This window comes from Leuciscus leuciscus, assembly GCF_965113295.1.
Source record: "Leuciscus leuciscus genome assembly, chromosome: 3".
NCBI classification, from domain to species: Eukaryota; Metazoa; Chordata; class Actinopteri; order Cypriniformes; family Leuciscidae; genus Leuciscus; species Leuciscus leuciscus.
In genome coordinates, this window is record NC_138727.1 from 46,811,322 (window position 1) to 46,929,245 (window position 117,924).

General features: G+C 37.5%; 1 protein-coding gene across 12 annotated transcripts; it reads left to right on the plus strand.

Moving 5' to 3' along the window:
- The first annotated feature begins 14,524 nt into the window (after positions 1–14,524).
- Positions 14,525–111,804, plus strand: nfixa (nuclear factor I/Xa). 12 transcript variants are annotated; one of them, XM_082164222.1, is made up of 14 exons: positions 14,582–15,364; positions 22,021–22,104; positions 56,934–57,465; positions 91,776–91,838; positions 92,037–92,111; positions 93,644–93,764; positions 94,096–94,131; positions 94,307–94,434; positions 95,865–95,945; positions 98,411–98,542; positions 101,863–102,032; positions 103,269–103,425; positions 107,221–107,312; positions 110,403–111,804. In XM_082164222.1, the coding sequence occupies exons 1-14, from the start codon at positions 15,362–15,364 to the stop codon at positions 110,415–110,417; spliced, it is 1,689 nt and encodes a 562-aa protein (XP_082020348.1). In that variant the 5' UTR covers positions 14,582–15,361; the 3' UTR covers positions 110,418–111,804. The 12 variants fall into 12 exon arrangements, with proteins under 12 accessions (XP_082020352.1, XP_082020347.1, XP_082020349.1 ...); XM_082164218.1 differs by having other exon boundaries at positions 14,585–15,364; positions 107,218–107,312; XM_082164226.1 differs by lacking the exon at positions 98,411–98,542 and having other exon boundaries at positions 14,525–15,364; positions 107,218–107,312.
- The last annotated feature ends 6,120 nt before the right edge of the window (positions 111,805–117,924 follow it).

Consider the following 117,924-nt stretch of genomic DNA (forward strand, 5'->3'; position numbering starts at 1 on the left):
TTAAAACTTTTACAATGTTCCTGTTGTTAAGACACTGCAGGCAGATATTATTAAGGATTTCAACTTTTGTTGTATAATGACAAAATTGACAAATTCTGTTTGCAGTCATTTTGACCTCTTAAAAAAAAAAAAAAAAAAAAAAAAAATTGTAGAAAAGTAAAAATGTAATCAAATATGGACAAACCCAAACATTGGGTTTACAATTTTTATTATAAAAATGTAAACCAACGGTTGGGTTTGTCCAATATTTGACCCAAACATGGGTTGAAAAACAACCTAGTTAATATCGATAAAAAAAATGAATAAAAAAAGATGTTTGTGTTGTTAAGCATGTTGACAGAACATGAGCAGTGTGTTTTAGGTGAAAATATTCATGAAAGTAGAAGAAATCTTAATATGACCCTGTAAAAGTTAAACAAGCGTAAATGTGGGGCCTTTTGACGTTTTAAAGTGCAGTTGTGTGTGTGTGTGTGTGTGTGTGTGTGGTAGTTGCTATAATGATGCAGCCTAGTATTTTTCAACATTCTGGGCATCTAGAGTGCCTGAGACTTAAAGGAACCTGGCATCGGTTTTTACAACACACACACACACACACACACACACACACACACACACACACACACACACACACACACACACACACACACACACACACACACACACACACACACACACACACACACACACACACACACACACACACACACACACACACACACACACACACACACACACACAATAGTTTGCTTTATAAGGTGCCCACCGATACCATGGCAACCCCCATGTTCTCAGCAAGAAAGGATACCGTATGCCAAATAAATGCCATGGTAACTTAAAAAAGAACAACATGTTGCCCGGCAACCTTTGAAAGTTATTAAGGGAAATAAGTGGGTACAGAGAAATTGATAGGGTGTTAAAAAGAGACGGGGGAGGGGGAAGAGAAACAAACAGAGAAGGAAATCTGACATTTTAGTGTATCCATTTTTTTTTGGGAGGGAGGGAATTAAAATCAGCCCATGATTAAATGTGTGTGTGGACACAATCACTCATTTGTGGTGATCAGCAAAGTTATTGTATATGGATATACATTTTGTCTGAGTTTACTAGAGGCTCTCGGAGGTCTTGTAACTGCAGATTTTGCTCAAATGTACACCCCTGTGTGTATGCATGTGAAATCAGGAGTTTTGTAATGTGCAGTTGTAACACCTTGCTTAGAATCAGCTAGGCCTATATATTTTCATTCTTAGAGATTCATATACTCTGCATTAAAAAATATACAAAATTCAGTTAGGCTATTTGCTTTTATAAGATTCATAAGAAATCAAAGATGTTTTAAAATAAAGATACATACCATTTCAATATTTATTTGTTTATAATTTAAAATGATTTCCACTAAGGAATCATTTCCCCCCCTAATTGAGTCTTTTAAATTATTATTTTTAATTTGTTGGTGTTCCTGGTTATGAGGAAAAAAGTGTCTTTGAATTGAAAGATATGATGTGAGAAGAAAATACAGACAAATAAGGTAAATATCACTGGTGAACCAAATATTTTATTGTGTATAAATTTGAAAATATGAACTTTGAATTAATTAACAGCATTTCTGCATAGTTACATTGGACATAAATATAATATAGATATAATAATTCCAAAGCAGTTTGCAGGAAAGATAAGAATTAAACACAGAAACATACATTACTTTTCACAAGTTTGGGGTCAGCGAGATTTTTATTTTGAAAGAAATTAATACTTTTATTTAGCAACGATGCATTAAATCGATTTAATAATATTTATAATGTTACAAAAGATTTCTATTTTACTAATACATTTTTATTAATCAAGGAATCCTTAAAATCTGTCACTGCTTGCTTACACAAAAATATGAAGCAGCACAACTGTTTTCAACATTGATGATAATCATAAATGTTTCTTGAGCATCAAATCATCATATTAGAATGATTTCTGAAGGATCATGTGACACTGAAGACTGGAGTAATGATGCTGAAAATTCAGCTTTGATCACAGGAATAAATTACATTTTACAATATTTTCAAATAGAAAACAGTTATTTTAAATGGTAATAATATTTTACAATATTGCAATATATAATTGCAATAATTTACAATATATGTACTGTTTTTGATGCAGCCTTGGTGCAGAAGAAACTTCTTTCAAAACATTAAAAAAAATGAAAAAGTAAATCAATAAAAATATAATTATGATTTTTTTTTAAATAGTTAAAACACATTTTTGTATTTTCTCCATTCCTTGTAGTGCGCTGCTGACGACAGTTTGAGAACCCTGTATGAAATCAACCTCATTACTCTGTTAAACTTGGTGTGTGTTTACATTTCTGTGCTTGGCACACACTTTCTTACCAAAGCCACGGTGAAGAAAGTGCATTTGTTGTGGTGTGATGATGATTGCTCGAGCTGATCGCTGGGGGACCAATTTGAGCAGTAAGACAAAACCACAGCATGCTAATAAGAGTGTAATTCCAACAAGACTTTAGTGCGGCACAATAAAGGAACTAATGTTTTCTTGGTAGGATTAGACAGTGTGCATTTCGAAAAATATATGTTTGTCTCTCTCTCTCTCTCTCTCTCTCTCTCTCTCTCTCTCTCTCTCTCTCTCTCTCTCTCTCTCTCTCTCTCTCTCTGCCTGTGGTTGTAGCTTTCCATATAGCCTGGAGTGATATGGGCCTGGTGCCCGATCTCCTCTCTCTCTCTCGCTCTCGCTCTCTCTCTCTCTCTCTCTCTCTCTCTCTCTCTCTCTCTCTCTCTCTCTCTCTCTCTCTCTCTCCCTGTGTGTGTGTGTGTCCGTTGAGGCACAGGCAGATTAGACCAGGAATTGCTGCCACAAAAGCGCCCTGTCTAGTGCTCTTTAATTCCTCTAAATTAGCACCTCGTGCCAGGCACTTTACACACTCGCACACACACTCACTGAGGCAGTGCCGTGCTTTTAACTGCCTTGATAATCACAGCGTCGACTAATAGTCTTTCTCTCACACTTTCCTCGCTCGTAGACACAGACAGACAGACCCTCTCACACGTTTTCTCTAACTCTTGGCGTCGTCTGAGTTTTTTTTCCTCCTGTGAGACGCAGCTCTCAGTTAGCCGCTAATGTGAAGCTCATAGCGCCGGACGCTCTAATGCCCTTTAATTCACTTACCAGCGCTGAACTAACACAATACCTCTGTAGATACAATGAACCAACGTCTCAAATCCCTTTAACCCGCACATTGTGTTCTGTGTTGATAAAATACAGTCTGTCCCGCAGCTGAAAGGCCGCCGTCCTACTGCAGGTGTGTGTGTGTGTGTGAATCAGTGCAGACAGAGGCCGGTCTGGTGAATGTGGTTGTTTGTACTTATACTTCCAGAGCGGGTACTAGTTCTATCTATCTATCTATCTATCTATCTATCTATCTATCTATCTATCTATCTATCTATCTATCTATCTATCTATCTATCTATCTATCTATCTATCTATCTATCTATCTATCTATCTATCTATATCTGTCTGGTTCTATCTATCTATCTATCTATCTATCTATCTATCTATCTATATCTGTCTGGTTCTATCTATCTATATCTGTCTGGTTCTATCTATCTATCTATCTATCTATCTATCTATCTATCTATCTATCTATCTATCTATCTATCTCTGTCTGTCTGGTTCTATCTATCTATCTATCTATCTATCTATCTATCTATCTATCTATCTATCTATCTATCTATCTATCTATCTATCTATCTATCTATCTATCTATATCTGTCTGGTTCTATCTATCTATCTATCTCTGTCTGGTTCTATCTATCTATCTATCTATCTATCTATCTATCTATCTATCTATCTATCTATCTATCTATCTATCTATCTATCTATCTATCTATCTATCTATCTATCTCTGTCTGGTTCTATCTATCTATCTATCTATCTATCTATCTGGTTCTATCTATCTATCTATCTATCTATCTATCTATCTATCTATCTATCTATCTATCTATCTATCTATCTATCTATCTATCTATCTATCTATCTATCTATCTATCTATCTATCTATCTATCTATCTATCTATCTATGTATGTCTGGTTCTATCTATCTGTCTGTCTATCAGTCTGTGCACATTGTCTCTTGTATATCTATCTGTTTAATCTATTGTTCATCAGTAAGTTTTTGATCTGTCTCTTTGCCTTTATACTGACACCTGTTGGTGTGGATGCATTGGTTTTAAGCACTGCCTCTCGGGTCTCAACTTTCATGTGTTGTTAGAGGTTCATGCAGGTGCGTAACCTGTCCTTCATCGCCTCAGACTTTCTGCTGTGTGTGGTCACGGTGTCATATTTTGTTGTATATATTTATAGTTCCTATTGCTCTGCTGGTGGAGCATTGCTCTTCCAAAGTCACGGGTTGGATTTCCGGAAAACACAACCTGACAACATGCATACCTTGAATGCATTGCAACTCACTTTGGATGGTAGCACCTGCCAAGTGAATACATTTTTATTTCTGTTTGCTTACGTTGCTGCTCAATTATTTTTTTTTATAATCTTGCGCATTGACAAAAAGCTCTATACTGTATAAAGTAAAAAAATTTTTTTTACTATTATCAGTAGTTATCATTGTTGGTCATGTGTCCTCAACTTGGTGACCCCATGTACGTTTTTATGCATCTGGCAGACGCTTCTATGCAAAGCAACATATATTGCATTTAAATCATATTTGTAAAAATAACTATTATTATTATTATTTAATGATGAATAAGACAATAAGGGGGCATTTAACTTACTAAGTAATATTCTTGCGTATGCGTGTGTGCGTGCGTGTGTGTGTGTGTGTGAAGCAGGCTGCATGTAGAGATCTATTCACTAATCCCCACTGTCCTCTGCATCTGCACACACACACACACACACACACACACACACACACACACACACACACACACACACACACACACACACACACACACACACACACACACACACACACACACACACACACACACACACAGTGAGCTATCTGGGGCAGCAGAAGGTCTGGGCATGAGTTTTGCACTGTTGGCATCACAGCCTGGGCACTGGCACTCATGAGACTGAGAGAAAGCTGGGTGTGGTGTGAGTGTGTGTGTGTGTCTTAGTATACTAATGAAATTAAGGGAAGTGGCAAGGAAAGAAACAAGATGTATTATATAAATACTATACATAGCATATACATACTAAAGCACTGTTCATAACTGTTCATGACTGGGACAAGAGAGAGACATTGAGTGAGACAGAAAAAGGTGGAGTAATTGATTGGTTGGTTCAGGGACAGTAATAAAACACCACCAATCATTTCTGTCACAGTTCGACCGATATTTGTAATCTCTTCCTATCTGAGAGGGCAGATGCCCAGGTCATCCGGGAACAGCTGGCTCTCCATGTGCTGTGACCAAGTGTTGAAGGGTGTGTGTGTGTGTGTGGTTTCAGCAAGTCATCATAAATATTCATTGTCTCATTGAAATTTTATTGCCAAATGATTCTCACTAATGCCAAAGAATTAACTGTCCGTTGTTTTTGTCCTCATGCTCTCCTCTGTAGCTCTTTTTTTTTGTATTTCTATTATAACAAAGCTATATATATATATATATCCTGACTATTAAAATGAATTGCATATATCAGTATTTGTTGACAAAAGCCTGCAGAATTACTATAATTTAAGACCTTAAATTAATAGAGGAAAAATAATTTTAGATGCCGTTTTAATTGATTTTTTTTTAATGCATATTAAACCGTTAAATATATACAATTTGACTTTATGATCATATATTTTTATATATTATCAATGTCCTAGATCATAAACTACAGCCTTTTTATAGCCTTAAATAGTAAGTTTATTCAGTACTGCTGCAGTTTTATTAAACTTTATTGAAATCGTTCTGGATGTTTCAGACATCTTGGAAGATTTATTTTCCTTTGACTCTTGCTGTCAGGAATTCATGAGGTAGAACTCAACTGAAATAACACACAGGGATGTTGATGTAACAACAGCATATCAATACAGGTATGACTCCTTCATAAATTCGGATTGATACGAATCACTTATGTAATCAGGGCCAGATGGAGAACTGGAAAGAAAACAGCTGAAGCTCACAAAACAGAGATGAGAAATGGAGTAAGAACCCAAGAGAAGACGACAGAAGCTAAACCTTTAAAAGACAGATGGGGGAGAGAGAACAGAAAGGCAAAACAAAAAGAAAGATGTAAAGGCCAGGCATTGTAAGGGAAGAGAGACAGGTAGAATAAGTGTGAAAAGGAAAAACAGGCAGTGAAAAACATAAGCAGAATTCATCAGGCTTGAATTAAACAGGACGTCATCCAAAACTTGAAGAAAGAAAAGTGTTTAAAACAAAAGCCTCCCAGTCAGGAGTAGCAAACTCAACAAAACGTTAGCTATAAAATGGCTTTATTAAACTAATTCTTACCTTGTTGCACACCAAGCACTGTGCTTCAAAGCTACCGTCAGCCAAGAGTAAAACAGCCGTGTTAACATTGGATGCCCTTGAGTCAAATCTGAATAATGCTTCATGAATAACGCTTGAGAATAAAACAGAAGGACGCATTGTGAAAAACATCTTCTATGACAACGTCTTTTTGTTTGTTTGTAATTGGAATTTTTGAATTCACCTGAGACTTTTGAAGAGATTTTTTTTATCGAAGAACGGTTTTAATCTTTTCACATCATGTGCCATTTTTACCTGGTGTTTGCCATTAAAAGTAGCTGTGGTTGTAACCAAACTTGTTTGTAATTGGACATTTTTATTTGTATTATAACAATGCATGTGTGTGTATGAGTCCTTGCAATCTACATAAATCTGACCCCAGAATACACACATGCACGCAGTACTGTGGCCCTCCTGCATCCAGCGATCCCGTTTCACACGCCAGTGACCCCCTATAGCATCTGCCCGAATGCCCTCGGCTCTGAAAGACCCCGAAGAGCCAAAGTCAACGCCCTCGACTCTTCAACAGCGACTGGATTGGTGGCGTCCACCCAGGAGTCTGACCTCTTGCACCGCAGGGGCTTCCAGAAATGAGGTAACATGGGCCAACGGAGACAATGAGGACGCATGTTGTCATCAAACACTTGGTTTCTTTGTCAACCTCATGCATTAGACTAGTAAGAGGCAGGATGGGACAACTTAGAAAAATCTCAAACTAAATGAATGAAATCGTCCTCAGTGGCATAGAATGGTTTGTTGTGTTTGTCTGGTGGGCTTTAGCTGTGAGTAAAGGACACGAGTTAGCCTGTCGCCTGAAGAGCAGCCAGGCATATGCAGTGACCCTAGGCGGATCTCCGGCCAAACGCCACGGGCAGTGTGCTCAGCTGATAAGGTCACTTTGCGGTGATCCAGTACAACAGAACATGATTTGGCTTTTAAGGAACATCGTTTGTGTGGAGTTGCTGGTGGTCCAGGCTTAGCTAATCACAGACAGGCCTCGGGTTAAGATTGAACTTTACCACGATTACAGTTGTGTGAGATGCACCTGGTCTTCAGCTGGTTGAAGAGTCCATCGTTGCAGTGGGATATTTTTAGGCCAACACAGATGTTTGCATCACCCTGGTTCCCTCGACAAAAACCAAGTAGGATTTTTTCCATTGGCTTTTGGATTACTGCAGAAAATAAGCTCAGTGACCAACAAAAGTTTGATTCTTAAACGTTTTGTTGATCATGATAATCTTTACGATTTTTATGAAGCCTAAATACAATTGGCAGAAGGTAAAAGCTGAACGTTGGCTTCAACGTCACCATCACTAAGCTTTTCTGTCTTTATTTAAAAACGTTTTCCCTGAAAATGTGAGTTAAAATAGTTTGCAAGAGTGCGATTATAAACAATGAGGCTGTGAAAGCGGCAAGATGAGTTTACCTGTTCCAACATTTTAACATACTCGACAAACTCGCATTTAGACATTTGTTAACAACTGCCTTAAGACAAGTAAAAGACCACAAGGGAGTATTATTGACATATTTTATGCCATAGAACAAAACATGAAAATATCTTGAGCTTGTGTTCACCACAGATCTTATTTCAGGCATTTAACCAAAAACCCATTGACTTCAGGATGATGGAACCAGAAGAGCTAAAATGCTAGTTTACAGGTTTTGGCCTGCAAAAATACGCCTGGGTCTGAAATGACATACTCTCTTGAGTAGGAACTTATTTTGAATAAGTAATTACTTCATGACCGCTAAAAAAGTATGCTCTATATTCAGTATGTGTGTGTAGTATGAATGTAATTCAAGCGTACATTCGCCATGTTGTCATTATCATGTGACCCACCAGCGTAAATTGTGTCGCTTCACTGCCATTCATAAATCCTCTCCTGTGGCCTCATGGGATTGTAAAGAGTCCATCTAATGCACACTTAAGAAACTCGCCAGAAGAAGTCAGTAATCCAGGTACTTTTTACCTACTCTTTTATGAGTACTGTGAATTCAGACATACTTACTTTGTCACATACTGTTTTTCGCCTGCTATATAGGAGGAAAGTAGCCTATGTGATTAAGTATGCTCAGTATGGAAGTATGCTAGGTTAAATGAATGCAAAAACTGAGTTCACTACAGTGGCCATTTTAACATGAAAACTATGCAACAATAACAATGTCCTCGTTGTTCGTGGGAAGATTATTACACTATTTGCTTACGTAATTGCACTGGAACATGGGACACTGCAATGGAAAGTATGACCTGAAATTTCAAAATGACACAAATTGAAACATTAATTTCAGAGGGTTCTTCTGAGGCCCTTGTAGAGGCGTTTTCCCCCCCGGAAAATTTGCCATGTGGTTAATGCAGGCTGTGTGGGAAACAGACGTGTTAAAGCAAAGAGATTATTAAATGAAGTGATGTTTGTGTGTGAGTGAGTGTTAAATGTTAAGTTAAATGTCTTTGTGGCTTTGCTAAGAAAGAAATAGCAAGAGATTTGGATACAAATTGGACCATTGGACCAACAAGAGCATTCATACATTTTGGGATTCTTTGTAAATAGTAGTTTAGAGGATGAAATTAAGCCAGTTAGGTTTAAGTCACAGCAGTGAACCTTTTATTCTTTATCATAATCCTTCTTTGACATGTAACACTTGAAGAAACTTCCTTTTTTTGTGTGGTCTACGCAGACGTTTGACGAAACAACACTGGCCTTGTCATGCACGCATGTTGAGGCTCGGGTCACGTACGCCAAAACCACTCTCTTTCAGATTGTTGTAGACCAGGATTCTGCATAAAGATATGGTTATCCGCACCGAAGCGCCCTCGCTGTGGTCTGTGGGTTGCCAGGCAAATCTACAGTTATCAGACCACGAGGCCTGTGGTGGTGAACGGGAGATAAATGAACCGCTCGACACACCCCTCACTAAAATACCACACACACTGCTGCCGGTCACCTGAGCTGTGTGGAAAGTTAAGGTGCAATTCTTTTCTAAAGGTTTGTTGTGCCTTCAGGACATTGACTTCTGTCCGAGTCCTTTCGTTCTCAGAATCGAACTATATTTAGTTTATGATTTAAAATGATGTCAATTCCATTTCCTGTAATACTATTACAGGATATGACCACATGTCCTGCAGTGAATTATAATACAATTTGTGTCAGATCTGTCTTAAATCCATTTGCACTTTCTGAAAACGTCCTCTTTTAGATGAGAAAATGTTAAGAGCAGCAGTTGAAGCCAAGACTCGCATTCTTGCCACTTTGTTGCTTGGGAGTAACTGTTTTTCTTGGGTTTTTTTTTCCATTTCTCCTTAAAATGAACAGCAGAAGACCGTTACAGAATACCAAGAAAAGAAGCGGCGGGGGGAAAAAAAAGAGAGAATGTTTTGTAATTCAAAACTGCACTTAGAGAGCCAGATTAAAACAAGAGAGGAGGCTCATATGGCAGTTTTCATCTATCTCTCATAATAAAAGTCAGCTGAAGTCATGTAGTAATTTTACAGCCATTACTTGTCCTGTCTTACTTGTGACCAACCTGTCTTGTTAAAGAGGTTAATTTGTTTATATTGCAACTAGTAATGTTTTAAAATAATTCTAAATCTAGTGTATTATTAAATAATTAAGAGTAGTCATTTTTAAATAAATGTAAAAACAATTTCCTCAGTTTAAGAAAACTGTTGCACACAGTTGTAATTAAGTTATTTTAATGCTTATGATCTGTTCTCTGAATTATAATTACAACTCAAAGGCCTAAAGAGTCTTGCACCAATTTTATAAATAAAAAGTGATTGTCTTCTAGCTTGAGGAAAAAGGCATTCATAAAAATCTCTGCATGAATTTCTTTTTTTTTGTTACGTACATTGGACTGTTTGTATTGCATGTATTTGTTACATTGATGGTGTCTTTATTTAGGTGGCATTGTGCTTTTGTATTATTGATGACAACATCAGGCTGTAAAAAATGAAATGATCCAGAAGTTATGACAACATGTTTTTACATTGCATCAAAACAAGCTTCAACTTATACAAGATTCAACTCATTTTTTTAAATCCGTTTAATGTAATTTAAGTTGAAATTACTTAATTTAGTTAAAGCATACAAGTAGATTGTACTTAAATTTAAGGCAGCAACTTTTTTCTTCTTTTATTTTTTATTTTTACAGTGATGCAGTCTTCATATGGTCACTGTACCAAACAGAATTTAACGGATCAAGTAGCCTGTTCATTATTTTATAGTTTAATGACACAGTTGTTTTCATGCTGTGTAATTGAAATTGTTCATACCTTAGCACACCAAATGTGCAGTGACCCCTAATACAAATGAATACTGCTCATGGTCCACTCGGGTCAGATGCACACAGGTTTCTACAGCGCTTCTGTGCTGCACTGAGAGCCTTTTTAACTGTAGTTTATTACAGCTGCTGTCTTGTCTTCTGCCAGGTATTAAAACAGCGTGGTACCGCCTACGCTGCATTGCGGTCACATTAAGAGGTCCTGTGGCGAGCAGGGCAGCGCTAGACTCTCGTTAACTTTAACCGGGATTTCAGTGATGCTGAACCCGCGCCGGTCTCACTCTTTCCCGCGCTGTGCGAGCGCAATTAACGGCGAGTCCGATTCGCTCCAAACTCGACCTGGAACGCATTATTCGATCGTTAAAGACGAAGTTTACTGTTGCTTCTAATTGTTCCGTGTGAAAAAGAGCCACTGGGGAAGATTTCTCACAGTAAGAAGTTCTGCTTTCAGTTCCGTCAGTCGTTCCTCGGCCACTCGTTGCAATAAACTCGCATCGGGGATTTAATAGTTTCACAGAATTCGATTACAAGCTGATAAATAGGCACCGTTTGATGATCAAAACTGAGGCTGAATTATATTCCCGGTAGCTGCATGAAAGCGCAGGCCTATGTTCATTTTAAACACGTCTTCATAATTATGGCTGAAAGTTATTAATTAGGCTTATTCGACATTTAAAACCACAGAACAGTTAAAAAGGACACACTTATATTGGGGTGTAAACGATCATATTTTCGAAGAGATTCAAGTGGTTGCAGAACTGTTTGTATGCGAGTCATTTTATGTTGTAGCCTAATAAATGAAGATTGTGATTTGAATGAAATACCAAATATAATCTAGCCCATAGCCTACGTGATTTATTATTGCAAGATAGAGTTTTATTTAATAGGCTGTGTTTGTTGAAAAAAAAAAATATTTTGGGATATGGTCACGTTAATTCACCAATTTCCCCTTGAAGTTCAAATTTGACTGTATTCAATTTTCACTGTATTTTCATGGCAAATTATTTTTGTTCTTTATACATTGTTATTATAAACATTTTGGTAAAATACATTAAAATACATTGATACATAAAATACATAAATGTAGGCTGGTTTATTCAGCTGATTAAATTGTTCTTCAATAATAGTTATTAATAAATGCTCAACATTATGTTATTGCTATAGCATTATTTTGTATGATCAATATATATTTGTATTACACAGGATTTAAAATTCTGTTTGGCAAGCTGCACTGAATGGGAATGTATTTTAGAATATCATAATTATGATTAGAAATCATGTAGCCTAATTTATTTTGCGATACGAATGGTTATTTTTAGTTTGTGTTTAAAATAACTAATTCAATGGGAAGTCTCGTGCCATTTGTTAAGCTTTGCTATATTTGTTACAGTGTTCAGAAATGTTTTAAAATAGTAAGCTAATTATAGGCTATATTTAATAAACTAACGAAATCTATGTTGATCAATAACGAAGGATAAAACAAATTAATCAATTAAACAATTTATACGGAAATGCAGTATAGTGCTAAATTAATGCAAAATATTTTACTCTTTCACAAAGCAACGCTTTTGTTTGATGATCCACACAATCAGAGCAGTTGTAAGTTGAATAAAATATTATGAAATGCTAAATGGTTTTTATTTTGATCAAATAGGCCTAACAGTTTAATTTATTTTAAAGAATATCTGGTAAGTGGATAAAAAGAGTTAAAAAATATCCACTATAAAGTATGCGAGACGCTTATTTAAATATTGTTTAAAAACGTATTATTATTATTATTTAGTATGTCATCATGAGTATCTATTATTTAAGATATAGCATTTGGCCAAACAACAGGAACAAAATTCTTCAACGTCTTATTTATTTTATCACTATTAATCATCAACATATAGTTATTTATTTTTTCCATTTAATTTCCCCATATGTATCTTACTATACACAAATAAAAAATACAAGCGACAATGCTTGACTGCCCCAGAAAATGAAGCACTATTATCCGTGTGTCGGTCATTAAATTATTTTTATTTAATTTGATCAAAAACGTTTAAAAGGTTCATTAAAATAATCATTATATTAACAATATATTGCCTATACAACAATGTCAAAAAAAATTAAACCCTGTTGAATTTATTTTAATTTTAAGTGAAGATTTGTCAGAGTCAGGCCTATTTTCTCTATATCAGATCATTGATATTTTTGGGAAATTATTTATAAATCCACAGTATTATTTAGTAAACTGAATTATGTAGTTCAGTAACGGGTTTTACTTATTATTATTCGTACGCTGGAAACTGCGGTTTGTGAAATGCTGCTCAACTGTTCAACATGTTCTCAATTTCAATCAATGTTTATGTATTTTAATCACAATCTTATATCTCATGTATGGCTCTGTGTATAGAGGCTATCTCTCTCCAAGTCTAAAGAAATATAGACTATCGGGGATAAACTTTGAAACCCTTTCTGAATACATGCAATCGTATTTTATTTAAACTAACAAGGTAATCTGATGCTACACCTTTTGGACGGTTTTGTATCGGAAGGTTGTGTTGATGCATTTTCTTGTATTATTGATGGGCCGTTGGGTCTTGTTTGTGGGGTTTCAGAAGTGACAGAATCTGAAGGATGGCAGAGACCCCGGCTGAACGGGATCATCATCACTCCTCGTGGCATCGCCTATACACCTGTAAGGACTAAGAGCTTCCCTGGCTTTTCTGATTCGATTGCCTTTAAATTTAGGGACTTGACCATAGGCTACCCCACAAAAATGAGTTGGAAGGTCATAAGGTAGGCTATGCTTTCCCCCCCACATAAAAATACGTTTCAACAACGTTTGAAATAACGTTCCAATAACCAAAAAGTCCTTAGAATTGAGTCATTATGCACTCTTAAAAATAGAGGTTCCAAAAGTGTGTTTTCACAGAGATGCAATAGAAGAACCATTTCTGGTTCCCCACAGAACCGTTCAGTAATCCGTTCCTAAAAGAACCCTTTTTATATAGCCTGCTAACCTAGGTAAAGGTTTTATTGGCATTGATGGATCCATGAAAAACATTTAATATCCATGGAACATTTCAATCCCACAAAATGTTCTTTAGTATTATATAATTATATAATATTCTTCACACTAAGAAAAGCAAATGGCTCTTTTGAGAACTGTTCACTGAACGGTTCTTCGAGGAACCCAAAATGGTTCTCCTATGACATCACTGCGAAAACCCGCTTTTTGAACCTGTAGTTTTAGGAGTGTGTGAAGAACCTTTTTCCACTATAAAGAACCTTTTGTAAATAGATAGATTCTATGGATGTTAAAGGTTCTTCATCGAACCATTGATTCCAATAAAGAACCTTTAACAATAGCAAAAGCTGATCGACAACGGACGGTATAGGCTACATGATCAACGCAACCTACAGCCTACTGTCATATTTGCCAAGTTATTGTAGAATTACACACCATAAATAAACGGAGGTGTTTTGTTTAAAACATCTAAAATATCCTGACAGTTAGACAACTGCGCTAGGGGCGCCAAAAGACAATTTGGGTTGCGCAAGCCGAACCTCAGAAAATTACAGACAGAAAGTGTTGATAAAATGTCGACCCCCCCTGAATAATCATCAGTGCTCCTGCAAGCAAGATAGAACTCATGGAATTTCTACACTTCTTGCACTTTTGCTCGTGTTCTATTTAAGTTCTCTCTTTTTTTACCCGTCTATCCCTGTGTGTGCCGTCTGGCTTGGTGTTCAGTAATCCGCGCAGTCCATGATTTTCCCACAGCCCTGCTAATGCCCCAAAGCTGCAGCTGCCACACCGGCCGGCCGCGGAGCGCCACACGCTGCCAGTTGCTACATTGATCAATAATTCACCAGCTCGACGCCTCCCCAAACCCGCTACCCCCGGTGCAGCTTCGGGTCGACTGAGGCGACAACTGATATTTACTCACGCGGAGGGGACGTTTACTCTCCCGTGCGTTTAAAAGCAGCGGTAAGCTTTAGCCAACAGGCGAGATCCCTTCGGTGCGTCTACGGATTAGACTGTCGCAATGTGCACGACTCGTATTGGTGACTGACTGCGACGCCTCGCGCTTTCATCTGTCCGGGAACAGCGGGGGTCCCGTTATGGTGCGGACAGTCGGAGGCTCGAAAGAGGGAGATGCAGTCAAGACAAACAGGAACTGACTTCAGGACATAAAGACGACGAAAAATCACTCACATTCACGCAGAACGTACGTCCCTCACGCGAGCTGTTCTGCGTTCACCGGCGCTCGCGGAGCATTTCGACCGAGCCTGTGAATCCTCCGGTCGGTGCTGACAGGGAGGATCCGTCGCTCGGCCGATGACAGCTGGAGAAACATATTAAACACGGAACAGTGAACGAGCAGTGGCCGTGGACGTCGATAATTCCGTAAAAGTGCCAGAGAAAGCTTTTACTTTTACAGACGGAACAAACTCTGGGAAACAGCCCGACTTGTTGAGTTGTTTTTTCGCTTCCGGTATCACCGAAGAAACCGACGGGTGCACCCGCTCCCTCTCCTCTTTTTTGGACGCTGAAGGTTTTAAAGAAAAATGGGCTTTTGAGGAGAGCTGGCAATTTCCCCTGAACTACAATGGTACGTGCTATGAGAATCAATATCTTTCCCACTGTTTTCAGAAATCTTAGCCAACAGATTTCAAATGTCAAAGAGCTGTTTAGAAATGTAAAAAAGGCACACTTTAACAACTTGTCGCTCAAAGATAAATATATACTTCTCTCTTTTATAGGCCATATGCCTGTTAATAAATAGCCTATTATAGTAATATTATGTAGCTTTTTGGAAAGTGCTGTAAAATACCAAAAACTCTTTGTTTATATTTTAGTTTTTTCTTTCTTTCATGTCAGCAGTTAATAATAATTATTATTACTTTTCCTGCAGATATATATATTAAAAAAAGGTCATTAGTCTATTTTTTTTTTTAAATCTGAATCAGTGTAACAGGTAATTTAATTTCTTGATTGTCATGATTTTTTTTTTAGCTTTAGGTGAAATTTAGGGTGTACTTGATAGTTAATTTTTATTCTAAAATGCATAATCTCTTCAAAAGCAAGATATAAACTTAAAGCAGACAACGTCTAAATCCACATGCTCAGTTCCACATCATATGGAAAAACTATCTGGCTTAATTAAACTGGTTTAAAGAGGATTTTATTTACGGAGACATTGATGACCAACTAGCAAATATTATTTTTTTATTAATTAATAAAAGTTTGCAAGACCGTCTTGCTGGAGAGCTTGTTCGAGGTTCTCCTATTAGAGTATTTATTTTATATTAGACGTTTATGTAGGCCGGTGTTGTGATGCTCAAGATAACCTTCTAGTTTAAACTAAAATACAAGACATATCATCAGCCAGAAGAAAACAGCTGAGCTGTACTATATCACTGTAATGTGATGAAAACAGGATGATCTTTTTTTGAGGCAGGGTAATTTGTCTTGAGAGATTTTCAGTCACAGATTATTGGCACCACAAAAAAATAGCAGCATTATTCACATTAAAAGATATACTGGGTCAGTTACATGATGTATATAATGAAACTATATGCAAGAGAAAACAATACTTGTGATCTTTTCCCTTCACATCGACAGTGTTCGCAGAGACTTTCACAGGTGTGAGATATAACTCCACTGTGTTCAGACGAGCAACTTCATTTCCAGTTATTTGTTAGTTTAGGATTCATACGCTCTAGTAATTGTGTCTGAATAAATATTTGCACAGCAAGCACATTAGGCTGTGTTTAGATAGTGAATTCTGTGCTTTAAGTCAGTCCTTAAATGTGAGATTGACAGGCCTTTGCAGGCTGAAGGGGTTGGATCTGAATACGAAACGCCACATTTGCCTGCAGCGAGCATTTTTTCTTCATGACAAACCTTTTCAAAGCCATGAACATCCTCTTCAGCCAAGCACACCTGTGAAATCTACGCAATAAAAGACATGCAAAGCTGTTCTCCGTGAACGAGGTCAAGCACTCAAGTCAGATTAAAGCGTCTGGGTGGCGCACACACTCAACTCGCTCAAATCGGCCATTTAAATGCATTTCGCAAACCTGCATTTGCCGAACTTGGTTATGGAGACTCCGCTCAGGCTATGAATTCCAGAACCGTCTTTTCTAGATTGACTGGATGCCAGGGTTGCCATGGATGCGATGGACTGCTGCATGAACTTGTTTCTGGGTGTAAACTTCTCATGGGAGGACGTTTTTGTGTTTGTGACATCTGTGTTGGCACATGAGATGCCATAATGCAAAGCCACCTACACACACTTTTATTCAGCCCATGATGACCATGTGCGAACGCACTGAAACACCACTGCACACCTGCACACACAAATGCAACTCCTAGTGAATGCGAGCATGTATAGATGCACCTGGACCAGAACGTTACGGAGAAGACAAGCCGTGAAAGTGGAGATCAGAGGTGTCGGGTGCAAACGGGGTTTGGCGTGAGCCAGAAAACTCATGTCAAAACCCCAAACAGAGCTTTAATAATTAGCAGCCTCTCGTTCATTCCAGATTCTCTCCATCTCTCTCTTTCTCTTTCTCCTTCTGCTATTGCCTCTGAGATGCTGGTGTGAAAAATCACATTTTTCCAACAGTTCTCCCCGAGGTGCTACTGGCAGACACACAGAGAAAGGACGCTTCATCCTTTTATATAGCACTCGTTCTCTCGTTCCTCCTTCTTTCTACTCTTTTTTTTTTTTCTCTCTCTCCGTCTCTCTTTGATGCGGTTGCCATAGAGGACAGGTTTATATGCGGTCTGATTTGGCTCGGTCCTGCCAGCTAGTAAATCATAATGATAAAAAACAATGGTGCTAATAGTAATTGCTGTGAGACAAACAAAAGACAAAGAAAAAGAGGTGAAAAAAGGAAAAATCAGTGGGACCTGTGCTGATTGTTCTCGGGCCAGCTGGTTTTTGAATGTGTGGAGGACAGCCAGGTGTGTGTGTGTGTGTTTGTGAGTGGGAATATTCTGCGTGAAGTTAGCAGATACATATGTGAATGAATAACTGCATTACTGCAAGCGCTATAGGGCTGGGCGGTATGGCAATATATATCGGTAAATACAAGTGTGCGCGCAGAAAGCTGCCTCTTTCAGAAGGCGTTCGTGAATTTGGTACGTGCTCAATGTTAAGTGTTAATAAGCACAAAGCATAAGCAGTGAAAAAGAGCTCAATGCGGTGTGGTCACGTCTCTCAGCATGCGATCGTGAATTCAGTTCTCTTTCACGTCTTATTGCGCTTGAATGGTCGAATACACACGCAATTATGTCAAAATGCCCATCGTGTGAAGTATTCATGTAAACACAGCTGGTTATGTCTCAGGTGAAAGTAAAGAGTTGGGTGTAAACCGGATGTGTATCAGTGTAATGGATCTGTGCGTTTGGTCTTAAAGTGACAGCAGCCTAATATTCCTGCTTAATGTGAATCAAACAAAAGAGAAAATCACTTACTGCTCTTGACTGAATCACTTTTTTAGCTTTAATAAGAATACATTTATATTTAATTCATACAGTTCAGACTGTGCAATATTTTATTTTTACATTTGATTATTAGCTACATTTCTGTACTAATTCTAATATGTTAAAAAATACCTACCTGAAAAACTTAGCCTATATAACTAATTTAGCATATATTTTAGTTATATTGTATTCGTCCTATTGTTTGTCATTTCCTTCTTTTTTCTTATTTTTAAAAAACAGAAATGAGATAAAATAACTCAAAATAACTATGTCGTGATATATATCATTATCCTGAAATAAAATTTCTCATATCGTGAAATAAGAATTTGGTCAAATTACCCACCCCTAGAAAGAGCAAAGTTTTTTGATAAGCAACAGCTCGAAGGGCTATTACTTTTGCTCGTATTTTGGGGGGTTTCAAAACCCCTAATTCTAAGTAACTTTGGCGTGTAATATTTCGGCTTGTTGGGGAAAGATGTGCTATTACTTTTTATAAGGATCTAAAACAGGTTGTATTGAAGAGTGTGGTTGTTGTTGTTGTTTTGTCCATACAATGAAAGTCAATGTGATCCAATGTTGTTTACAGGTTTTGGAACAACTTGAGATTGAGTAAATTATGTCCAAATTTTAATATTTGGGTGAGCTATCCCTTTAAGCAACCACCCAGTCCACCCTATAGCAATAGCAGTGCATTAACCAATTTAGCATGAACAATCACCACTCAGATTCCCTATAAAAAATGTGAAAGTCTAGTTCAAAGGTAAAGTGTGTAATTTTTTTAAATCTGTTTTTCAAACAACATTGGCTTAACCAATGACATGAGTTTGGGGGCGGGACTACCAGTTTGTCCAAACAATAATCGACGAGGGTTTGAAAGTAGTTTGAAACAGACATTTATTTTGCTCTTCTATTTGGCGTTGAAATTATGTTCTTCATTCTAAAACTCCAGACCACAAAAGTGTGTGTATGTGTGTGTGTGAGAGAGAGAAACTTCAGATTTCAGGAATTTAACCACTTAAGCATTCCACTAAACCACAAACGTATTGCCATATGCCTCCAACCCATATACCTCTCTCTCTCTCTCTCTCTCTCTCCCCCATATATGGAGGAAACCCCCTCATTTGATTCCGTTATTCCCACCAATTAAACATTTTAAACAAAGACCTCTATTTATCGGTGAGAGCGAGGAAACTTGTCGTAATTAACACATTTACATACATCTCCATTGACTCCAATTAGGTCAGAGGCTCCCAGAGCCGCTTTGAAATGTCCCTCTTTTCTCTGTGCGCTTCGCCTCTAAAATGTTAATTAAGAAGAGGCTTGAGATTCTGGCTGAGGGCTGGCCATATGGACCCTGCATATGCTCCATATGCAAACAGCCCATATATAATTAATAGATCGCAACAAAAAAATGGGAGCTTTTGGAGGCGAAGACGAGTCTGAAGGTTCCTTCTCCCAAAATGAGTATAATAGTGAAATTCAGAGAGTTCCTCCAGGTGCCAACATAGACTTCTGTTCTCCATCTGTGGACAAGACAAATGAACGGATGAGCTCAGCACCGCGAAATACGGCCGAGTTGAGTTTGTTCAGCTGGTTTGTGCAGGCCATAGCCTGGCCTCACCGACGGCTTTGATTTGCTGGTTTATCTTAAAGAGATGAAGATCGAGTCAATTAAATGAAGAGAAATCGAATGAGCAAGTGGAACGTTTTCCATTTTCTGCTTCAGTTCAGAGCGAGGGGAGCCTTTGGAAAGAGCATATGGTGAAATCTGGTTAGATGATTTCCTGGAACATGAGAGTAATCAATACCCTGAAACTAAACAAAAGTAAACACGAGTCAATCAATACCTAAAATCTGCATAAAGAAATCCAACCATCATTCAGAGTTTATATCAGCCATTTCGACATTTGTGGAAGTTTTTAAACCTTCCAATTGCGTCAAGGCCAGAACTTTTTGCTAGACCTTTGGTTAATGTTCTTTGAGCGACAGTCAGGTTTTTTAAGAAGAGCTGGAGAACAAAACATCAGTGGAAAAACTCACCTGCCATTCACTACCCCATAAAATGCTCCTTCCTACAACTTTCACTCTTCGACTCGTCTGTTTTCAACACATTTCTCAGAGCGGCGAGAGCCGTGAACTTGCCTCTGAGTAACGTGCGCTTTTTAATCGTTCTCTTTAATTACGAAAATGCATGTTTATGTTCTAATAAAGCCAATCAGCAATTGTTCCCTGCTTGAATGAGATTTTAGCGCGCTGTAGCTAAGACCCTATAAAAGTGAGGGAAATTTGGGAAAGCTAACGTTTCATTGGGTGGATATGAATAGGCTTTGTTATTCACCACTGCCCGAGTCTAGTGCCAATGCCTGGGACTTATTATGAGCAAACCGTGTGTGCGTATGTGCTGGAATAGATGTTGATATGTATTTATGCACACAAACGTGCATTTGTGGTTAAAGTTTATTGTTCATATTTGAACATTATTAGTGTGTGTGTAGATGGTGGATAGTTGTTGAATGAGGTCCTGGTTGGCTCAAACCTGCTGTTTTAGTCTTTCAAATGGTACTTTACCCTTTCTTTTTCATGGAGGTGAGGTCTGCACCACTTTATACCTTAGAGACTGCTTTTTAAAAAGATTTCCATCCATATATATCCATGCTTTCAATTCAAAAGTTCATTCACAAAATGCTCCAGACATTTTATTTGCCATCATTTACACAGATGATCATACTCCTATTTATAATTATATAAGTGACTAAAGAGCAAGCACATATGTATTCATTTTTTTAAAATATTGAAATAATAACCACTGTCGTAATGCATCAAAATACTTTGCATTGTATGAAATACATCATATGCCATAATAATAATCATATGCAGTCACCATCAACAATGTCAGCGCCAACTTGACAAGCTTTTGGAAGTTGGGCCGAAATCCATTAGGCTAGCGAGTGCCTTCAGAAATCAACTTAGTGCAGAGGATTGCATATTAATATGGATATTACTGTATTTTAAAATGTTTTACATACTTTGTGATACAATGCTACCATTTATTACTAAATGTTTATGCTCTTATTTATGTTTAGTGATTTCAGATGATGTTTTCTCCATATCACTGTAAAAATAATTTTTCAGTCGCAAATAAAACAAAGATCATTATAGAGAACGTTTTACAATAAAATACTGTCTTTCAGTTTTAGTTCATTGTGTTACTTCCCGTTTCTTTTTATCATCCATTTCTGTGCGAGTAAATCTTACACCATTGTTTTTCAGTGTACATATAGAAAAGTACGGAGCCCCTAAAGGGACATGGTGATGAAAAAAAAAAGTATCTCTGGGGAACACAAACATTTTGCAACAGAACACAGAAGCATTGACTTATTCTTTTTCTCCAATTTCATATTCTTTTTTTCCACTACCAAAGGATGAAGTTGCCTAGCTGCTGATAGAGTCAGATGGATCAATCGGAGTTCCCTATATCTATAATCAGAAAATATGCACATCATTCCTGTGATCAGGAAGGCTAAGCCTCACGAAGGCTCCACCTATGTTAATTGTGCTGCTTTCTGTTTGACGTACAAACATGAGAAACTGGTTTATTCAAGAATTGAACACAAATGGAACATGGAGAAGCAATAAGAGTTATAGACCATGTGATTGATGGAGGTATATTCCAGTAAAGTTTCATGTTTCAGGCTTTGCGATGCAGCTCTTTGTCAGATTTATCTGTAAGAAGTAAGACTAAATTTGCTCTGTATGTTTTGTGTTGTATTACAGGCCACAGAATCGTATCTGGTGCATGAAGGTCCCCATCGAGCCCCGGGCATCTCAGAGTGTTTCCTAGTGCCTGAATCCTACAGGGTACAAGCAATTTTCCTCTTTCTGTCCGTGTTATTGTTGTTCTTTTTCTTTTTTTTTCTTCTATAAAACGACTGTAACCGAATGAATTGAACTTTGATTTCTTTCTCATGGCTGATGTAATTAATCTGCTTTCAGGCCAGACTGAGTTGGACTTCAGATTGTGATAAGATGAGTTGGAATCAGTAAAGCAAACTTTGATAGAGCAGAGATATTATCTATACGCTCCTAAAAATAAAGGTTCTTTACTGGCATTGATGGTTCCATTAAGAACCTTTGACATGCATGGAATCTTTCCATTCCACAAAAAGTTCTTTATAGTGGAAAAAGTGTTATTTGGATTATTAAAATGTTTTTCACACTTCTTCTTCTATTAAGCACTATTTAGGTTCTTTGGGGAACTGTAAGGTTCTTTGGGAACCCAAAATGGTTCTTCTATTTAATCTATCCTCAGTTTCCTTTTGGAACATTTATTTTTAAGAGTGTAATGCATACAATTTTTTTCTGTTTCATAGCCTGTGAAGCATATTTCAAGAGAACAGTGTGTACATATGCATCATAAATCTCATCGGCCGTTTATGATCTCGTGTGCTGCGTTTATATGGTAAGATGGTGGTTGGCGTTGAGAGGAATGCCGAGTTTATGTGGAGAAGCAGCTGCAGGAATTATCTACATAAAATACCATCAGGATTATTTAATTGCCAGCCATGAGGGAAGGGTAAAAAGCAAAGTGTGTGTGTTTGTGTTGGTCTAAAACCACACACACCGACTATATCGCTTGCATATGGTTCTCTTATGTGAGTTTTAATGGAAGTTTTAGCTGCTGCAACCGCAACCCGACCGTGGATCTGCTTAACAAAGAACTGGGTGTGTGCGTGTGTGTGCATGTATGTATTTGCTTGTGTGTGAAAGTATGCGTGCGCTGAAAGCAGAATTGTTTTCATGCTATTTCATAGAGTAATGGCTGCAAGATCTGTGTGAAGCATGAAGACTGTGGTTTGGGATTTGTGCCTTTCGATGTTGTAATGCCAACCTATGTGCCCTTTCTCTGACCTCGCTCTTAACTCTTAATGTCAGTTTTTTCTTGTTGTTATATTGGCTGTTTTGCAGATGGATTTTATCCTATTAAAAACATACTGTGTAGGATCTCGGAAAATCATATAGGTTTGTGGGTTGCCTCTAACTGTATTTAGACCTATAACCTTATTTATAGCGTTTTTTTGCCATTAGGCCAAGGTGAATGAACACCATCTATAAAAACAAAACTGTTTATGTGCTCATTGCATCTCAAGCAGGTCTGACATTATCAAATTAAGGGCATGTTTACACAACAACAAAGTACTAAAAACGGGAAAAAAGTGTGTACAACCTTGTGAAAACAATACCCATTCACACGGATCCGCGAAAACGGATTAAATAGGCTGTAGTATTCATGCCAGGCCAGTAGATGGTGATGTCACTTTGTAAAGAAACACTATACATCTATAGACTAAACACTTAATACACATGCGCATAATGTCACCATTTTCACATATTTGTGTTTTTGTAGTTTACACAAAAATTATAACGGTATCGTTTTGAAAAACTTGCACTTTGAAACCAGTTTCCAAATTTTGCGTTTTCAGGCCCCCAAAACGCAGTTGACGTGTAAATAAACGACAAAAAAAACATTAAAAGTTTTCAGTTGATAACGGTGTAGTGTAAACGGCCCCTAAATCTATTAAAATTCTGAATGGATTAGGGATTAAAAGATTTAAAATATTTCTCTTCTTTGTTTAAAAAGAAATCAACAGATCGGTCAAATCCGTTTTCTGAACCTGTAGTGGTAATTTCTAAAACCATTGGTTACCTTAAACCCCATCGTCTGTTTTCCCACATGTTGATTAAGCTTTATGCTGGATTAAGCTTGTAGTCCTGGATTATATTGTGCAGTAATTGGTAAAACTCCTTTGTGGTGTTGGCTTAAGCAGTCTATGAGAAAGCAGTCCTAATAAAAGAGCAAGCTAATCTGCCTCTTAAAAGTTTGACAGCAGAGGCACAGCAGAGTTTCACGGCTGGAGAAGGTGCAAGATAAGCATAGTTGAGCGTGCTGCTAGGCAGCCTGGGCGCTGTGGTTTGCCACAAAACAGATGTGGATTTAGGAGACCACCCTGCAATACTGTGATGCAGGACTGGGGCCTATAGATGAGTCATAGAGGAAGAGAGTGGGGGAAAGAGGGGTTACTTACCTTCCATTACCTGATTAAAGATTGCCAGGAGTATTGCATGGGGGAATGTTTAAAAGCAAATGTTTAAAAGACCATTGACAAATATTGCAGCCAGCCAGTCAGTCCTGCTGTCATTGATCAAGCTTTGCATTTTCTAATATTCTATCCTATTTTCTTGGTTTATGTTATGTTTAATATTAGAGTCATTGACACCTTTTCAATGACCAATATTTTAGAGAGCAGGGTGACCGATATATAGGCTCAAACAATATTGCTCCCCATATTTACTGAAAATTCACTATAAGAAAAAAAGATATTTTTTTAGTAATTGATCATTGACAAGGATTTCGGAGATGAAATAAGTGGGAATTACCACTCAAAACTGACCTGGAAACATTGATCTATAATAGATTATAATGTGTAGCTACCAATAGTAAATGATAGTGTTGACCTGCTGTTATGACAATTCGTGTATGTAGGCTATTTACCAAACTTGTGTAGGCTATTTCATCTTTCCAATCGCTAATGAATAGCAGGCTGTCTTCTGCAAGGTTGTAGAGAATCAGAGAGCGAAGGGGGAGAGCAAGAAGGAGAGAAGTTTTTTTCTTCCTAAAGTTTGAGCTTTCACTTTCTGCTTCGAGGCGGGGTTAGCGGCGCGAGCAGCATGGAGTAGGCGAAGGGGGACGGCGAGCTATTGCAATGCAGCAACGCGGCGAACTTCCACTCAACTTCAAAACGCGATTCATTTCCCGCCTCTGAGATAACTATGTACTCTCCGTACTGCTTGACACAGGTAAAATGCATTCATTGTATTAATCGCTCGTGTCTGTGTGTTCGGATTCTGCACTGTTAGGACCGTTGCCGTGTCTTGTCTTGTCTGTTGCTGCTCAACAAATGCATTACAAGTTATGCATTGCGCTTTTTAAAACATTATTTTCACGCGCGCGTTTATTTCCAGCTCCCAGCTCGCAGCTCGCGCGCGGTGTTGTTTCGGAATCGGAACTCTTCTCGTGCGTTTCATTGCACATGGGATCGAAGAGAAAATGGCGCTTCTCCCAAATCTATTTTATATAAAAGGAGATTGGTTTGACCCGAGAGGAAGCCCGACTGGTATTGTAAACAGTTCGAATTTTAGATGCCAAACTATAAAACGTTATGGTAATATTTCTTTAAGATGTTTTCCCAAGCAGTGGTGTTTCTGGAGTTTCAGGACTACAGCTCCCGTGCATGAATTTCTCCGCGCCCGAGTTCAGAGACACGACGTGACATTGATCTACCTGTCCGGAGTGAGAAATACTTCCAAAATCTGTAAAATATGCTTTTCAGGGTCGCGTTTGATTCCCCTGTAATTGTTTAACTATTTGTATTTAGACGGAAGAGAAATAAAGTGTTAAAACGCGTTTACTTCTGACTTTTGCCTATATATGCAATAAATGTTTTGTTGACTTTATATGCAAGAGGCTATTATATGCATAGCCTACATCTATTTAATATAACTTATGAAATGCTATTGAAATGTTTTGTAGTTCAACATATTGATTCATAATTTATGAAAAGAATGCTTGATTAGTTTATGAAGTGAGCATATCACACTGGCCTAGTCTATTTTTATACAGTAAAATATTTTTGTTTGTAAAAAACACAACAAAACATTAACATAGTCATAAACGTATGATTATGCAATTAATTATTCCCTTAAAAAGTTCCATGACAGTAGACTAGGTAAGATTCAATCCGAGCAATTCATGCCAACCTGACGGCTGACTTAATTTAGGCTATTATTCACCACCTAAAAAAAAGAAAAGAAAAAAAAGCTTCTCTTTCTCTACCGTCTATATAGTATTACCCAATAATTGGCAAAGTTTCAAACTTTTGCAGTTACAAAATATTGGATTAAACTGTCTTATAGGTCAACAAAAACTTTGCTTTGTTTTGTTCTTTGTCTAAAGCTGGCCTTAGCATATTTATCTTTTGGCCACAAAAAAAATAAAAAATATATATATATATATAATGCTTACAAATATTAAGGAGTGTTTAATATGCAAATATTATGCATATATTAAGTTTAATATGCAAATATGTTTATATGTATCCCTGACGGCATACACTTGAAGCCTTTTGGCACAGCATAGGCCTGTTATTATTATTTATTTTTTCAAGAAGCATTTGTGTTCTTCAGAGGTGTGTGTATTTTAATAAATAATTCAAAAGTAAATTGAAAATGTATTTGCAGTGTTGTGCCATATATGCGCGCAGGGGCTTGTTTGTGCTTCACGCGATCTGCGGCGGCTGGAATCTCGTGCTTCTCCCTCGCGCGCGCAGTTTGGCCCGGGTTTGTGGCACTCACTCTTTCTGGCTCTTAAATATTCCTGTATAGCAGACATTCGACAGGTCTCTAAAATAACTTTCCTTTGGGGTGAGACATAGGCCTAAATAATTGAATTCTCTAGGCCTATAGCTAATAGGCGTACCTAAACTTGTTCTCTCTCGTTCTTATCATTTCTTTATTCAAGGCTATTTCTTAATTTTTAGAGGATTTTGCTACTGGCTTCAATTTCTTGGCTGGAAATAGACCTTTCTCTGCTCCCCCAGACTGTGTCACGCCAAACTCGGTGAATCCAAAACGTGTCTAAAATAAATCTCCTTTTCTCATATTTTGCATAATTGACTGCTCTTGTTTTTCTGGCTATTAATTGTTTCCTTGCTTATTCAATTTTTAAAGCAAATGTCCAACTAGGCTGCCCTTTCCCCCCCCCAATGTGAAGAAGGCCTGAACGGCATGCTATTTGTAAACTGTCTGCAATCAGTAGGCTATGTCTAATATTTTTGAAGAAGCATTTGTGTTCTTCCAAAGAAGTGTGTGAATTTTTATTTAGTAATACTAAATAAAATGGAAATTTGTTTGCAGTCCTGTGCCATATATAGCCTTAACACGAAGCACGTGCTTCTGCTTCTCGCGGCCTATCAGCTCACGCGTTCAGTCGCGCGCATTCGAGTCTAATTAGTATCATAAGCTTCCGATTTTTCTCTTTTTCATGGTCTTATGGTGTGTCAAGAACAACACGTTTATTGTTTATTATTATTATTTTACTTAGCTAGCACTCCCGCAACCGTCATTCCAATAGGTTTGAAAATTTCAATATTTGCTTTGCAGTATGCCGTCGGCGAAAAGGGCGATAGAGATCCAGTTTAGAGTGAAAAGTAAACAGTAGGGTCAGTGGCAAATAATGTCCGAGATAAAAAGGATTAATCTTTTATTAATCTAGTTTAAAACACGTGGCAAGTTCTTAAAACGTAGCCTACTTTTTTTATTTAGTCATGTTATAGGCCTATAACATTAAAAAAAATGCATCAAGGTAAAATATTTTATACAGCGACTATAAATATAAAATGTTTTATAAATGCAAATATTTAAAGGTTATTCTGCTTGCCATGAACTGTTGCCCATTCAAGGTCAAATGATGTGATTTTTCAAAATGTCCTCTCTGTTTTATGTGTTTGTGGCCAAACATGTTGCTATTTTACAAAGGCACTGACTTTTATGTGGCAGTCAGCAAAATTGTATGTACTGATAAAAAAAAAAAAAGGAAATAATGATAAATAATAAAAATATGCCAAATTACAATAATTTATTTTTGTCTTTAAGCCTCAGATTTATTTTTTTGTTGCATATTTCATGTATTTTTCCCCCATAGGCCATAGTGAATCCGTTTGGGAAAGCAATTTCTCACAGGAGTTGATAATAGATTAATTTGTCATTATGTGTAGCCTAATTATTAGTGTTTATGTAACGTGTTTTCTTTTTCTTAAGTGTAACAAGGTGTTTTAAGCAGTGCATGCGAGCAATAAAGGCCACAGCTTTATCACACTATGATTTCCTCGTCCTTGTCTGAGATCTTTCAGCCCGTGTTGGCATTATCGACTGGGATTTTGATCGCGGCGATAAAGGATTCTTCAAACCTTCAATCGCGCCACGTAGTGCGTGTGTTAAAAGGAATCCCTCCTTTGTCTCTTGTGGCTTTTGATGCGATTCAGATTGTAGGCTGGATAAATCTTGCGGCAGGCCACGTTTACGTGGAGTCAAAACTTGGGTGAGGTTTGGTGGTTTATGGGACGTTTCTGTGCCTTCATGGAAGATGGAGAAAAGAGGGAGGGTGCGATGTGTCTCTGCATGGTAATCCCATCAGCGTGGATGCTCTCGATCCCCATCCCACACTCACTCTATCCGGACGTTTGTTTTGTCGTCTTTCTTATTGAATTACGGTTAATTATTAAAACAAACGAGGACGCATACGGCGCGTCAACAAATGTGGACAATAACTAATGAATTATTAACGATGATAAAAGGTTTTCTGGAATGGACGGAACAGGTGGGGAATCTCAAGCTTACTACGTAATGGAAGTTAAGCATGGGTTGCCAAATGTGCAAAATGTCGTTTGGGGAGTCTAAGGGCCTCAGTCGGGGCTTTGCACATATCTCAGGACAAGTGGTTAGCATTAAGTTTTAATGTATTTTTGAATTTTCTTAAATTTGTCCCAGCAGGGGAGTATCTCGGATTTGAGGACATTGGGGGTTTAGCCCTGAGTCATGGCATTTCTTAAAGTTTAGCAAGTACATCTCAATAGGCTAAGCATATATAGTGATATTTATGTATATTTATTTTTGATATATGTAACAGGAGAGACAGATATTGATATTTTATGTGGATCCTGTGACATTATCAGCTTAGTAAACCACAGTTTACAATGTAATAGTGCGAGGATTGGGCATAAATGCATTGTCGAATAATGGAAACATTTGTTCACAGAGCAGATGAGAATGAGGCTTATACTTGTATACATAATTTTCAAAAATGAGTGTTTATGTAATCTAAAATACTGGTCAGTCACATGATGCTTTTTAATACATTTAGAAAAAAAATAAAAATCAGTCATTCTGCAAGTCACTGCATCACAAACACATTGCTTCATTGTCTTTCCCACTTCAGTTCTCTGCCATGTTTTTTTTTTTTTTTTTTTGGATGGATATCTAGATATTATATTATTCATATTGGGGATATTAGGGGTGGACAATATGACCAAATTCTTATTTCATGAAATGAAACATTTTATTTCATGATAACTATAATTGTGTTATTTAATCTCATTTCTGTTATTAAAAAGAAGAAAAAAAGAAGCAAATTACAAACAATAGGACAAATACAATATGAATATATATATAAAAATATGAATTGAACAAATTACGTTTTTCAGGGACACTAGGTTTATTGAACATGTAGTGAGAATTAGTAGATACATTTTATAATCAAATGTAAATATAAAATATTACGTAGTCTGCGCTGTATGAATTAAATATAAATGTATTCTTATTAAAGCTAAAAAAGTGATTCAGTCAAGAGCAGTAAGTGATTTTCTCTTTTGTTTGATTCACATTAAAGGGTAACTAAACCCTAAACCAACTTTTTTTAGTTAATGATCTGTAAGACTGGGGCTTTATTAGTGCTGTTCATTGATTCAAGTAGTTTTTTTGACATTTGTGTTTAAAGTGTTTTAATTTTACAAAATATGGTGTAAAAACGTCTGAGTGCTGCCCTCTTCAGGTTGAACAGTGGCTACTGCAGTTGAATTTTCCTATTGGAAGTTTTGGTACCCTCTGACATCAGAGGGTACCAGCTAACCACGCCCTTGCCTGCAGAGAGATACGTCACAGATGCACGCCCCCTCTCCACTGGGCTCTGCCTACTTTTCCAGCATTTTTCAAATATTGCCAGTGGGTGGAGTCAGGCTCTGACCAGGGGTTTAGTTACCCTTTAAGCAGGAATATTAGGCTGCTGTCACTTTAAGACCAAACGCACAGATCCATTACACTGATACACATCCGGTTTACACCCAACTGTTTACTTTCACCTGAGACATAACCAGCTGTGTTTACATGAATACTTCACACGATGGGCATTTTGACATAACTACGTGTGTATTCGACCATTCAAGCGCAATAAGACGTGAAAGAGAACTGAATTCACGATCGCATGCTGAGAGACGTGACCACACCGCATTGAGCTCTTTTTCACTGCTTATGCTTTGTGCTTATTAACACTTTTTATCGTCGAGCATGTCCCAAATTAGCGAACTTTGGCAGTGTGCCAGTCAGCACAAGCTCATTTTCAAGATAGATTGCACTTATAACTCTTTTTATCATCAAGCACATCCGCTCTATCTTTTCATTCATGCTTTTCATCATTCCGAAGTGTAGCCTATATTTACACACCGCGATATACACAATATAATAAAACCTCTAATGATATCATATACCGTGGCAACGATATATATCGTCATACCACCCATCCCAAGTGGATATGTATATTGTTGACTGCATAATTTGCATTTTGAATGGTCCTTGCTCAATTCGACACGCACAATATATTTTAACAGTGACTCATTCTAACACTGCTCTGTAATGTTGGGTTAAATCGAGCAATTTCTGTTTCACATTTATCGAGTCATTTTCTATTCCACTTGTTTATTGACTGTTAACTAAGCTACATTTTTAATTTATCTTTCTTTCTTTGTTTTATCAGTCGTTTATTCTTATTTACTGGGTTCAGATAGGTGATTGGTACCCACTGCTTGAGTGATTTTAACCAAACAGACAATTAATCTTACATGTGCTGTCAGATTGTTTGTTTCACCTGGACTTTGAAGTGCTGCTTTTGCCAGGCCTCACTACTCACCCTTGATAGATATTACAGATTTTCTAAACGTAACAGGGCAGTTTAACGATAATGACAAATGCTGTTTTCTTGCCCTGTCTACCTTTATTGACTTTCCCCTTTCAGTAAGGGTCTTTTTGGGACATGGCTCTGAGGGAGGAGGACTTTGCGTCAAACAAGAACATCAACTGCTCTTTCCTCCAGTTTCCTTGCTCAGCCTGGCGGGGAAATCAATGAAACGGGAGGCTGTAACTGGGAGAAAGTGTATGGGAAATGCAGAAAACACTTTCAGAAAGCTGGAGAGAACAGGTTGGGACGGAGGCAGCAGCCTTGGGGAACACCATTCGATCTCCATCATAGGTCATTTCTTTATGGAAAAAACATATACTCTAGCTATAAAATGTCATACTCAATAAAATGCATGACTGTAAACACTTGTGCGCCCCAAGGGTGCTGTCTGGCTTTCCAAATGTTCACCCGAACGTGTTTTTGATTACGCTGAAGCAAATAAATGATCAGTACTGATCAAGCCATAGCAAATCGGCAGACGTACCGCCACATCAAGAGACCGAGCTTACAAAGAGCATCTGCATGAACATCAACAGCATTAAGAGTTACCGCGAGGTCTTTGCCTCTGTTCAGGTCTAGTTCCAATCAGAATATAGTGAAAATTGTTAATATCTTCAGTTTTTTAATTCAGGAATCATTTAAAAAATCCTCCGCCGCAGCCCAGCATGACCGCGCTACAGTTCTGCTGGCATAACTGTTTGGTGTGGTAACAATATGCAAAGTTACATTATGTTTATGTTCCTGGCAGACACAATCTTACCAAAACGCATTAGAAGAAAATACATGTCCTGTGTTTTAGCTGGCAGATAAAGACGCAGCTCAAGTGCTATATGAAACCTCAGGTTCTAAAAAGAACAAACATGTCAAACTGTTGAAGTAGAAAAAAGACATTACACTTAAAAATGAAGGTTCTTTATTGGCATTAATGGTTCCATGAAGAACCTTTAACATTCATGGAACCTTTCAATTGCAAAAGTTCTTCAATTGAAAATCAAAAATGGTTCTTTTAAGAACTGTTGCATGAAAGGTTCTTTGAGGAACCAAAAGTTGTCCTTTAGTAAAAAAAAAAAAAAAAAAAAAAAACACTTTTGGAAACTTAATTCTGTGCGGAGTTTATGCAGAGCATACTGGAGAGATTAGATCTACTCTTGCATGGATACCAGGATGATAGTTGCTCATCTGCTTTCTCTCAGAGTCTCTGTCTGTGCTTTGCTTTTTAATCTTTGTTCCTACATCTCCATCATCCGTCTCTTATTAACCGTCAGCTGTAGTTGTCGTGGAGACCAGCGCGCACATACAGTATATGCACACGCAACACCAAACACACTTTGCTCATTATTTTCCTCATAATCACTTCACTTAGCAGCACAAGTGTGTAACAATGGCGTCTTTCACAGCGGTGACCGCACTCTTGAATATGTCTTCTCTCTTGTTGCTCATTTAAAGAGTACCAACGTTCTGGCTCAGTGCTGCTGTAATTCACTAAAGTTGTGTGTCTTTCATTGGCCAGAAATAACCAAGTTCCATTGAAAGGTCATGGTCATATTGAGGCCAGCACAAGCATATGGTTTTCCTGCTTTTATGCTAGATCGACCTTTTTTCTTTACTGTTCATTATTTAACTTTATGGTGAAAGACCTCAAGGTGAGTGAACATGCATGCCTTGAGAACAGGCTATAAAAAATAGTTTGATTGGCTCTCGCACATAGAATGAATAAAGACACTAACTGTTTTGCTTTCATTTGCTTTGCTTTGCTTTGTTTTTGTTTTGTTTTGAAAATCTTCCATTGACTTTTTTAGATTGTCTTCAGACCAGGGTCAGATATGGACCAAGATTTAATTTAATTTAATTTAATTTAATTTAATTTAATTTAATTTAATTTAATTTAATTTAATTTAATTTAATTTTATTTTATTTTATTTTATTTTATTTTATTTTATTTTATTTTATTTTATTTTATTTTATTTTATTTTATTTTATTTTATTTTTTTTGTTGTATTATTTTGTTTTTGTTTTGTTTTGTTTTGTTAATTTAATTTGTTTATTTATTTATTTATTCATTCATTTTGTTTTGTTATTTCGTTTGTTTTTTATTTTCTATTTTTATAATTTTTTAATTTGTGTTTTATTTTATTTATTTATTTATTTACTTATTTAAAAAAGTATCCCTTCTAATTTAATAATTTTATTTTTATTCCAGTTTTTTTTTATTACTTTTTATTACTTTTGTTCCTTTTTTATTATTAGTATACTATACTATACTATACTATTTTATTACATTATATTTCCCATTCCTTTTTATTCCTGTTTATTTAATTATTTTTAATTTAATTGTTTTACTTTATCGCTTTTATTTTTTATTTGTTGTTTTTGTTTGATTTAATTCATTGTTTTCTATTCTATTCTATTCTATTCTATTCTATTCTATTCTATTCTATTCTATTCTATTCTATTCTTCTGAGGTAGCAGGCTGCTCCTCAGTAATATTTGTATCACAGTGTGAGGCTTTAGGATGGCAACTAACCATGAAATGAGAAAGAAAAGTCCAAGAGCTACAAAAGGGTTTTGTAAGGGGCTTTCAGATGACGGCGTGTGTGAGTGTGTTTGACGAGCCCGTGGCTCTCTATGTAGCTGATAAATGGAGGGTTTAGAACAAGTGTTTATAGTAGCACAGTAGCTGAAGAGGCCTGCTGTACCGATGGGCCTAAGACACTCAAGGTCGATTATTTCTGTCCTACAGTCTGTGTCTGTGTGTGTGTGTGTGTGTGTGTGTGCGCGCGCCTCCTGAATACACCCGTCTCAAACAGTCAGTTGGTATCTATGACCGCAGCTCTGCCAATCTAGTTATATTTTCAGTAGAGGTCTGTACTGTGAATTGTATCGGATATGCAGATGTTAATAAAGTAGGTTTAGCTGTTTTGTTTTCAACATGGCATACACCTAAAAAAAACTTGCATGGACGCAAATTCTTTGCTGGTTGCCGTGGCTGTCGGTTGCTCCTCATATTGTTGTTTGGCCTTTGGAATGGATCATGTGGAGCCGTGGCGAACTGGTTCTGGCTGGGGAAAAACTGACAACAAACCTTAACATTACAACATTTTATCCTTGTAGGTTTATAGGTTTATAGGTTTGCTTGACAGCAGGTGATTTTTGTCCTTGTTTTGTTAGGAACTATGCAGCATAACACTCTATGCACAGATCTTCCCAAAGTCATGCAGAATTTTGCATTACTTTGCTATGAACGCTGAACTGCGATACCCATGAGTGCTGTGATCTTGGGAAAAATAGAGCAATTAGTCTTTTCTGTCGTTTATGCAAACATTCCACTGTAGTGACTGTTGAATGTACACACAAGCTCTGGGGCTCTCGCCATTTGTGAAGGTATATAAGGTCTAAAAGCGTTATAGCTGGATTTATGAATTGATTACAATCTGTCAATGCATTGACAAACAAAAAATATTATTTTCCACTATTTGCACGCTTGTTTTATTTCTACAGATCTAGTGAACTCCCTTTCTGTCTGCTACCATAGGCAGCTTCTAAGGCAGCACGCTAACTGAAATGGAATCTCATAAGTGAGTGATTTGGGATACTCGACATAGGCATCAACTCAACGCTTCATAAAAAGCACTCTTTCTGCAAATTTGTGTTTCCAGCGTATATTGTCAAATGTAGTTTATTCCTGTGATAAAAGCTGAATTTTCAACATCATTACTCCAGTCTTCAGTGTCACATGATCCTTCAGAAATCATTCTAATGTGATGATTTGATGCTCAAGAAACATTTCTCATTATTATCAATGATGAAAACAGTTGTGCTGCTTTATATTTCTGTGTAAAACGTGATGCTTTTTCATCAGGATTCTTAGATGAACAGAAAGTTCAAAATAACTTGAAACATAAATATTTTATAACATTATAAATGTCTTTACTGTCACTTTTGATCAATTTTGATCTAAATTCCTGTCTACATTGGTTTTGTAACAGAGCCTCTATCAACACAGGCTTTCATGCATGGACGCAGTCGTGATTAACATTCAGAACTTCATACAGTGGCTGCGTGTATGATGGATATTTTACTGTCATCTTATCAACACAATTTTAGAGCGAGCGATGTGTGAGAAATGTGGCGCTGCAAGCATGTGTTGTCTGACCGAGGTGCATTCTGTAATCCTGCTTAATCTGGCTCAGGTCTATTAGCGATTAATTGATTGTGCATCTAATCTGAACGGACTATTATTTATGATGGTTATCATCGAAATTGCCCGTAATGGCAGATAATTATGGCCAGATGTGGTCAATCTGAGATTAGCTTTTAAAGTCAACACACATTACAGTAAACCATCGCAGATGTGTAATATCCACACACACCCTCCCCCTTAATCTAAGCATCATGTTTGTGGAATGCAAGAACATGCGCAACTTCAATCTCTCCTAACCTCAAATGAAAGACATTACCCCTACTACACACACACACACACACACACACACACACACACACACACACACACACGTTTGTTTCACTGATTAGTGAGGACATTGTGACTTCCATTGATTTTATATCAGGTTAATGATATTTTCTATGGCAAACCTACCCATCACAGAAACATGTGCAAAACACTAGAATTAAATAAAAACACATTTTGGCCGATTTTTAAGCCGTCTAACTAGTGAAATGTCCTCCCTAGTCGGCTGTCATAATGTTTTATTATACAAGTGAGGACATTTGTCCCTCACAAGTATAGCTAAACCTGACTCACTCAAGTATAGCTAAACCTCACTCACTCACTCACTCACTCACTCACTCACTCACTCACTCACTCACTCACTCACTCACTCACTCACTCACTCACTCACTCTCCCTCTCACTCACTCTCACTCACTCTACCTCATTCACTCACTCTCCCGCTCACTCACTCACTCACTCACTCACTCACTCACTCACTCACTCACTCACTCACTCGCTCACTCACTCACTCACTCACTCACTCACTCACTCACTCACTCACTCACTCACTCACTCACTCACTCACTCACTCACTCACTCACTCACTCACTCACTCACTCACTCACTCACTCTCCCACTCACTCACTCACTCACTCACTCACTCACTCTCCCACTCACTCACTCACTCACTCACTCACTCACTCACTCACTCACTCACTCACTCACTCACTCACTCACTCACTCACTCACTCACTCACTCACTCACTCACTCACTCTCCCACTCTCCCACTCACTCACTCACTCACTCACTCACTCACTCACTCACTCACTCACTCACTCACTCACTCACTCACTCTCCCGCTCACTCACTCACTCACTCACTCACTCACTCACTCACTCACTCACTCACTCACTCACTCACTCACTCACTCACTCACCCTCTCACTCACTCACTCACTCACTCACTCACTCACTCACTCACTCACTCACTCACTCACTCACTCACTCTCCCACTCTCCCACTCTCCCACTCTCCCACTCACTCACTCACTCACTCACTCACTCACTCACTCACTCACTCACTCACTCACTCACTCACTCACTCACTCACTCACTCACTCACTCACACAGATCTAGGCAGGTGGTGCTGGGGAGGTGGAGGGCTTGGAAAACAAGTTGCATAGCGCGCAGCGATAGTGTATTCGTTTAATGTGACGAAGTGATACAGGGACATGTTAATGGATACGTGAAATCGATTGGCTGGGAACAATACGTTTGTTACGTTTACGTTTGTACCAATCCGAACGCGAATAGAGTTTAATGGCTGAACTATACATTTCTCTGAAATAATTTTTTCACTAATTATTGCACTGTTGTTTTTGCTTGTCAAGGCTAGCATCGCTTTTACATTTACTCACTTTTTTCCTGAACTTTTAGATTTTTGATGGCAGATGATAAAAAGGGTCTTCATTGTCACACAATATTTCAGAAATCATTATAATATGCTGTTTTGGTTTTCAGGATTCTTTGAATAGACAGAGTCCAAAAGCAGTGATGTCACGGAAGATTCATTTTTGGTTCCCCATCGAATCTTTCAGTGAACAGTTCTTAAAAGAACCGTTTTTTGCTTAGTGTTAACTTTTTATCCCACTAAAAATAATCTTTTGTGCAATGGAAAGGTTCCATGGATGTCAAAGATGGTTCCATGGATGTTAAAGATGCTTCATGGAACCATCAATGCCAATGAAGTACCTTTATTTTTCAGAGTGTAGAAAGTTTGGCCGAAATTTTAAAACTTAATTTTACTTTGCACAATTTCTCATTGCATGCAGCTATTCCTTGTGCTTGTGTCATGCCAAGATAGTCTTGAAAGAGCCTTCATAGCTGCTGATCTTAGATCAGTAAGGTGATGTGTTTGATCATGGGTTTAGGTTTTAAGGCTGGTCACAGATCAGCATCAGTATCACCGTCTCACTGTAGATTTAGGGAGGTATGTGGTGAAAAGGGAGGCATGGTGGTTTTTAAACGATTGGAGAGAGCGATGGTGGTTTTTAAACGAGTTCAGGGAGGGATGGTGGTTTTTAAAGGCATGGAGGAGGTGATGTTTATTGACTTACGAACCGCTGCAGCCATAGAGTGTTATTTGGAAGAATGGATGGCAGGGATCCAGGGATTGAGGGAGCTGGAGTGGGACGCGGCACATACGTATGTGCATATGCGTGTTTTAACACATAACACTAATCATGCTATGTTTCTTAAACAGGAACGAGACCTGGGTTAACGTTAAGAAAGAGCAAAGTAGAGAAAAACAGTCTCCCATAATCCCCCTGTGTTAAACAGATGTTAATTTTGTTGTAGGGTGTTATAAATGGGTGCCGGGGAAGTGGTGCCTGTTTCCTTATTGGGAACATTTACATGGTTTAACTGTTTCTCTCACACACTTAGTTAAAACCTAATGAGCTGTCTATGTAGCTAGTATTTTAAGGCATCATCATTTGCGCATCCAACACTAAAACTGTTCCAAAAGGTAAGATACTGTATATTCTTTTGGTGAAATGTTTAAAATAAAGGTTCTTAAAAATAAAAGTTTTTTTATTGCCATCTGTGGTTCCATGAAGAACCTTTAACATCCATATTTTTTCCATTGCACGAAAGGTTCTTTATAGTGAAAAAGGTTCTTAGATCGTTCAATTCTTCAAATAATAATGGCTATTTTAAGAACTATTCACTGAAAGATTCTTTGGGGAACCCGAAATAAGAAGCCCCCCTTAAGAAACCTTATTTTTAAGAGTGCATCTGTCCAAAATGGTGGATGTACTGAGAAGAATGTTGATTTAGAAACATGTTTGCAATTCACTCATTCAATACAGAAAAGTATTGACTTATTAGTATTTTACACAATATGTGTGTGTTCTGTACATTTTCATGCATATTAGAGAGTTGCACCATTAGCTTAGCGACATGCTAATGCCAAACTCTGTTGAAATCATTTGTGTGTCACATTCGAGAGTTCCTGCTTATGTAGAGCGTTCCAAATCAGTGAGTTACGAGGTTCCACTTCAGTTTAGTCCCTATGTAGACACAAGGCAGATCACTAAGTTTTGGAACTGTTTTTTCTCCTCACTGCATGTATTCATAAATCTCATTCACTGTGAAGTTCTCAGACATACTGAGATGTGTGCAGACGCCGCTTGGCAACCAAGTTCAATTTCTGTCAAAGTGTTTTAAATACATGCCAAATTCCGCAGACACAAAATACAATTGCAGTTGATTTCCATAATTTGCCAAATAATGCACAGCTGTTTATTTTCTTCTCTCTTTTTCCCTTTGGAAGTATAGAATTCATGATTAGTCAAAGCACAATATCATCACAGAAGGCTCTGCAAACAACTCAAACCAGATTTGTTGGTAAACTACTACACGTTGTGCCGATTTAAATGATGAATTGGGATTTCTGTTTATGTAAGTGAGCTAATCAGGGCGCATCTGTAAACAGATGACTGCTGTCAGTGTTATTATTCCCCATTAAAACTCATAAAACAAAAGAGCAGTTGATGAAAGTCAAAGGATTTACAGCTGAGCTACAATTCTTTCAAATGCAGTGGGCAGTGCAATTCAACAGCTTAAAAACCTAGCATATAGCATCTTAAAGGTGCAGTGTGTAATGAGACAGCTCTGCCGTGAGCTATGAGGTTGTCAATCGATGGTTTATGCTTTTGTTGAAGATGTCAGCCCATATTATTGCAAATTACTTAAAAATAATTTTTAACAGAATTTGCTGGTGGAAAACCACATTACCCATGATTCTGCACAAAAATATCCACCAATCAGAGAACCGTGCCAAGCAAATCGTGCCTAAAACTGTCTGCATATGCTCTCAAACTACTTAAATATTTGTATATTTTGAAATAAAAAAACTTAAAATGTATTGCTTCTATACTCAACATCTTGAAATGAGTGGTTTTATACTTCAGCATTGTTTTTAATTTATTTAATGTCATTGGCAGTGCTTCATGGGGTTGTAGTTCTCTCCCTTATTAAACACGTTAAATACACAATCTGGCATCTTTTGTCTTCATGTCAGATTTTCAAATTCCTTTCTGCTTCAAATCAAAGTTTATAGCGACTTGGTTCACCTCGTAGCTGGTTGGTTTAGTTATAATGGAAGCTTGTTTCTGCCACAGAATAAAACATTTTAAAAGATAATTGCGACTTTTTATCTCGCAATTGCGTGTTATAAAGTCAGAATTGTGAGATATAAACTATATAAAGTTTATATCATGCAATTCTGACTTTATAACACACAATTGCGACTTTTTATCACACAATTCTGAGTTGTGAGATAAAAAGTCGCAATTACCTTTTTTATGTGTCGGAAATAGGCTTCCATATTTTTCGCTATTTAAACAATAGTGAAAAATTCTTCTGCTGAAAAAGTAGGCGGGCACTGCTGAGTCATAAGTTGGGGGCGGGACTACCTGTTTGTTTGACCGATAGCAGATAAGAGGGAGTGTTCATGAAACAGCCATTATTGTTGTAGTTCTGTTCTGTGTTGCTAGTGGTTGGTGAATTACACACTTCTAAGCAATTTTATTGAAATATCTGTCACTGCAGCAATCAAATGCTTATCCAGTGTCTTTTTATGCAGTAAAATAGCCTCAGTGAATCCGGTCCGCAGCTGTGGTGTGAGTCGGGCCGTGTGGCACGGTGCCAGCTTCCAGCCTCACTCCCGTGATATGTGTGTTTAGACTGGCTTTCACTGAGGTGGTAAAATCCAGACCTTAACCTGAAGGCAGAGCACAGTCAGTCCTCTGAGTTATGCCAGCCTTTCAATGCCGCCCACCACAGGAAAGAGAGAGGGGCAGTATTTAAAGGCTTGCTCGAAATGTTTTGGCAGGGATGTAATCGTGATCTTGGCATTGAATGCAGGCTCAGTCTAAGGAACTGGGTCATGTTCGGGTTAGCACTTTTGCAGCGTCTGCTCGCGTACTCTCAGAGAATTACTAAATGAGCTCAATATCTGGCAGTGCTTGACATTGCTTATCGTTACTCTTTGAGTCGGCCGTCAAGGAGCAGAGTTTTATGTGCATTTTATAATTCGCTGAGGAGCTTGTGATGATGTCATCAGCTCATTACAGCTGGCGTCGGATCAGTTGATTCGTGAGCGTTTCGTAATAGAAAGAGATCATTGGCGGAGGGATGTTCTGGGATCAGTAAAATATGTTAGAGTAATTCTGCATCCGACATCAGATAGTGAACCCAAGCATTAGCTTGGGCACGGTGCTAGTTTACCTGTACCATAAAGAGCTTTTGGAGGCCACCTTTTTACTTTTATTATGTTAACATGTTGTCCTTATCTCCTCCATTGGAAGCAGTGGTAATTATCTGTGTACAGACTCTATGGCAGGGACGCTCAAATTACACAGCTCGGGGGTCACTTTTAGAAAATGCACAGGGAATAAAATGACCTGATAATTCACTTGGGTTTAGAATATGGAGTAACCAACAATTGAGACGGTGACCGGATGCTTTTTCAGTGGCCTTGTTTTCGGAAGTATCTTTCTCCTTAGGGATTTAAAAAGATCAAGTCCTCAGGCCATGAACCAAACCATCCAACTTAATCGTGATGAAGTAAACGAAAGAAAGAAAAACAGAAAGAAGTCACAGAGTGCAACTTGAATGGTGCAATAATATAAACCTATTGACTAAAGGTCATTCATTATAAATAAAACCCTTGGAGTTTTTTCAACAAGTTCATTGCAAAATATTCAGAAATATACAAATGAGCAGTTTGAAAGTGTAGAGAGTCATTCTCGATGCGTAATGGGAGTGAGCGGTTGCTCGCTGCTGAGGTTTTTGGTTGAATTTTCCCATTTGCATTGTAACGGCTACTTCTTTGATTGATGGACTGTGAGTAGGCTACTGTTGTTTTTCACTGGGATTTGGCTATTAAATATGTGTAAGTTGCAAGTAAGTGTGAATTCAACATTTCTGGAAAATTTGTATGTATATCATCTCGTATCTCTGGGCTCATTGTTGGTTTTTCTTTTAAAGTTTTAATGTTAGTAATCAATAGAAAGGGATTGAATTTGCACTTTGTTAAAGATAGTTCTTAGACCTGTCTTCTATTTCTATCATTACCAAAACATTGAATTGTCACTTATCATATATCTTTTTTATCATCAAAATGGTACACTCTTAAAAGTAAAGGTTGTTTATTGGCATTGATGGTTCCATGAAGAACCTTTAACATCCACAAAACCTTTTCATTGCACAAAAGTTGCTTAAAGGTTCCCCAAGGGTTTTTCATAGAAGAACCATTTTTGGTTCCCCAAAGAAAATTTAAGTGAACAGTTCCTTAAAAATATTTTTTTCTTACTGTGAAGAATTTTTTTTATAATCTATATATACTAAAGAGCCTTTTCCACTTTAAAGAACCTTTTGTGCAATTGAAAGTTTCCAGACATATATAAGAGGTTCAACCACAGATACTAATAAAGAACCTTTATTTTTAAGATTGAAGTAGAAAAAGGTTCATCAGATTGTTAAAATGTTCACTTTTAAAGGTACAGTAAGCGATTTCTGAGAATCATCGTTGTCTTGCCTGATCATAACCCTTCATTTTCCAGTGATGTTCCTCTGAGCTTTACTCTTTTGTAATGTCAGCCATCTCTCTATCTAGTCCTTCTTCAAATCTCCCTCTTTCTCATGGTCTCCCTCATCACGAGTGGACACGCCCCCTACTGCTTATTGGCTACAAGTTTGTTGTGGTGCTTGGTCCGATCCACTTTCAACAGTGTTTTTCAGAAATCGCTTACTGCACCTTTAGGTACTGTACAAACCCCCCCCATTTGCAACATTTATTTTTATAAGTGTAGGTCAGTTTTTAATAGATGCTTTACATTTTCAGAACAGTGTCATCAATGTGATTTTAAGCATGTAAATATTTTGTATACTTAATATTTGGAAAAACAAATAGACTATAATTGATGTGTACTTTGCGAAACCTTCACCCCGTCTGCAATGCAAACAAATGGCACAGCATGCAATCAGCCAGGACATTGCAATAGATTGCGTGTCTATTTATTGTACTTTGTATTATTTTGCATGATACAATTCAGACTGTGACTGCTCAAAATGCAACTACAACATAATTTGTTTTTACAGCATGCTGTAGATTCAGTAGCAGTAATACAATGTTCACTGCCCATCAGCAGACATAAATCATTCTGTTCCTGTTTTTTTTTGTTTTTTTTAATCTTGATTTCCAGACCTAATTGCACTAACTGGCTAGTGTGAGTGTTTTCTTTCATTGTATAAGAGGTAAGGCCTCGGGTAGAAGCATTGATATGCACATATTGGATTTCTTAAGGGGATGCAAAGGAATGTTAACCATATTATCCCACTTAGAGGCTCTTCAGGTTGCCAAGTCCTGTCTTGGGATCTCAGAAACTTTGTGCATTGTGCTTGCCGTCTCTCACTGGTCTTCTCTGTGGTCGCAGTCCTTTGGAATGCATCTGAATTGTACGGTTGCCAGATATTATCGTTTTGATCAATGTCTCATGCTCCTTAAATGCACCTTGCAGGGTTTAGGTATTTTGTTCATCTTATCTTAGCAAGTCAGGAACTCAGAAACACTACACTGTGTGCTTCATATAGTCTGTTAAGGGGCCGGGACAGGGCGTCGTGTAATTTTTACTCCAAAATTCTGTCCTCTGGCATGCGTCCATTGCCACACCCCATCAGCATTTAAAGAAGTTGTTGTACAGTTGTCGATTTTTAGCTCTGGAATTCGAAGTGCTGTGAATGTACTGGGTAAAATCCCACAAAGGGCTCAACGGAAGAAACCGGATCAGACCCTTGGGTACTGCGGCGCAGAACTTCCCTGTTCTCCAACTGGACAAATTGTGCATTGAGCGTCTCGAGCAAGCCCTTAATGCAAAAGCCCACCTAAAAATGGAAATTCTTCCATCATTTACTAAGTCTTAATGTTTTTAAAAACTATATGTTAAAAAAAATGTATATATATATATATACACACTCTAAAAAGTAACTACCTGTTACCACAATGCATTTTTGTTAATTCAATCTTTTAAGTTGCAAACATTATTTTGTAGAGTTCTGTTGACATAATAACATTGTTCATTGCATCAACTTAATATCGTCTGTAATTTAAACTCAAATTTCTGCATTAATTTACTTTTTTTTTTAAATTAAGTTGTAGTTACTTCATGAAATTGTCTTGATAACTTCGGATAATAAGTTATGTTAGCATGTGCTATGATAGCTGTTGATTTTAACTAAAATATATCAAATTAATTGGTTCCGGGCTACGACTCTGGTAGTTGGAGCAACTTAATTCTTTGAATAATTAACTTAAAAATTTGTGTTTATGCTACAAATGATTAAGTTCCTCTAACTCCTGATGCAAACTGTTGCGTGCATTTTTTTGGTTGAGCCAACAAATTCTTTTTTAGAGAGTGTGTGTGTGTATATATATATATATATATATATATATATATATATATATATATATATATTATGACACACACTTTACTTCTCTTTAGCATACAATGTATTCCACTGAAGATGTGGTTTGGATTGACCTAGAATTGTCATAGATTATGACTGTTCATTTTTGGGTTTTGGTTAACCAATGTCGAGTCAGTCTCACCAAGCTAGCATTTTCTCAATTTCACTTTTTCTCTTATACTTCCACCCTTTTGATATGATGATAAGTCAAAGAGATAGTCAAATAGTCAAGATAGTATCTCTTTTGAAGAGATAGTCAAAATTCATCATTTACTCCCCCTTAAGTTGTTCCAAACCTGTAGCCTACATTTCTTTTACATAAAGAAAGATATTTTGAAGGAAATATTGCGGGGCACCATTGACCTCCCAAAAAAATGTCAATTACTATGGAAGTAAATAATGGCGCACTACTTTTTGGTTACAAACATTCTTCAAAATATCTTCGTTTGTGTTCAGTAGAACAAACTTATTTATACAGGTTTGGAACAACTTGAGGGTGAGTAATATTTGCATTTTTGGGTGAACTGTCCCTTCAAGTTTTAAGTCTTGCACATGCAGCTTTAATATTGCTGTTTTTGCGTATGCAGTATCAACCCCCCAACCAGAAGTATGAAAAATCATAAAGCTGCATAATTAGTCCTGAATCTGTATGCAGAAGTGAGTGAGCGGGCCAACTCTTTTTATTTATATTTTTATGAGTGTACATTCCCACAGGTGTCAGGGCCACGAGACCTGAGCAAACACGCAGGCCAGTGCAGCCAAATGGAGGTCAGGTTATAGCGTGCTCTGGATTTATATCTCTGCGCTCTGGAGAGAAACTCTGGTTCCAAAGACAAGATGGAGGAAGAGGCAGGGCTGTAAAATAACTATCTGAAAGCCTTTTAAACTGCTTTTGTAACCGTTTCAGTGTAGTCTTAAAAACCTATAGGGTCCTCTTTACATTGTGTAAAACTAGTTACCTTAATTAGCGCTGCTGCTAATTACTCATCCTCATATTTGGAGGTTTTTCAAAACGCCTACTCTGTTCACTCTTAAAAAGAAACATTCCAAAGAGAGTTTTCACAGCAATGCCATTGAAGAACCATTTTTGGTTTCTAAAAAGAACCTTTTCGTGAAAAGTTCTTAAAAGAATAATTTTTTTCTTAGTTTGAAGAACATTTGAAAACTCTAAAGAACCTTTTGTGCATTTGAAAGGTTCCATGAATGGGACCATAGATGCCATATAAGAACCTTTATTTTTAAGAGTGAACATTTCCGTGCCTAAATCATTCAATTTGTGCTACCATCATGCTACTTTTTCTTCATGGTTGGAATTTTAACCGGTGGATGATAAAACGGATTAAACCATCACACAGATTTAAAATAAATGGATGAACCCAAGCCGTGTCTATGTACTAGAATATTGTTTTTTTTTTGGCTTGGGCCAGACGTAAACAACCATCTAGAATTCAACCAGACGACTGGCAACTTCCCACAATGCCCTAGTACAGCCATTGGCAAGTTTCGCATGTGTAAGCACACTCACATTTTCTTCAAAACATTTATTTATTTAGCCTTTTTGTAGCTTATGCCTTTCTTCTGTACCACATTTACTCGCTGTAGGTTTCAGACTGAGAAAGCAGAGCATAGATGAGGTAGTAATATCTATCTGGCTCTGGTTGTGTCTTTAGTGCTCTCTAAAGAGCTCCAGCTGTTTCAGATCTTATTCCCACTTACTAGTTTTATAAGCTCTAGGAAGATTTTTTTGAGTGGACGATGATGACGATGATGATGTGGTTGTCATGTGAAGAACTGCAATATATGTTTTTTTTCCCCCGTTTTTTTTTTTCTAAGCAGGCGGAGTAAAACGCAAGCAAAGAACTGTTATAAAACTTGAGGTTTTGAGAAGAAGGCTAAAACAGATGCAAATATAGTGCCCGTAAACACAAACAACTCTTCCCCTCTCTCCAGTCTCTCTCCCACTTCTAAACACACACACACACATACACATTCTTACCCCAGCTGCAGCACACATACACACACACACATTCCCTAACCCTGGATTAAGCTTACTATAATGGGAAAGCCCTCAGTGCATGCAGTGTTACCCTCTCATTACCACTGCACCTGTCCTGAACTGACAGAACTAATGCTGGACGGCACTTAATGAGAGAAAGCGGCTGACAGATGAGACAAATACTGACACAGAGAGACAGAAAGAGAGAGAGAGTTCACTGTCAGAAATGAAATAGAATCCATTTCTGAACTTGTAATGTCATGCAGCAATCAAAGTTTCAGTTTTGATACTCTTATCAGTCGAAAGTTTAAGGTCTGTAAGATTTTTTAAATGTTTTTGAAGTCTCAACAAGGCTGCAGTTATGCAACAAACATATAAAACTTTGAAAAACAGTAATATTGTGAAATATAACTTTTCTATTTGAATTTTAAAATGTTTTCCTGTGATGTGAAAGCTGAATTTTCAGCATCATTACTCCGGTCTTCAGTGTCACATGATCCTTCAGAAATCCTTCTGATTATATTACAATTTTCTAGTTTTCCTAGATACACAAAACGTATCAGCCAGGACAACCAATCAGCCATTTTGAGATCATTATAGTTCCAAAATCTACTGACAGCCTTATCAATAAAAAAAAAAAGTTTTCAAAATGTTCTAGTTAATATTGTATTTATTCCATTTCAACAATTTAGTGTCTTATTGAGTTTTTAAATAATGTTATTTATGTATTGATTATTAGATCTCTCTTTAGATATTGGCACAATTTATTGGAAACCCTCATATCTACCAACCACTAATTATTAATAATTCATTCTTAAGTGATTTAGTCAAAACTCTTTAACCTGTCTCTCTTTCTATCACATACTCGTATACACACTCCCACATCAGCTCTATTGTCTCTTTAACAAATGGTTTCATCACAGGCATTGTAGCTCATTGTGCACGTGTGAGCATGTCAAGCTCATGCGGCGAGTGGCCATTCACTGTCACCTTTGCCATTGTAATGTAATTACATCCAGTCATCACAGAGCGTGCGTGTGTGACCGGTGAGTTCATTTTGTGTTTTGTGTTTATGTTGTCGATCTAGCTCTTGCACGGCTACTCGTTTTCTCTAGTCATCCAGAAAAGTAGTGGACTAGTCAGCGAGCCAATGTTTATCTTATGTAAATGTGCTGCCGTGCTGCTGGAGAGTGTGTCTGAGCAGCCGAGATGTGAAAATAAAATCTTATGGTGTGTTCCATTTGTCCTTGGAAGTGGGAAAGTCCTAGTTTAACTGGAACCCCTCAAGTCGAAGCAGTATAAAACTGTAATTTAACAACAGTGTTTTTACAGTGTGTATATATATATATATATATATATATATATATATACATACAGTACATACACACACACACACACATATATATATATATATATATATATATACACACACACATACATACATACATACATTCCTGCTGCTGTTGACTGGTGTTGTTATATACACACACACACACTGTCAATGTCAATATATATACAATAAAATGTCAGTATACAATATATAATTATATAATTGTCAATATATGTACAATGTCAATATATACACACACAGTCAGGGATTGGCATTAACTTTTTTGCTCACCAGCCACTGGTTTTCCAAGCTTACTAGCCACTCAGAATTTTCACTGGCTACAATTTTGACATCATAATTTGGCAGCAGGAATATTAGGCTGCTGTCACTTTAAGACCTGACGCACACATCCATTATACTGTTACACAAGTGTTTTCTTTCTCAACTGTTTACATTCACTTAAAACATAACTAACTGTGTTTATGTGAATACTCGCCAAGACCGGCATTTTGACTTTATTTTGTGCGTATTTGACTGTTTAAGCGAAATAAGCAGCGAAAAAGTACTCAATTTAGTACTGAGAGGCGGCTTTATGTGTTTTCTTTGGGTGCGAGCATAAAATCTGCGGGAATGAGTAAAATTATGCACAATACGTGCACGCTGAAATTCAAGCCCTGTGTGCCCTGATATATATATCTCATGACAACTCTCTGAAGATTTTCAGGATGTAACGGATATGACAATGTTAATGTGTTTGGTCTTGGTGGAATAGATCTGCCACACTGCTGCTGTTGACTGGTGTTGTTGTAAGTTATTGAGCAAGTACAGGAACTTCAGCACAAATAGCATATATACAATGTCACTTACTAAAAAAGATTAGATATTTCATCTGTTTATTTGCATGTCCACTTAATGACATCAGAGAACTGTGAACATTCATATTTAATTATTCAAGTATTCATTTAAAATCTCAGGTAAATACTTTTAGTAAATATATTTGACGTCCAAGGGATTTCAGGCTGACAAAAAAGTTTGGCAATCCCTGCCTTAAAATGGATGTACATGAGAGAGAAAAGTGAGAGTGTGTGTGTTTACACTCAAGCTGTTAGTGGAGTGTTTGTGGGTATTTAGTGCATGTTTGTCAGTTTGATCTTTACAAAATTACTGTAAACACCCTTGAAAATGAAATTGCCATGTAGCATGTGTTAATGAAGAAGTGCTCGAGGAGTGTGGTGTAATAGTGACATAACCATACAGGCTGGTGAGGAAGGTTTTCATCCTCTGGGAATACAGTGAGGCATGAAGATATCTCATAGAAAGACGTGAGACAGAGAGCTAGATTGATCGAATAATTAAAAAATGAGCGATAGAAGTTTAGAAAATGTGTGTAAATGCACAGGGGAAAAAAGACATATGACATGACCAGTGTGTGCGGGGCAAGACAGAGACAGAGTTAAGGAGCAAGATGGAAAGAGAGATAGAGTGGCAGAGAGACGGGAGGTGGTGGGTGCCTGATTAGCATAAAGGGTAGGGCACGATGCCCAGTTTGGGAGAAGGGTTGGCACCTCGCCTCGCGGAGTGGCGGAGGTAAAAGAAAAGAATGAGAATAAAAGCGAGGGTGGAGGGGTGCGTGTTGGAGAGCTCGGAACATCTCTAGTTTAAACCTGGCACTTGGCACTGGAGCTGCTGAAATATCAACCATAATTACACTGCAGTTATTTACAGGTTGTGATAGATGCATATGCGGTAACTGAACTTCCTCATGACTAGGAAGTACCATGATTCTAGGATTTCAGTTTTCTGTCGTTTGCAAACCAGACAGCGATAAATGATGAAGCTCTTTAAATGTAAATAAGAGTTTTTGAATGTTCTGCTGTGGCCAGCTGACTGTGATAGAGCGTTTTGTTTAATGCACTTCAGCGTCGCGTCGCCCACAGACGAATCTCATTTACATTGATACATTTGGATTTTTGGTTGCATTTTATGTTGATTATTTACAGAGAACATTGCTCTTTCCCAAGCCATGGTTCTCCACCACCACCATGCACGATACTTCATTTCATGAGCTTTACAGTTTTTTAATGATTCAGAGTGAAATAAGACTGATGTAGTGTCTTCTGCTAGAATTAGAGACTCATCCATGTCAGGAAACTGACTTTTTTTCTGTTTACAGAGCCTAGGGCTATTGCAGAAACACACATTTCTGTGATATCTGTCAGGTAGTAGCAACATTTATGTGTGATTAAAAAAAATATTGCTTACATCTTTCATAGCAGACTTTTGGGGAGTTTTAATAATCGCCTATGGCACTTTCCATGAATAGGGAAACAATATGGCCTGAAACTCCATGTTTTCTTTTTAATCAAATTGTCAGTGAAAATATTGTTTGTTTGAATTTTTTTTACGATTAAAAAAATAATTATGATCTACAGTTGATATAGTTATAAAAAAAAAAACTCAATTGATGATGTCAAAGTGATGACATTGTTGTGCAATTTTAATAGTTAGAGTTGTTAGTCATAGAGCTCTGTGATGGGACAGGATAATCAGCACTCAGAGGTGGACAGCCTGCGAATATTTTTTTTAATGCATTAGATGTGTAATGCACACAAAAAAAATCACCTCAGTGTTCATCTAATGGTTATTTTTTAAACTTTGTAAATAAATTGTAGCCTACTTTTACACACTCTCCCTGTCCCTAAATGAAAACTCTGCATTTTAATATTGATGAACAGCGACTTGGCTGGAACATGAAATAAATATTTTTCTATTTTTGAAGCTGTGGTGTCCCAACTTTTCCTCCTTTTTTTACATTTTAATATTAAAAATTCTATTATTTGATTTCTTTGAGTTATTTACCTTTGAGGACGTCCACTATGGTGTTCTCTCTCTCTCTCTCTCTCTCTCTCTCTCTCTCTCTCTCTCTTTCTCTCTCTCTCTCTCTCTCACACACACACACACACACACACTCGGGGAGAGTTCAGTGCGCTCCGCTCACAGCAGGCTGTTGTCAATATTTCGGTCAGTCTCCGGTTGTATTTAGTCTCTGCGTAAGCGGCAATGCTGTGCTGTCACGCCGAGCTCGTCTCGGCATTTTTTCCAGTTTACACTTCAGTCTCCCGAGTCCCGGCTGATCTCACCGGCCGCCGTAGAGACACAAGCCAGTCTCTGATCTACCGACACGTTTAATGGAGTCTCTAAATAGAAATCAGACTGTTATTCTTACAGCTAGGATTATTAATGTGCATGTAGCCGATCTAATTGACAGAATGACACCTGAATGGAAGAACAAATGGTAATACTGTAGGATATCCAAATAGTTTCTAAATGAATAGGCTAATTATATTAATAATAGCCTATGAAATTCATTGTGCGGCTTTGCAAGGAAATATTTGCTGAAAATTGTCGTGTGTGTGTGTAAAACGTGCAGGTTACTTTTTAGTCTGCCAACATTTTGTTTTGACCTCCATTTGGGTGGTTCTGCTAATCTTAGGAACCTCAAACGGTGCCTTAAACAAAAAATTATATATATATATATTTAGATATATATCTAAAGCACCGTTTGAGGTTCCTAAGATTAGCAGAACCACCCAAATGGATGTAGGCTATTTTTTTTATTTTTTTATTTTTTTACAAAATGCGTCTCAATAGCTTTTTTGTAGCCTATGCATTAAGAATATTTACCCGCGGAACTGAACTCACTTAAATTACTCCCAGATTTTCAAACGTCTTGGAAACGAATCAGTTTATAAAAAAATAATGAATTGCACACAAAGTACAGCTACACAGCTCTCCAAAAACACCTCTATTAGTGAACGGATTTCTGTTTGTATAGGCCTGAGTAAAAAATATTTTCAGTTAGGCTTTTTGATCCTCAGGTTACTGGTTTCGAAAAGTTAGGCTATACGAGCTGCTTGCTTTATTTGCATAGCCTTTTCTTATAGGCTTGATGAAGAAATATTTGTCTTTTTTTAAATTTGAAGAAATATTTTAGTGTTAAACTATTTGTTTTTAAATTTGTTAAAATATGTTTGAATTGGATGTCCTTATAAATGGACAAGTTAGTCATCCACCGTGGCATCATTTTAAAAGGTGTTTATTTAAAAATATGAATTAGTCTAATAGTAGCTATATGTCGAGATATTTTACGAATAGTTTAAAATACATCGGTATAAAAAAAGAAGATATTTATTTATTTAGGCTATTTATTTTTTAACGCAGTGTAGGCTATCTCTTAATTGCTAACCAATTTGGTTAAATAAATGTGCTTATTGAAATCGGTGTGTGGATAAGATCAATCTTATTTTTGTATTTAGCTGTTCTCGTGGGATAGGAAAGGAGGCATACATATTGTATTTACATTAAAAAAAAATCTATTTTAATCAGTTATAAGCTTTACGATTTTCAGCTGGATCACAATTCACGGACATATTTTGTAGGCCTGTTTTCTTTGTTGGTGTATTCGATTTCGTTTTTTATTTATTTTATTCTTGTACGTTAAGAATGGTATTATGGAGGTGTTCTGCTAGTTTTTTTATTTTATATATACGAATATAAAATCTCTTGTTTTGACCTTTTAGGGAAGTGCTGTTTTCTCCTGCTCTTTTCTCCTTCTAACATAGCCTACTCCCTAAACTTATGGTAATAAAAGTTTTATTAGCCTATATTTTGGGTGGAAAATATATATAGCCTATATTTTTTTCAAACTACTTTACCTATATTTCATGTCAGATCCCTCAACTCTCGCGCATCAGCCTCGCGAGCGTCTTCTTCTCCGCTCCATCCGCAGCCTTTTTTCCTGTCTCGCGCCAGTATGATGGAGCTCTTGCTCCCGCCAACGCGATTTAAAAAAAAAAAAAACCGTTAGCGGTTTACAGCTACGTTGTCATAGATATATGCATTTAAAGAAGGCAAATACAGTTGAATAAAAAAAATTTAAAAATAAAAGAATTATAAAATACATTAATCTTAAAAGAACAGACTGACGAACAAAGGTTTGGTACTGTAAGACTCTATACAAGGACAACCATTTTATGTCGTTATTGGCCTTGAATTTCGTCCAGAATTGAATTCCTTTCGGTGTTATGTTTGAAAATAAAAAAGGTTCTTTTGAATCATAAGTTCATATAAGCCTTTCTATGTAGGCTAAGTCAGTGAGGTGTGCCAAACTTAGACCCTTACAAAAAAAAAAAAATTGAGTGTTATTGTAGCCTATATGTTGTTGGCTACACCAAAAGGTCAATCATACAAACTAAAACCTTTAAAAATGCTAATGGACATTTGATGAGCCCCCAGCTACAAAAAGCCCAAAACATCAGTCATTTTGGACTGAAGTAGAAATTAAATTCAATCAAAATTCATAAATGTGCTAGGCACTTAACTTTGACAGGCTTTGTGTAGGCTATACTTCATGTGTGGTGTAATATAGAGTAACAGGCAATTTCAGCTGAGATTCTGTAAATAGTGTGTGTGTGTGTGAGAGTGTGCTGGCGAGTTTTCTTTTCACAATCTCAGCCTTTTTCTCTCTTTCTCTAGAAGAAGTAGGCCTTGCTATACAGACAAAAACACACAAGCAGTACGCAGCAGAGCGAGACAGCCTTTCGTAGAAATCTTGCTTTTTTTGTCTTCCTCTCTTTCTCAAACTTTTTTTTTTATCTTCCTCTAGCGCTCTTCTTTTTTCTCGGGTAAAACAAAGGGCGCTGTTTAGAGAGGAGAGTGTCATACAAAGATAAGATAGGCTGTGGTGTAAAAGAGTTTGAATAAGGTCATTCGGGCAATGAGCAAATCCAGGAAGCTTGCTGGGGAACATGAGCAAACTCCGTTTTATATGCCGTTTATGGCTTGCATACTAATTTAAACACATGATAACAACACAAAGTTAATGCTGTCGAGTTTGCTACATCCAAAATTATGACAGATTTAATGCGATCGTTCAGCCAATAATTCAATCAAGAACAATGAACTTGTTACTGACACCTTTTCCCCCTAGGCTGTTTAATGCAGACACTTTTCAAACTCTTTGTTTGGAGACATGGAAATTATTTAATGGAAATAAATGTGTCAGACACAAACAATCCATGTTGTCTGTCAAACTAAATCAGATACGCACTGCAACAACATGCAGAATGAATGATTCCGGTTTTGCCTGTAAAATGTATGCAAAACAAAATACCTAGACACCTTGTTCTGCACACAGTCAACTGATATGAATTGTGTAACTTTCCTTTAATTTGGATTGGAATTAAATCTGCGTTTACGGCTGAGGCTTCTTCACCCGGTGGTCTCGGGTAGGCCTGATGGTCGTCCCTAAGGTGTCGCGTAGCCATGAAAGAGTGGCATATGTTGCATAAACTCATTGTAGGGATTAAACCAGATTAAATCACTTGATATATGAATCTGCCCAAGCTAGCGATTTCCATGGATCATAACGGATCATTGGGAACAGGGATTGACCAACCACTGAATTCCTTTAATGTATACTGTATAGTTTAATGCAGGATTTACTCACTGAATGTTTGGTGTGCTGTGGCTCAGGGCTAGTGTAGAGTTTCAGGCCGGTTGATGTTGTGACTGATGCAGTGTTGCCATTACGTCTGGTGTTCGTTGATCATCGTGCATGTGTTTTGCAAACTTATTTGGTTTTCAGTGATGTAGCGAAGATTGCTGTTGCAAATCTCGCTGATTTAAATATGCAAATGTGGTCAATTTAGCTGGCTAGCTTATATGAGGATGTTGAAATTGAGAGATTGATTTGCAGCAGTCTTGGACGCATGAGTTAGAATGGGTTGAAAATAATAAGATAATGTATGTCGCTGTTTTCCTGCAAAAGATGTTTATGGAATTATAAACAAACATTTCATTAAAGCTGTATAATTTACAGCTATAATTGCAAATTAAATTATTATGATTAATATATACATATTTAATAATAAATGAAGAAATATTTTTGTTCGTCTGGCTATTATTTTGCATTTAAATTATATTTGGTAAAGAATACTTTGTTCAGTATATATATATATATATATATATATATATATATATATATATATATATATATATATATATATATATATATATATATATATAGCCTATTGAACAAAGTATTCTTTACCAAATATAATATAAATGTTAAATAATAGCCGTGTGTGTGTATGTATAAGTGTGTGTGTATGTGTATGTGTATGTGTATGTGTATGTATATATATATATATATATATATATATATATATATATATATATATATATATATATATATATATATATATATATATAAAATACTTTAATAAAAATTTTTTTTTGTGGTTGGACTCATAGAAATTCTGTAAGTTAATTGTTGAGTGTTGTATGGTGTTGCTGTCTTGTAAGCAGAATGTGTCAACTCTTTGGATTATGCATTATAAGGAAATTGGGGATTTATTATTTTCTGTAAAGAAATACAGAATAATATTTTTTTTTTGTAGTAAAATCTTTAAAATAGGAAATACCAGTGGTGATAAAAAAAAAAAAATACCTTAATAAACCTCTCTGTTTATTGTGTCAATGTTTGCATCTGATGCTGACATGTCTTCAGAAGAAGTTTAGAGAGAGAGAGAGTGTTGTTCTGCAGGGGACTGTGTCTGTCTTTGCTCTTTGTGTGGCGAGTCTAAAGGCAGCTGCTGGTCTGTAGCGTCTGCTGGGAGTTCTGGCCCGCTCGTTCACACGCCGCTCAATGGAGGGAGGGGACGGGGCAAACGGGGACACTGCTGTGCGCTCGCTCACTCGCTCGATGGAGGAGATGGCAAGTGTATTGGTGAAAGTGGCAAAAGTGCATGTGTGCATCTGACTGCAATTCTTGAGGACAAGAGAGGGAAAATGGAGGTAAATTGGGGTGGGAATGGAATACGGGCGGCGCCGCTGATTGGCGCATGTAAAATTAATGTGCTCTGGACTTTGCAGTTATACAAGATAGGAACTTGTTAATTTGGCAAAGTAAGGAGCCAACCCAATGACCGAACCCTACACCCCCCCCCCCTGCTCTCGCTCCGTCTCTTTCACCCTCCCTCCGTCCCTGCCTCCCTCCCATTCAGCCCTTCAAGCGTGCGTATTGGCTGAGCGATCGGGCACCCGGTGCCAAATAGGTGGGCTCAGCTTCGCGCTGGCACACTCTGAGGCAATGGATAGGAAACGAGCATGGAGAGGAAGAGAGAGATAGAGTTGGAGAGGAAAAAGGGGAAAAAAAGAAGCTTCTATCGGGTTTGCCAGCGGTCGTACGCGCTCTTCCAACATTGATTCGGTTCTCTCGTTTTTTGTTTTTTTTTTGCTCTCCATTCGCTCCTCTCTACCCCCCTCTCTGTCTCTCTCTCTTTCTCTCTCTCTGTCTATCTCTCGCTCTCTGTGAGTCGAATGCAGAGCACGCATATCTGAACAAACACCACTTACTGCTTTGCCAAACATTTTTTCTCTTTGTTGCGGTATTTGTGTATTTATTTGTGTATGTTTTTTCTCTAACAGTGAGTACAATACTTTTTGATTACGAGCAGTTTCGTTGTCCGCCTTCCTGTTTTCATATGTAATTTGTATGTTTTATTTTCGGTTTTGGTGACTGGCAAAATCCCCATTTAAAATTTTTTTTTTTTTTTTTTTGTTGCTAACTTTTTCCCCCCTTTGATTCCCCCCTCTCTGTTTCGTGTATTAAATATTTCTCTCTTGCATTTCTTGTTTTTCTTTCTCCCGAGCTATGCCACTGTTTGGCTCCTCCAAGATTTTCTGAATTTTTCTTCTTAACCGACTGGACATTTTTATAAAAAAATTCCTTTTTGAAATCTTTTAAATTCTTTACCTTTATAATTTTGTACAACAACAACAAAAAAAATATATCTACTAATAATCGGGGCATGTAGTGTCGAGTTGAGTGCCAAGAAGACATTTGACTTGTTTTTCCACTCCATATCGGCTGGCAGAGTTTATGATGAAAGTGCAGAATGGTAACTATTTTATTTTGCTGTTTTGCTGCATGTCTTGTGTGTTTTGTCTGTGGCGTTCTGTGTCCGTGTGGCGGTGTAGTTTGGATCAGGACGCGCGGTCGCAGGGGTTGGTTGTGCGGTTTGGCACAGGCGACAGTGAGCAGCTGTTGCGGACTCTTTACGCCTGTCCCTCAAAAACATCATTGTCTGTTTTGAACTGAGAAAAGGATCTCTTGAAAGCCAACAATGTCAGTGTAAAAAAAGAGAAATGCAGATTAGAAGGAAAAAAAAGTCTACAAGTCTGGAATGTCTACAGTTTTATTACATACTTTGTTTGGAATTCTTGTTAAATCTAAATCAGCATTGCAGTATTTGTATTTATCTGATGCTTATGATGAATGTTTGTGTGTGTGCGTGTGTGTGTATGTGTGTGTGTTTGTAATCCTCACAAACACGCACTCATACGTTTCTCGTGGCAGAGCGTCGCTGAGCCAAACCTGCTCTCGTTCGGCTCATGCTCCGTAATTCTAACGTCTTCTCACCTTCCCTCCTCTCCTCTCCCCTGCTTCCCGTCTCTCCCTCCCTCTCTCCATCCCTCCAGGATGAATTCCATCCCTTCATCGAGGCTCTCCTCCCGCACGTGCGGGCTTTCTCCTACACCTGGTTCAACCTGCAGGCCCGCAAGCGCAAGTACTTCAAAAAGCACGAGAAGCGCATGTCCAAGGACGAGGAGCGCGCCGTCAAAGACGAACTCCTGGGCGAGAAGCCCGAGATCAAGCAGAAGTGGGCGTCGCGGCTGCTGGCCAAATTGCGCAAGGACATCCGGCCGGAGTTTCGCGAGGACTTCGTGCTCACCATCACAGGGAAGAAGCAGCCGTGCTGCGTGCTGTCCAACCCCGACCAGAAGGGCAAGATCCGGCGCATCGATTGCCTGCGGCAAGCCGACAAGGTCTGGCGCCTGGACCTGGTGATGGTGATCCTGTTCAAGGGGAGCCCGCTGGAGAGCACGGACGGAGAGAGGCTGGTCAAGTCCCCGCAGTGCTCAAACCACACCCTGTGTGTGCAGCCACACCACATCGGGGTGTCCGTCAAGGAGCTGGACCTGTACCTGGCCTACTTCATCCACATGCCAGGTCAGTGGGTTACGCTGTCTTTCTCTGTCCTACAGCTACTGATACTTGAACGTGTTTATTTAAGAGGGGTCAGAATGCAGGGTAAGGTGACACCACTCATAATCGTCATCACATCCAGCACACGTATAAACACTTGCTTTGAGCAGCTGTGTTCTGCAGCCAGGGACGAAATTACACTTCAGACCCTGGGTTCCCACGGTCATGGAAAAATCTGGGAGTAGTTTGTAGACATGGAAAATAATGCAAATTTATGTATTGAATTTATAATCTCTCTGGTTATGCTCTGTATGGAAATCCTATCAAACTGCATTTAAATCTCAGACTGATTTTTGTGCTTTTTAGAGACATTTGTACACTAATAAGGTTGTTTAAAATGATTATTTCTACAGATTATTATTACCTGGCTTTCAGAAATGTAAAAAACAAATAAAATACAAATTAAGTGCTCAACTGGAATAATTCATGGAAATTAAATTGGGAACCCTGCTGAAATATGAATAACTAGTCTAGAATAAATGTAATGCGTTTCTGCCATTTCTTATTTAATGAATCTCTTTTTTATATTTTATTGTTTATAATATTTTGATTTCTTTTGTTTTGTGATGGTGCTTCAAATATAAGGTGTATTGGTTGTATTTACAAGATAACACAAAGCGCCTGGCCTTTTCAGTTCTTCAGTGCCATCCGGTTTTCTCATTGGCAGTGTGTTTTAGAGCCGTATCATTTTAGAGAGTGTGTGTGTGTGTGTGTGTATTCATGGATAAGTTACCAGCACAGTCTCATACACTCATTGCCAAACACTGTTTCTGACACGGCTAACACTCTTTCTGACGCACACAAGATCGGCCAAACACGCTCAGGCCAAACGGCTCCATAATTCTGTGATTACGAAGCTGAAATTGCTTTCTTGCCTTCTTTCTTTTTTGATAATTCATTTCAATGTTAAAGTACAGCAAACGAACCACAATTTTGTAACAAAATTTAAAAGACCTGGCCTCTTTTCAGTTAAAACCATCACAACAGCAAATTAACAAAATATTATCAGCAGAATTGTAAAGCTTTCAGTCTCTCGTTCAGCGTACGCACTGGTTCACTCTGTGCCCAGCAGGGTTGGCCATCGCGCTGCCCGTTCAGAATGTTTGCTTCTGTACTGCGGTCTTATCTTATCAGGCTAATTCCAGTGTGCACTGGTGCTTTTATCAGGCTCCAAATAGCCCCGGCGGAGACTGGCACCCTGCAGGGCAGCCGTGCCGAATCCCGGGGCCCGTGGCATCCCGTGCCAGAGCTCAGGGGGCCTTTCTCAAGATGCACACAGTCTCCATGCGCCGCTCTGGTTGAGGGCGTTTTATAGTTATCATATTAATTTTTTTCTTGATTTAAATTGTGCGTTCGATACTAAAACCACAATTTGAAACCTATTTTGAAATAGCCTGACGGTTGAAATCAGGTATTTGTTGTGCGTGCCAAAAAAAATCTGCATTCTTTGTATTGAATGCTATGGTTCAGCTGTGTATTTAATTTGTTTGTGTTGCTTTGTGTTTATTTTGTCCTTGTGATGGTTTATTCGCGGCACAAACTGTTTGTTTATCATTATTAAATGTGGCCTTCATTGTCACACACTCAAATCGAGGATTCCTTTTTTGTGTCCATAAGAAAGCAAGGAAAGAACAAGAGAAAGGACAGCTTCGGGAGTCGCTACAGTAATTGCTCTAGTTGGCACAATTGCAATGCCTTTGGTGCGGGAGGATGTGTGTGTGTGTGTGTGTGTGTGTGTGTGTGCGTATGTATGCATGTATGTATGTGTGTGTGCATGATGAACTCTGGACAGTTTTTTTTGTCAGTCTCTCTTTTTCAACTCTCTCTCTTGCCATTTTAAAACCGTTCACTTGAAAAGTTTTTGTTCAATACTTCACTAACCTTCACTAACATTTTTTCCCATTGTTATTATAGTGATAGGTTGCTGAGAGTTTTTATTTGTTATTAATCACTTACGTCTGCATCGTATGCTAACTTCAGAGTTTGAACCCAGGCCCAAATCTTAAACCGCTACCCTGTGCTTAACAGGTTTTTGGGATCTGACTCGAAAATGTTCCATACTTCACTAAATTTAGGCTCTTTTTGTCTTAGAATGAAGTGCGAAATGAATAGTTTATTTAAGACCCTAAGTAATAGTCCAGGTGTATTGGAGGTAAATGTGTTTTAAATGTGTTTCCATTAAGATTGGTGATTATGGGGAAAGTCATCCTAATGGAGGGAAGTGGCTTTTGGCTAAAGAGAATATTAATTTTATAACCAGGGTTGTATCGTTAGTGCTGCTAATATATCGTTATTATGAGAATATCATTGAAACTTTTCCCTGCTTCAGCACGCCACACAGGAAATTTGATATTTAACCATTAAAGAGGTGTGAACAATGTGCTTTATGCCATTTCATGTGTTTAACTGCTGCTCTTTAAATGGCTGTTACATTTAGGAGACATTTTTTCCTGAAAATCTGTGTTTGCTAGACTAGAGCATTTGTTTTCTGCATTATTTATTCATATATATATTTGTATTGTTTTAATAACATTACACATTTTTGTTATTTTCTGTAAATAATGCTTTTTTTTGTAATAATGACTATTTCCTAATTAAGTTTCACTATGAAAAAAGATAGTTTTTCTCTGATTTGAAGGCGCTTTCTGAAACGAACACATGCAGAAGAGCCTGCAGTGGTGATTTCTCTCTGTCTGGATGCGGCATTGTGGGAGTGTTTTGTTTGGAAATGAAATGTTTGGAATAGCTGTTAAACAGATTATTTCAGCAGTCGTCATTCACTTCGAGCCAGTGTACATAACGCGTCTCTCTTTCTTTCATCACTCGTTCTGCTTCCAAGTGCCTCCTCTGTCTTTCTTTGTCTCCGTCAATCTTCCTGTCTTCCTGGCTCCTTCTGAAAGTCTGATAGACTGTTGAAATGGAAGGAAAATCCACCTCCTCGGGTCATAGGTCAGATTGCACTGGTCAGAGAGATTTTCATGTGTAGAGAATCTCCAAACATCATTTTCCGTCATCTTGCATTTCTCCTATATTTAGGACTGCACTCGGCTCTGACTCACCTGGGCTTCTTTTTCTTTTCTTTTTTTGCTTTAATATGCCACCGCAGTGCTATTAAGCTTCTGGGATTTCTTGACTATTTTTGTGATTTTCTTCTTTTTTTTTAAGTCTTCATGCTTGATTCATTCCAGTGGATTTGTTCAAGAAAGACGTGAAGTATAACTTTCTCAGCTCCTTACACACCGGAGACATTTATGGGCTTTTTAAGAGCACAAAGGAAGGATTGTAAAAGTGAAACACATTAACAAACACACCAGTGTCAGCTCTACTGAATGAGCACCTGCTTTTAAACTCTACAGGAGGGACAGACAGAGAAAGAAAAGTAAAAAAAACTGAAGCTGAAGCTGAGAGTAAAACAAAAAGAGGCAAATGTTTTCTCTTCTCAGTTGCTGGTCTTTCTTTAGTTTTTTTTTGTATTCGTGTCAAGCATGAAATTTGTCTACAATAGCACTGAGCAATATATTTACAAATAATAAATCTGAGATTTTTTTTGTGATGATATTATAAACAACTGAATATCAATCCTTCCTTATTCTACAAATATGAAGGATCTAGAGATTTTTTTTAATAGTGTCTCCAATTAATGTTTTTGGTAAGTTCTGTTTTTTTTTTTTTTTTTTTTTTTTTACTTATTTATGCAGTCCTTTCATGCATTTTTTTATGCATTAAAATCTTTTAATAAAAATTATGAAGGTAAATAATACTGTTTAACACTTATATACACTTAATATATATATTGCTGCATATAAAAGATTTTTTCAAGTAGTATTTTTAGAGCAAACTATATATATATATATATATATATATATATATATATATATATACACACTGTATATATTACTCTGAATATCTATATATGTACATATATGTGTGCGTACATGTATAATTTGCTCTGAAAAACTATGTTGAAAATGTTTTGGAAATATTTAATAAAAAATTTTTTGTCAGATATGCTGAAAGATGATCAGAATGCTGAAAGATTTTAAACAAAAAAGTAAAAACGTGTTTACGTGTATCTGGAGAGAGAGAGAGAGAGAGAGAGAGAGAGAGTGTATTGTGGCCCACTCACAACGACTCTGGTTACGAGTCAGAGAACACAATGCCGAGCTCAGTAACAGCACAGGCCTACTCATTACACACACACACACACACACACACACACACAGACACACACACACACACACACACACACACACACACGACGCAACGGCCATGGAAAGCTGAGCCATAACTCAAATCTATAGGAGTAGAAGTTCTGCATTAGTGCTGTTAGATTGAATTCTCATGGAGCTCATTAGATAAAACCTCTTTAGAAAGAGGAGAAAGGGATGATCAAGATTGCCGAGGGGCGAGAGAGAGGGAGACGGAGAAAAGGCGAGGGAACGGGGGCAGCCTCGTCTGCCATTTTTTGGCACCCTGTACGGTGAGCTCTATGTAGAAGGTGCCAGAACCTCATCGCTGCCAACCTCTCTCCCTCTGATCCTTTCTTCCTCTCCCTCTCCCTCTCTTTTCACCCATTCTCTGTGTCTCTCTCGGGGGGCTCAACCCCAGCGTCGCCCCCGTCGTCTTGATATGTCCTCCTATTTTCAGCTCAACAGTTACGTCAATTATTTTTATATACAATTAGATTTGTGTTTTGCATATTTGCATGGACATGTGCGGGGAGGTGGCACTTGTTTGCTTGCTTTTCTTTTTTTTTCTTGATCGACTTTGTAGGACATCGAAGACAGTTTTCAGACACCTCATGAATAGGAATTGAAATCTGGATTCGGATTTCACTTAGAAATTCTGGCTCCTAAACGATTCCTTTAAATATTTTTTTTTTACTTTTGAAGAAAGCCCTATTTCAATAAAAAAAATTATTGAATAATTATTAGTTTAAACAAAAAACATGTGCCACCTCCCCGCACATGTCCATGCAAATATGCAAAACACAAATCTAATTGTATATAAAAATAATTGACAGGTTCAGTACAAGACTTAAAGGGATAATTCACTTTGAAATAAATTTTTGGTATGTTTTAGCTTACCTCAAGGGCATCCAAGATGTAGGTGTCTTTTTTTCCGCAGTAGTTTCAATTTTGATATTTTTAGGTCAAACCGTTCTTGTCTGTCAGTCATATAATGCAGGTCGATGGTCACCTCCTCAAAACACAAGCACAGAGTCCAAATTAAAACAATTCCCCGTCGTCCAAATTAAACAATTCCCCATCGTAAGTACACATTGATGGCCTAAGACACGAAACGAGCGGTTTGTGTGAGAAAACGAACAGTATTTATATCGTTTTTACCTCTTATACACAGCCATGTCGAAGTGATCTGATCTGACGTGTACGCAGACTGGTGCATAGATATATATACACTAGATGTCGCCTTAAAGACATTCGTTCCAATGAACTGCCGTAGACAAGGCGGTAAGTAAAACGACAAGGTAAAAACGATATAAATACTGTTCGTTTTCTCACACAAACCGCTCGTTTCGTGTCTTAGGCCATCAATGTGTACTTACGATGGGGAATTGTTTCATTTGGACGACGGGGAATTGTTTTAATTTGGACTCTGTGCATGCTCTTTGAGACAGTGACCATAGACCTGCATTATATGACTGACAGACAAGAACGGTTTGACCTAAAAATATCAAAATTGAAACTACTGCGGAAAAAAAGACACCTACATCTTGGATGCCCTTGAGGTAAGCTAAAACATACCAAAAATTAATTTCAAAGTGAACTATCCCTTGAAGGTAACTTGCTGTTCAGTGAGTCATTTAATTCATTTGAACTGATTCACTGAAATGAGTCACTGAATCAAACTGATAACCATGGGTTTGTGAGTATTTTTTACACATTCACTAAAGGTGCACTTAGTAATTCTGTGCTTTTGTTGCAACGTTGTTTATGCAGCATCATGCAAAAGATTTCAGCTGATTACATTATTTTACCTGATTCCATTAAATCATATTTTACTGATTTCAAAAAGCTTTGAAATCACTAATCACAGTAGTAGTTAGCCATGAATAATTAGTTTGATGCATAAAAGTGTCCGGTTACCAAGATAAAACATGATTTTAAAATGTCAGACCTCATGCTATATTTAACAAACCTCCGTTATATAAAATGCTTTCATTTGTCCACTGTCTGTGACTGAAGTGCAAACGAACATTTAGCACCATTTATTTTTTTGTGTAAAACTATTTAATGTGAAAAAATGACTGCATGGGTGCAGCTTTCAATAGAATCGGCTGTTGTAAATCGAATTTCACTGGTGATGCTTTATGTTTGTTCATTTCTCAAGGAAAAAAGAAAAAACAGCCCAGGTCTTTCAGAACAATCTGAGCTGTTTCTCAAAGGTCAGTTTCTGTCGGTCTCTCATGGGCTTCGCGGTTCCAGACTTCTCCTCTCCCAGCAGATGCACGAAGGGCACACAACTCGGCGGCTTGTCTTCCTCAGTGAAAGCCCGAGCCGTCATAAACAAATTTTGCCGGTGTTACTTACCGCATGTGAAAGAGAGAAGGTGTTGTGTTTTTTTGGAGCTCCTAGTAAGGGAAAACGTTTGACAGGCACAACAGAAACACAGCGAATCAATTCTGGCATGCGTTTGTGTGTAAGGGAATAGGCCTGGAAAGCAGTTTGGACACAGATCTAGGCCGCCCGTCTCGGTGAGCGGGAAAGAACGCAGAGAACAAGGGATGAAACCGGAGAGAAAACGGCAAGGAACAGGGGGATGGGATAACAAGGGAAAGAAAAGCTGGTGTGTGTGTGCGCGTTTCATAATAAGAGTGTGAAAAATAGGCCTATAAATGAGAGTGTGTAAAGCTTCATGGCTCTCAGCTCCAGAAAGCCCCATTCATCAGACGGGAGCATCTTCCCGCTCTTAAAACAATGAAAGGCAACCCCCCCGTTCTCTCCAAGCAGAGGAGAGTCTGTCGTTTGTTTACAGAGATAACAGGATAAACGAGAGAAAGAGAGAGTGTGAGAAATAAAGTGTGTGTGTTTTTGTGTGCCGAGACAGAGGGCCCCTGTATGCCACCGGATGAAGTGATGGTGGGATAGCGCATGATTAGTATGTTAATAGGCAAATATAAAGTGTTTGTGTGTCTGTGTGTGTTTGCATTAGATCACTATGGGCCTTATACATATGCATCAACATACAGAAGCGTTTTTGTTTGTGCACATAGATGTGTTGAGCTGTGTGTGTGTGCTTAATTGTGAGTTCACATAGAAGAATCGGTGTGTATTTGCATACGTACATGTTTCGGCATACATAGAGCGCATATATGTGTGTGTGAGTGTGTTCAGGACTTTGGCACCTGTTGGTCTCCGTGGGGTTCAGGTTTCTGATTTTGGTTTCCTCATTTTGCTACTTTCATCTATTAAAAACAACATAAAATAGCTTGACTAGACATTTTCTGTCTACTTTGTTCAAAAAGGCTTTAGGTACGTCACAGCCTTTAAATGTGATTTTTGACACTTGCTGATTGGTTGTCGGGGAGGGACAGTCTCATTCTAGAGAGCATTTGATTGGACAATGCAGTGCAGGATATTCATAACATAAGAGAAAAGATATTTGTTAAAAATTGTGTCAACTATTAAAATGCACAATGTGTAATGATATTCCTCAGACATTCTGGTTAAGGTTTATTTTATTCAGAAATACTGTCTTTACGTTTTCGGTCTATTAAAAACCGTTCATGTCTTTATCATATACATTTTCCAATGCAGCTTTAACCCCCCTAACCCCAAGTATTAAACTTTTGCTATTTTTGCTTTATTGTAGGGATGCTCTGAAATTTTGGCCGATACCGATAACCGATAATTCTTTAATTTGAAAGCTGTTAACCGATATATTGGCCGATAAATCTAAATCCACATTTTTATATAATTTTTGAGAGCCTGATTACAAAAACAAAAGTCTCACCATTAAAAGCCATGACCAAAGCACACAATTATTATATCTCATTATAATTTTATGTAGCCGATATGACAGACTTGGGCTGCACTTTACTGGATTTTCCCTTTATCAAAGTGATTCCAATCATATTTCAAACCATTCAAAACCATCATGGCGAACAGTATTCGTCTGAAGTGTGTCAGCTGGCGGAAATAATAGAACATTTTCCGGGCCGATAGCAATAACACTAAAAATGAACATATGTCGTCCAATACCGTACATCCCTACTTTATTGATATACGATATGATATGATATAATACTTTATTCGCATGACAGTATCTATGACAGTATCTATGTCAACATCCAATAAACATCGACATACACTTTCCTTGTCACTTTTGATCAATTTAATGCAGCCTTGCTGAATAAAAGTTTCTTTACAAAAAAAAAATCTTACAGATTTTCACCATGAAGTCTGTAACAGAGTTTTCTAACACACACAAAAAAAAATCTGTGGTGACAGCAGTCCCACACAAACACATGCTCCGCCTCCACAGTCCATTGGCAGTGATGGGATTGGCTCTGATTAAGGCTGGTGTCATGGCAACCAAAAAACCCAACATACCTTGTTGTCTGGGCTCCATTCAGGGGTTCTGTAAGGCCAACGGCAGTTCACATGGAATCAGTGGCCGAATGTTGGGATAGACATCATTTGTCTCCGATGGGTTTTTAAGGGTAATATCTTAAGTACCACATCAGTCAGAAGGAGAGGGAGAGAGAAATATACATCTACAAATATAGAGAGGAAGGATTTGAGCGTCACACATATTTATGTAGCATGGCTAGTTGCCCAGAGCTGCCTCCTACACGTGAGAAAGAAAAGAGAGCGCGTCCATAATAAACGACTGTACAGTTCTCTATTTTGAACCGCACCATTCGTCTCGCATGAATATTCAGCTGCATGCATATGATTTGCAATCTTTCTGTCACATTAAAAACCCTGCGGCTATGAAGGAAATATCCATCTGTAGGCCACGTTCAGCCTCAGAGCCAAACTAATACCACCTTACGCTATTCACACCAGCTCTCAGGAACATTTATTTATTCACTTTTGCAACATGTCTCACAGGCACTGGGATGTTTACACTCGTGGACACACACACACACACACACACACACACACACACACACACACACACACACACACACACACACACACACACACACACACACACACACACACACACGCACGCACACATTGTGCAAACAAAGATAGTGGTTTTGCATGACAGAGTTCAAGGTTTTTATTTGGTTTTCTGTAACTGCAAACAAATTTGAATATCTGCTCTATCCGTTGAAAGCCAAATATTCACGCTGACCAGAAACCTCTCAAATGATTTGTTCAATTTTACAGTTGTATTATCTGCGCACAATTGTGTGTATTGAACGGTAAGTGAGGGAGACTACAGAAATATTTATACAGTGATATTTATTTAGCATAAAACAGTGTTATGTGTCTGTATACATATAGATAGATTTGGGTGGTCCCTAAAATGGTGATTTCAGGTATTACTATCCTTGTGGAGACGTTTAGTGTAGGCAAAAATCTTACACACACACACACACACACACACACACACACACACACACACACACACACACACACACACACACACACACACACACACACACACACACACACACACACACACACACACACACACACACACACACGCGCACACACACACAAGGCCTGTAACAGTAAATGAATGCAGGGGATCTGGTCAGGAAATTTAGCATTACAGTATAAGCATTTGGCTTTAAATGATGCTGAGCAATGTTTAAGCAAGCCACACACACACACACACACACACACACACACACACACACACACACACACACACACACACACACACACACACAGATATTTCACATCTGGCAGGGGGCATGTGTTAGTCTTATTTGCAGAATGCACTGAAATGTTCTGGCTGGCTCTTTATGCTAGCATGTAGCAGGCCTCTCTTCTGCATGTGTGTTTAGGAAGAACAGAAGATTAATGGTTCACATTTTATTATACTTATATATTTCACTCTCTGGCCTGTAGCTCATATGGCAATATGACTAAAACAATTATATCTTTACAGTAAAAACAGTAATATTGTGAAAAAGCATTTCAATCTTCCAACTGTTTTCTATGTGAATAATATTTTAAAATGTAATTTATTCCTGTGATCAAAGCTGAATTTTCAGCATCATTACTCCAGTCTTCAGTGTCACATGATCCTTCAGAAATCATTCTAATATGAAGATGTTCAAGAAACATTTCAGATTATTATCAATGTTGAAAACAGTTTTGCTACTAAATATTATTTTTAGAATCTCTCTCTCTCTCTCTCTCTCTCTCTCTCTCTCTCTCTCTCTCTCTCTCTCTCTCTCTCTATATATATATATATATATATATATATATATATATAATATGCATATATAATTAAAAAACATTTCAGGATTTGATGAATGGGAAGATCAAAAGATTTATCATTTGTTTGAAAGAAAAATTTTTTTTAGAGACAATCTTTTTTTTACTCTCACTTTTGATCAATTTAATGTGCCCTTGCTGAATAAAAGTATTTATTTCTTAAAAACAAAACAAAAAACTTCTGACCCCAAACTTTTGAATGCTAATTTATATTCTTTATATATATTTTTTGAAAAAGGTTAGGTACAAAGACAAAATAAGTATTTTAGGCAGCTAAGTAAACGTGTGTGTGTGTGTGTGTGTGTTTGTTTAATCCCAAATTTCACCTTTTGATTCAAAAGATCCATTAGACAACTAAGTAAACGTGTGTGTGTGTGTGTGTGTGTTTGTTTAATCCCAAATTTCACCTTTTGATTAAAAAGATCCATTCCAAGACCAAAGGTGAAATAAATTGATTAAAGTAAGTCAAAGTGTTTAGACACATACAGACAAGTACAAGAGTGATATCTGGATCATGTGCTTACATGCTTTGTGTGTCTGTGTTTTTGACTTCTCTTGTGTGTATGTTTGTGTCTGTGAGTGTATTTGTGTCTGTACTGATTAGGATTAACTGCCTTTTTATCTCCAGCCCTCTTAATCTCTCTCTGTCACCTTCTCTCTAGAGTTTTTTGTCTCTTTGACACACACTCACACAGGTGTGTGTGCAGGGTTTGATGTGTGTGATGTCGCCCAAAGGCGTTGTGTGTAAGTAGACTTGGGTCATTTAAGGTTGCCATAGTTTATGAGGAGGGTGTGACTTTATTTTGCAAGCTAATAATGAACTTGTGAGCATGAAACAAAACAAATAAAATATGCAAAATCATTTTAATGGATGTTTAATATATTGTATTGAATTGTAAAAAAAACAAAAACATTTCATGTCCATTCCTCCAAGTTTATCTTTAAGTATCAACGTTTAAGTCCTTGTTTAGTAAGAGAGTTTTAGAAGCACCAAGAGTTGTAGAACACTGCAAGTTCTAGTACATTATGCTGTGTTGAGTGGAAAATTCTGTTGCATGAGATCTAGTACGGTTCTAGAATACTGTCATAAATGTTCTAGAACATTAGTTACTGTTCTAGCATATTCATTTGAGGGTTCTAGAACATTATTATGAGATCTATAGCATGTTTCTTTGAGTGTTCTAGAACATCGAAAGGTATAGCACATTACTCATTACACATTAGGTTTCTAAAACATTAAACCAAGGGTTCTAGAACATTGAGAGTTGTACAATAGAATGCAACATTGCTCTGAGGCTTCTAGAACATTACTCTGAGAGTTCTAGCTGTGAGTGTTCTAGAACATTACTCTGAGAGTTATATCAGTGAGGGTTTTAGAACATTATTATGAGAGCCTTAGCATGTTACTTTGTCAGTTCTGTAACACTGAGTGCTATACAGTATCACATAACATTGCTCTGAGGGTTCTAGATCATTATTTTTGAGTTCTAGAACATTACTCTAAGATACCTACTGTAGCACATTGTTCTCAGAGTACTACAATATGGTTCCGGTAGTTCTACATTACTCCATGGGTTCTAGATCATTATTTTGTGAGTTCTAGAACATTCCTCTAAGATACCTAGCACATTATTCTGAGAGTTCTAGAACATGGTTCTGGGAGTTCTACATTACTCCACGGGTTCTAGAACACTTTAGAATATGATTATGAGTTCTAGAGTCAAGTTGATTGTAGTATTCTCGGATGGGCTGAGTGTGAGCATTCACTGTGTATGTACTGTAAATGCAGATGTCACCAGAACATGCTGTGTGTGTGTGTGTGTGTGTGTGTGTGTGTGTGTGTGTGTGTGTGTGTGTGTGTGTGTGTGTGTGTGTGTGTGTGTGTGTGTGCACATGAGAACCTCAGTATTCTTTAGTAACTATAAGAGCTCAGCAGAGGTGATGGACTTTAATCCAGTGTTTGATCACACACAGATCTGAGTGAGGAATTCTGAGAGCAGAACACACACACACACACCCTCTGAATATTTACAAGTCATGGCTTGACATGGAAGGAAGTCAGACAGAAAAAGGGAGAATTGGAAGATTGAAGGCAACGGTGAGAGAAATCAGAGACCGAATTAAGGGAATGTGACGAACACTAGTGTCAAAGGAAAGCGCTGTGTGTGTGTGTGTGTGTGTGTGGGTTTTCTAAGGTCACAGTGCAGAATATCACACTGGAATGTGGAATGCTGAAACACTGCCAACACAAGCACATCAACTACACACACACTGTTTTCTCTCTCCACTCCCCCTCTCTTGACTCAGTCATTTGTGTTATGAAAAGTGCTTTAGTATGTGCATTATGTCCAGTCTGAGAGCTCTGTATACGTTATACATTAGACACAGTGTATCATACACACATACTGGATCAAACCGTGTGTCAGCCACATGCTCACATTGCGAGAACCCAGGACTGCTCTTCATTTACAATATTTCTCTCTCGGCTGTTTGTTTACTTTGCAGGTAAATCAGGTGGCGTACACACACACACACACACACACACACACACACACACACACACACACACACACACACACACACACACACACACACACACACACACACACACACACACATTTGTTTGATGTTCTCCAAGAGCTCTGGAGACTCGCTGTATTTTTTCTTCTTCCCAATGGCACAAGCACAACATTTTGTGGTATAAAAACAGCAGAGAGCGCCTTTAAAAAATAAGGAGAAATGAAGGAAACGGTAAAAAAGTGGCGTCTCCTGCCAAGAAAATGTTCCATGCGCCCTTAATGTTATAGCCAAGGAGGAATACAAGTCAGAAGGCACATTTGCAATCGATTTAGTATTCACAGAGCGAGCTGTGAAGCAGAACGTCTCTGGACAGGTAGGAAAGCTACAAAGGATTAAAGAGAGTCCAAAACTTTGGTGTTTTAAAACAATTTGCTAATACTAAAGTGTGTGTAAGAGTCTTATCTATATTTAGTCTGTATGTCCTTTTTGAGCACTGTATACACATACACCAGTGCCACAGTTAAACACTGTTAAACACGGTAACAATTTATTAGTTACACATTACATATTCTTACTATAGTAATAACAGTAAATTATGCATAATTACATGCAACTAACCCTAAACCAAACCCTAATCCTACCCTACCCTAACCCTATGGTAAGTACATGTAGTTAATTATGATTACTCTGCACTTAAGTGTATAATTACATTGTAACACGGACACCTTAAAGTGTAACCAAAATATATCTATCTAATCTATCTTATCTTCTATATTGTAAAATCAGAGATGCAGAAAATAAAAAGCAGTATATAGATTTCTTTTAATATAAATGTCTTTGTCACTTTTGATAAATTTAATACATCCTTGCTGAATTAACATTACTAAAAAAACAAAACAAAAAACTGGCTGACCCAAAACATTTGAACGTTAGTGTGTTTGTAAAGTAAGCACAGTTTATTTTTCTTCTACTGGCTCACACACTTCTTCATGCATATAACTTTCAGCTGCTGGTATCCGCATGTGTAAGTATGAATGTGCGGTGGTGACGTGTTCTCTCTGTAAGTTCAGTGTGATGAAGATTTTCCATACAGGAGCGTCAGATAGCTCCACATCTGAGAAAACGATTCTTTCCGTGTGCTCTCTCTCTCTTACACTCGCTGTCTTCATGTTTCCGTACCTGTGTGCGCGCGTATGTGTGTGTGTGTGTGTGTTCGCTGTAGGCGGTTCTTAACCAGCAGGAGACCGCTGGCACCACAGGGGCTCCTTGTTTGGGCTAAGATTGATTCTTACAGTTCGTATATATATGTTTATGTGAGTGTGTGTGTGTGTGTGTGTGTGTGTGTGTGTGTGTGTGTGTGTGTGTGTGTGTGTGTGTGTGTGTGTGTGAGAGTATGCTATTTCTGCAGAGGATAGTGATTGTGCTTTGGCCTTCCCAGATGAGAGTAATGTATTCCTGCTCAGAAGCTTTGCAGGGTCCAATGAAATCATCGGAGGGGGAGACATCTGAGAGGAAATATAGCGAAGGAAAACCTACAGCCGGTTTAGTTCTATATAACACACCGCTTACGTTTATTTAAAAAAAAAATTCTGTTTGGAGTAAGAGCTTGAAAAAAACTGGAAGACTGGAAGGACGGAAAAAGAGAGAGTTATAATGTACAGCGAAGGAAAGAAAGAAACATGCAGCATATAAATAAATAAAGCCTGTCTTGTGAAGCACATAACAGACTTTACTTAAAGTTTAGTGTCATGTTAAAGTAACTTTTCATATTTTATGATGCATAATTGTCATTTCTCTACCTGTGTCCACCATTTCAGATGGCCTTTTCCATAAAACAGTTTTTTCAAACTAGGGTTTGTGTTGTTAAAAATTGATTAAATAAAAAAAATTACTTTTTTTTTTTTTTTTATAATTAAAAATGTATTTTTATTAGATCACTTTTTTTTTCTTTTTTTTTTTGACATGTTTATTCAGTGATAGCATGTACAACATACAATGTGTCTTCCCGAGGGAAATAGAAATACACCTTAACAGAAAATCTTTAAAAAAATAAAATAATAATTTTACTTTCTAAAAAATATGTTTTTTATTTGTTTACCTGTGTCATGTGACCATTAACCAACATCAGAGAACTTTGCCTTGTCAAATTATTTAAATAATAATTGATCATCTCGGCTGTGGTTGCCAGAATAATTCTAAAATACAGTAAACACTGCTACTAAAACACTGCACACCCCACACTGCTACTAAAATAATACCTTTAATGTTAACTGAAAACCACCATAATAATGCAGGTGGTAAAAGAGGAAGCCACACGAAGAATCATGAAGAAGTATCTTTACCACAAGCTGAATTATAATAGTAAGCAGAAGGTTCACAAAACACCATCATAGTAACACATGACATTTAAATAATGCTAGAAACATTCAGTAAACAACAAAGATGCAACATAAAACCCAAATGTGCAAAGCTGATACACACTATATGTGCAAAGAAATTATTTGAACAAAATGCCTTCAAGTGTGAAGTGTCACAGGGGGAATTCTGGGAACAAATCATTTCTATTTTACCTCTAAAAGCTTTACATGAAATAAAAATGACATGAAATGTCCGATGAAACTTACTGTTAATTTATTAACAGTTTTTCCCGTAGTGGTTTAACAGTATTTTACAGTTAAAACTACCCACATTTTTTATATTTTAGGTTAACGGGGTTTGGCTGACACAAAAAGTTTGGAAATCCCGGCTGTAAAGCATGTAATACTGCTTTAGAATGTAGTTATAAACCAACCTTTTGGTCTAGAGTGATGCCTTGAAATAATGTCTGCGTATAGGCTTCTCAATAGGTTCTGGAAAAGAGCCATACTGTAAATAAACAACAAACAGGACAAGTACAACAGACCCGAGTGCGAGTGTGAGGGTCTGTCAGCTTTAATCAGGACAAGTGTGTGTGTGTGTGTGTGTGTGTGTGTGTCTCAGTGTCACTGATGACTGGCAGTGTCATCCTTCCCAACACAAGATGTCTTTCTCTGGACTGTGCTGTCCACCAATCACACATTTGTGTCATTTGTTTTCATTGCAGCAGATTTCTCACTGTACTCGTCCCTCGTCTGCAGTGACATCATATGCAAAGTAGCAGGAGGGTCAGTCACTTTTCCCTTCACTCTTTGTCTTTCATGCATATTTTAGATTTGGTAAACTGGGGTCAGTGTTTTGTTTTTATAAATACTTTTTTTTACAGCAAGGATACATTAAATTGATTAAAATTGATAATAAAAACATGTTTCAAACACATGCTGTTCTTTTGAGCTTTCTATTTATCAAATAAATCCTGAAATATCACAGTTTCCACAAAATATTTTAATAGAAAACTGTTATTTTAAACTAGTAATATTTCAAAATATTACTGTTTTTACTGTATTTTTGATCAAATAAATGCAGTCTTGGTGAGAGACTTCTTTCAAAAACATTAAAAACCCTTACCGACCCCAAACTTTGCATGCAATATGCATTTGTTAAGCATCCCATCCTTACACAGGACCTGTCAAATTAAATTAAGGATTTTACTTTGTTAAAAACGGCGAAGAATGTTAAAATGAACTACTTAATTGCGCGTTGACATGTTAATTTCACAGCAAAACCATTTTGAGTTTGGTATGCTCCCGTTGGATTCTTCTATCAGTTTACATAAACCACATGATAATTACCTCTAATGTTCTGAGGGGAAAGACTTCTTGCCCTCTAGAGAGTGATATAATTACACAGAGCTGTGTGTAATTAAATACCACGCATCAGTTCATTTCATAAACAAAAGTGTTGATCTCTTCTTACTTCACAGACTATCAGAGCTCTTAAAATGAGATTCTCCTGGGAAGAGGAGTTAATTCTTCGTGTACTTTAGAATAATTCAGTTATCTTTAATCTGAATGCACTACCTAAACCGAGCTTCAGAGGGCAATTCCGGAGGCAATGCTAGATGTCGGCGCCTTCTTGCCAATTAATAAACAAAATGCAAATATGACTGACTTCACACAGCTGGCCACTTTCTGCTTGATTTCCAGATTGGCTTAAACGCCCTGCTGTTGGATTCCTGCTCTTTCTCTCCCATGTGTTTCCCGTTTAACCGACTCCAGGCCGCAACTGTGTACTACCATATTCATTAGGATGCATTATGATATTCCTCCCATTTTGACTCTACAATGCAGTCCCAGTAAGAAGTCAAGTCATTATGGTTTCCTCACTGAAAGTGTAAAGCTCAAAGTAGAAAGCAAGAGTTGGAGCGTGTGCTTTTGGCCCTGGATTCCCGACCCCAGTGTGTGGATTATGCAGTGCTGTGCTGTGAAAGTAATCCCGGCTCTTGTTTGAGGAGTGTTTCCTTGGGGGCTACTGAAGCATGTCATGGGGTCAGAGGTTAATACAACTGCACGTGTGAGGGTCATGCAGACGTGTTAACAATTACAAGCCAAAGGTCAAAGGGTAAAATAGCTGTTAGGCATGGCAGCTGTGTGTGTGTGTGTGTGTGTGTGCGCGCGCATTCACAATAGGATAATTACTACATGTCAGACTTTTACAAGCTTTGACTAGTAGATTTATACATCTTCTGAAGAAAAGTTGTGTAAAACTTGATGAATGAACACCATGATGAAGTCTAGCATGATCTGAATAGTTTCTAGGTGGTTGCTAAGGAGTTCTGGGTTGTTGCTAGGCAGTCATCCCTCCCCTCCCCAATAATTGTAAGTCTTTTATTCATTTTTTATCTGGCAGGTTAATATTGTAAGTCTGGTTACTTAGAATAGAAGTTTTCAAACTTTTTTTGATACCATATAGTAGACCTCAAAATATGATGATTTCAGTGGACCCCATGAAGGATACGATTTATTATTAATAATATATATTAACTATTATTGAGCCATTTATTCTGTGAAAAAGATATTATATATGTTTAATGCTATTTGGAAAAATTACTTTCTATTATTTTGACACTTATCTTTTTTTTTTTTTTTTATATAGAGTTAAAGACCTGAAGAAAAACATAAAACTAGTGCTGTAAATAGAATTAAATGGGATTTCCAGATGGCAGAATGTGTAATAATTGTATTATTTATTTATTTATTTATTTATTCATTCAATCATTCATTTAATACATTTCTTTGTTTTATTTATTTTTATGTTTTACACCATTTTTAGGCTTTGTTTAAATTAATTATAAAAAACACTTATTTGTGTCCCGCTTGAGCCCAGTTTGAAAATTATTTTAGGCATAATTCATGTCCGTAGCCCAAAAGGTGAAGAATGTGATGCTTAATATGTAGGGTTATTATTATTATTTCAAAACATCCTCTCTCTTTCTCTATTTCTCGGTTTCTCTCTCCCTTTTCTCAGAGGTCTGTTCTGTCTCTGCTCGCATTTATAATTTAAAGAATATTTATTTGATTAATTTCTTCAGGGATTCATGTGTATTTTGGCTTGATGTCGAACATCCGTATCTCTATCTAGTCTCTCCATTCTCTCTTTTTATGTGTGTTTGTAATATGTTGCGGCTCAGATTAAAAACAGATTTCTCAAGGGCCTCCACTAGACTAGACACACACACACACACACACACACACACACACACACACACACACACACACACACACACACACACACACACACACACACACACACACACACACACACACACACACACTCCCATAATTGCACAGTGTGTCTCAGCTTAGTCCCAGTGGTTTGGCAGTAGATTTAAGCTGCGTGTGTGTTTTAAATGTGCCAACATGCCCAGTGTTATTTTTTCTGTATATCCTCTCAATCCTCCCAAATGATAGGCTCCTCCACAATCACGTAAAGTGTGTGTGTGTGTGTGTTTGTGCGCTACGATTCAGTCTTACCTAACTGTGTTAGGATGTTATTTAGGTTGAGCTCTGATTGATTGAGATTTGGGTTGTTATGCAACTAAATCCCCCATTAAGAGAATAAACACCCTCTAACCTTTTTGACCTCACACACACATACTCAATCTCACAAATATTTCAGAACCAGAACCCAGCAGTCTATTTACACAGACCCAAAAACATCTAAAAAATCACTGGTTTGGGTGCTCTGATGAGCTCTGGTCATGCAATGTCTCATCGGTAAAGATGCTTGGTGACCCGTGAGATCAGTCAGTGGTGTGTGTGTGTAAAGCATCAGTCAAGAATTGGTTGTGGCAGGTGAGAAACAGGAAGATTTAGGGGTTTTACAGGTGTAAAGCCAAAACATATTCATACTCATTCAAGATACACAGGCTTGATTGCACATGTTCATGTTCAGTCTTGTGTTGCATTGCCTCAAGTGGCACTATAACAACAGTGTAAATTCATTTGCATTGTCTTTTATCCCTAGTTTGCTCTGTCAAGTCCACAAATTAGTCAAACTTGAAAGGTATCTCACACTCACCTGTGTAAGTTAAACACTTACAGCGCTTAAAATATGTTTGCATACTTGCATACAGTATGTTCTTGGTAAAATAACATGTTAGTAGTATTTGATCAATTTTAGTTTTGTTCCAGAAGTGGACTGTTAGTTTGAGTTTTATTTCATGGCCACATTTCCATTTCCAAATATTTGCACAATTTTCTTTGGACTCTGTGGTAGTCGAACTTTTTTTCTTCGTTTTTTCGTTTTTGTACAGAGACATTTACTTTTTAAGTGCAATATATATAAATAAACCTGCGTCGCATTCTGTATCGCCATCTGCAGGTGGGATCTGACCTTCTATAATGATGATAAAATTATATATTTATTTTTTATTTTGTTTATATTTGTAGTTAATTTTAATTTTAGTTTAAGTTGTTTTTTCAACCACTATTTTAATATTAATTTTAGTTTTTCACTTATTTTGTTAGTTTATTTCAGTTTCTGAATATGTTTTTAACGCACTAGATAGTTTTAGTACGCAATCATTTGGCTGATGTGTATAAGCGAGTGATAAAGGGTGTGAGAAACAAGTGTGTGGGGGGGGGGGAAATCATGAGACGTCTGTTTGCTGCATTGTAAGTGTGTATTTGTCCGAGATGAAACATGAAAGGAAATGAAGGAGTGTGAGATTTGGACGTGTTGAGAGACTTCTGTGGTCTTGCTATTGGCAGACAAGTGTTTTCATTTGTCTACTCGCACTGCAATAAAATAACCATAACTAGAAAGAGAGAGAGAGAGAGAGAGTTGGCTGATGAAGACATTAGATATGTGAGTGGCTGCCAGAAAACTGCCTTTTCTCATCCTCCTGCATTCATTTACTTCTTTAACCATCACTCTCGGACGCCTGTTGGAAATAAACTTGCTATCCTAACTGAAAGTAGTAGTTAGCTACACTACATGTTACTAATGAATGGCAGTTAACTATGTTGGGGCGATGTTTATTTTTTCAGTTTGCTCATGTCAACTTGTCAGGATAATTGCCCAGCATTAAAAAGAGCTGTGTTGTTAAGTAGTTAAGTTAGTAACTTAACACATTGTTCTCAAAAACAGAGGGAATGAAAAGGTTGCAATGTTTTGACTCGTTTCTCTACTCGTGTGCCTGTTCCTAGTGAATGTTTCATTGAGGAGAGAGTGTCATTACGGCATGTCAGCCACCAGGGCAGTGAGGCAGAACCCACATTAAAGATCTTCTCCAGCGGCAGTAAGCAAGCGTGACCGGCCTATTAAAGCAACACACTCAAACACATCTACAGGATCAGGGCACTGACACACTGAGTGTGTGTAATGTTTGTGTGTGATGGGGCATCAAAGTGTCTGGAGGAAGTGTGTTATGGGGCGCTGTCAGCACTGACACATTCTCTTGCTCTCATTCTTACACACACACACTCTCACACACACACACACACACACACACACACACACACACACACACACACACACACACACACACGTAAAGACACAAGTTGGGTTTTCATGTTTTATGGGGACTTTCCATATAGACATAATGATTTTTATACTCTGCAAACTGTATTTTCTATCCCCTAACACTAACTCTACCCCTAAACCACCCATCATCGAAAACTATTTTCATTTTACATTTTCAAAACACATAATTTAGTCAGATTTTCACATTTTAAGCTGTTTTCCACATGGGCGCCAAAAAAAAATTCCCCACAAGGACAAGGATTTCTTGTATTGCCATCCTTGTGGTGACATTTTGTCCCCATAACTTAGGGTTTACCTGTCACAAACACACACACACACGCACACACACGTCACATTCAGGTCAGTGAGGATACAGTTCCTGCTTCCTCTTGTCTCAAACAATGGGAGCTTTATTACTGCCCAGAAATATTTAGAGAGAGAGAGAGAGAGAGTTATTTCCAAAACCTGTGTGCTCACCACCGCATACACAGACATATAGCATACAAATAAACCTTTTCAATAACACTTTCTTCCTTGTTATTCACCAATTTTCCTCAGTAAATATTTTTCCTCAGGCATTAAAAAACTACCATTCAAAAGTTTGCAGTCTGGAAGATTTTTTGAAAGAAGTCTCTTCTGCTCACCAAGGCTGCATTTATTTGATCAGAAATACAGTAAAAAAATAGCAATATTGTGAAAAATTATTACTATTTCAAATAATTGTTTTCTATTTGAATATATTTTAAAATGTAATTTATTCCTGTGATCAAAGCTGAATTTTCAGCATCATTACTCCAGGCTTCAGACTCACATGATCCTTCAGAAATCATTAAAAATGAATATGCTTAATTTTTTTCGTGGAAACCATGATACATTTTCCCCCCCAAAATTCTATGAAAGTTCAAAAGAACAGCATTTATTTTAAATAGAAATCTTTTGTAACATTATAAATGTCTTTACTGTCACTTCTGATTAATTTAATACGTCCTTGCTGAATAAAACTGTAAATTTCTTACCGACCCCTTTTAAATTAATACATTTATTTGTTTGTTTGATCATTCATTCCCTCGAGGACCCGTTTAAACTCTGCAGCTGTTAGTCTGTACATCTGTAATATGTCTATGTTGCTTCTTTTAATTCACTATCCCAGTTAAGATGAATGCAACGGTATCTATTAGGGCTGCTACAGTTTTTAAATAAAATCAGTACAAACAGATCATGAAAATGAGCCATTGTGCGTATACCGTATTTCAGGAAAGGCGATTTGCACCCTAAAGCGATTTTCCTAAAGAGATTACCAGGCTGGCCATGTTCTATTGTTGATAGTTTATCTGCAAACAAAACAATTGCACTATTCATCCCAGAATCTGATCTGATGCTCATAACAGTCCTGCACACGGCATGCGTATTTAGTCTTCGGACCGATTTACTATTCTAAGATTATTTCTGTGTCTACATGTGCGTGTATTTATAGTGTTTTAGGCATATTTGTAGTACATTTTATCCATATATTTATCCTTTCCAGAACTGTAAGGCTCTTAACACTGGCAGAGAAGCATTTGGGGATGAGTTCAGTAATCACATGCACCACCCATCAAAGTATGTTTTGCAGGCCTGTATTTAGCAGTGTGTTTGTGACTGCAGGGTATTACGGTATTTTACAGCTAAACCTACAGCAGATCAACGGCTACAAGCCACAAAGTATTAGACTGACTGATTGTCGGCAGAGATAAAGCCCAAATACGCTCACGCAGACTCAGCCTGACCCCAGTACACACTTGCCAGGGCAAAATGAATGGGATAATGATGTAGAAGAGCTGGATATCTGTGAGGTTTTGCCTGTCACAGTCATCCCAGCATGCACTGGTGCGGGTCCCCAGGGAGTCTTGAAACATTAGGGAGGTAAAGAGAAAGACGTGCAGGGGAAATTAAATGCGGATCTAAACATGTTAATGGGTTCCAGCTGCTCTTATCGGAGAACCAGAAAAGGTTTTGAGATTCCAGAACTCGGGGTCACTTTTGTTTTAGAACTTACTGTGCTGTTATTCAGCAGAGACGCCAAATGGAGTAATTAACTTGTAGAAAGTAATTACCTCAACTCAAAGCTAATGAGAAAATGTTCAGCTTCCTCAAAATGATGCAATTGAGCATCTTTAGCAGGGTTTTCAGAAGCACGGTGAGTTTACCCGATACAAAACCCCAGTTTCCACAAAAATATGAAGCAGCACAACTGTTTTCAACATGGATAATAATAAGAAATGTTTCTCGAGCAGCAAATCATCATATTAGAATGATTTCTGAAGGATCATGTGACACTGAAGACTGGAGTAATGATGCTGAAAATTCAGCTTTGATCACAGGAATAAATTACATTTTAAAATATATTCAAATAGAAAACAGTCATTTGAAATTGTAATAATTTGCACAATTTTATTGTTCGTACTTTATTTTTGATCAAATAAATGCAGCCTTGGTGAGCAGAAGAGATTTCTCTCACAAACATTTATAAAAATCTTACCGACCCCAAACGTTTGACTAGGATCAACACCCAACAATATGACAATAATTAAGATGGACACTTGACCATCACAACCTTTCAAGCATCAGACAAGCCCTGTGTGTCTCTCTCTCTCTCTCTCTCTCTCTCTCTCTCTCTCTCTCTTTCCATCTGATTTCACTTATCTGGCAGTTTCGGTCTGAAAGGATACTGATGGCCTAATAATCCCACTTTCCTGCAATTATCTCTTTTTTTCCCTCTCATTCCATCTTCAACTCCCCCCCTCTCTCGTCACCCTTGATGAAAAGGGGGAAGTGTGTGGGACGCTTTTCTGTAACAGTGAGTGTGTGACTGAATTCCTGCACTCTCTGTGAGAATCTGCAGATGTCGGTGGGGCCGCTACAGCGCCGCAAAAAATATTAGTCAAGATTCAAATAACTTTATTGGCATGGTGAAAGAAATCTTAACATTACCAAAGCACTAATAACACTATACAATACAAAAATTATAATAATATAAAATAAAAAAAAACATTTATATATATATATATGTATATGTATATACATATGATAAAATAAAAATAAAAATACATGCTTTACATGAAAATAAACATAGTCCTTGAAAAGAATAGGGGATGGAAAAGGAGAGGAAGAAAAGGAGGGAAAACCCAGAGTCTCGGCCGCAGGGTATGTGCGTTTGCTGCCAGTGAGGTGAACGCCACCCAACTAAAACAGAAAACTAAATCACTAAGCAAATGTTTAGATGTCTGAGCTGCATCTGGTGTTGCGAGCTGAAGGGTTGGACTCCGGCTCCTAGTAGCTGAAAAGAAATCAAATCACATGCATCAGATCAAATTAAGGAAAACAAGTGAAAACTCTGGCAGCATTAAAGGAATAGGTCATCCAAAAAAAAATGAAAGATTGGTCATTATTTACTCACTCTCATTTTGTTCCAAACCTTTTAGCTGTTCAAATGAGAATTGTTTTATATAGTTCATAGTGACCTTGTCTGTCAAGAAAGCACCAAAATAGTAAGGTACAGTACCATTAAAAAAAAACCATCCATGTCTTTTATGAATCAGAATGAGCTTTTTCACCTGTATGCTTGCATATACAAGGGGTTTGTCTTGGGGACAAGACACAGATAATACAAATAAAATAAGTGAATAAAAATTAATATAGCCTACATAAAAAAATACACAGTAAACAAAATAGTCAATATGTATGTACATGTATATAGACAAATGCAAGTGAATGTGAATAAGAGGTATGTTAAATAAATACAAGTATAAATAGTGTTGCATATTGCACATGTTTATTGCCCTGTGAGGTAGATGGCCTGAGGAAAGAAACTCTGTTCTCTCTATTGTGAAATATTATTACAAAAAATAATAATTCTATTTTGAATCAGCATCATTACTCCAGTCTTCAGTGTCAAATGATCCTTCAGAAATCCTTCTAATATGAGGATTCTATTCTATTCTATTCTATTCTATTCTATTCTATTCTATTCTATTCTATTCTATTCTATTCTATTCTACTTGCTGCAACAATATTTATTGTTATCAGTGTTGAAACAGTTGTGCTGCTTAATATTTTTGTGGAAAACGGGATAATGTTTTTCTAAATAAAAGGATTCATTAAAAATGTATATATATTAGCCTCTTATTAGCCACAAACTTTTAAATGGTAGTGTACTTAGATCTGCTCTGATTGCAAAAGTTTGCAGTTCGGTTAGTCCAAAATAAAATTTCTCATGTCGTTCCAAACCTCTATGAATTTATTTCAACTAAAGTACTGTAAACACAAAATAAGATATTTTGGAGAATATTTAAACTGTTTTTCCATACAGTGAAAGTCAGTGGGCTGCACAACAACATGAGACCACAATGTGTCTCATTATATGAAAAAAAAAGTCCATACAGGTTTGGAACGGCATGAGGGTGAGTAAATAAAAGCATTTGAATTTTTGGGTGAGCTGTTGCTATAGGTCTTTTGAAACACTTCAAAATCATACAAATCTAAACCAGTAAAAGTAAACTATACATTGCCTGTGCTCAGTTTGTAACAATCCATCTTGTAGAAGTGGTCACGCTCTGGAAAGCAGCGTTTAATGATAAATATCGCTGGCAGTGCATGACATCTGGGCCTGTAGGTGTTTCTGAGAGGCGGTCTGTCCCGCTCATCCCGAGGGCGGCTGAGGGCGGGAATAGAGCCGGTTCATTTGAGGTTATTGTGATTCGCTTCATGCCAGATGATAGACAGCACCTGCCGCCCAGCTGTGCTCTGCTGGAGTCCATGCATCTGTGGCCTGTAGGCTCCTCCTCTATTCCTCACGTTAAACACCATCCTCACTTCCTGATCACTTCGGGGTGAGGGGACAACAGATTATTAATAGAAAAAACACACAAATTATTCAAATATTCAAAATAAACATTAAAATACATACTGTTTTCATAGTATAGCCACAAGACTACAAGAAAAAAATTTATTCTGTCATTTACTCACAAATTAAGCTATCTTGAGAAAATGTCCCTCTGGAAAATAATATTGTGTACAGTAATTTTGTGGAAAATTTTAACAATTTAATGTGATGGTTTTCTGTTTCACAATTTTTTCTATGTAAATCTTTTGTAACATTATACATCTTTACTGTCAATTTTTACCAGTATAATGCATCCTTGCTGAATGAAAGTATTAATGTTTAAATTTTTTTATTATTGACCCCAAACTTTTTAACTTTTGATCTGTGTGTTAAACCCAGTAAGGATATGCACCAGGATACCAGAATAGCTATTGAGTGAGGTTTGCAGTGAATAATTCATGTAAAGTTTTTAACAAAAATGCAAGATTCATATTTAAAGTAATTAAAAGCATTATCAGATGTCTCCATTCTCTAGGTTTGATGTGAGCAAATCACTTAAATGGAGGTGTGTGCTGGTCTTGACTCTTTTGGTACAAATTCTACCAGGTAAAACAGGCAAACCGAGTGCATCAGTGTTTCTTGTGCACCACCGTCACTAATGGCAATCACTTTGTCAGCTTTCATGGGTTCAGGAATCACTCCTGCATCGCAGACACATGTGATGGTAACTCTGGGGAGTCATTTTAATAAGGTTATCACTCCCAAAACTTTGCAGTGCGTACGTGGCCTTTGTTTCTAACTGCAGACTCAACCTCTCTCTCCTTCTCTCTCTTCCAACGTTTCCTCTTTTTTTCCACATAAAGCTGTTTTTCATAAACTAGCCTGGAATAGCAGTCCCTGAGGCCGAGGCCTGAAACACTAGCTCTCTCTGAGCTTTCTGTGTGTGTGTGTGTGTGTGTGTGTGTGTGTGTGTGTGTGTGTGTGTGTGTGTGTGTGTGTGTGTGTGTGGAGGCTGAAACACTAGACTTTTCTGAGCTGCTGCCAAACAGATGCAGTCACTTGCAGTTCCACTAGAGAAACCTTCATGGCTCTTTCGCTCTCGTTCACTTTAACACTGCATCTCGAATCCTCATTCTCGGATCTGTTTGTGATGGATTTTCAAAGGATGATGCTTTCTGATCCCTCTACAGCTCCGTAAATATTAGTCATTCATACAAAATGAGTTTGATGTTATTTGTGGTGTTTTTTATGGCAGAACCCCTAAACCTCAAATTGAAATTAAAATTGACTGACTTTACCTGGTCTTACTGTGAATGATTAATCAGGGGGGGAAATCCTTTGTAATCTTTCATCAAAATGCAATAATTTGCTCCTCTTCAGAAATGACTTTCTTTTGTTGGTGATGTCACCAAGTCCTTCTAATGTTTAACCCCTTCGCTCCAACTTTTCATTATCCAATCAATGATCCAATCAATTCTGGAAGTAAAATGGGTTGCAAAATGTGTTTCAGATGCATCTGGCATCATTTGTGGTAAGGAAAGTAATTTTTTGACTTGGCCCAGCGAGTAACGACCTAGCAACCACCCACAATCCCTTAGCAACCGCATAGCAACACGCTAAATATCACACCAGTACACTTTAAAATAGGACTGCATGATTAATCGTATATTAATATATTCATTTCTCCTCCTCCTCCTTTCTGCACTGAAAAAACCCTGCTGATGATCTGAAAACAGATACAAGAACATGAAAGTTTGGGCGATCTCCATTGTGATTTTCTACTGAAACGAGGCTGCATGTGATATTTGCTACTATTCAATTTTGAGAGCAAGCCTTCTCGGTAACTCACTGTAATAATCCAAACCTCGACTATCTCGACTATATTGTTTGCGATTGTGGTTGCTGAATAAATGCTTTTATGCTTCAATACAAACATACTTTGGGAATTATTGGAATTAATATTAGGAATTTCACTATTTTTGCTTTTAAGAGAAGCTTCTTAAAGTATATAATAAGTATATTGTTCACTTGATTTTTGTGAAAATGCAAAAAATCTGATGAAATGCAAAAAGAATCAAATCGTAATTTTCACCATTATCATGGTGTTTTTAGAAACTGTATAACAATGCCTTTCAACCAACTAAACCCATATATATATATATATATATATATATATATATATATATATATATTAAACCAATTATATTGGTTTAAGTTGATGAAAATGATTTATGAACATTATAAAATATATATTTTATGAAACATGTTTAACTCTAAAACTGCTAGAAAATCTAAGTCATAAATCTAAATAAGTTGTGTTCCAAATTTGAAGTTGACATCTCAAAAAATGAGCTTTCAGTAAGATTTTGTTTGGGCACAGTACCAAATTTTCCGTGTTAAATGCCCGCAAAGCTGTACTGGTGCACACAGTGGCTGGATTTGGGATTTGCACTAAAGTTTTTTTTGCAGCTTTAATGGGTTTCAATGGGGACATTTTTGTCCTTGAGGCCATGAGTGCAACTATTTTGTGTTACTATTGCAAAATAGATTTAATAAAGGGCTCTGTAGGCCTCTGCTGAATCCTGGGACCGTCCCACTCCACATTCCCCAGACAGGGTGAGAGGCGAAGGTCCCAGATCAACGTCAAGACCTGATAGACTGTCAGCAGCCAATTATTAGTGACGTGACAACCAGTGAGAATCAAGACGGACAAACTCCTCTTCAAGCTTCTTATCTCATTTAATAAGATAAGAGCCAAACCACACACACACACACACACTTAGCTCAGGTCAGCACAGAACAGCTGTGTCTGCACTCCCTCGTCGAGATGTTGTGTTTGTGTATGTTTACACACAGATTTTTGCTTGTTTTTAGGACCGCTGAGGATTCTGGGAAAAGCTTATTGGATCCTCTTATCATGTAGTGAGGTTTATTAGTGCGGTAGCGTTAAAGGATCATACCGATAAGCGCATAAACACACACGCATGCATGCATGTTGCCCCAATTTCTAGTTTTAAACAACATGGATAAACTCGTGCGAAGGCTTCAAAGATGCGTATCCATGTGTAAAATTTCTTCCCTTGTCCAGCTGTCACGAATGACAGTGCGCTGACCCTCCGTGACCTCAGACGTCCCGCTGCAGAACACACACTCATGACATCATTGAGCATCTGTGTGCTTCAACTACACAATACACAAAGAACTGTGAGGGGGGGCGGAGCTTGGATCGGAACCCCCATATCTCATTGGCCTGTGCATTTGGTTTCCAGCTCTGTGATTGGCTAGAAAAGGAAACCCCACCTTCCACATACAAGCAAGTTAGGTTTCTGGCTCTGTGACTTAGGGTCAAAGTGCATGTGTGTTCATGTATCAATGTGTGTCTTCTGTCTGTTATTCTGTTTGTTCTCCTCCTCTATTAGTTGTCTGTTCACTCTGTTCTCTTTGTCTAGATGTATGTTGTGTACTCCTCTCTTCTCTTCACTTTCCTTGGCAACAGATCCCGTCTGCCTTCCCCCTCCTAATTCTCTCTCCCGGCTTTTTTGGCAGAACCTTCTGTTCCCAGACCTCCTTCAGGCTCTTTCTCTTTGTATCACTTTCTTTCTCTTTCTGAGGCACAAAGTGGCATTTTTACATCACATGATCAGTTCGGTGGATCTCTGTGGCTCTATCCAAAAAGATTTTGGCATTTTCTGAAGAACTAGACTGGTGCTGCTGTGCGTAAAACTCACCGCTGTGATGCTAGTGTGGTGTTAGCATGGAGAAGTTTGTTATTCAAATTAATAGTTTTATTCGGCAAGGATGCATTAAATTGATCAAAAGTGTGTGTGGTTCAGGTATTCTCTTTGTTATGGGGAGAAAATGTCCCCACAAAGATGGCAATATTTGAAATCCTTGTTCTCATGGGGACATTTTTTGTCAGTTTGTACTGTATAAAAATCATTTTGTCAATGGAAAGTCCCCATAAAACATGGCAACCCAGTGTGTGTGTGTGTGTGTGTGTGTGTGTGTGTGTGTGTGTGTGTGTTTTATACCTGGTATCCTGTGCAGCCCTTCACACACTGAACTATTGTGAAGCCTATTTAACAGTCACATCCTGTCTGGGTCATGGGTTGTTCTGAGGACACACTCTCACACACATACACAAAAAAATCGATGCACATCCTGCTGAATCTCTCCAGATTCGGCCTTAGATAGCGCCGATAGATAGATAGTTTGTATTGCGTAAGATTGTGCTTATGATGTCATTTATTGGCCTTGTGCTTGTACTGTTGAGAAAGACAACCACAGCGAACAAACCACAAGTGTCAACAAACTGTGTTTATTTTTATTGACACTGAAAGGTGATGTTTGTTGATGTGAAATTGCACACCTGTGACTGCCCTGAAATGGCCCAAATCACATCACCTGCTGTCTCCCAAAGCTCTAGGGCTTTTCCCTCGCTGTTTACATGCCCTCCGGAGCCCCCTACTGGACACAAGTAGAACAGACTTCAAATGCCTGTGAGAGGTAAACCTCAGGAAATCATCACCAGGTCACAACCAATGGCGAAACCCCCAAAAGCCACTTTATATTTAGCATAAAGAAAATTATTTCTTCTTTTTCATGAATCATTGCATCTTTTTACATAATTAGATGGAAATTAAGAATATTTCTCCACTGAATTGTTCAGTATTGTACATAAATAGTACATTCTCAATTAAATATATTATTTTATTTATATATATATATATATATATATATATATATATATATATATATATATATATATATATATATTAATAAAAATGATATATAAAATAACATTTTAAATAAAATTAAGAGAATATGATTTTGTACATAAATTTTTTTTTTTAAATCAGCATTTTTTTTTAAATAGAAATCTTGTAACATTATATCTTTACTGTTACTGTTTACTGTCATGAATCTTTGCATCTTTTTACATAATTAGATGGAAATTAAGAATATTTCTCCACTGAATTGTTCAGTATTGTACATAAATAGTTCTCAAATAAATAAATAAATATATATACACACATATATACATACATATATATTAATAACAATTATATATAATACAATTTTAAATACAATTATTTATAGAATATGATTTTGTACATTACATTTAAAAAAAAAAGTTCACAATTTGTTTGAAATAGAAATCTTTTGTAACATTTTATCTTTACTGTCACTTTTGATCAATTTAATGTAAATAATTAAAAATAATTTTACTATGTAAATAATAGTAAATAAATAATTTACTACGCAAAAATATTTATTTTTCTTGAATTTGAGTTCAAATGTGACAGGCTGGGCAGTCTTTTACAATAGATTATAATTGAAAAGAGTAGAATAGAACAAAATAGAGCAGAGTAGCACAGAATAGAATGGTTTCTTTGAAACAAATTATGATCTGTCATTGGGTGATTATTATTTCTGTAGTGATTTGAGAAACACAGTGCGATTAATATTCGACCTTCTCAATCCGTCTCTGTCTGTCTTTGTGGACAAGGGGGTTCTCCTGGGGTTCGGATCCAGTCAAAAGCTTGTAAACAGCCCAAATCACATGTCTTCAATAGCCAGTGTGTGTGTGTGTGTGTGTGTGTGTGTGTGTGTGTGTGTGTGTGTGTGTGTGTGTGTGTGTGTTAAAGCTATTTATGTCCACACACTGATGGAGATGCTTAGACTTATGCGTGAAAGATGCATCTCTATTTTTATTTTCTGCTCTCTTGTCTTGTCTCTCTGCTTATGTGTGTCTCTTTCTCCATTCTGTGTGTGTGTGTGTGTGTTGTGTTGGCAGACTCTGGCTGCAGACGGGCACACAGATGGGTGACAGGCTGTGCCGAAACCAATCTCACACACCTGCTCCTTCATACACAGACTTACACATGCATACATAGAAAAAATGTACACACACGAATGCACATTGAAAACCAGCTTGCTTTTAATGAAATAACCTCACAAATGAGTTTACGTTCGCCGAGCTGCTCCCTTAAGCTCTTCATGTGTAAGTGCAGACAGATGTTTGTCTCGTCTGACTCCGTAACTCCGGAGCATCTGTAATCCAGCGCGCTCGCAGTCAAAAAACCCAGTACCGCTCACACACACGAATGTCCTCGAGCTATGAGATATTTCACTGACACTGAGCTCAGGATGAGAAATAAATAATTAGAGCTGAAAGGAAGCCGGAGAATGATGACTATTGGCTGATAAATGAGTGCGGAGTGAGAAGGCGGAGGGGATTAGGGTGCTTTGGAACACTTTAAGAGCATTATGGATTAAAAAAAGGTCAGAATGTTTAGCAACATAATGCTAAACCTCTTAAGCGAAACCCAACTGCATGCTGATAAACGGGGACGGAGGGAGGGGGCGAGGGAAACAGTGGCTGTATGGGGTTTAACATCTGTTTGGGTCAGAGAGAGACATCGTTTTATTGGTTCAAACACACACGCACCTAAAGTCTCATATCTCATGTCTTTATAAATGATAATTAAAAGGACATGTGTGGACGACATCTCACTCCTTATGATGAAACTTAATGCAACGTGCAACAAATTCCATTTGACAGTTTTAACATAAAACTCTGTTAAGAATAAGACATAAGGTTTGGTCTGCTTCAAACGCGAAGCCGTTTACAATTGATATGGTCTACTTTTATAAAACTTTTAAGGTACGTTTTTTTTTAGAAAAAGATTTTCTTCACAAAATCATATAAGAGAGAAAAGTTTAGGGTAAGATTTTTTTAAAATAGAAATGACTTATTTTAATCAGCAAAGATGCATTAAATTGACCAAAAGTAACTATTTTAAATTAATACTGTTTTTTTTCTTTTTTTTCTATTAATCAATGAATCCTGAAAATTTACAGTATCACAGTTTCCACAAAAATATGAATTATGTTTTCAACATTGATAATAATCATAATAAATGTTTCTTGAGCATCAAATCATCATATTAGAATGACTTCTGAAGGATCATGTGACACTGAAGACTGGAGTAATGATGCTGAAAATTCAGCTTTGCATCACAGGAATAAATTACATTTTACAATATATTCAAATAGAAAACAGTTCTTTTAAATTATATTAATGTTTCATAATTTTGCTGTTTTAGTGTATTTTGGATCAAATTAATGCAACCTTGGAGAGCAGAAGAGACTTCTTCCAAAAGCATAAAAAAAATATTACCAAACTCAAACTTTTAAATAGTAGTGTATATATAGTTGGGGATATTTTGGGGATATTTAATTTAATTTTATCAATCAACAAATTCCTCTTGAAACAAACTTTGTTGTATTATTTTAATTTAATACTGTGAAGCTGCTTTGATACAATCTGTATTGTGAAAAGCGCTATACAAATAAACTTGACTTGACTTGACTTGACTATATATATATATTTTTTTTTTTAAAGTTGGGGTGGTTGTTTACTGACCTAAAACCTTAAAGAAAAAGTAGTTAGAAAGGTATTTTCCCTCCTTTTATTGTGTCTTACCTCACCTACAACAGCACACCAAAAACAAAAGGTTCATGAAGCTGCTCTAGATGAGTACTAACATAATTTGTGTGGGTGAAGTCAGTTTGCAATCTTTGCAGTCTGCACTGATCAGTGTTGCATGTGTAAGGTTTCATCTAGAGCGAGAGACACCGACTGCTCTCGTCTGTAGTAAAACTCTCACAGGTAAAAGTTCAATGACAGTTCCTTCATTATTAGCTCAACTTCATGTCGTTACAAACCTGTATGACTTTCTTACTTACGTGGGACACAAAAGGTGAAATTTTGCAGAACATCCCAGCTGCTCTTCTCTGTGTATTGATAGTAGAAGGTGTTCAAGCTCCAAAATAGTAACACCAGCCAGGGCTTCTTTCAAATTCGTAGCAAATTAAAATGGTAGATGTTGCTCATGTCGCCAGAAATCTCCATTGAGACTGAATGACGGTCGCTGAGTGTATCGTCCTCCCTTTTTGAGCGTCAGTGAGCTCAAACAGGACTGGGATGCTGTATGCCATCATGTGAAACACAACCTACTGTACACATTTTCCAGCCGTGTTCATGGGTTTGGGCCTATGTTTGTGTGTGTGTCGTCAGCTAGCAGGAATGTGTGTACACCGCCAATACTAAGATGGCTGCCAAAGACTAAAATGGCTGCCAGAACTCCAGAAAAAGAGAAAGAGAGAGAGAGACAGAGATGGAGACTACATGCTAAATGGAGAGAAAAGAGATCGTCTCGCTCTTTCTCCTCCGTTCAGTCTGCTGTTCTTTTGTTTGTGCGGGTGTATTTGTCCTAATCTCTACACACTCTCTATCAAATCGTGCTGGCATGGGCCAGTGTGTTCCCTTATCACCCACAACCGCCCGATAAACACCTCCACAAGCACACATGCACACGCAGCCTGCCATAAACTGTGCTGATAACGCACACTTGCATGCATATGTACTAAGACACTCGTTTCTCATTTTGAAAATATCCGCTCACAATGTCGTTGTGTCCAAGTGCCTAAACGTCACCGAACAATCCAATTCGAACAGTAATAATTGAATATGACGCATTTTCTGCCATTTAAATGCATTTTTTTTCTCTCTCTCAATGCAGAATCTGGGCAATCAGACAATTCCAGTCAACAAGGAGACTCAGACATCAAACCCCCACCAAACGGTGAGAAAAAAAATCACACATACTGAAAAATATATATTTTTCGTGATTTAAGTCTTTACCCTCATTTTTGACCGATGTAATGCATCATTTCTGAATTAAAGTACTTCACTATAGTTGATGCATGTGGTCTCTTTAAACACGCTAGTATCACAGAGCCCAGGTTCCAGTTGAGTGAGGCACGTGTTTATCTCTCTGCAGGACATCTGAGTTTTCAGGACTGTTTTGTGACTTCAGGAGTGTGGAACGTAGCCGAGCTTGTACGAGTGTCTCAGAGTAAGTACTGTAACACCCACCCGTGTTTTCTTAAATCTGCAGAGCCACGGCAACAAATACTGTATTTAGCTCAATTTTGTTGCTCAATTCATGAATAACTCGTTCAATTATTGCGGTTCTTATTAATGAATCAGTGGATGAATCAGTTTAGTAAACACTGAATCAGAAGAGTCATTGATGTAATTCGTAGTAAGAATTAATCAGATAACTTTCTCATTGAATCGTCTTGAGATGAATCACTTGCTGACTGAAGTTATTATATCTGATCCAATTTCTAATTTGGAATGTAATTTGTACAGTTAATTAGTCTTAGAGTTTCAGAGTTTTGTTGTAATGGTGTTTTAATTAAAAATACGTTAAAAAAAATACTAGGGTAAAAAAGCAGTGTTACTGTTATAAATATATGTTTGTTTCATTTTTTTAATATATTATATTTCAGTATATGTTTATATTATTTCAAGTAACACTAAATGTTTTTTAGTTTTAGTTAATGATACTAAACCTTGAAAAAAGTAATACTGTCGTTTAGCAAGTTGTAAGGTCGGCACACTCAGAAAAAAAAGGTACAAAAGCTGTTACTGGGACATTATCCTTTCCAAAGGTACTAAAATGCACCCTTTAAGGGTAAAACATAGAGGGTAAAAAAGGCAAAGATATATCTTTTGGGGTACCACACCTATGACAGCTTTTGTACCTTTTTTTCTGAGATATTCTGAACTTTTTTCAAAAACATAAATTACAAATCCTATAGGAAATTCTGTAAGAAATACATCTTACTTACACCGTGTCCTAACTACACGCGACGCGATAAAAGGTATATTTTCCATCAGATAATAAATCAGAGTTTTTGTCCTAACCAGCCGCGACGGCGACACGCGACCATTTTAGAAACGGTTTCTATTTTTCTGCGACGTCGCGCTGGAACAACAAACTCGAAGTGTGCAATGATAATCTCAGGCACTGTTTATGTGCTTTATTTAATGTTAAAAGCATGTGATGTGGATTTGAATATCATTTAGTGCTCCAGCTTTGTAGCTGTAAAAGAAACAATGGATAATTTACCTCAGATCTTGAAATTAAACAAATGGAAACAAGAACGTTCAAACTATGAACAAACAAGTGTATTCTTTGACAAAGATTGTTTTAGTAACTCAGTAGACTATGTATTTTTAATAATGTTTAAATGGTGTAATATTTGTGAATTTGATTATGTAGCTACTTATCCATTTTCTTGTGATTGCCATCAAGATTACTACTGGTGCTGTGCACTCACCGCGAGACTCCGCCCACACACTGTTCTGATTGGCTGTGGGTTTTAATTGATTTCGACGCATCTTGCAGTCACGTCGTGTCTAGTGTGGACAGACAAATTATTTGTCGCTGGAATCTTATCACATCGCGTCTGGTTGGACACGGTGTTACATTAATTTAGCATAGATTCATTAGTTACTTCACTCTAAGTTCGATTTCTAAGTTTTACATTTCCGATTTTACGTTTCAAAAGTTCTCCAACATTTTTATTTCTTCTGCAGCCCCAGTTGCAACAGCATCAGGTCCTAATTTCTCACTTGCGGATCTGGAAAGTCCCAGTTACTACAATATCAACCAAGTAGCACTTGGCAGACGTTCGCTTGCCTCTCCTCCATCCACAAGGTGAACACTCACACACACACACACACACACACACACACACACACACACACACACACACACACACACACACACACACACACACACACACACACACACACACACACACACACACACACACACACACACACACACACACACACACACACACACACACACACACACACACACACACACACACACACACACACACACACACACACACACACACACCCATATACCTGCTGTTTGTGCCTGTTTCAGTATTTCTTCAGTGGAAATTTGATCTGTCTTGCTCTCCTTTTTGTCCTTCCTTCTGTTTTCCCCCTTGTCTGTCGTTCTTCTTGCGCTGTAGGTCTGAGGTGGAGCTGTACGCCAGTCTTCCTCGGAGGTACTCAGTCTGTCACAGTCTTCTGTATCTCTGCACCTTTTTCTGTGTTTCTCTCTGCCTGTCTACAGGAATCTATCACAAGGGCATTTAATAACCTCTCGCTCGGTCTCTCTCTCTCTCTCTCTCTCTCTCTCTCTCTCTCTCTCTCTCTCTCTCTCTCTCTCTCTCTCTGCAGCTCTAATAAGCGCAAGTCTATAGATGACAGTGAGATGGAGAGTCCTGTTGATGATGTCTTCTACTCCAGTCGTTCTCCGGCCGGCACCAGCTCTCAGTCCAGTGGCTGGCCAAATGACGTTGATGCAGGTGAGCATCGCATTTACACACAAATAACAGCTTTTACACTGAAACGGTGCTGATGCCTGAGTCTGGTCTCTGCCAAACTGTAGCAGTCACCTTTGAGCACAAGCCCACATTTCCACTAACTTGAAAGCCGAACAAAGATTTCAATTACTATTGTACAACATAAACTGTCTACAAACAGACTTCAAACACTACAAAAAGTGTTCATGACAGGATCCTAGGATGACTTGAGGGTGAGTAAATCATGGGCTAATTTTCATGTTTGGGTGAACTATCCCTTTAAAAACTCTTAAAATGTCCTATATTCAGTCAGATTAAGTATAATTAATCTAAAATTAAAGGTGCACTATGTATCTTTTGTCCTTCTTGCGGTTAATTGCATGCATTTTGCGGAAGAACCTTTTTTTTTCAGTTTTTCTTCAGCTCTGCGTGACTTTGCGGATGAATATGGTTATCATACTGCTCATAAAACATTCATTAACTCTATTTACTGATAAGACAAGACACGCACGGGCGAGTGACGTATATATGCGAATTCCCGTGAAAACCATTATGATTTAAATTTGGAGATTGAAAAACAGGAATTGTGATACAGCCTAATGTAATTATTATATTATATTATATTATAATTATGATCTACATCTGATGAATAATGACAGTGTTTACTTTATGATGTTTGTAATTTGTTGTAGATTATTGTAAGAATGCAGCTGGAAATAGTAAAGCATAAACATTTCAAAATAAGTGTCCCTTTGTATTTCATACTTGTTTATAATTAAAACTCCCCCATTATGTCTTACATTTAATTTTAACATAAACTTTTGAGAGATGAGAACGAGAACAGTTGCATAAACATAGCCGCTAAGTTAAGACTGTGTCTTAAGAACTAGTCCGACCAACTAGCCATTAGTTATGGCTAATTAGCCGTACTTTTCAGATTCAAATTAGACTATCTACCTTTTTATGTGACTGATTTAAAAAGTTAAGAGAATGATAAAAAAAAAAATGAGATGACTAACCTGTAAGTCTTAAAATTGATTTTATAAACTCTGATATTGGAACCAAATGTCATGAAAATAATTTGGTTCTAATATTAAAAATAATTAAAAATAATTACATTTGTTCTCGGATCCCAACCCTATTAATTCTAGTTTATCTAGAATCTAGTTTTATTTTCCACGAGTTCAGTCAAACTAAGTTGTTGATTTGAAAACTATACATGGTGAGAACCCGCACGTCAGCCGCTGACATCATAGCAGTTTGTGTTTTAAGACAACCAAGGAGGAAGTCCCGAAGAACAAGACGACTTTTGAGTTGAGTGGAAATGTGTGGAATGAGGGCAGATTGGGCACCGGCACCATGTCGGTGGAAAAGGCATTAAACACACCATGACCATCATGACCTTCTTCCCTGTTAACAATTCCCTTCTCCAGTTGCAGTACAGCACCATTTGACGAGTGGTCAAGAGAGGAAAATAAAACATGAGAATGATGGCGTGCAGTTTCCATACCATGGTTAGAACACACACCACACACACTTGCACATGTACACAAGCAGTGGGAGAAGACAGGACAGTGTCAGGACAGGACAGGACAGTGCATCAGGTGTCAACTAAAGAGCAGAATAAAAGTGCTGCTTGGTTAGTCTGTTTTTCACCCATGTTATTGATTTGTTTGTTGTTTACCGTCATTGAAGTCACTTTTAATGATAAAGTTCGATGTTTTTGCAGTATAATATGAGAGGTTTAGTGTTGATGAAGGGTGCTTTAACCTTACTGAGCTTTAGGGGTACCTAAGACACTAAACTAAATGAATGCCATAGTCACAATCAGCAAGTAGTGTTGGAAGAACCCAGATGGGACAGTTTAAGTCAGAGCAACACACAAACAAACACTGAGAAAATGCACAACACAGGTGCATCTTCTGTCCATGCATCAACCACACACACATACACACACTCTCAGTCTGTGTTCTGGTCCCAGATGGCTCTTCCGTGTATCTACAGTAGTGGGAGACATCTGCTCTGCGTTTGTGTGTGAATGTCATAATCAGATAGCAATGCCTTTCACTGCATTTTCCCCCATGATGTCCTTTTATAATGTTAACAAAGGTTTCATTCACTAAAATTATTTTAGTTTTACACAATATTTTTTTTAGCCTCTCTTTGACCATGTTAACCAGTCATATATAGGTATATCTGGCATAGATGTCATAATCTACTACCAGTCAGAAGTAGGTGGTCAGTAAGATTATTTAATTATATGCAAAGAAATTAACTCAAATTAATACTTTAATTCAGCGGGGATGCATTAAATCAACCAAAAGTGACAGTAAAACATTCATAATGTTACAAAATTGTTCCATTTCAAACAAATGCTGAATTTTAAACTTTCTATTCATCAAAGAATCGTGAAACAAATTTATCCCGGTTTCCACAAAAAATATGAAAAAGCACTGTTTTTAACATTGATAATAATAAGAAATGTTTCTGAAGGCTCAAGTCACTTTTTAATGGTTGTGCAAGTGCACCATTCATTTCAATTTATTAATTTGAAATATACCGGAGTAATATGTAAATTAAGCTTAAAACTGGGATAGAAAAAAAAAAACTGGAATATCTGTTTTTATAGTGCATCAAATTCCTATTTCAAAAGAACCAGGTGGCGAGAGTGTGTTGTGTGCATGTGTACACATTTTGTGATAAATATACATGTACAGACTTAACACTTTCATACGCATTTGCACACTCCCACACACACGCATACACACATGCGAGAACAAACGCACTCAAAAGTGCACTGAGAAAGGGGAATTAAGCTGAAATGGGATTTAATGCCTTGTAATGTAGAGAGGAAAAAATAGCATCAAACTGAAGTGAAGTTCAAGTCTGTGTGTATGAGTAACGGTGAGCAATGGGTGCCAGGAGGACTGTGTGTGTGTGTGTGCTTTGGTTATCTTCCAATTATGAGCCATCCCTGTTCTGTTATCACTTTCTCCTGCTATTTCTCACCTTTTCATGTTATTTTCATCTCTCTTTCATCTTTCTGGTGATGGATTGAACCAGTTGAGGTGTTGCTAATTTAATAGTTAAGGAACACTTACAGAAGACTACGGTTGGGTGGCATGACGCTATACACTGTGCGAAGGTAGAAATGTGTCAACGTTTATACTGCTACAGGCTATATTTGCTTGGCTATTTGAGGACAGGACTGCTTTACGTTATTTACACATTAAGGGCGGCAAAGAAACGTGGAGGAATGTGAAAATACAAAGCAGGACGCGAACCAAACAAGCCAAGACGTGGAGTAACTTTTTTTTTTTTAAGGAGTAGTGAAGCTGAATTTAGTTGTTCATGGTCAGCAAGCAACTTCGAAACTTGTTCATTGTTTATTTTGTATATTTTACAGTGTGGCTCATCCAGATTTTAGAATCAGAACTATCATTTTTATAATATGAATTATGCTTTTTTAAAGTCTTTTAACTCTTCACTGATAACATGTATCGTTCATTTTTTATATTTTTTTTTAAATGAGATTCCAAAATATTACAACTTGTCGATCAAGTTCCAAATAAATATAAAACAATGTCAAATATGATGAAGTATCTTTTATTTAGATTGCTAGATTATCCAATAATAGACATTACCAAATAGTTATTAAAATAAAATAAAAAATTTAAAAATTCTAGTAAAAATTGTATATACTGTTACAGTAATATAAAATGGCTTTTTTAATTAAAATTTTTGGTCATACCGCCCATTTTGATTTGTTCCGTTCGTCAGCATTGCTGGTATTAAAATGAGAAGACAGACGATCACCTCGAAACAAGTGAACATGCTCATTAAGTTTGTCATAAATCAGTCCCCTCCCTTCAACAACCAAAAATGATCAGTCAAGTTAGTTGAGCTAGTCAGCGAGTGTTTGATTGGTGTGTGCTGTGCCCTGCTGCTGTTGTTGTTGTTGACGTGTGGTTTCTGGCAGGGTTGTCCTCTCCTGGGTCTCTAAAGAAGCCAGCGGGGAAATTCGATTTCAGCGCCCTGTCAGCACAGACGAGGTCCCCCCGAATGGCCTTCACACACCACCCGCTGCCCATGCTGGCAGGCGTGAGACCAGGTGAGACAGACACACTCCAGCAGGGAGAGAGAGAGAGAGAGAGAGAGAGAGAGAGAGAGAGAGAGAGAGAGAGAGAGAGAATGGAGGGGGAAAGGAGGGATTTAAAGTATTAGATTGCAGCGTAGGCTTCTGATTGGTCCAAAAGTTCTGTCATGGCACCACACTAGTCCAAAATTGCCCTCAGTGGCATTTGATTGGCTCTAAACAGTGGCGAGTTATTGATGGAGACCTCTGATTGGCTGGGCAGAGAGACAGAGAGAGTGAGGAGCTGCCACAGTTTATGAACGACACCATCCATCTACGTACCCTCTTGCTCTCCATCTTTTCCTCTCTTCTCTCATCATCATTTCATCCACAGCTTTTACCTTCATTTTTCAAGTGTGTTTGGTGGAAATGTCCTCATGTTTCTTTTAATGTGTGACCTACATTTTATTTTATTTTAAGCAAATTATGTGTCGCTGTATGTAGAAAGATGTTATGTCAAATCTTTTTCAACTTTTGAAAGTTTAGAGTTTGAGAGTTTAAAACTTTTGCTTGGGTTGGGGCCAAGTGTCGATTCTCGTCTTCTTAAAATACTCTGACAGTGTTTCCCGCACCGCTTATTTATCTGTATGCGCCACTACTAAAATATACAGTGCTAAAAATACAACATGAGCTGTGTAGTCCAAACAAATGACACTTATGAGTCGATTCTTTTTAGTAAACCAAAAATACTTCTGAATCGGCTCAGAGCAGTTAAACATGCTTGCTGGATTTCAGGTTGTTCCTTTCGTCCTGTTTCACTCCTCGATACACCAAGAATGCTGGGTTACATTGTACTGAAGGCTTTTTCATACAACTATAAACTCAAGTCTTTTGCAAGAATCACATTGAATTGTTTCAGATGTGTTATGTCTGTTCTGTTAAAATCTTATCTTATAATTTGGCAACAGGCTTCTGAGGGCAGAAAAAAAAAAAAAAAATTGTTAAAAGAATCCAATCAGAACCAGAATCCCTACTGAAAATGTTTGTTTCATCTCTTTCCGACGATTGGTTCTCATTCAGTCGTTAAAGAACAGTGTGCAGAATGTCAGAGTTCAGTTCTTGATTCGCTGATTTTGTTCTCATTTCAAACATTCTTATTTCAACTTCCATGTGAATCACCAGAGACTATTTTGCGGTTGAAGAAAAGAGGAGGAGAGGGACGGAGACACAAACGGGAGAAGCCATGAGGGAATGTTTAGAAAGCTTCCCAATGCGTAACAGATGCGTGGCCAAGACAATCGTATAAAAACTGTGCATTTCGCTCTCTGCGTTTTTAAAATTAGCCAGCGAGCATGTTGCTTGTTATACAGGCATGCTGTCATTCATATTGGCACAGGACAAAATGTGAAGGGGAGTGTGTGTATGTGGGGGATGATGCTCTTCTTGGCAGGCGTGTTCGGAACGCCATGAAAATCCCGTCAGTAAAACGATGATATTCAGAGGCATTAAGACTGCACTCTCACAGGCCACTCAAAACATCTCCATCCCCACCCAAAGGAGAGCGATTCAAAGCTCCCTCCAGTGTTGTCCCTGACGTCCCGGATGTTTAATCCCATCCGATGGCCCTGGGAAATCGCAGAATTCCTATCCGTTCGGGTCCGACTGCAGCCGGCGAGGCCTAATCAAGTAAAGGTCAGCGGGACAGAGAGCGCCAGCTTTAAATGGATTATACGTGCGTGTGATTATGGAAGTTTTTCTACGGCAGACGCTTCTGGTTAGGATGTTTATGCAGAGTCGAGACAGTGGAAAAAGCAAGGTTTGCGTTAGGCCGGGGGAAGAGGGCAGAATGCGTGCGTATGAGAAAGACTGTCTCGCTGCCGTTTCTAATGCGTTTGTGTGAGTTATGGATGGATGTTGGCCGCTGTTGTGAAAGAGATACTGTGGTTTGCTTTTGTGAGTGATGAATAACTCTTTGGAGATTGAGAAGATACCGTTTTTGTTTGTGTGTGTGTGTGTGTGTGTGTGTGTGTGTGTGTGTGTGTGTGTGTGTGTGTGTGTGTGTGTGTGTGTGAGAGGGCGTTTATGAGTGCATTTGTGTGTGTGTGTGTGTGTGTGTGTGTTGGCACCCCATAGCGCCTGGCTCCTGCCCAGTACCTAATGAGATTAAGAAGCACCAAAAAAATGAAAGACTGAAGAAAAAGAGGGAGTTAGAGATAGACAAAAAAGAGGGACAGGATGAGATAGATAAAGAGGAAAAAGAGAGGATGGTGAAAATGGCATTTAAAATAAACAGTATATCCAAAAATGAATTTCTGTCAACATTTACTCATCCTCACGTCTTTCCAAACCTGTATGACTTATTTTCTTGTGTGGATAAAGAAAAGAGATGTTACTCAGAATGTCCATGCTGCTCTTTTCCATATAACAGAAGTGAAATAGAAAGCTGTCAAGGTGCAAACATTTACACTGTTGATTTAGTCTATATAACTTATGTGCTTTATTTCTTTATTCGGCAAGGATGCGTTTAAATGGGTAAGAGTGAAAGTAAAGACATTTATAAATGATTCATATTCCAAATAAATGCTTCATTTGAACTTTGCATTCATCAAAAAATCCTGGGGAAAAAAAGGATCACGGTTTCCACAAAAGTAGCACAACTGTTTTCATCATTAATAATAATAATCAGAAATGTTACTTACTTGAGCATCAAATCATCATATTAGAAGGATTTCTGAAGGATCATGTGACACTGAAGACTGGAGTAATGATGCTGAAAATTCAGCTTTGATCACAGGAATAAATTACATTTGACAATATAATCAAATAGAAAACAGTTATTTTAAATGGTAATAATATTACAAAAATTAACTATATCTTTGATCAAAATCAATGTAGCTTTGGTGAGCAGAAGAGACTTCTTTCAAAGGATCTTAAAAATCTTATTGACTCCAAACTTTTTGAATGGTAGCATACCATATCTCTATGGATTTTAAGTAATTTACTGAGAATCTTTGTCTTGCTAGCTTGGTCTTAAGGCACCATTTGTGATTAAATAAATGAGATTTAAGAGTCTTTAAAGAAGTTTTAAAAAGTCCCCATTCACTTTCACTGAATGGAAAACAGCAGCGTGAACATTCTGCTTTAGGTCTCCTTTTCTGTTTCACGTGGGTGAACAAATTCAAAATGTAAATTTTTAGGTGAGCTATTCCTTTAAGGAAAGGACATTATATTTAAGAGGGATGATGAAGAATTTAGGTTTATATGAACACACACACACACACACACAAATGCTAATATCCCATTGTGCTGTGTATCTCATGCACGTATCGCTCACTCTTCCTCTCTCTCTTTCTCAGGGAGTCCGCGTGCCTCAGCCTCTGCCCTTCATTTCCCTGCTCCCTCCATCATCCAGCAGTCCAGTCCATATTTCACCCACCCCACCATCCGCTATCACCACCATCAGGACCCGCTCAAAGAGTTCGTCCAGTTCGTCTGTGCTGACGGCTCGGGGCAGCCGGGGGCACAGGTAACACACGCACGCACACACACACACACACCATCATCACGATTCAAACAGCACCAGTGGACAGGACACACACACACACACTGACACACATCTCTGCTAAAGTCCCTCTCTCTTTCTCTTCCTTTCTCTTTCTCTCCATTATCTAACACTTGACAGTCTCCGTTTTTCATGTTTTGAGTTTGATTTCATCCTCTCATCCTTGTGTCATGAAACACTAAAATATATTTTTCAAAACAGAAATGCCCGTGCTGAGCAATGATTGCATGTTAATCTTTTTTAAATTAAAGGTTCATCGTGGATTATAAGCCATATCAGTTTAGTCCTTCAGTTCATTTAGCATCTATTTTCTTTGCACCACTGCCAAGCTTAAAAAAAAGTTATATTTCCCTAAAATAAGGGGAAAATTAATTTTAAATAAATGTATACATTTATAAATAAATATAGTCCATTTAACTTGTGCATTGTATCTCAAGCCATAGCATAGTTTGTGTTAGGAAAAGACTGAAATTGAAGTAATTATGTTTTGATTAAACGCAGGAACATTTGAGGGATGTTTTTCTTTGAGTAAACACTGAAGTTTACATCTGTTCCTGAAACAAAACTATTGTATGTCTGGAAATATAGTGCTCATGTCAAATGAACTACTGTAATGATGCTTTTATGTCCTTTTCGGAGCTCCATTCCCTTTTATTGTATGAACTACAGAAAATAAATGTTTAATTTATAATAATTAAATGATTATATAATAATAATTACATTAAAATAATTATGATAAAAATAAACTAATTAAAGAATTATTCATAAATAAATAAAAGTAAATGATATAAACATTTAATATTAGTCTTTTGTTGGTTGGAGAGAATTGCAATTGTTTTATAAATAAAATGCAGTAACATGATTCAAAATTGTGAGAGGGCAAATCATAATTTTAAAGGTGGATTTTAGCTAAAAGTCAGTTTGTGAAATAGATGTAGCTGGACTGCTTTACCCTGAAGTTTTTGCCTCTTTCAAAACTGATCCGAACCAAAATTTTATGACGACACTTTAATAACTCAGTGGATGTGTGTATGTTTATTAAGTTTTCAATGTCTCTGTACGTTTGTAACATTCCAATCTCACCTTTTGTGATTGCACGCCTCCACATTTCTGTATCTGTCTGTGTGTGTGTGTGTGTGTGTGTGTGTGTGCCTCTTTCACCCCCTCATCATCTGTATGTGTGTGTGTGTGTATCTGCAGCATAACGGGAGCGGTCAGAACAAACTGCCCGGCTCCTTCTTACTGCCACCTCCTCCTCCTCCGGTAGCGCGACCGGTGCCGATGCCCCTCCCCCTGCCCGAGCACAAATCCAGCCACACACACCCCGAGAGCGGAGTCGGCTCCCCGGCCTCGCCCTGTAAGTGTCCGCTCAAGCACCAGACCCACCAGAGCCCTTGAAATCGCCCCATTACCGCTGCGCTAAAAGCAACTCATCAACTCTTTGAGTGATAGGGCCACGATTTTTGACTATTTAGGCCCGAAAAATACCTTACGCAAGTACACCAACACAGACTTTTCAAGTTTAATTTCATCTGTCGCTGCGTTTTCAAAAAATGTCCAGAGCGCATAGTGCGCATTTGCTTAAAATATCGTCTGCTATGGTCCGTTTTCTCTAAAAGTTAGTTAAACAGTTTACATTTATATCTAGCAATCTGGATAATAAAATAACAGGTTTAGTGGTACAGATATTTTAAGGAAACTCTAGTGCCTCCTTGAGTACTGAAATGTTAACGCAACAATAACACAAACTAATATGTATTTGAATTGAATTGAATACGTTTATTGTCTCATTCGAAAAGTGCACACATACCCATTCCATAAATATAAATATAAACTAATGTAAACAATTGGTACAGAATGTAAATGTAAACAGTGCAAAATAATAATATTAATAATAATAAATATGTACAATAGAAAAAAAAAAGAAAAGAAAAAAAACAGTACCAGACTAAGCATTCCTGTCTGTATTTGCATACTTGCGTAAAGTATATTTCTGGCTTTAGATGCCCTGCTCTTCTCCATCTGACTTTTTCCTTTGTTCATTTTCCTCGTTCAATTCCCTTTTCATCCTGCTTTTTCCATTTATTTATCCGATTGCAATCAGTCACGGACTTTTGCAATTGAATGGGGATGGAGACACTTTGCTGCCTCTCTCATTGGCTGAAAAAAAGCACAAAAAAACACAGCCAATCATTCTCATAGATCAGCCTCCCTCCTCATCGCTCTCACTTTTCATTTTTCTTTCTTTCTTTTCTTCCTTCAAGAGATCAAATTCAGGGCAGCTGGCATGGACTCCAAACAAACAAACAAAAAAATGACGCCCCACATTAAGCGCCTTTCCATTGACACATCAAGCTAAATACAAAAAGGAAATGTGTGTAGACGTGCAGGTGAAGGGATTTGTGATGTGTCTGGCAGTGTGTGAGAGCGGGCGGCACTGGGTTGTGGGTCTTTGCTTGGGATGTGTGTGTGTCGCGTGCTGTCAGCAGGGCGGGTGGGCAACAGGAGGAGCCTGGTCGAGCAAACCTTTCAGAAGACCATCCCTTCTTTCTTTTTTTCTTCTCACACATCAATGTTCTTTTTCTTACTGTGTTTTCTCATTCGTTCATTTCATATTTATGGAATGGTGTATCGGTCTCAACCTGTCGTATCCCTCCATTTTAATTTTTTTTACCTTCCATCTTTCGGTGCTTTTACACACAACAGCCTTTTTCAGTCATATTTTAGACTCCAAAAATCACTCACACACACATACACACACACATTCACATACTTGCAAACACGCTCAGTCTCATTAACACCTCCTATTTCATGGAGTCCACTCCGCACAACTGCCCTGAATTTGAAATTTGAATTTGAAAGTGATTTTTTCCCCCAAAATCTTTAAAACTTTGCTGTTTTCAACAATGTTTTTCCCCCCATTCAAATCATCCTTCCCATTTTACACAACAGCCCTGAATTTGAATTTGGTGAATTGAATTGAAAGTGAATTTTAGAATGTTTGAATTTGAATTTTGAACTGAAAGTTTATATTTTTCTCCATTTTAAATCCTCCCTCCTACTTCACACACCTGCCGTGAATTTGAAATTTGAATTTGAAAGTGAATTTTAGAATGTTTGAATTTGAATTTTAAACTGAAAGTTTATATTTTTCTCCATTTTAAATCCTCCCTCCTACTTCACACACCTGCGGTGAATTTGAAATTTGAATTTGAAAGTGAATTTTAGAATGTTTGAATTTGAATTTTAAACTGAAAGTTTATATTTTTCTCCATTTTAAATCCTCCCTCCTACTTCACACACCTGCTGTGAATTTGAAATTTGAATTTGAAAGTGAATTTTAGAATGTTTGAATTTGAATTTTAAACTGAAAGTTTATATTTTTCTCCATTTTAAATCCTCCCTCCTACTTCACACACCTGCTGTGAATTTGAAATTTGAAAGTGAATTTTAGAATGTTTGAATTTGAATTTTAAACTGAAAGTTTATATTTTTCTCCATTTTAAATCCTCCCTCCTACTTCACACACCTGCGGTGAATTTGAAATTTGAATTTGAAAGTGAATTTTAGAATGTTTGAATTTGAATTTTAAACTGAAAGTTTATATTTTTCTCCATTTTAAATCCTCCCTCCTACTTCACACACCTGCTGTGAATTTGAAATTTGAATTTGAAAGTGAATTTTAGAATGTTTGAATTTGAATTTTAAACTGAAAGTTTATATTTTTCTACATTTTAAATCCTCCCTCCTACTTCACACACCTGCTGTGAATTTGAAATTTGAAAGTGAATTTTAGAATGTTTGAATTTGAATTTTAAACTGAAAGTTTATATTTTTCTCCATTTTAAATCCTCCCTCCTACTTCACACACCTGCGGTGAATTTGAAATTTGAATTTGAAAGTGAATTTTAGAATGTTTGAATTTGAATTTTAAACTGAAAGTTTATATTTTTCTCCATTTTAAATCCTCCCTCCTACTTCACACACCTGCTGTGAATTTGAAATTTGAATTTGAAAGTGAATTTTAGAATGTTTGAATTTGAATTTGAAACTGAAAGTTTATATTTTTCTACATTTTAAATCCTCCCTCCTACTTCACACACCTGCCGTGAATTTGAAATTTGAATTTGAAAGCCCAATGAATTTTAGAATTAGAAATTTGGGTGTTTTTCAACAGAAATATTTTTAAAGTAGTGTAGCACTTATTACTGTTAAAAATGCGATTTCTGCACAACCAGCAGCAAAAAAACTGAATATTTCAAGCACTCACCCTGTCTGCCATTGGTCCAAGGACTATAATACCTAGAGAAATCTATCCATTAGCATTCCCATTCATCTCAGTGGCAGTTTTTTGGCTGGTGTGCTTGCTTATGTTTGATTATGGGTTATCAGAGCCAAGCCCTTCAGTATTGACTATCCTGAGCTGTGTCATTAAAGGCAGCAGAAGGCAAACTGGCGGTGCTAACCAACAAAACCTTGACTCCTTGAATCGAGTGGGACCACATTTCTAGGACCTTTTTTTCCCCCTTCTTTTATATGTATTAGCAGTTTATACTATTTTAGAGCACTTACTATTCAATTCTGTATTTGTATTATTCATTTTCAGGAGGGAGTTGTTTAATTATTTACATTTATATTGATATATTGTCTTAACCAACCCTAAACACAACCGTTGGTAACCTAACCCTCCTGAAATATTTAACCTAACTTGTTTCAATATACGAGGCCCTATATTCAGGTTTGATGGGTAAGTTATTTTTCAACATAGAAGCAAGGTATTTTCTGTGTATGTACGACACAAGACTTTTCATTAACCACAGCTCGGCGTGGAGCTTCTCATCTGGTGTGTGACCGACTTAACAAAGTGCAGTAAAACTGTTTGGCTACAAACTAGTGCGTTTATTAGTACAAACTAGGGTCCTAGAACTGCGGTCCTGAAACTGTAGCCTCCGGTATTGCAGGAATATAGTATTGCTTAGTTCACTCAAACAAACAGATTGCAATTCCATATAGTGCCAACAGTGCACACTTCAAGCCACGTGTTGATTTAGCATTTTAGTGCCAGTAATTAAAAAATGAACTTGAACTTTTTACAATACAAGCACGTAAATCACAGCTGTGAATGCTGACAGACGTGTGTGTGTCCCAGCAGCATACCCAGCGCCAGGCTCCACAGCTTCCAACAGGTTTGTCGGCATCGGATCACGGGACAACAACTTTCTGAACATCCCACAGCAGACTCAGGTACATGCACACACGCACAAATGCTGTTGCTTAGCCTACCACAGACAGTGTGTGTATAAACAAACAGGAAACATGTTTACAGTAAATACACTTTCAATTTAGGCTTACCAGGCAAGCGGAGAGCATTTTGTCCATTTTGATTTCACTCGAACACACATACGAGTTGCACATTTCTGCGTTTTAACCCTCAGGCCTGCTTGTCTGGGCTTCTAATGAAAGTGTATTTACTGTAAACGCATGTCCTGTTTGTTTATACATACTGAGGGATGAGTCTGTGGTAATCAGCATCATGTTAAAGATGCGGTGCATAGGCATTGGGTTGAAAATAGCCCAGAGTATTCCTTTAAATTGAAAATAGCAGGCTCTTCAGTCCACCCATCCATCAATCATGTGTTTTTGATCAGCGAGTCTGAGCGCTGTTAAGTGCGTGTGGTTGGTAGCAGTCGGCGGCTCTCTGGGGGTTTGCTGAGGGACACGCTGCTCATGTCAAATGGATTTTGTGGCCGTGTTCCCACTCGCACCAGCTACAGAAACCACAAGCACTACCAATAAGACCAAACACATGGAAACAATCGTTTCCTCCTCCTACTCCTCACTGACTCCAAAACCAAATGTCTTATGATTCATCAGATTTATTATGTAAGTAAGTGTGACGTTATATTGTCATCATCTTTGTATTGTAAAGCCTGCATACACATTTCCACACTTGCAGGGTCCAAAACATACTTTTTACTTCATCTGTTGATGGTGGGTGAATTGAGAATATTTACCAGCAGTGAAAGTCTATTTTGCAATACTTTTAGTACGATTTTAAACACAGTACCGTTCAAAACTTTGGTGTTTTAATGTTTTTTTTCTGCTCACCAAGACTGCATTTATGTGATCAAACAGTAAAACCGGTAATATTGTGAAATATTATTACTATTTAAAATAGCTTTAAAAAAAATATTTTGAATGTATTTTAAAATGTAATTTATTCCTGTGATCAAAGCTGCATCATCAAAGAATCCAGAGAAAAAAAATTTACACAACTGTTTATAAACATTGATAATAATAATAATGAATGTTTTTTGAGCATCAAATCAGCAAATTAGAATGATTTCTGAAGGATCATGTGACACTGAAGACTGGAGTAATGATGCTGAAAATTCAGCTTTGCATCACAGGAATAAATTACATTTTAAAATATATTCAAATACAAAACAGTTATTTTAAATTGTCATAATATTTAACAATATTACTGTTTTTTTCATTTTTTTTCATTTTTAATAAAAGAAATGCAGCCTTGGTGAGCATAAGAGACTTCTTTTAAAAACATTCAATATATATATACATAAGGACAGTATATACATTTATACAGTATTGTCCTTATAGCTTTGGTATTATGTAATAACAGCACAAATGAATGTGCAGCTCTATAATATATGAGATTAGTCAGTCTCCGTCTTTTGGTTAAACGCCACCTGTCACAAAAATGTGAAGGCGGCCCATTGTGATTTTCTTCCTGTTCTTGTCACTCATTGCGAAGAATATTCCACATATGTGCCGCCACATGGAGTTCTGCAGGGAAAAAAGTCCTCGATGAATCCTAGTAAGCTTCTGGTTATAACATTTCAACTGAGAGAAAATAAAAAGTTTAGCTCACAGTGTGGGCCGTACTGTCATTCTTACTAACTTTTGTCATTTTTAACTTACTGACTGGCGAGTAATACAGTTTTTACCTATTGCAGATGGATGTGTTTTGACGGACTGACAGTGATCTAGTTCACATGTGTTCAAAGGGCTTTTAACTTGCAGATCTATGCAAGAGAGAGAGAGAGAGAGAGAGAGAGAGAGAGAGAGAGAGAGAGAGAGAGAGAGAGAGAGAGTGAGAGAGTGAGTGTCACGTCCCGACTGTCTGGTTGCCCTCAGCAACCAGACATGATGTCATAGGTAGTTGAACATGAACTTCAACAGGAGGGAACTTAAGAAAAAGGATGGACACTACTGGCGAGGATTACAGCGAGAGAGAAACAAAAAGATAATATGGGTCCCACAGGGGTCTTCAGATTGTAGAAGTTAAACTTCTAGTAATTTAAAACATCGATAAAACATCTTGTTTTTCTCTTCAGATAGCATCTTTGTTTAACCATTAGTTTTGTCATGGGAAGCAGTGACATTGATCTCTCTGAGCTGGTCTGTAGTAGTGTGTGTGTTCAGCAGTGTGTCCACTGTACTCTAGTGGTTATTCTGAGAACTGTTCCTCTCAAGTGTGTGGCGGACGCTAATCCAAACCTCAAACTTTAAAGAAATGGTTCTCTTAACAGTGCAAATGATGTCAGTGAAATGTTTGCATGGTTTCATGTCTTTCCAAACCACATTACTTTCTGCCTGAAACCTGGAATTCCAAGACTGGAAAAGTGTTTTTTTATACACACTACCTTTCAAATGTTTGGGGTTGGCAAGGTTATTGAATGTTTTTTGAAATATGTCTCACCAAAGCTAGTAATATTGTGATATATTATTACATTTTAAAAGAACTGTTATATTTTAAAGTGTAATTTATTCATGTGATCAAAGCTGCATTTTAATGCATTTTAACTTTGGTTACAACTATTTATGATGCATACATTATGAATACCATAATGCCTTGTTGTACATAAAGGCTTGAAGTGTTACCGAAATCTTTTATAACATCATAAATGTTGTCACTTTTGATCAATTCAATGCTTCCTTTCTGAATAAAAGTTTTAATTTCTTTTTTTTTTAAAACCCAAACTTTTGAATGTAAGTGTTGTGATTACATTTAAGTCATTATTTGCTGATAACGGTCTGCTGAAAATCCTCCACTGTATCTGTTTTCCAAACAAATATATGCTAAATGTTACCTTTACGTTCCGTGGAAGCGAGAAAGTCCTGGGTTTTGAATGACATGAGTGTGAGTAAAATTGACATCATTTTCATTTTTGAGTGAATTATTCTTTTCAAGACGAATTGGTTAGAAATCTCAGATATTAGGCAGGAATGTGAGACTAATGTTACCTAGTTTGTTTCTGTTCAACATAGTGTTGTACTTTTATGATGACTCACCTTCATTTCCTTTTCTTACAGTCATGGTTCCTTTGACAAGACTTTTCATGAACACACAGACAAAAATCCGCAATGAAAACTGGAAATGGAGTCACGAAGCTAAGTATGGAACTTTCCCACGTGCCCCTCTGTAAAGTCTCACTCACACACAAACACACACACACATACACGAATACACACACAATTCCCAAAACACTGGCAAATCTGGAAAACTTCAGCATTACCCTGCCAGTCTGGAGAGCTCAGAGAACCATCCGGAACCATCCAAAGGAATGACGCAACAGCTCAACGTCTTTGTCGTGTTCCTGAGGCATCCAGCACATAGACCAATCCTGTTTTTAATTTGTTCATTCATCCACCAGTCATACGCCATGGTGAGGAAAATCCATCTCTTCCCAGTCAGAACTCTATTCGGAAGTTGAACTCATCGAAAAGGGACATTTGAAATGGAACCTGGATGATGTCAATCACGGACGCGTGTGATTGGATGGAGAGACTCGGCGGGAGCCTTCTGATTGGCTCTGGATTTGCTGATCTTGGTGACGCCCTCCAGCGCAGTGTGAACTCGACATCCTCTCGCTGTTTACACGTTGACAAGCAATAGACTGTGAGCGAAACAACAGATAACACTAACCGTGTGCAATTCACCTAAACATATGCACTATATGATTAATGATAAGGGATGACAGATGCTTTGGCCTTAGATTTGCGATGTGGAGTCAGGCTACATGTGTCTAAGGTAAAACACACACACACACACACAGCACAGCAATAGAACACACAAACACACACATCACAGCATCATATAGACCGCTGATGACAGGAATGGGAAGGGTCAAGCACGAGTGACCTTAATGTCAAGCTTCTGACTCAAAGATCATTTTTCATTTTGTAGTGTTTATGAATTAAAAGGCCAGTGATTTGAGTCATAAAATCGATCGATTGGAATGATCTAGAGGTCATCGCTGACCTCTTCACCAGCATCGATCAATCTGAGTGCTTGTGCATCAATATCCTACAGTCAGCCCCGAACACGAGGGCTTCTTCTGCTTTACTTTGCGTTTGGTTTTGCAGTACATTTTTGGGTGGATGTCATAAAACCTTTCCAGGTCATATTTTACCCCAAAACCAAAAGAAAACCAAATGAAATGAATAAAAAAGAAATACGATGATTTATTTTAATTGTGAAATAATTTTCATAATAATTAAGCCCTTTCCCCCCAAAAAAATTCACATCACCATAATGCAAAAATCTCATTCTCATTAGCGTATTGTAATGCAAAACATATTCTTTATCATTATTTTTTATTTATTAAATAATGATTACAATTTGTTTACCTATGACGGAAAACGTGCTTAATTGTTGTCACAGTGCAAAAAAATCTCAATGACCCCTAAATAGGCTTAATTTTCTTTATCAATTTTTTAAACATTTCTTTTGATTCAGTGGTGAAATGTGACTTGGACATGTTTTTGTGACATTCGCCCTTTCACTTGTGTTTGTTTTCTGGGTTTTGCGCGATTTTAGTTTGCATAGCGTAGCCGCTCCTGCTCCGGCAGATCGGACTGCATGTTGAATTGTGCTCTCCAAAGTGTTTTTTGTTTTAGTTTTAGAAGAACAGTTTAAGAACAAACGGACAATCTCTAGTTTCCATTTACCAGATGTTTGGGGTCGCTATGATTTCGACAGTGCTCTGCCCTTCCTACCAATCACATTCTCCATCACTCTACAGTTCGTTCACAACTCAACTTTTTGTTTCAGTTCACCGGTTCAGCCTGACTCACAAGACAATCTACGTATGGCTGCCATTTCATTTAGCCTATCAGCTCAGTGGTACATACACGCACACATACGCAAACATTGCACTATGACACATACCCACGTCATTAAAGGACAAAGGGAAACCTTTAAACTCAGACCCCTCGATCAAACATGATTTAACAGTATGCAAATGTACATCGTATTTAGATTTTAGATGAAAATGTAATTTTCAATACAAACACTCGAAAACACTGACCTCACTAAATAACTGGACTGCCTGGCTGTCAATCACATGTCAGGGACTCTGATTGGCTGAGAGCTGACGATTTCATCATCCACTTGAAACACATCAAAGTGCCTCGGTGTCCCCTTTACATGCAATTCAGGGTCTTCACTTCATGTATAAGCAACAGAAAATATGTACAATATGTATCATGGGCTTGGCAAACAACATATGAGCAAACTGCAAACATCATATTTATAGATATATGTTATCCAGAACATATCATACTGTGTGTGTATATATATAAATATATATATATGGACATATGTATAGTTCTTCCGCTGTGAAATTAGCTCTACGGCAGTCTAGTTATTTTCTGATCTTTAACCCGAGTCAGTGAGGTCATCGGTAAAATGTCCAAACACACTAAAACCCACAAACATCAGATCATCTCTTCAGAAGCGCAGGTGTCGAATCAGGCAAAAAAAAAAAACCACACACACAAACACACCTTCAGAACAGAAACAAATTTGTCAATTTTCTGTTGAAAAGTGTATTATTGAGAGAAAAAAAAGTTATATGTGGACTGAGCCGTGTGCAATGTGTTGGGTAGATATCTGTGTTTGTCTTCAGATTTTTAAGAAAGCGAAGCAAGTGAAAAAAAGACAAAAAAAAAAAAAAAAGTTGAAGTCTGCGAGCTCCTGGACTCTAAACACGAGGGCCACAAAAAGAATCCCAGTCTTTGTAAGCGTTGGGGAATTCAATTTTTACTTTTCATTTATCTTTTTTTAATGTTTTATTTGTAAGCTTTTGTTTTTAAACTATTTCATGGGTGGGGCTGAAGGAACGATTTTACAAAAGCAAATGTATTACAACAAACAAAAAGAAAAGAAAATACTGGTGCTTCTGTTACTCATAAGTGATTAATACCACACCAGAACGACTGTTTCTGATGAGACGAGTTTTACGAACCTCTGTTTCTTTCTTCTTCTCTTTTGTATTCACTAAGGGGGGTTCAGATTATTATATATATATATATATATATATATATATATATATATATATATACACATACATACATGTATATCGGTTCTGACAAAAGGCATTTGACTACAACCTTTAAGAAAGCAGCGCCCCTTCTTACTCCTTCAAATGTCCAGATATATGGTGCGTTCAAGTCATGTCGGAAAGATCGTATTTATGAGGCACAAAGAAATGGAAAACTAGTGACATGGAGCAAACAGTCGATGCAGTGTCTGTATTTGGCAGTAAATTTGTTGTTTTTATTTTCATTTGCAAAAAAAGACAGCTAAGTTGCATATACAAAACATGTTAGTAGACTATTGCACAATTATAAAATAATAGTAGCCCGCTGATTCAGTTCACAGCAGCTTCATAAACTGAATAAAAGCAAAAACACACCTCAGGCACATTCTTTATTCCTCATTTTGTAGAAATAGTTAAAGGCCCACTGAGCGCCTAGGAACGCCCAGCTTTGTGTGATGCGTTGATGTAATTTCCACTGAAACAGGAAGCTACGGCGGGACATATTGAATGGCTCCTCCCGTTTATAGCATAGGGGGCGGGACGATTTAGATTCTAGAAAGCATTTCATTGGACAGAAGATGTGATGAGAAGCTGAAGTCCAAGGTGATGTCATACAAATCCATGATCCATTTTAGCGGAAGTGAGAGACAAAATTTTGAATTCTTAATCTCCTAAATGCTCATTTTGTCATTGTATTGGAACACACCAGCTTATTCATAACCTTAAGGCTAACATATTCATACTAAAAACTAAAAATTTACTTAATTTTCAGGAGGCCTTTAATGCTGCCTTCACATGCTATTGAAATCATTGAAATCAATTTTGTCTTTTCTTTAAAGTAGTTAATATAGGCTATGCATAACTATTTTAAGCATATTGTATGTTTTATACACAGCCTGTCAAAAATAGCCTGTATTTGACCGAAATATGTATCAAAATTAAATATCTTTCAATACATTTTGGCTTCAATAAGATTTCCCCAAGAATATACGTGGTGTCCTCCATGATTCATATTCTTTCCGACAACAAAGCACTTGACCGCCACAAGTTTGTAGGCTAATCTGACTTGGGAAGTGGGAAGTAGGAAATTTCCGATAGCATGGGAGGGCACCATTAACACAACCTTGCTGTACATTTTTGTGAAGAAGAAGAAGGTACAGACGCCATCATGCGCCGACCAAAGTGACTTGAAGTCATCATTACGGCTTCGCGACTTGTAAAAACGAACTTCCCGGGAGGACTTGAACGCACCAAAATACCAGATGAATATGCAGAAATTAGAGCATGTTTTGGTTGGAGGAACGGCCATTATTAAGTATCATGATTCAGAATACACTAGAGGGTTGGTTACAATCAGTTCACATTCGCTCCAAATCTAGGTGAGATAGTGTCGATGTAAACGTGAGTAGGGTTTTGTTAGTCATAGTTTAGAGCACACGTGGTTCAAGACGAGAGGCAGTAACGCGTCGGGGGGGAAATCAGTGCCGCGTATCGTCCTGGAAACACTTCCTGTATGTAAATGAGCTCCCATAGTGTTCGTGCTGTAGTGTATAGGTGAGCATTTAAAGGTTGTCCCATTCAAAGTGCCTTTTGTTCACAGACACCATCTTGTAAATGATGAACGCCCGTCTTTCCTCCTTCTGAGCTTTCTCAAGCCGTATACACAGTATATAGTACTACACGAAAATGGATGTGATTTCGTTCTTTTTATTGTACAATGATGAAAAAAAAAAAAGTTAAAAAGGCAAAAAAAAATAATTCGGGTCCCTTTCTCTCTGTACCTCTGTCTTTATCGGTCTCTCGCTCTTGGCACTGTTAGTAGATGTCTATCCTTACCTTTCCTCCCTCTCCCTCCTTTGATGAAAAATGTTGAACCTCTTTTTCTCTTGAGCAAGATGTTGTAAACTCTGTTATATCCCTGTCTGTATGCTTCACATGTTTATATCATACACATCTCTCCCTTCTTCGGTCAAACGCAGTAGAAACTGACCCGGGACCGTCCCGCTGACCCTTCCTACATCTGAGGCGTGTCCTGGGAAGCGGTGCGGTCCCGGTCATTTTTGGCTGTAGGTGGAGAGCACTGGACCAGGAGAGGCACAACAGCTCTGTCATGCTTGTTCGTCTTGTATTTATTTCAGTTTTATTCATAAAGTTGCATTCGTATAATTAAAGCACCTTTTTAGTGGTTGTTTGAGACTAGCTGCTTAAAGAACTTGACTGATGATTTGCACCTTATGGAGGGATTTAATCAGGAGACATGATGCACTAAGAATAGCATGCCATGCATTTAGAAGTGTTGATCCAGATGTGGCGGCAGCTTCGTTGTCAATGGCTTGGACTAGTAACAGACGGATTGCATGTTCAAGTTCAAAAGCAGCTGTGAATTTTTGCAAGCAACATATTAATCATTATATAATTTTTTTTCAGCAGTGAGCAATTTTTGGGTGGAAATAGCATAAAAGATGCATAAAGGCCTGGTCACACCAAGTATGATAACTGTCTATAACGTTTAGCATTTTAATAACAATTCTAATGAGAATAATGGAGTCCACACTACAACGAATGTTATTGTTGGTATTACTTTCAGAACGTTTTTTTTCAGCCAATTAATGATAACATTGACAGCCAATCAGATTCCATCTTGCTTTAAAAAGCTTGAGCATTTAAACCAGCAGCGACGACATATCTGCAGCTCGCGCTTTAATAAACAGAGCGTAAGGGCTCGTTCACACAGAACAAAAACGCGAGACGCAGGCAGTCAAAACAATGGAAAAGAAGCACATTGGAATGGAAAAACGCGTTCTGTGTGAACGGCCCCTTACAGTGTGTGTGTGAATGCTAATACAGTTGTCGTTCTTGGTGTGAACAGGCCTTAATTCAGGGTTGCATGAGCCAGTCGAGCACACTGCCATCGAGATGCTTGTGTCCCTGCAATGTGCGTATGATACTTTAAATGAGTGTCATCTAAATTAAACTAATCCATCATTAATATTTCAATTAATCATTCATTTACTTTAAATTTTTTTTTGATTTTTCAAGTGATTAGGGTTAAGTGACCTAATTGTCTCCTTAAGAGTCAGTAGCACCAAAACTACTACTTTTGGTAGCACCAAAATCAGTATTATCGATCATCCCTCCATCTATACTTGCATGGATTATTAGTTGCATTCTTTTATTTATTCCGAATCTGCCCCGACTCACTCGTGCACATGTAGCCGAATGCATATCTATCTAACCGGACTGTGTCTCTGCTGCCGACGTGTTTTTGATTTGCTTGTTTTTAGGTACAGTAGTTTAGCCAGCGCCTCTGATCCAGTGCTCTCCGTCCCCCCCCCCCCCCGGAGCCCTTGGCAATCTGCATGTGTTATTTACAGATTCTTTTCCATTATAAAAAACTAAAACGTTTGTAAAGAGCAGCACCTGATTGAATAAATGATGTTCTTGACTGTACAAAGATCCTGGTGTGGGTTTTGTTCTATGATGGGAAATCACCACCAACTCTGTTCTTTGCAATTAGGTTTTATTGATCCCAGAAGAGTTTTACTACAGTAAATCAAACTATTCATTACTAATAAACAGGCCCACGTGAAATCTGCATCAATAAAAAGTTCAACACATTTACACCACATTCCTTCATTAAATAATTTGATTAGCCAGCAATAAAAGCATAAACCTCTGTTGCGTTCTTACCATTTTTAAAGCCATTCCACAAATATTCAGATTTCACGTAGGCCTGCTGATAGGTAAACAAAAGTATTGTCTGGCAGTTTGGCTACTACATTAAAAGGGAGCATTTCTGTGTTATGAGTGAAACGATGGTGAATTGATGCCGAAGGCTCTTTCTGTCTGTAAGAGGTGAATGCTACAAGACTTTACTTTGAACACATCAACACTGTCAGCTTTACACTGACAAGCTTCAAGAAAATCTCTTTTTGACAGGACTTAAGAATCTGTCATCATGTTGGTACAGGTCTCTATAGTGAGCTTTAGTGTGCCAAAAACCTCTTTCTTGCTGTATAAAGCTACAGGTTGGTCCTCTCATGTTACACAAGAAAATATAACGAGATCTAACGTCTATGGAAAATGATCCTTATTCTTACTCTTGACCTTTGTTTTGCAGTTCTGACAACAGTTTCAATACGAAGTTCTTTTTAAAGTCAACATTAAATTGACTATTTACATTTCTTGTTTCTGTGCAGTCTTTAATCAAAATAACTTGTCAGACGAGAAAGAACAAATCCCTTATTTTTCAGGCACATTCTACATTTTATTAATTAGATTTCCGGTTTAAAGGGATAGTTCACTTTGAAATAAAATTTTGGTATGTTTTAGCTTACCTCAAGGGCATCCAAGATGTAGGTGTCTTTTTTTCCGCAGTAGTTTCAATTTTGATATTTTTAGTTCAAACCGTTCTTGTCTGTCAGTCATATAATGCAGGTCTATGGTCACTGTCTCAAAACACAAGCACAGAGTCCAAATTAAAACAATTCCCCGTCGTCCAAATTAAACAA

Excerpts from the sequence above, each read along its gene's own strand:
- nfixa (XM_082164218.1), top strand. Across the intron at positions 22,105-56,933 it reads TAGTGCCTGAATCCTACAGG|GATGAATTCCATCCCTTCAT; the intron begins GTACAAGCAATT and ends CCATCCCTCCAG. Across the intron at positions 94,132-94,306 it reads TACGCCAGTCTTCCTCGGAG|CTCTAATAAGCGCAAGTCTA; the intron begins GTACTCAGTCTG and ends CTCTCTCTGCAG.